General features: G+C 44.6%; 6 protein-coding genes, 2 long non-coding RNA genes and 1 pseudogene across 15 annotated transcripts; 5 read left to right on the plus strand and 4 right to left on the minus strand.

Annotated features, from left to right (window-relative positions):
• Positions 1–2,242: 2,242 nt before the first annotated feature.
• Positions 2,243–5,093, minus strand: LOC127309963 (uncharacterized). 3 transcript variants are annotated; one of them, XR_011747735.1, is made up of 4 exons: positions 4,957–5,093; positions 4,838–4,877; positions 2,745–3,902; positions 2,243–2,648 (listed from the first exon to the last, which is right to left on the minus strand). It is a non-coding gene; the product is annotated as an uncharacterized lncRNA (long non-coding RNA). The 3 variants fall into 3 exon arrangements; XR_011747734.1 differs by lacking the exon at positions 4,838–4,877 and having other exon boundaries at positions 4,957–5,084; XR_011747733.1 differs by having other exon boundaries at positions 4,838–4,963.
• A 76-nt stretch (positions 5,094–5,169) lies between these two features.
• On the plus strand, positions 5,170–9,093 carry LOC127305858 (uncharacterized). Of its 5 annotated transcripts, none has more exons than XM_071822891.1 (11): positions 5,170–5,443; positions 5,546–5,601; positions 5,707–5,784; positions 5,931–6,001; positions 6,137–6,198; positions 6,283–6,337; positions 6,983–7,142; positions 7,229–7,447; positions 8,170–8,424; positions 8,522–8,674; positions 8,759–9,093. In XM_071822891.1, the coding sequence occupies exons 7-11, from the start codon at positions 6,984–6,986 to the stop codon at positions 8,774–8,776; spliced, it is 804 nt and encodes a 267-aa protein (XP_071678992.1). In that variant the 5' UTR covers positions 5,170–5,443; positions 5,546–5,601; positions 5,707–5,784; positions 5,931–6,001; positions 6,137–6,198; positions 6,283–6,337; position 6,983; the 3' UTR covers positions 8,777–9,093. The 5 variants fall into 4 exon arrangements, with proteins under 5 accessions (XP_071678994.1, XP_071678993.1, XP_051192399.1 ...); XM_071822893.1 differs by having other exon boundaries at positions 5,698–5,784; positions 6,980–7,142; XM_071822892.1 differs by having other exon boundaries at positions 5,698–5,784.
• A 22,345-nt stretch (positions 9,094–31,438) lies between these two features.
• LOC127309282 (protein ZINC INDUCED FACILITATOR 1-like) lies at positions 31,439–34,916 on the plus strand (annotated as a pseudogene).
• Positions 34,917–50,080: 15,164 nt separating this feature from the next.
• Positions 50,081–51,158, minus strand: LOC127305859 (blue copper protein). Its single transcript, XM_051336440.2, has 2 exons — positions 50,851–51,158; positions 50,081–50,743 (listed from the first exon to the last, which is right to left on the minus strand). Exons 1-2 carry the CDS (start codon positions 51,020–51,022, stop codon positions 50,232–50,234), a joined length of 684 nt encoding a protein of 227 aa, XP_051192400.1. The 5' UTR covers positions 51,023–51,158; the 3' UTR covers positions 50,081–50,231.
• A 36,027-nt stretch (positions 51,159–87,185) lies between these two features.
• LOC127305862 (uncharacterized) lies at positions 87,186–89,162 on the plus strand. Its single transcript, XR_007854199.1, has 2 exons — positions 87,186–87,454; positions 88,682–89,162. It is a non-coding gene; the product is annotated as an uncharacterized lncRNA (long non-coding RNA).
• Positions 89,163–89,452: 290 nt separating this feature from the next.
• LOC127305860 (protein FAR1-RELATED SEQUENCE 5-like) lies at positions 89,453–93,749 on the minus strand. Of its 2 annotated transcripts, none has more exons than XM_051336441.2 (8): positions 93,452–93,749; positions 93,198–93,353; positions 92,401–92,604; positions 92,088–92,313; positions 91,305–91,995; positions 90,766–91,223; positions 90,382–90,669; positions 89,453–90,292 (listed from the first exon to the last, which is right to left on the minus strand). In XM_051336441.2, exons 1-8 carry the CDS (start codon positions 93,463–93,465, stop codon positions 89,606–89,608), a joined length of 2,724 nt encoding a protein of 907 aa, XP_051192401.2. In that variant the 5' UTR covers positions 93,466–93,749; the 3' UTR covers positions 89,453–89,605. The 2 variants fall into 2 exon arrangements, with proteins under 2 accessions (XP_051192401.2, XP_071678996.1); XM_071822895.1 differs by having other exon boundaries at positions 93,198–93,332; positions 93,452–93,748.
• A 2,924-nt stretch (positions 93,750–96,673) lies between these two features.
• On the minus strand, positions 96,674–98,670 carry LOC127305863 (transcription factor bHLH94). The gene is made up of 3 exons (XM_051336443.2): positions 98,079–98,670; positions 97,335–97,721; positions 96,674–97,259 (listed from the first exon to the last, which is right to left on the minus strand). The coding sequence occupies exons 1-3, from the start codon at positions 98,541–98,543 to the stop codon at positions 97,164–97,166; spliced, it is 948 nt and encodes a 315-aa protein (XP_051192403.1). The 5' UTR covers positions 98,544–98,670; the 3' UTR covers positions 96,674–97,163.
• Positions 98,671–116,808: 18,138 nt separating this feature from the next.
• On the plus strand, positions 116,809–118,296 carry LOC127305864 (E3 ubiquitin-protein ligase ATL9-like). The gene has a single exon (XM_051336444.2). It carries the CDS (start codon positions 116,822–116,824, stop codon positions 118,166–118,168), a length of 1,347 nt encoding a protein of 448 aa, XP_051192404.1. The 5' UTR covers positions 116,809–116,821; the 3' UTR covers positions 118,169–118,296.
• A 417-nt stretch (positions 118,297–118,713) lies between these two features.
• Positions 118,714–119,304, plus strand: LOC139832634 (uncharacterized). The gene has a single exon (XM_071822438.1). It carries the CDS (start codon positions 118,714–118,716, stop codon positions 119,302–119,304), a length of 591 nt encoding a protein of 196 aa, XP_071678539.1.
• Positions 119,305–144,179: the final 24,875 nt, after the last annotated feature.

Below are 144,179 nucleotides of genomic sequence, written 5' to 3' on the forward strand. Positions count from 1 at the left end.
GATTGGAGGATCTTCTGGATGTCATCCTTGCTCACGCAGAGTCAAGGATCTTACAAATGGTGTCCTTCACACTCGCGTTCTCCAGCTTTTCCTCCTCTACCTCGCGTTCACAGAGTCGAGGATCATGCAGACGAAATAATTTACACATGGTTTTTGGCCTTTATTGGAGATTGGAGATGCATGACAAAGAACATCTTGAGCCGCCCGCGAGGTCAGCCCAGAAGGCCTCATCAGCGAGCGCCGCTCCAATCCCCCAAGTCCCGGACGTCGCCGCACGGCGGGGATGACTACATCCAGAGGCAGAGCGCGCCCCGGTGTCCCGCTCCCGCTCGCCATGAGGATGACAGAGTAGTTGTTGTCGTCTCCGCCATAGCTCATCAGGAGAGGCTGCCTGGTGTAGAAGGCCGAGCAGGACGGGAAAACTGCCATGGCGGCTGCTAGATGGGGAAGACGGCATCACCTGGATGTGTATCGATCCAATCCTCGATTCCGTGCGTCCGATCGGTACTTTTCGTCCGGTTCTTATAGGCAATTTTTTCCTTTACCGATCGGTTATGGTACCAGTTTTTTCTTTCTTTCCTAACAACACGCATCGGTTTCCTTGTGAACCCAAACATATCGACAGCTAACGGACGCAGCAGGGAAACGTACGAAAGCGTAACCGTAGATGGACGAAAACGCATTAAGACGGACGAAACCAAGGAAACGTTAGCTCCTTTATTATTAGGTATAGATAGAGTAGCGGTTTCACGGATTTCCTATACACCGACCAGGTCGGCGCGTACCGCGCACCGCACACCCCAACACACGGTACGGGCCGGCCCAGTTCGGGTGTTGGGCCGTTTTTTCTGAGTCATTTTTCTGTTCTTTTTTTTCATTTCTGTTTTTTATTTCTGTTTCTTTTTCATTTCTATTTTTTCATTTCTGTTTCTTTTTTCGTTTTTAAGATTAAATTTTTTAAAATTTACATATATTTTTTTAATGTAAAATGTTCTAACTAAAAATATTTGTGAAAATTTCAAATTCGAAAATTGTTCAAGTATAAAATTGTTCAAATACGAAAATTGTTCAAGTATAAAAATTGTTCAAATGCGAAAATTGTTCAAGTATAAAAATTGTTCAAATGCGAAATTATTCAAGTATAAAAATTGTTCAAATTCGAAAATTGTTCATATATAAAATATAGTAAATTTTAAAAAATATTTGTTCCAATTTAAAATTTGTTCCAATTTGAAAATTGTTCCAATCTAAAAAAATGTTCAATTTTTTAAAATATTTAAATTTCTGAAAAAAACTAAAATAATTTTTAAAGTCGGGTCTAAAAAGAATTAGCTTTTAAAAAACGTAAAAAGAAAAATAAAATAGAAAAAAAAGCAAAAAAAAAAGAGTGGAAATGTGTTGGGCCGGCCCAACAACCCACCTGGGGGGTGTGCGGCGCCTGGTCTGCGCCGACCATGTCGGCGTATAGCACCCCCCGCGGTTTCAGCCGAGACATCAAAGCGCCAAGCTCTCTATCATGCTTTGGCCCAATCGAAATGTTGATAGCTTCTCTAAATGAAAATGCTCCAAGATTTTTTTCTTTTCTTTGAATAAGTTGGAGGAACATCAGGAAGAGTACCCTCTTAGGGCATCTACAATGGAGGCGCTTAGGCCGAGCGCTAGGGTAATAATCCCGGTAGTTATCGCTAAATCCTAGTCGATCACGGAGATAAAGCTGGCATCGCTGCTTAATCTTGCATTGGCGCTCCGGTCTTATTTCCTGCATGGGACGTTACTTTGCAGCGTCAAGTCCTTTCCTTCCGCTAGGGAAATAAATGCTTTTAGCGCCGCAATTAGCGCTCTGCGTTGGAGTTACAGACTCTAACCTTCCTATTTAGCGATAATTAATTCTTTTTTGTGACTTAAGCGCCTCCTTTAGAGTCTAGCATTGTACATGCCCTTAGAAGGTTATCCGCACGTCAGGCTGCAAACAAGTTGAGTTCGAGCAAGTTAGACTAGTCTCAACTTAGCTCATGCTAAAAATTGTGAGAGATCGAGTTAAAAGTCGAGCTGCAAAAATTGGCTCACACTCGGATTGTAAAACCCCCGAGACGTTCTCGAGCTATTTTTGAGCTAAGGAAGACAAAACAAAAAATTCATATACTCAAAGAAAACTTTGCCATCCGATTGAACCATATCAACATCATAAATATTTTTCCAATGAAAACAACGATAATGTAAATTTCTTCAAAACAGCTTCGTGTATTCTCCCTCAACCGAAAGACTTTGTCCAGAAACAATATGAATCAAGTGTACAACATGGCCAGACCACGTACCATTTTTGTGCATATAAGTTTGCTCTGTGCTTAATTAACGTTCTAGGTTTGTCTATTGAAGGAAGAAAATCCCATCCACAACTTACAAGGTAACAAATCATCTTAATTCCCTCCGCCATCTTACACTTAATTGATTTATACAGGCACTTAGGGTCTCTTCTCAGACACAACGCGTTACTAGTTCAGAACACATCAAGGAGGAGAAGAACAGCGGAATTAAGCCACAACAGGAACCTTCCAAGTGGTTCAGTTCCTCTGCACCTGCTGCCTCCCTCTTCAGCCACCAGTTTAGTCGAATTCCTTTGCTTGCCAAATGCCAATCAAAATCTCAATCTGGCCAGTGCAGGTTACCCGCGCAAGGAAAAACAGTCAGGTGGAGTACATTCTGAAAAGTAAGGGCCCGGCATTTGTCATCTGAAGAACACTAACCTTGGCCTCCTGTTGGATAGAGCAGTTCCTCTTTATCATCTTTGACACTGACAGTAGACGTCATGATTTCTGCAGGTAATTTTGACAGGGTAGAAGCCTGAAAAGAGAATGTGATCAGGGAAAATTACCAACACTTCTGACAACAAGACCGTTATTTTTGAGAATTAGAGCAAACGGTCACCACAGTTGCAATATCCACAAGGAGTTAACATATTGTTTTCTTCGGGAAAATGCAAAAAGCCTTTGTGTTTCATTTAGTTGAAAAGAGAGAGAGAGTTTGGTGTTACACGTCTCCTAAGAGGCCAAAAAACAAAATAAAAATTATTTAGTGAACATCCCAGATCTGCGTCATGATCACACAGAGTCCTGGCGTTCAAAGCTCTTTCCCAAACGGCAGCTTCTTCCTTGATTTGCTGATGACGTTGTCGATGGAGGGCTGAGCTCCATTGAACACACAATAGTCGCGGTGTTTCCATAACATCCAAGCAGGCCAAGGGGTCAGCAGAGTTATAGAGGCAAGGCCCTTGCGAATGTGCTTGGGCATTGTCTGCTTGGCCTGGCACCACCAATCCTAGAGTGTGTCGCCGCGCTCTGGAGGTCTACATGTTACTCGATGCCAGGAGAGAACATCGTACCAATCCTGACAGGAGAAGCAGCATCTCGTAAGTAGGTGCTGGATAGTTTCCATCGCCTGGCCGCATAGGAGGCAGCGAGGGTAGTGTTGAAGCCCTTGGCGATGCAAGCTGGTGACGTTCTAGCAACGATCCAGGTTAGCCAACCAGTGGATGAATTTACACGCTGCGAACCCGGGTTTTCCATATTAGTTTCCAGGCGCTGCAGTAGGTGGAACCATGGAACGTGGCCTTGCAAGAAGATTTTGCAGAGAATATGCCGTCGCTGCTCAAAATCAGGGTGTCAGCTTGGTCAGATAGATGTATGTGCTCAAGCTGGAGCCACAACAGCAGGTATTCGCCGATCTCCTTGATGCCAATCATGCAATGGATGTCGCGCGCCCAGCTATGGCCAAGCAGGCCATCGGCAACCGTTCTGCTGCGGCGTCTGCGCTTGGGGATGCAGGCATAAAAGTTATGCGCGATTTCGCTCACCGAATGCCCATCAAGTCCCGGTCTTCCCAAAATTTTGCCGAGCGCCCGTCACCTAGGACCATGTCATCGAGGCGAAGAACATGGCTCGGTCAGCAGTTGAACATATTGAGCAGTACGAAAGAGGAATGCCGATAAATAATAACAGAGAGTAACAAAGATTCACATCGACCACCAAACAAAAATAAACCAAGTATGCATTGACACAAAGTTCTGAAGCATTACCATGAGTACAAAGTTCGGAAGCATTAACATGAGTAATTGTAACCTTATAAACTGTCCAGACAGATTTGCTACTGTGAATCTAATACCAAGGTCCCTAAAACAAGTGTAGCCCAAGGACTAAACAGCAACACACAGGGTTGCAATAGCTGACTAGCAGACTTGTGTCAGAACTGACAAAAGAAGCTATTAGGGATTTTAGGACTGACATGTCATCAGAAATTCCTGATTTGATTTAAGTGTTACAAGTCCAGATGTAGAGGACTGTTGGCTGGAGATATTATTCCTTTTACTGACAACTGCTAGATTTTCTGGAAACCAGCTACTCTGATAAACGAACAAAGAAGTGCCTTCACCCCTGTTACCTCATACTGCAGTGGTAAGGAACAAGCAACCTTGGTTCTTGATGTTTTTTTTATGTCTTCCATAAGTAAGTAAGCAAGCAATAACTTTCTCTTCTCAGTTCAAATGCCGCTGCTTTGTACAAGAGAAAATTTCTGATGAAATGGCACACTAAAAAATAGGGCGAAATTCATGGGTTTGTCTCAGAGATTCAACATCAAAACAGGTAAGAAAAACTGCATTTTACCAAGCAGTTGCATAAGGGATTTTCTGCTGACATGTCACACTAACAAATAGGGCAAAAATCATAGATTTGTCTTCAACATCATAATAGCTAAGAAAAAACTGCATCTTATCATGCAGTCATCACAAAGTAAAGAAACATGACTAGTGTAACGAGAAGGGAGCTGTAGCAACAGAACGTACTATAACTGCAGATAACATACCCAGCGCTCCAGTACGGGACCTAAAAAACAAAAACAAACAAAAAAGTACTCCACTGCTGTTACAATAGGGGCAGACTTGGAACGGCGCGGGTGCCCTACCTCCCTTTTCGTCCGCGCGCGCGCGACTGCCGCCGCTTCCCTCTCCGGTCTCCGCCGCAGGCGACTGCTGCGCCCCTGCACCTCCCACTCCGCGCGCGCGCGACCGCCGTCGCCGCCGCCGCCGCCCGCAGCCAAATCTACCCCTCCCCCAGATCGCCGTCGTCGCCGCCGCCCGCAGCCAAATCCACCCCCAAGTCCTACCTGCCGCCGAGATGAGAAGAGCACCGCGACCCAGTGGTCTGCCCAATGGGCCTCTTCTCCTTCTCTGGGCTCGGCCCACTTTTCAATTCTGTAACGGCACAGAGGAGATCCTCCTCGCGCCCTTCACTCATTCCTTCTTCCTCTTCGAACGGGAGAACAACTCCGCCTCGCCTTCCAGACTCGCTCGGTTTCTGGAGCAATCCATTCTTTTTCACAGGCTCCTCACAAGGCAAGGTCATCCCGAAGATCTTTGCTCCCCATCCGCTCCTGCCACTAGCAATCGGAGGTACTACCCTCACCTCATATCATCCCATCTCGTTCTTGGTGTTCTTCCATTCTTGCAGTGATTCCGCTTACTCCTCTACCTTCGATTCTTGAAAATTTTCAGGCTCCATCTCCCGCTACTCGTTTGCGCATACAAGGTTCCACATTCTTCAAGAAAAGGTACTACACTCCCCTCCCCTCCCCTCCCCTCACGTTCTTGGCTTTCTTTTGCTCTTGAACTGATTCTCTGCTACTCCTGGCACTCCGATTGTGGAGAAATTTCAGGCTCTGTCGATAATCGATCGCCAAGAAAAGGTCCTCCGAAAAATCTTTGATCACCATCCGCTTCTGCCACAGTCAGAGGTACTATACCCTTCCGTTCTTGGTCTTCTTCCGTTCTTGGTCTTCTTCCGTTCTTCCCCTCCCCTCCCGTTCTTGGAATTCTTCCGTACTTGCACTGATTACCGCGTACTCATAGTCATCTCCCTCTAATTCTCGAAAAATTTCAGGCTCGTACCAATTCCAGGACTACTCCGACCACTCGATCTCCGATACAAGGTTGCATAATCATCAAGAAGAGGTACTACCCTCCCCTCCCGTTCTTGGTTTCTTGCACTAATTCACCAGTACTCCTCCGCCTCCCGTTCTTGGCCTTCTTCCCTTCTTGCAGTGACTCCCGCATACTCATCTCCCTCTAATTCTCGAAAAATTTCAGGCTCTTACCTTCCAGGACTCCCAGTACTCATCTCCAAGACAAGGTTGCACGATAAGAAAAAGGTACTACCCTCCCCTCCCCTCCCGTTCTTGGTTTATCGTTCTTCCACTAATCCCGCCGTTCTATCTTCCTCGATTCTGAAACAGTTCCAGGAGCTATTCAGTACTTGATCGTCAAGAACAGCTCAGTCCTCAATCATAGGTACTACCATCCCCATCGGCTCATCCCCTCCCCTTCCTTTTTTGATCATCTATCGTTCTTGCATTTGATCAGAGGTTCTTCCCCCTGCTTCCCTTCTTTATTAGTTCTTGCATTTATTTCTCGCATACTCACGAACTGAATCCTTCAGCCGATTCCCATGCTGGATCATCGAATTGCCGGTGATTTAGCAACCGAAGTATTTTAGCCAGAAAACAAGAATGGGTTTAGTACTTCCTCCTACGGCACTATGATAGAAGAATCAAGAAGTGTGATTTTTTTCCCCGCATGGTTCCATGATGTCATCTGGATTTTTGAGCTGATCTTCCTTAGCATTAGGATTATATAGGCACCCCAGCGCCGCTGTCGTGCACAGATGATGCCATGGTGCTCGTCCGTGTGTACGAAGCTAGTCTGTGCAGGAATTTAACCTGTCCTTTCTGCCCCCACTCCCCCTTTAATGCAATGTTTGCATTCAGGTAGGGAAAACCTCCCTACCGTTGTCTTGATCAGGTTTAGAAATCATCTAGATTCACAGTAACACAATAATTTTTGGACTGTTAAATGGATTCCTGCCCCTATATGCATAGTGCATTGTTATTCGTAATCTTGTTCATCTGTTCATATGTTGCTTTGTTTGCGTAGCAGGATGGAGCCTCTGTATATGAAGGACTTCTTGAAGCACAACTTTTCGCTTCGATGTCAAAAAGATCGTTATTGTTTTGGCTGTCAACTCGCTTTCTGTTCACATTGTTGTCCAAACCACGAGGTCCATCACCCACCACACACAATGCTGAAAATAGCACGGGTAATTCTGAATTAATGAATGACTAAATGTAAATAATTCCCCCTATGTTAACTATACCTAAAAATCATACTCTTTTGCCTGCACAGATTAGGTTCATCGGTGGCCATGTCATGATAAGTGCTTTAGATAGCAAAGGTGTTGGTTATGAATGGCGACGCATACAATGGCTGCGCTTTCATGGTGATCGGTGGATGCATCTGCAACGTCCTCAAGATCCAGTTCCTTACGACCAATATCCACACACATGCATCGCTTGTGGGGACAAAAGAAAGTCAAATTTTGATTTCTGTGCTATCTCATGCCAAGTAAAAATTTCCTTTCTGTAGCCAATGATTTTTTTCTCTCATTACTGCATGCCTACTGTTTTGTTAAGTTAACTTCGAATCATGTTACAATGCCTAGTTTGCAGCAGCTGAACAGTGATACTGGTATATGGTTGTAGTTCTCTGTACCTTCTGCAAAAATTGAAATAATAGAACACTGAAGTGCTGCATCATTGTTTTAATTAGTTTGTCGAAGTTGTAGCGTTTGTGGCCTGGTATTGCAATTTGCAGTTCCTACTGCGTGTCCATGAATCTTGCTTTTTTGCAGGTAGCTTATGAATCATGCTGATTATTACATTTCGCTAAGTATTATCACATTTTGTAGTTTCCTTGTTTGTGTCCATTAATGTTGGTAAAAGGCTAGCTTTTGAACAAATATTGAATATTATCTTGATCCAAGAACCAGAAATATCACTTCTGAACCAAATATCAGAAGTACACTGAATTTATGTAACTCTTCATTGTTAGAGTGCACAAAGAAATCATAGTACATAGAATCAGTTGTGGAGATACAAAAAAACATTCCTAGTATTATAGTTTTTTCCTTTCTGACATTGTTTGCTGAATAAAATTTTCTTCCATGTATTCCGTACTGCACATCCAATAATTTTAGCAGCTGTATGATATTTTGGTTTCTTCACAGAATGTATTTTTTCTTTATTATCTATCTACTAAATCTTGTGATATCGCCACATTTCCCATAGGTGCAACATGACCCTAATGCTAATGGGACCATTCAAGCCGCAAATCTTCTCGCAGCTGGTTGGTTGGATATGGACTCTGATACCTATTGCACCCGTTGCCGCAAGGCCTTCCCTACAGCGTACTGTGATTCGCACGTGGAAGTTCACCATCCGAATCAAGTCGCTGCCACCATTGAGGTGTTCCACCAGGACGGCTGGTTTTTGGTCCATGCTAATCAACTAGTTATTGCTCCTGCTACGTTTGAGGGCATACTGGTAATATCTATCAACCGTACTCTGTAGTAGCTAGGTGAGAATTACAGTGCCATATTCTAAAAGATTATATGCTTTTTGTACTTGGATTCTTATGTAGCTTGTCGAGGTGGATGGAGTGGCGATGCACCCCATCCGCAGCCGGCCACTGCACCAGCAGGTACCGCCCGTAGCTGACGGGATGCACCCATGCGCCGGTCCATGCTACGAGGGTATTCCCCTCGGAGCGCAGTTCTGCTCTATACTTTGCCGGGTAAGAGGCTAAATAAATTAGAGATCTGAACCAACTCATTATAGGATTAACTGGTCTGAATCGTCCCTTTTCTTTTGATTTCAGAAACTTGTCGAAGCTTAGGAGATGAGGAATGCTGGTAAGCTGCTGAGGAACTTGAGCAACAAGGAGCTGGTAAGCTGCAGAGGAACTTGAGCAACAAGGAAGCAAGGAAAGCATTAGGTGTAGGCTTTATACAAACATCTCATGTCGATTCTTCACGGTAAACTGTAAATGGTTACCATGCCGTGTTTCTGATCGCGAAACGGTGTAGGCTATGCTCGAATGGTACTTGATCACGAACAACAGTGTGGATACATCAGCTTGTATAATTCAGAACCTGATGTAACATTGGCGGCCGGGCCCTGTAGTGGTCAGTCAACCCTTGTACTCTTAGGCATCATTTCGTTTTTGATCATTTTCTTTTCGTTCAAAGACAGTATCTCCATTTCTGGGACCTTTTAGGATTCAGGAGAGAAGCATAAGTATCTCGTTTCCCTCAACAAAAAAAAAGTATGCCGGCTCTGTCTCAATGGCTACCGTATTTCTCATCCGGCATGTTTGTGATGTTTTTCCTAAATCGTTCTCCTTCCTGGTTTGCCTTACCTTGCTTGCCGGCCGGCGCGATGGTTTCAGTATTATTCTGTTTCGGCGCGTATGTGCTCGCAATATTTCAGTATCACTCTGTTTCGGAGGCTATTCGTATATGATGCCAGGGATGAAACAACGGCGGCCTATATAGGTGTAGCGATGACCGACGAAGACTTTTGGTTCTTGTGTCGTCCTGGGCGACGACTACATGCTCTGAAAGCTCCCTGCCTCAGATGGATTTATTTAGTTTTGCTTATGTGAATTTCGGTCTGGCTTGTGCATGGCAAGAGAGCCTGACATGGAATAAACCAATGAATGTTGGTGAATATTGATCGAATATAATAAGGACAATGAGGCTGGGATGCACGTTGGAGGAAGAGGTTCCCACATGTAAGAAACTTGAAATTTAAAATATGTGTAAGATGCCTTTCAAAATATAGGAAGCATATGCTCCCATTTTCTAAAACATCACTCCCCTTAAAATCACACAATAGTTTGTTCAAAATTGCTAGTTTCTTGTCTAACAGTATATTGCATAGCTGTAACTTTTAGATAAAAATTTGCTTAGTCGGGCACTAAAGTTACTTTGTGAGGACCAAATTTATTCTGTTGGACATCAAAGTTGTGCTTTCGGGCACGAAAATTGTGTCATTACAAACCAAAGTTGTGCCTTCGGACACCGAAGTTGTGTTGTTGAACATCAAAGTTGCCATGTTGGGCATTGTCAAACACTTGAGTTGCACTGTCGGGCTCTGTTGGATATCAAGAATGTATCCCAATCACCAAAGTTGCTCCGCCAGGGTTCCAGAGTTGCTATGTAGAGCAGCAAACTTTCTCCGTCACCAAAGTTATTATGTCGGGTAGCAAAGTTGTTCCAACGAGTTTTAAAGTTGCTCTGTCGGACACCAAAATTACGTTGCCACGCACCAAAGTTCCTCTGGCTGGCGCCAGACACACAAGGGGCGGAGGTGGAGGGATTGGCAGGCTTTGTTTCTTATTTTTCCTGAGATGAATTGCTTGTTGGAGAAGAAAGGACGGGAGAAAAAACAAGGACAAAGGAAAAGAGCAAAGAAAAATAATGGGTCGTGTCCAGGATACGTCCGCTATAATGTTGTGTACAAGAATTGCACCATCGGGCACAAAGTTGTTCCGTCTAGTTTCAAATTTATTTTGTTTGGCACCGAACTTGGTCTGTCCGACACCAAAGTGCACCGTCTTGCACCAATATTGTTCTGACACCAAAAATATGCAGCCAGGAACCACATTTGCTCCGCCAGGTTCCAAAGTTTCTTTGCCAGGCACCAAATTTGCTCTATATGTAACAAAGTTGATATGCGGGTACCAAAGTTAATTCGGTAGGCACCAAACTTTCTCCGTCGGACACAAAAATTGCGCCATCAGGCGTTAAAGTTGCTTCATCTAGGACTAAAGTGCTAAGAAACTTTACCATAGGGGTAGGCAACTTTTCAGCATTAATAGCATTAGACAACTTTCCCTAGAAGTTGCTTTTGTCAACATTAAAGTTGCTTTCTCAATACTGAACTTGTTTTTTTTTTACTGTAGGAAAGTTCGCAATAACGTCAAACTAAAAACATAACTATGCAATACAAGTAGTCGACTTCGTAAATCATGATAGAAAAACTTGACAAAAAAATGGTAGGAAACTAATTTTAGCGGTAAGCAATTTCAGTGCAGACAGCTGCAACTCGCAAAAATCCCAATGTTGTTATGTTTTTTTTGCTAAATTCTACCAAGCCAGGGGCCTTGATGCAAAATAAGCGAACAAATAAGGTTGGTGACCATTTTTCAGGAATTCACAAGCTCCGAGCGTCTTCAGGAGATAGGATGAGCCATGCGACGGTAGCGGGAGCACTTGGGGCGACGGCGGCGGGACCGCGGGAGTACCAGGGGTGCGACGGTGGGAGCAAGAGAGGGGGTGGAGCGCGGGGATCCATCGCCGCGCCGGAGCTCGAGAATCAGACAAGGTTTAAAATAACAAGCTATTTTTCCGCTAATAGCGCGCTATAGCATATCTAGATGGTCCACGCTTAGTAATTTTGCTCGCTGTAGCGCTATTTGCGAAACAACATGCTATATCGTCCTAAAACATCATAGCGTTAGCGCGCTATTTTTTTCAGTCAAGTTGCTTTCACTTTTTTCGTGGTGATGAACTACAATCTTTTGGTTCCACTTGTAAATCAGAAGATAATATCGCTAATACTAATATTTTTTAATAAATAATTTATACTATGTTGTCGCCTTGTGAAATATTGATGTTAGCCTTCTAAAATACTTGAGATCTATTTTTATATGTGGTTATGTATGTATGATTCAGTCACTTTGACTATATAGTATATCTATTCGTTCTAGTAAAATTATTTATTTTTAAGATATATTTAATATTAATTAAAAAATGCTATTTAAAATATATCACGCTATTAATTACCATGATATAGGGTCGGCGATTTACACAGAAATAACCCTTTTGCGTAAGAATAGCACAAAATAACCCTCCAGCCAAAATATTTCACGTTTTTAACCCTTTTGTGTGGCTCCCTTCGCAAGGGCGCCACACCCTTCTATGTGGCGCCTTTCGCAAGGGCGCCACACCCTTCTGTGTGGCTCCCTTCGCAAGGGCGCCACATATTCTGTCATACGTGGTGGCTCCAGCTTGTCTACCGACAATGTGTGGCGCCGCTCCCACGGGCGCCACATAGATAGGTGTGGCGCCCTTGCGAAGGGCGCCACACAAAAGGGTTAGATGCGTGAAATAGTTTGCCCGGAAGGTCATTTTGTGCGTTTTTTTGAACAAACGGTTATTTTTGTGTAAATCGCCTATAGGGTCCATATCGGAGGCTACTGCTAATTCATTTAGCACATTTTAAACCTTGGAATCAGAGCCACGTCTTCGGGCACCTGGGTGTAACGGCAGCTTTTAGATGGAACGGTCACTCGAGGGTGCGCTCGACTCGACTCGTGGCAGCAACAACATGCGTACACGACACTCGGTCGGACTCGGAATCATCAAGCGACGATACGTGCCGATAAATACGCGCGTAACCCGTCCTTCCTTCCTTCCTTCAAACGTAACATCCGCCTCTTGCGCTTGCGCTGATCTTCGATCGCCCCCTGCTCCCTCTTCTTGTAAAGATCGATGCCGCCGCTGCGGCGACCGCGCGGGGCCGCCACCCGCTCCGCGCCGTACATCAGCAGAGGATGGCTCTCGAGGTGCCGCAGATCAGCGCGGCGCGCCCTGGACGGCGACGATCGACCGGAGCCGGAGGAGCGCGAGAGCACGACGTCCGTTCTACGGGACGACGCGCTCGCGGCCGTCTTCGCCAGGCTCCTGGACGGGCCAGCCGTCGTCCGCTGCGCCTCGACGTGCCGGCGCTGGGGCCGTGTCGTGTGCAACGAGGCCGCCTCTCTCTCCCGTACCCTGCCCCTCCTCGGCTCCCTCGCGCTCGGTTTCTTCCACCACGACGTCGACGCTGGCCGGCGGCAGGCCACTAAAGGGCCCTTCTTCGCACCGACGACGTCCGGCACCCGCCTCCTCGGCCCCTCCGTAAGATCGCTGCTCGAGGGCGTCGGCGTGGATTTGGAGTGCTCCCGCCCGGTCGCGTCCCGGAACGGCCGCCTCGTCCTGGAGCTTCGACGGGGACTGCGTGCTGATGGCCTCAGGCTCTGCATCTTCAACCCCATGACCGGCGACGCGGATCTTCTCCCGCCGCTCTGCGGCGAGGACATGCCCGGCTACGATTACGCATGCGCTTTCCTCACCGGCGACGATGTGGAGCCGCCGGTCTTCTCGCCGTCATACCACCGGCTGCTCCTAGTTTACAACCGCCGCGGCTTCACGGCGCTCCGCAAGTACTCGTCGGACACGGCGAGCTGGGGACCGGAAGCCAAGGCCGACGCTCGCATCTCCAACGGGTGGCTGCGCAACATGCTGCAGCCCACTGCGCTCCGCGGCGTCGTCTACTGGCCTCTAGCCTGGCACGTGCTAGGGGTGCGCCTTGACGGTGACGGCACCACCATGGAGCAGTACACCTTGCCCTACGGCTGTCCTCACCCCACACCTGTGAACAGATCGAGGAACTTCACCATCGGCGTCTCGCCGGAGGGGCGGCTGTTCTTGATTATCATGGTAATGCGTGGGCGCCACACTCCAGCAGTGGTAACACAAAACTTCGACATTGTTGCTGGAAGATGGGGAGCACGGTATCATCCAGTTGCTACACTAGATCAGTTCAGACTAAAAACTGCGACAGCCATGACGAGCCGGTGTTACTGCGACAAGAGTGGGGTGTTGTTCTTCACGCTCGGCCAAGGTAGCTCTATCCGTGGGACTTTCGCGCTCAACCTCAAGACCAAGCAAATCCAGAAGGTTGCCAACCGTGATTCATGGACAAGCTTCTGCGGGTATGAGATGGGAAGGGACATGTACCTCAGGTCGCTCCTAGTGCCGCCGTAAATCTTTACTATCTTTACTATTAAATGGGAGTTGGTCGTTTGACACTCAACGCACTTTGGTGGTCGTCATTGAAAAGATCCTAGCCACCCAATCTGTATCTAAGGTCACCGAGGTTCCACCACACAAAAAAAGCAAGTTCTAATAAAAATCACCGCACAACAAAAAATCCGGAATTTAATGTGAGCTAATTATCCTCTCAATAAAGATATTTACTCATTTTTATTGTAGCTGGTCGCTCCATCCTTCCTTGATTAGAGCTAGATTAGAGGACCTTCCCTGTTGGCGCTAATCTCAACTACTCCTATGCGAAACGCCAACCCCACCTTCATTCCCCCAAAATCCCGCACAAAGAGAAGAAAGGGAGGCGAGCAATGGCTCTAGGTTTGGTCGTCTCCACCCCTTCGCATCGTCCTCCGGTGACGCCCGTTCTCTCTTGCACGCCCCCAAAATCCCGCACAAAGAGAAGAAAGGGAGGCGAGCAATGGCTCTAGGGTTGGTCGTCTCCACCCCTTCGCATCGTCCTCCGGTGACGCCCGTTCTCTCTTGCACGCTGCCATCCATGTGCCCCTCCTCCTCCAGCGACCTACACGGCCGCCAAGCATGACGCATCTCACCCATGCCGCCCAGGGCCGAGGACCACAGCCGGATCCACCAACCACGCCGTTCGTCGCACCTGGCCAATCATCCCACGCCGCCCGCCGCACCTGGCCGCCTGAGCAGCAATGCCACTCCCATCGGCAACTTGGGCGCTGGAGCCGCTTGCGCCGTCTGGCGCACTTGGGCGCTACACCGCATCCTCCTCTCATACGTGCAGCACCCTCAGTTGCCGCCCCAAGCTTTCTCTCATTTTCTTCTTCACTGATTTTGATTAGTTCCTCTGTTAACCATGCCAAAAAGGGGTATTCATCGAAAATTAGACCAACAAGGGGGCTTATTATCCAGGCATACAAAGAAGAGGGTTTATGATCGAAGGCACACGAATTGATCATCATCAAATCTCCAACATGAGGATTGTTTGCATTTTATTTTCCTTTTTTCCAGAATTGGAATTCACGAATTTTTCATTATTCGTTCTGTCAATGTAAATGTTGATAAGGATCGTGCCTAATTGGTTTAAAAAAATGTGGGTGATAGGAGGAAGAAGGGGATCCAGAAGAAGCATACAAAAGCATAACCCGATTCCAGTTTATGCAGAGCATGGATTTGGGGGGAATGCATAGAAAGAAAGGTAATGAGGTGGATTTTTATTTTTGAGTGGAGCATTTGTTTAGCTGCCCAGCATTCTTCTCATCTTATTGCATTTGGGACATCGCAGGAACATGAGAAGTCATGCACCTCATGCAGATTGGGGATAATTTAGCGATGACCGAGTGCCTTGTAGGAAGCTTTATCAAGCCACTGTAGAATTGATGATTTAAGCTGATTTTCTACAACTACTTCATGGTTAGTTGGAATTAATGATCTTAAATTATTTTCTCTGGATATTTCATGGACATACTGAATCAATGTTAATGGTGATTACGATGCCACTATTACCAAAAGATCTATTAATCCATGTCATTGTGATCATTGCATTTTACTTGTGGTTTACTGTTGAGATATTCGTAGTTTATTTTTCACATTCATGAGAGTCTTTGCAGCGATGAGCACAATAGCGGATGCTTCAGTGTCACTGAGCGCAGGAAGTGCATTTTCACTTTAGGTTGCAGACTTGTAGTTCCTTCTCTAGATTCATAGATTAATTACAACACAACATTTATCTATGTATTCCATTTCTTTTTTTTGTTCAAAACTGTAGTACTACACATGGCACTTATGCTACGCAGGCTCTGTTCCCTATGTCCTAATGGATTTTGCTTCCATTTCAGCGTTACTTTTTCAGTTACCCGTCTTAGATTATATTCTCACATTCTCGATTTCATGGATGGGTTGTAACTCTTGTATTCTTTTGTCATATTTCCAACTTTTTTTTTGAAGCACAAAATGAACTTGACAGATTCATGTGTTTCTTACTTTACAAATCATTCATATTTTTATAGATATTTTTCTTATATCGTAATTGTCGTAATCATGATTCACTTGGCAGAAACCTGTTCAGGTATGGCCAAAGAATTTAGGATCATAGAATGTAACACAAAAATGGTGATGAAGGAAAAGTAATTATGTATATATTGCATATTTTCCGTGTGAGAGAAGTAGCATCTTAATATCATCCTCGGAAAATAGCTAGATAAGTCTAGCGGTACCCCACTGCTGGACATGTAAGTCTGGATGATAAAACTTCTTCTACATGAATCTCAGTTCTTTTTATATTCACATAATTACATCTTTAATGCAGTGAGAATGAGAAGGAAAGCTAGAACATTTTGGTCAAGTGGTGATCCATATGCGTCAAATGAATAGGATAGTGTGCTAATTTTGCATTTGCATTCCTGATAGTTTATTGCGCCATACAAGATAAGAGTTCTAAGCATCAACTATGAATCTTGCTTGCACTGTCTAGAATTCTATCCTGCTGCTAGATCTTTGGCCATGATGCCTTACCTATTTATTAGTTCTATGAACTAAAGAAGCATAAATGTGTGGTTTTATCAAATGTTGTGGTGCCACAGGCTTGGCTTGCAACCCGCCTTTTATATATATTCCTTGAAATTATTCACAGGTGAGATTGCAATCTAAAGTTAGAAGGGTGGCCTGGCATCCAAGGTTTGCAATAGTAGTAGGATCTATATGACATCCAATTGTCCACATTTTTTTTTGTTATTTCAGGCTAGCTCTCGGATCGTTTGTTCCCAAGCGAACCTTGGTCATCACTCTGATGCCTTAACAACCTTCAGCAGCTCAGTATAAGGTACATGTTTGGATTGGTTTTGACTAGCTTCAGTTTTGGCTTCTGTCCGAGTATTTGGGTTTGGATCCGAGCGAATAGTACATTGGTATGTTTGCAACCCAGGAAGGGGATGGAGACGCCAAGTCTACCTTCCCTCACTCACAATAGCATATTAGATGGGAAATTTGCGATCGTTGAAAGTTTATGACAAAAGGGAGCATTCCATGGCCTGTAGCTTGCTGCTTTCCTAATCCGATTCCATTGTGTATCATGTCTCAACTCCATCTCCATTCCAGTTTCACTTACTGGCATGATTATTGCTCCATTTTTTCTACTACTATAGGTGATCAGCAAGCTTCTACTACTATAGGTGACAGAGGCAAAAATATATGTAGTGTCCCCCTAAATGTAGTAGTCTATTGTGTCCTTTTTGTCTTAGTTCTTGCACATGTGTCTTGCTTTGGGATTAGTAAAATCAGTGGTTCACTTCGTTCCATTCCTGTTTAGTGTTCGGGAGTTATGCTTTGCTCATTTCTGTTATGTATGGGAGAACGATCACAATAATTTGACCAGCAAATGAAACTGAGCTAAACTTTCTACAACCATATCAATAGAAATCCCAGTGCAAAGAACCGACAGCTATATGTCACAGGGAGACACAACCTCTAAGAAAGAAGTATCTTCTATACTTCGGCGCATCTCTGAACAATGATTCAAGATAGGGGCGCATCTCTGAACAATGATTCAAGATAGTCTGACTAACTAATAGTGTAACAATTATTCCTTTCTCAAATAAACAAATCATGTGAAGCAACATTGTGTTATCTTATTGTTCTTTTCTTGAATTTGTTAGCTTTGGTGTTTTCCTCAGGCTTCTGCACGGATCCCTCGGTTGTCTAAGTTCAATTGTTTGTTGATCATGATGCTCTGGTTGGTTGGCCTCTTAATGGGTGATGATTCTGGTGACGATGACGGTGCTCTTGAAAGGTCTTATATGAGCCGTGGTCTACAGTCCCACTTGTATGGGCCCAGTTCTTGGACCCCTCTCTTGCATGTTCGTTCTTCGAAGCATGATTGTTATGTTCCGTCTCCTGATGTCTATTTGCCTCATTTGTTTGATGTTGATCGCGCTGCCTCGGTTTATGATTTTCTGGTTTGAGGCTTCTTAGTTGCTTCTATTCTAGATTTTCCATTACGATTTATTTGTGTTGGTTACCCTTTGTTTATACTGCATTCAATAAATTTACTTTGGTTACTATTGAAAGGATCGTATGCCGCACCTAGAGGGGTGGGGGGTGAATAGGTGCTACCCAATTTTTAGTTCTTTTTTAATTTAGGCTTGACACAAAGGTAAATTCTCTAGATATGCAACTAAGTGAATTTACCTATATGACAAGGTAAGAAACTACGCAAGATATAGCTACACAATATAAGAGATAGAATAGGATAGAGGTAACCGAGAGTGGAGCACACGATGACACGGAGATGATTCCCGTAGTTCCCTTCCTTTGCAAGAAGGTACGTCTACGTTTGGAGGAGTGTGGTTGCTACGAAAGCCAAACCAACAGCCACGAAGGCTTCACTCAGATCTCCTGTGAGCAACGCCACGAAGGCCTAGCCCACTTCCACTAAGGGATTTCCTCGAGGCGGAAACCGGGCCTTTACAAGGTTCTTGGGGCACACATCCACAACCAAATTGGAGGCTCCCAAATCTGTAACAATACAACAATCAACAACAACACATAAACAACAATCAACTAGGGAACCAAATAGGAAAACTAGCAAGAGGGCCCTCAAACAAATGAGGGGGAAAAGTAAATCGCTTCGGTGAGGATGTAGATCGGTGTCTTCTCCTTCGAATCTCCAAAGATCAAGAGCTTTGGTTGGGGGAGGAAGGAGATCTTGCAAATCTTGTGTTCTTGAGGTGGCTCTAATGGTGATGAAGGCTTGGTAGATTTTTGTGCAATGATTGAGCAAGGAGCAAGGTAGAAGAAGGGGGGTATAAATACCCCTCTCCAAAATCCAGCCATTGGGGCTTCCGGAGGGCCGGATAATCCGGCCTAAGTAAGGGCCGGATAATCCGGCCCCCGGAAAATCCGGCCTTCGGGATAAAACCAGGTAAATGTCCGGCCAATTGTCCGGCCCCAGTCCGTAGCTCCTTTTCTTCAGGTCCTTAGCCATTTTCGAGGGCCCCGGATATTTTGGAAATATCATGCCCGGATAATCCGGCCCTGGGACAAAACCGGGCAAATATCCGGGCAAATGTCCGGCCCCTATCCAGAAGCATACTGAGCCACAATTCCTCAAGTCCTTAGCCGAAAAAAGGGGGCCGGATATTTTGGAAATATCCGGCCCGGATTATCCGGCCTGGTGATCCTTTTCAGCTTCTTTTTGACATGACTAACCACATCCATCACACATATAAATGTATCTATATAATTCCCGTACCACTTAGACAAACATTAGTATATCACATACATTGACATCAAACACACAACACATAATATGAGAGATGTTCTTTCAACTATATGTATATACTGTAATTCAGTGAGCCTGCTTTTGACTTAGTGGTTTCTTTCTTTCCCCTTATAGGATTTCCTATTGCTGTTAATTCCGTTGTTGTTGCGCATGTATGTTTGCTCTGGGAATCAAGCACTGCTGCTTGTGTGTATGATGCTGTTTTTTTTGTGCAAATGCTATTCCGGTGAGTTTTATAAAACACTTACCACATTATTTGTGAATTGTGTGCACATAGTAAGAGTTGATTATCTGAATTTTAATGCAGGGTACGTCCATGGTCCATTGCTTGCTCGTATCCGGGCTTCGCCACCACTAAATTGCACCGATTATCCAAATATACTTCAAACAACATGAATTTTTCATGTATTATGATAACACATTGTAAGAAAAATGGAGACTGTAGCAACGCACGGGCATTCAACTAGTCCAGATAAGAGGAGAGTACTGTAGTACTATTTAGGATGGAACGCTTGATGGCCTACCATGTCAAACCAGTCCGGCGTGACTTGCTCTGCCTCCGTAAAACGAGGGCCATATTTGCATGCTTCCATGGAACCGATCCGTAATAGGGGATCTCAACAAATTATGATTTGTTTCCTACTAAGTGCTTCCAACAATGATTCCAGATTTTAAGATGACTAATTAATAATCTTATAAATCTTGTGTGCAAGCACTTCAATTTGTTTTCTTATGATTTTAATATTATTTCATGTTACAAAACTAAATGTGAATTTGCTTCCATAGCAATGGGGACTTGCTTCTAATAATTTGTTTCCAACAAAATAAATGTTGAAAAATAATTATGATTTGTATTTCTAGCATGCATTTTTTTGCTTGATGACAGAAGTGTTCACCTTGAACAGTGGAAGCACCATTTTTTCAGTGTGGATTCCTTAGCAACACAACGCGCTTTAACACGAAGAAGTACTCCTTCTTGATAAATGGAAGCATCATCTTATATGGTGCTATAGGACATATCCATCACAAAACATTGTTCCATCCCTCATCAACAGAAACATGTATACTATGCTTTCCTAGTATTGTAGTGCTATGAAAACATCTTTTTTATGCAACGGGAACAAATTTCGGTCCGATGATAATATTTGCTTCACAAAAGGAATCTGTGGAAGCACAACATGAAGCATGATGTACTGAACAGATTAATTTGATTTAAACAATAAAAATAACAACGTTTGTACTAACAATAAAATAAAACGTTATTACAACAACACTTTGTGCACTTCTGCCTAACCAGGTCGAGACCACTCTACGGGCTGACCATGAACGATCCCACATGCGTAGCAATCTCCTCATCAACGGTGCACTCATCAATATTGCATCATATCTGACTATAAAACTGGTAGCAAGTCAAGCAGAATTGTGTCTATTGAATAGAAGCATCCGTTCATTATAGTGAAGCACGCTCTAGAAGTAACAAAGGTTTAAGCATCAGTTGCATAAACAAAGCACACATAGTTGAAGCACTTGCACATAGCGGCTGAAGCAAAATTATTGAACAATAAGAGCATCACACTGCTGGCGCAGAGCTATTGATGCCATCAGAGCCTATATAGCATACCCTGGAACTAGAGAATTTTTTATTTTGCAATTTGGCATGCTTCCGGACAAAGTTTGGGAACATAATTTTGTGATTGGAGTGATGTCACATGTCATCTCTATATTGGAAGCATAAGTTAGAAATCAAGCAAGCATGCTTGACAAGAAGTGAAAGCATACTTATTTGGATTAAAAAATCTTGCAGCAGCACATAAGCACATGTGAGAAACAAAAGGTGTATGCTTCATATTGGGTGCATCCAAACTCTTGTACGATAGCTAAATGAATGAGAAGCAAAAGAAGCAATGTTGGTCTCTTTACCAGATACATCAAATCAATTCTAGGCAGAACGGTCAGAATTCTTCAAAATTTTGATAAATACATGACACAAAACCATTTCATTGACACAAATTTACGCCCTAGCAGTATCTTCCTATCGAAGAAATTTTTTGCATACCAATTTATACAAAAATTTGCAGATTTTTTTTTTCTAATTCTAGCACACGCAAATTAAGGATGTGCACGAATGGTTGGTAGACTGCTGCAACTGCTGTGGTCGATCCGGAGATGTGTTTGTTGGATGTAGATGGACTGCAACCTAGTAAGACAGCCCTTGTAGCCTACAATTACTGAAATCTCAAACCCATCACGTTGGGAGCTTGGGGACAACCTTGGGGGACAAAGTTTAGTCCCACATTGCTAGTTGGGAGGGAGTTGGAGTGGTATATAAGGGCTGCTCTTCTAGTCCTTCCAACCGAGTGAGAAGAGAAGAAGCCCTTGCGCACTCCTCCTCCTCCGCTCGCCTCGCCACATTATGCTCCGCGTGACTCAAGTTCGAGACACCTTTTGGGAAGCCTAAAATTTTATCTCTCGAGAAAGTTCCTTTTGATGTGCTACTCTCTAGTCTTCCCCATCCCAGCGACTGCGTGCACGGCCGTCCAGGAGAGCAGGCCTCCGAAACCCCATCTATTGAGATCCTGCACCGGGAGGTGGGAGATAAGATTTTTGGGGAGCGTCTCGGCGCGACTACTCGCTGTTGTTCGAGTTCTTCTTCGCCGGTTCGGCTGCTTCCTCGACAAATTTGACTACACCATGGGTGACATTCACGATGGCCATGGTGGTGCTGCTGGCGAGACCTTTCCAGTCGCGATGTACGTGCTTTTCCCCTCTTACCTTGCACTGCTACTTGTTGCATGTTCAGATATGATGCATGTGCTTAATCTGATGTGTGTGGCTAAGTATGCTAGTGCATCTGTAATATTGCTTTTGGTAATTAAACTCACTCGGAAATTTCCTAATAATCTAACAATCCAAAAACCTTATATATATATATGCTTAGGCAATTTTCACCGTCTGGTTTTGCTGTTGCGCTCGAACCGAACCCGGTTACGGGTTCTCATTTCAAGAGATGGCAGACTAAGACCCTCTTGTGGCTCACTTCTATGGGGGTGCACCGAGTTGCGGAAGGTACTCCCAGAGGTCCGCTTAATCCTGATAAGGAAAAAATGTTCCGGGAGGCCACTGTAGTCTTTGTGGGTGCCATCCTAAGTGTGCTTGAAGATAAGTTGGTTGATGCTTATCTGCACATCTAAATAGGAAGGAACCGTGGGATGCACTGGACACTAAGTTCGGTGCTACCGATGTCGGAGGTGAACTATATGCTATGGAGCAGTTCAATGACTACAAAATGATTGAGAACCGATCTATAGTGGAACATGCTCACAAGATACAGATCATGGCAAAGTAACTTGAGCTCCTCAAGTGTGTGCTACCGGACAAGTTTGTCGCGGAATGCATTGTCGCTACGCTTCCCCCATCATGGATGAACTTTGCCACTTCTGTAAAACATCAGAGGCATGATTTCTCTGTTGAGAATATCATTGACTCTCTAGATGTCGAGGAGAAGGAGAGGGCAAAAGACAAACGCACTGGAGGAACTAAGGAACGTTCTGCTGCCAATATGGTGTACAAAAATGCCCACAAGTTCATGGGAAAGAACAAGGGTGTCTCCCAGACTAACAACTTCAAGAAGAAGGGGAAAACAGAGAAGAAAGATCCTTGCTGGGTGTGTGGCGAGACGGGCCATTGGGCTTATCGTTGTCCAGAACGCAAAGGAAAGAAAGTTCAGGCTGGACAGAACTCAAATTCTATCAATATGGTCATTGGAAACACAGAGAAATGAACTACAGGGTAAGGTAACTTATTATCTACTGTTATTTTGGTGTTTCAGCCCACAAAATGGTGGGTTGATATGGGTGCCAATGTTCATGTGTGCTTACATCTCCATGTTTACCTCTTATCAGGCCCGAGGTTCCTCAGTAATGATGGGGAATGGGTTACATGCTACTATTCTTCGTGTTGTCACGGTCGATCTGAAGTTTACTTCGGGAAAGATCATGCAATTGAAGAACGTGTTGCATGTCCCTTCTATCAAGAAGAATCTCTTTAGTGGCCCCCGTCTTATGAAAGATGGGTTTAAGTCGGTGTTTGAGTCCAATAAAGTTGTACCGTCTAAATATGGAACTTTTGTTGGAAAGGGCTATGAATGTGAGGGAATGTTTTGCTTCTCTCTACAAGACTTCTGTGATAATGTTGTGAACCATGTAAGCACCAATGTTAATGAGACTAATGTTTGGCATTCATGACTTTTTCATGTTAATTTCGGTTGTATGTCGCGGCTTGCTGACATGAGTTTAATTCCGAAATTCACCTTTGTCAAAGGCTCTAAGTGTCATGCTTATGTGCAAGCAAAGCAGCCCCGTAAGCCTCACAATCCTGCGAAGGAAAGAAATTTGGCACCACTAGAGCTCATACATTCAGATCTATGAGATGAATGGTGAGTTGTGATGGTGCTGCCGTGGAGGTTGGCAATCATGTTCGGGAACCCAAAGAGGAAGGCGTGATGAGCACAACACCAAGTTTTCCCTCAGTAAGAAATCAAGGTTTAATCGATCAGTAGGAGAAATGCATGACTTTTGAATGTGTTGCTAGCCGACTAGTGGCAGGGCGCACTACTATCATGAGCAACAACGTGGAACCTGCACACAACACAACCAAAATACTTTGCCCCAACTTACAGTGATGTTGTCAATCTCACCGGTTTTATTGAACACAAAGAATTAAATGTACCAAATGGAAGGAGATGTTTGCAGTAATTAAAGAGAACAGAGCTTGCAGTAAGTAAATAGAGCAGGATTGCAGTGGATGAATTTATTAGTGTAAAGGAAAGGATCGAGGTCCACAGTTCACTAGAGGTGTCTCTCCATAAAGATAAATAACATGCTGGGTGAACAAATTACAGCTAGTCAATTGACATAATATCGATCATACATGACAAGATGATTACTATGAGATTCGTTTGGGCATTACAACATAATACATAGACCGTAATCCAACTGCGTCTATGACTAAAAATCCACCTTCCGATTATCGTCCGAACCCCCTTTCAGTATTAAGTTGCAAGCAACAAATAATTGCATTAAGCATTGTGTGTAATGTAAACAATAGAATTACCCTCGTATAAAATATTGTTGTTTTCTCCCTAGTAGCAACATCACATCTACAATCTTAGAAGTTATTGTCACTCTTCTAGAAAAAGTAGGGGCATGAACCCACTATCGAGCATAAATACTCCCTCTTGGAGTCACAAGTATCTACTTGGCCAGAGTATATACTAGCAACGGAGAGCATCCAAGATCACAAATAACATATGACATGAATATATAAGCGAGCTCAATATAGTATTCAATATTCATCGGATCCCAGCAAACACAACATGTAGCATTACATAATGATGATCTTGATCATGTAGGGAAGCTCACAAGATCTAAACATGAGGCACAAATTGGAGAAGACAACCATCCAGCTACTGTTATGGACCCATAGTCCAGGGATGAACTACTCACGCATCACTTCGGAGGCGGGCATGGTGGTGTAGATGCCTCCGACGATTACTTCCCCCTCCGGCAGGGTGCCAGGAAGAACTTCAGAACCCTCCCGAGATGGGTTCTGCGATGGCGGCTGCGACGGAACTTTTCGTGGATGGAGACTCGGATGCCTAGGGTTTTCCCGAGATCGCGAATAAATAGGTGGAGGGGCGATGTCGGTGGAGACCAGGGTGGCCCACACCATCCCTAGGCGCGGTCCAGGGGGAGGCCGCGCCTAGGGCTGGCGTGGCCACCCTGCTGCCCCCTTCGACTCCCCTCTTGACTCAGTCTTCTTTACATAGAAATATTGACTTTGGCTTTTGTTTCGTCCAATTCCGAGAATATTTTCTGTACAACTTTTTTGAAACCAAAAACAACAGGGAATTGACACTGTGACATCTTGTAAATAGGTTAGTGCCGAAAAATGTATAAAAGTGCAACAAAGCATGAGCACAACATATATAAATTGGTGTAAAACAAGCATAGAGCATCAAAAATTATGGATACGTTTGAGACGTATCAAGCATCCCCAAGCTTAACTCCTGCTCGTCCTCGAGTAGGTAAGTGATAACAAAATAATTTTTGAGGTGACATGAAGCCAACACAATGTTGATCAAGCTTGTAAAGCATTGTGAACTGGGATCAAAGTACTCTAAACATAGGCATGATAGATATAATTCTAACAATAGAACTTTGCAACTATGTTATAATATGAGAAGTAACTGAAGCAAATGATCATGAATAATAGTGCATTGAAAGTAATTGTTGTTTATAAGCATAGATAAAACATAGCAAAGTGGTATTCAACATAAATGCTAGGACACCTTTAAAGTTCAGAGGGTTACTAGATACAAATAATTTAAGAACAAGCAATAGTCAAAATCATGAATCAATCAATAATAGTGTTGGGACTATGCACATTGCACTAAGAATGACAATTATTCTCTCTTAGTGGTGCATAAATTAAGAAGATGAAGACTCAACATGAAAGTAAAAGAAATACTCTTTGCAGAGTAAACAAGATTAACAAGTTTTATAAAGCTTCCATGGGCGAAGCACGCGTACACCATGGCTTTAGAACCCCAACCCGCAGATTCCAAACCCATCGAACACGCATGGCAGTGTTCACATGATCATGGGTTGATATAGTCGTCCATGCCCGCGGAGGTGTTTGTGCATATGCTGGTGAAGATTAATCTCCTCGGGGACAACGCATATGCGAATGTGGTGGGAAGACCTAGGATCTGCATCATGAGATTAACCGCTATGATACCATATAGAAATTATAGAACTTTAAATTTTATTATTGTATTTCCTGGACCCTCATAGGATAGATGTACGATGAGGCAGAAGATTTGGAGTGCAAGAAGTTACATAAATGTTTAATCTAATTACATTTTCTAATCCCTATTATACACGACTCTAACAGTGCTTAAATATAGCATATAGACAGCTTATTGTAGATTATGTGTCTTTAGCATTCTCTACGAGTGATATGAAGGTAAGTTCATCTTCACCGGTCCAACGCAAACGGACCAATGGATCCATTTGTGTTCGTACAAAAGAAGTTAGGGTAAAATTGTGGCCTAACAGACCACGCCAAACGGATTGGCCAATCCGCAGGGACCCATTCACCATTCAAATTTAGGTTAACAGTGCACTAACCTGTTCACGATGTTTGAAATAGTTGGCTAGTGTATCAATTTAATATGGCATGAGACGCAGGATACTCAATTTCAAACCGGAAATTCAATTCGGCTCCTGGATGCGTATGCTCCCTCCACCAAAAAATCATATTTTAAAATATCGAAAAATTTGGACAAAAAATTCTACATGTACATCTCCATAATATACGTGCGTTTATCAAGTTTCACGAAAAACTAATATTTTGTGTGGTCTATATAAAAAAGAGAAAATTTATCTTATGAAAAGCATTATTTTTAGCACTGACTTTTATCTTTTTTTACACACATCACATGATAAGTCGATTTTTTATGAAACGACTTTGTGATGTACGTGCTAACTTTTAGTTTCAATTTTTTTTTAAAATTTAAAATATATGTAAGATGCATTTCGAAATATAGGGAGCATATGCACCCATGTTTCAAAACACCGCTCCCATTTCAAACCCATTATTTACTCTACTTCAAATAATTGTGGCCTCCGATTACCCACGTTTAGTATCTTTTCGTTTGTCCAGGCTAGACGCGAAAATATATAACCTAGCTATTTCTAAAAGTTCAAACTCTTAAAATAGTTGGCTAGTGCAACAATTCAATACGACCTGTTTGTGGGGGACCCATTCATTACGTAAATTTAGGTTGGCAATACGTCGCCACAATAATAAGCGTGTACATGCATGTCCCCACTTTTTTACCCCAATGGTCGGCCCGACAATGCCACACAAGCCAGCACGCACCAACTCGTCCTATCCCTCCACAAACACAACGGGCGCGTTTGGTAGGCTGCATGCCCCTTGGCTCGCATCGGCCCAGCTTTTTTCGGCCCTTTGGTTTCCTGGTCGATGCCACGTTGTTGCAGGAACCGGTTCTCAAAGCACCCTCGGGCCAGGCCCTGGAGGAACGCCCGGTTCGGCCGTTTATAGTCAGCCACCCCCGTTTCCACAGAAGTGGAGAATGCGGCGTCCTTGCAGAGCCACCACGGGAGATGGCGGGAGCTCGCGCGGGATGACGAAATCTCGGCGCCATGAATTCGGTCACCGTGCTTGAATTTTCACCACCGTATATAGGGGCGGCTCTCTCACCGGCAAATCCAAATCCCCTATTTCCCCCCATTTCGAGCTCATCCAGCATCCCCGATCTAGCGACATGGCCGGCTCTACCTCACCCGCACGGTCGGCGAGGCCTGCGGCGGCGACGACGGCTATGGCGGCGGCTAGTGGCCGCGGAGGATGGTCGTCTTCTTCGTGTGCGTCGATGACTTCGGTTGTGGTAACCTTCTGCAAACCCTAGCCTTAGATCTAGATCTTATGGGTACACAACCGGGGTCTGAACGAATCCATTGTAGGACATTCCTTCGTCGCCGGTGGAGGTTTTGGAGGTTTTCCAGGTTCCATCTGACTCTACGACGGGGACGGTGGTGCTGCCCGCATCTTCCACTGGGACGGTGGTGCTGGCTACGTCTCCGTCAGGGTCCCCTACTTCCCCTACCTCGGTGCTGCGTGTGGCTCCTTTGACTGTAAGGACGATCTTACCTACCTCGATGTTCTTTGATGTGGTACTGGTAGTTCATAGATCTGCTAGTGCTTAAGGATTTCCATTTGGTAGTTCATTGATCTAGTAGTGTTTGTCATGTAGGCGATCATACCTTTGGGCTCCCCTGATCTGTCTGCGCCAAGTGTGAATGCTCAGCCATCTCTGATAGCAAGCAAACTAGCCATGGTTTGGAAACCTGAGCTATCAGAGTTTGTGATGAACCGGTTGGTTCAGCTCGTCCATAGCGGCGTCTGCTTCAACATGGGATTCAAGGAGGAGCAGATGAAGAAGGTAGCCGCGGATGTTTTTGCATTCGCCGGCGTACATGTCACCACTCTTCAGTTGTACAACCACATCAGAAATTGGAGGACGAAGTGGAGCGTCATCACGAAGATGAAATCCGATCGCATTCTGGACTATAGCGAAGCTGGTTGCTGCTTCTACGACGGTGATGAAGGGGCGGCGGACGAGTGCATCCAGGTACGAAGCCTCATTGAGCTCCTGCATAGATCTGAAAGTATATACATGTCAATGTAGTCCGCACTAACAGGTGTTCCTTGTCGATTGCAGCGGTACCCAAAGCACCGTCAGTACGTCGGCACCCCGATCACCAAGTACGCTCAGATGAAGACGATCTTCACTCCCCGGTTTGTCTGCAAGGCGCAACTCTTCCAGCCTAACTTGCTGGTCAGGGCTATCGACTTCATTGCAGATAATGAAGCCGAGTATGGCGCCTACCGTAAGCTGCAGCCACCAGAGAGGAGGAGCTGGCTTATGATCTGGCTCTGCAACCAGTTTCCTGCTTAGTGCTTCTGCTTCCTTCTCATGATCCAGTGATTTTGGGAGGTGATCTTGTGTCCCTCCATTAGCTAGGACTTGCTACAACCTGATCCCCGGTTTGTAATGATGAACTTGTTCGAGGTGGTATATACTAACCCCTCGTGACGAACCTGTGATGCATCACGAAGTAGTTGCTTCGTTCGTGATGCATCACCCACTAAGTACTAGTTTCTGTGTATTACCAACATCTTTTCTGATGAACAGAATCTCATGTGTGCTGTTATTCAGTACTGGGTAACCTCACCACTCAAAATGAAGGGGTTACCACATCACTGAGCTATCTGCAACCAAACATGCCGTGGGCTGCACGATATGTGAAGAATGGGCTGGAAACGGACAACCAAACGATAGGGCATGAGTTTGGCGCGCAAAAGGCCGCACATGCTACCAAACGACCCGCCAAAAGTGGACATGGCCCGTTCGCAACGTGCAATGCCCTCCATCTCGCTAGCGAAGGCCCGCAGGTTTTCGGCCCATGCAACAATGTTCAGGTTTTCGGCGCCCAACCGAACGCTCCCAACAATGTTGTTGCACCGTGGCCTTGCATGCCCCTCGTCATTGCCATCATCTTCTGTTGGGGCCGCCGCTCCCTAGAGGCCACAAATTGTGCCGACGTGCTCAAGCGCCCACCAACATCGATGACGCCTAGGAACTGTTCATGCATTTGGGCCGGCCGAGTTAGAGGTACGAAATCTGGTTCATTTTTCGGCCATTTACTTGTATGATATTGGCCATTTATTCATCCATGTTGCATGCAGATGGAGCTCACCAAAACGATCCAGTTCTTCTACCAGAACACAGAACATGATGGACACCTTGTCGAACGATGAGGACACCGTCTTCGGAACAGCTTATGATGGCCGCGGCCTCCTTATGCATGAGCAGACGACTTCTCTTCCGTTAGCAAACAGCTAGCGCACGTCTCTTTTATGAAAGTAGAGTACCACATCGATCGACGGCCACCAAACGGATCGACGCGATCACGCGATTTGTGATTTGTGCGATAAACAGATCGATGGTGCCTTGGGCTTTTTACGTATCTGCCCTTCCTCCCGTTGCTATAAGAGCGTCCTGGCCGCGGGGCAGGGCGGCTAACAGAGCGTGAACCATCTGCTGACTGAGGTAGTGAGGTACCGTCGCTTCCGGGCAATAGAGGAGAATTCTATGGTACTGTAGATTAGATCGTTCTCAGCCTGTTCTTGATTTGGGTTGTCTGTTTGACAGAATTCGTGGCTCGTCTTCGTGAAGGGGTTTTTTCTTTTTTTTGCCTCATCTGCTTTTCTCCCTTCTTCTTGGGATCTTTTGGCGAAGGAACCTCAGGCATTTGGAGGAAACCATTGCTTTTTTTCTTCTACAAATAAGCTGTCCCCAACCTTCTTTGTTCCCTGGATTTGATGATTTTGCAAAGTTTTTTTCTATGCACCATTCTTCCTGATTTCCTATACTTATCACTTTCTGCGAAGTAACTTGTTTCACTTTTGTGTGCAGCTTGGGTAGTTTGTCAGGTTCGACCAAAACCAGATTTTTTTTGAATGGAGGCAAAATATCTGGGTCATTAATTAATTGAGAAGAGAGTGTTTAGTTTTTAGGAGAAAATCGAGCGAAAACCTACAACAAAAAAAGGGTCAAGCCCACACAAACCACACACCCACACACCCACATCCAAGTCTAACAAAGACCTGAACAACATGACCATACTTACTCTTGCTAACACAAGCGACCACAAAGCGATACAGAGATATTGGAGGAAACCTATCAATCAGCTACAGATCCAAAGTAGGCAACAAGCCAACAACCAAGGTGACGTCAAAATCAGAAACCCACCAGAATCAGATTCGGTTGCTTAAGTAGTAAGTACACTCTGTTCTTAATGTTCTACTGCTTTAATGTTCGTAGGGATTGTTACATGCCTGAGTTTTTTTCATGTATCGATAGCAGGTCTGGTAATGTTTGTGTTAGATGCTCTTTATCCGTTTTTTTTTTTTTTTTGAGAACACAGTACAACGCAGACGCTCACAAACACGCACATACAAACACCCCTATGAACGCACGCACGCACACCCTACCCCTATGAGCACCTCCGAGGGACTGAGCCGGCATATCTTGAGGTTGACGAAGTCACCACTGGCGCCTCGCTGTTGACGGGCACGTCACCTACCACTGAAAGCATAGCGCCGGTTAAATTCTGGAATAAATCCAGGTAAATGCAAACACCCATGTCAAGTCTAGGACTTGAACCTGGGTGGGCTGGTTCCACCACAAGGGACCTAACCACCAGAGCCAAGCTCTGTTTGATTTAGTTGTGAAGTGGGCACTAACATTCATTTCTGCACAATTACTTTGCTAACCTAGTCATTTTATATGGGTTTTTTAGGATGCCTTGCAAGGTCGGGTGCCCCTAGCTGGATGAGATCAACAATGCCAAGACCTGCATCCCGTATCTCAACTTCTTCTACATCCGGGTCGTTTGCCTTTGTTCCAGTAAGTATAACTCCATTTTGTTTGGCATGGGAAGGTCTTCTATACGTAGCAAGTGTAGTCTTGCTCTTCTATATTTTTTCCCGATCGAAACCCAGATCATAAATGTTATTTAAGCCAAAAAAAAAAGGGTTCACTTATGTGACAGACATTATTATCGTCATAGCCACTGGCGGAGGTACAGCCAAGTCGGGGAGGGGGAAGCCCCCAGCCCATGAACAATTCCTGAAGAAATTGTACGGATTTGACCCATTTGCCCCCTACATTGGTCTAAAATCGTATTTCTTACACCATTCAATTTAATTTAACTAAATCCTCTTGTACTTATTTTCTATCAGTATCGCATTTAACATCCTCTTCGGCCTTAGCACGACTTATTGGATGGCATTTGTTACTAGGGGTCTACTTGGGTTACTTTGTGGGATATTAGGACCAATCAAGGTTATTTATTCACTGCATGGGTGACTGACATTAATTAAGAAAATTGTACTTTGTTGTTAAACTCTCATGGTTGTGTCTGCATTCTCCAGGCCTATGCTTGAGAAGTCTGCAGGAAAGAGCACCAAGCTCTAGGAATTTCTCTTGTAAGAATAGTTTATCTTTTTGTTTCTGTGTTTTGGGCTATCAGTTTATTCGTTCCAAGAAAGACTTAGTATTATCATGTTTATATCACTATAACTAGTGGTTTCTTTCTCCGGCATTATACTGTAGGTTACATCTTCGCGGGCAATAGCTTTTGTTGTTGGACCAGCCATCGGAGGAGTTCTTTCACAGGTCAGGACTACTCCACTTTCAGTAGAGTTATAACAATACATAACTATCCTTGCATAGTTAACATTCCATTTTGAGAAGTTTCTCAAACTAAGGGCAAGTTATACCTGGGAGCATGGAAAAGATGTTGCATGTGGTAGTCCAGTAAATCATTGATTTGATAATTCACTGAGAAGTTATAATTATCAGTAGCCATTGATTTAGAGCTTGATAATAGTAGAACATCTACTGGTTGCTACAAAAACGAAATTCTGGACCAATAGGAAAGAAGATTCATATCATGGCTCTTTAGGGATGCTTTACTCTGAGTGAGAGTTCACTAAGTTTATATTTAACCGTGCAAAATGATTACTGGAATTTTTGTTGGAAGGATGAACATAACTTCCCTTTGGAGTAATTAGTAATCATGTATGCTGACTACATTGTTGATTCTCTATCATGTATCAGCCTGCAAAGAAGTACCCCAATGTTTTCTCTCCTGAATCCCTATTTGGAAGGTAAATAGTCGTGCATACTGTTTCAATGATATAACTTTTTAATCATTTAGACCATAAGATAGCAGTTATTTACATGTAATTTTAGATTTCCATACTTCCTCCCTTGCTTTGGCATATCGGTTCTGGCGGCAGGAGCATGTGTGGCATGCCTTCGGCTTCCGGTATTCCCCTCGCCCCTGCACTATTTCCCTACAAATTCTCTCTCTCCCTTGTATTCCAGCTTGAATAATTTTTTCTTAGGAAACACTACACATGCACGTTGGTGCTGAAGTAATTGATGGAATAGAGTTACAAGCTATTGATATAACCCTGGAACAATCTCGATCAGGGAGATCAGCATCCACAAAGAGCTTGGTAAAGAACTGGCAGTTAATGTCAGCAATTATTGTCTACTGTATCTTCTCTCTCTATGATACAGCTTATTATGAGGTAAATTATATTTAGGTACATTTTCAGAAACATCGTAGTGTAAAAATGTGTTGGTATCTACCTTATCTATTCTATAGATCAGTGGCGGAGCTAGCCCAGAATTGGGGGGGGGGGGGGGGGGGGAACCTATCGTATGCAAAGTTTGGGGGGGCAAATGGCTCTATTTTCTTCTCATTTAGGTCCCTTAAAAAAATTCTTCAGAAATAATGCAAAGTCTGGGGGGGGGGGAGGGGGGCGGGGGGCGGTGGCCCCCTCTGACTTGCACATAGCTCCGCCAATGCTATAGATAACAATGAATTAGAGACCTCAAGCAAATTCACATGTTAATGTGTTTGTAAATTCCACCTTCAGATATTTTCAATCTGGGCTGTGAGCAGCAGAATATACCGAGGACTGAGTTTTACATCTCAGGATGTCGGTGTCGTTCTAGCTATCTCCGGTATGAGACTTTTCTTCAAATCGATAACATGTTCATGAATGAAACCAAAACATATTTAGCAATAGCATGACACCTTTTGTATTACATGTATAACTGGTTTTCAATACTAAATGCCCATCTTCGTTGTTTAGGTATTTCATGTATCAACTCCTTGTGAAGTATGCTGGGTCAATGAAGCCATTCCGTCTTGCAGCGGTATGTGAGAAGAACAGTTTATGTCGAGATACTTCTTTATATGGTCAACCTATTGTACAGTACCAAATTGCATATATGATTTTTCAGGTATTTTCTATAATTACCCTTGCAACATATCCATTCATGGAAAACCTATATGGTATGGAGCTCAAAGCACTCATCAACATAGATTCGCTTCTGAAAAATATTTTTGCGGTAAGTCCACTTCAGACGAAATTGTTAAGATAAAGTATGAATTAGGATTGTTCATTGGGGCATTGGTCAAAAATTGTAGTAGCCCATACAGTAACCAAGAAAATCTCACCTCACTACTAACGTCAGTTACCATCCCATACAAACATGTTGATCATCCACTAGAAGATCAATAATGTCTTCCTTTTAAAAGTAGTAATATTTTTAAAGTTTGTAAATTTAAATACTCGAGCTCCGCTGGTATAGATGAAATGAATTCAAATGTTAGATATCCTTATTTACCATCTGAAACGAAACGATGATTTAATAAATAATTTTTGCATGAACATATCCTTATGCATTTTCTTTATTTGAGTCACTTTTGCTGTGGTCTAACTTCTGTGTTGGAAACATTTACAGGGACAAGAACAAAGGGGTATTGCGAATGGCATCTTTGTGACTCTGATGTCGATGTTTAAAGCAATAGGTCCAGCAGCAGCAGGAATTTTGTAAGCCTAGTGCTACTTTTCTGTTACGAGTAGGAGCTTCTTTGGGTTTCTTGCTTCGGTAAAAGTGCATCCAAACCAATTGTCGCAGTTTTCTTTGCAGGTTTTCTTGGTCTCAAAAGAACATAACTGGGTTATTCTTACCAGGTAAACACATCACTTTTCCAACCCATGATAATTGCACATATATTGAAAGTTTTGCTTTAACCTGAATAGGAAATAGTAGTAGATATTATCAGATCAGATACCTTAATAAATCATGCGACTCCCTCCATATTATCAGGTCAAATATCTTAGTTTATGGTGCAATATGCAGGTGATCACATCCTTTTCTTGGCGCTGAATATGGTGGCAGTAATCGGGCTCTCGCTAACTTTCCTGCCATTTTTCCCGAATGAAACGAAATGATGATCCCGCACTTATCTACATTTGGAATGTCGACTGAATTCTCTAGCTTCCACCAAGTCAAGAAAATAATTTGTTCTGTCATCGGCGAACTTATTAATGGATCTTGTTGGCTCTGTCTTAGGCGAACTTATTATTGGATCTTGAACTGGCGGAAGCCAGCAGAGAATTCAATCGACCTTCCAAATGTAGATAAGTGTGGGATCATCGTTTAGTTTGCCTGATTTGCTTCTATATGTATCAACACTGCTCTTTTTTGTAAAAGCGTTAAAGCTGTATTTATCCATACTTGTAGACTATGATGGCTTGTATTTAAAGACAGAGAGAGTATATCCCATGATGTTGTAAAGAGTATCAAGCTGTATTTGGGATAAATACTTTCGTATGGTAGTATATGAGACATTGATGTAAGGGATTTCTATTTTTAGTGCCCCTTCTTTGTTAGTTGTACTCACTTTCCCCATCCATTAAATTTTTCCTCGCTTTTGCCCAAGCTCTTGTCTCATACTCTCACAAATGAACGGACAAAGGGTCAAAGGCCTTGGCCATCACCTCGACCGTCACCATGACCGTAACATGCTGGAGAGTGGGGCCTCGTTGTGCCGGGTCCGGTAGTGAAAGAGCATGCTCTATCCCTAGTATTTTGGGTGTTTGATAACAATACTTGAATTATAATTTTACCATATGTGCTCAAGTGTGTAGGAATCATCTATTTTGATCTTGTACCTGGTGCATTTGTATTGGGTATATGATCTTTACTCTTGGTGGAAGATGACATATGAGGAGAAAGCTATTTTGTTGATGGTTTGAAAGGAAAGAAGAGGAAATCTCTCTAGGCCGGAAGTTCTGGCCCCCACGCGGCCGGAAGTTCCGTCCACAAAGCCCCAAGGAATTCAAAGGCAAAAAGGCCAGGCTGGACATTTGGCCTGAAGTTTGGGGCCGGATGGAGTTTCCATCCACCCACTTCATGTGCGTCAGCCAAGTCGACCTTCTTGGCCGGAAGTTGCCCCGTAAGTTTGTGGCTGGATGTGATTTACATCCGCCCACCCTAAATCGGCTAAGGACCAGGATTTGCACGCTACCGAATCTGGCATGGAAGTTATCTTCCTCCGGCCCCAAATATCCAGGCGGGCCGGAAGTTCCGCCCCTGGCGCAGTTGAAGAGAAGGCCGAATATTCCAGAGGGGGGGGGGGGGGGACTTCCGGGGTAAATAAACCCGGAACTTCCGCCCCCTCTGGGGCTGCAACGGCTACAAGCCTCGTACTGGCTATAAAGGGGGGGGGGTGTTTTTCTTCATCATTTCATATCTGAGATACACGATACTTTCTCTCTCCTCCATTGTTATTGAGCTCAAATCGAGTGGATCTCCCTCCCTAGCCAACCAAATCCCTCCAAACTCGGGGAATCGAAGGAGGAGAGCTAGATCTACCTATCTACCCAAGTAATTTGGTGTTCCCCATACTTTTCCTTTGTGGACTTGGAAACCCTAGATCTTCTTAGTGGGGTTCCTTGTAGTTTGAAGAGCATATCATCCTAGATCTTGTTGTGAATAGTTCTTGATGTTGTTGGGAGCCTCCGACCATTGTGGAGCTCGCCCCAACCTTATGTGAAGGAATCACCGCCTCAACCGGCCTTGATAGTGGAGAAGTGAATAATCCTGCTTTGTGGGGTGTTCACGAGGAATAAGGTGATGCATTTGTGGCTGTTTGCACCTTTGTGGTCCACACCTCCTCAACGTAGACGTACCTTCTTTGGTGGAGGGACTACGGTAAACACATCGTGTGTCGTCTCCACTACCGTTCCCCTGTTGTTTCGGTTCCTTTATAGTTGATCTTTACATGTTCTACTTGGTTTTGTGTGCATTGCGTCATTGTAGGAACACTTTACCTTTGAAAGCAACCACCTTTACATTCCGGCTTCCACATAAAAAATGAAAAAGACTAAAAGGTAGTGACACCTCTGATCCATGGTCTCTCACCCGAAGCATTTAACCGTTACCAGCTGACTAGTGGGCCGCTTAATAAAGGGACGGTTATGCCACTGCAACCAATGACAGGTAGGGACGGTGCATGCGTGGGTATGAGAGGATCTTGAGAAAGATCTCCACATCGATTACACGAGCGGCTTGCGACGATGACGAGATGCGAGAGACTACCACGAAGCACCATAGAAAACGAGACCAGGTGTGTTACATAGATGCGAAAGGGCCGCAATCGACGACACCAAGAAGAGGACAAACGGCGGTGGACATCAATGACAACCTCCACTCTTCTGGGACGATGTCGGAGACGAATGCGAGCAATGCAAAGAGAACTAGTATCTTTCCGTTCTTGTGTGGACATATGGGTGCTACGGAAGTGTGGTGGCGCAAGAAAAGAGCGCGAGGTGGTATGTGCATTCAACTAGAGCCGGGGCGTGTCCACGGTGCTCCGCAAGGGCGTCGGCTAGCTAGCTTTTGGGTGGCGACGGTGTGTTGCGACTACCACGAAGCACCATAGGAAGCGAGACCAGGTGCGTTAGATAGATAGGAGAGGGCCACGTTCGACGTTACCAAGAAGTGGAGAAACGGTGGAGGACAGCGACGACAACCTCCACTCTTCTATGAAAGTGTCGGAGACGAATGCGGGCAATGGAGAGAGAACTAGTGTATCTCTGTTCTGGAGTGGAATATGGGTGATAAGGGAGCGCGGTGGCGCAAGGAAAAAGCGCAAGGTGGTCTGTGCATTCAAATACAGCCGGGGCATGTCCACTGTGCTCTAGGAGGGCGTCAGCTAGCTAGCTTTTGGGCGACGACGGTATCGAGATGCGAGCAACTATCACAAAGCATCATAGAAAGCGAGACCAGGTGCTTTAGATAGATAGGAAAGGGCCACGTTCGACGGTACGAAAAAGAGGAGAAACGGTGGTTGACATCTACGACAACCTCCAGTTTTCTGTGACGGAGTCGGAGAAGAATGCAAGCAATGGAGAGAGGGCTAGGAGTGGCTGGCCGGAGGGGTGCCAATGCACCGATCATGCAATAAGTGGCATTTGATCATATTGTTTACTTAGCGTTTCTAAAACATTGGTCCAAGGTAGATAAAGTGAGTTGGCATTTGTTCTCATTTTATTCAAACTAGAGAATAGAAATAAAAAAAATTAAATATATATTAGAGTTATTGGATTCACTAGATGCATGTGATAGATATTTGACTCTAGTGAACTAGAAGCCACTACACTCTAATAGTTTTCATCATCTCATAATCTTTTCGCACCCCAAACCCTTTGTTTACCCATCAAGTTTTAACTTAAGAAATTAGGATCAGGATATTCTCGAACAACTTCAAATTCTTCATGCTCAGAATTGTGCGTAACCGGAGACACGGCTAAATACTTAGTCTTAACACTCTCGAGAGATTTGTGCACTTTACCCACACGACTCGGCTATTCCTTCATTCATACTACTTGGCATGGAAGAGACAAAGATGAGACAAGACTTTTCATAAGCAATTCGTCGGACCAGCAAGGACGCGCTCTATTCTACAACGCTACCACCTTGTGTTCGTCTAGCTAAGTTCTCGCAACTTAGTTGGTCAAAGAAGATCCCATACTGACTGGAAGCTTCTCAACTCGAACGTCTCCAATCTCTTTGTTCCTGGACGGCGATGCACACTAATGTCTTCACTCCGCTCACTTATCATACCAATCTACCTAGGCGACTCATTAACTTAGTTGTTTTTTAGTATCTTAATTTTTTTCATTACTTAGTAACACACGTGAAATCCTAGCCACGAAATCTAAAGCACAATTAAGCATTCTACATTTACGGTATTTCTTCTAACAAGATAAACAAGGATATCCTAGATAGGGCATAGCATAGCATAAACCATAAAAATAAATCCTATCATGCCTACTACCAAAAACAATAGTGCATAGTAAAACAGTAGGACTTTATGAAGTGAAACCTGCCTTTGTAGGAAGAGGGGGCGGTGCACTCTTCGCAGCAACAACTATTGTAATCACAAACAACACACTCTACATCGTATAACAACACTCAATCAAAATCTATACACTCACAAAATATACTATGAGTGCAAATATATATGAGTGCATGGATGCAACTGTAGAACGATAGAGGGAGAGAGATTGGCGGAATATGTTGGATGTTGTATTGAGCCTCTCGAGCGAGTATATATAGGGGTACAAGTCTTGGGAGCCAAGAAGGCTATCCTAGAGATAAGGTAGGAGATGATTACAAATCATATACTACCAAATACACATATACCAAATATATCTTTAACACTCCCCCGCAGTCGTAGCGGTAGTGACGTGAACAATGAAAGCGTCGTGGATGGTCAGACTGGAGGGAAACCGAAGGTATGAACCAACGGGATGAAACTCCGCCGCAGTCGTAGCGGGAGCGTCGTGGACGATGTCGCATCGCGGATGCTTGGACTGTAGAGGAAGTCGAGGTGCTCGTGCGAGGTGGTAGCCCTTGTGCCGATGTCGAGCTAGCCGAAAGCGTGGGTGTTGCAACCTTGGTCGGGGTAGCCGCGCGAGGGGATGCCGTGGTCGATGTCGTGGTCGGGTGCCGGTGTCGATGTAGCCGCAGGCAAGGTGGTGTGCGAGGAGAGTGACGGAGACGCGCCGACGCAGTCGTGGAGATGGTCGATGCCGAAGTCGATGCAGTCCGAGCCGTCGAGGACGAAGTGCAATCATAGTTTTGCTAGAACCAGGCGCACGTCGGGGACGAAGGCATACTCTGGTTTTGCCAGAACCAAGTACGCATAGAAGAACTCGTCGGTGACGCGGTCTAGGGAGTCGTAGAGGCGATGCCGATGAAGACGTCGTCGAAGCGGATGAAGACAAGGCGCCGGTCTGAGCTTGCCAGGCCCGGGGACGCGTCGGGGACGAAGGCACGTGCCGGTGTTGCCAGTACCGAGCGTGCAGGGGCAGGGAACAGTACAAAGTGCGTGCCATGTCGGAGTAGACTAGCAGAGGAGGTCTCGACGATGGGTGTTGATACGTCCAAAACGTATCTACTTTCTCGAACACTTTTGCTATTGTTTTGCCTCTAATTTGTGTATTTTGGATACAACTAACACGGACTAACGCTGTTTTTAGCAGAATTGCTCTGGTGTCTCGTTTTTGTGCAGAAATCCAACTTTCAGGAAAATCCCCGGAATTTATGTCGAAGGTCTTATTTTTCCAGAAGAATTACGGAACCAGAAGGGCAAGCCAGGTGGAGGCCCGAGGCCCCCACACACTAGGCCGACGCGGCCCAGGAGGGGGGTGCGCCGCCCTACTGTGTGGCCCCCTCGGCTGGCCTCCGACGCCCTCCTCTGGACTACTTAAGGGTTTCGATCTAAAAACGCGAGAAGAGAAGTCGAAGTCGCCAGAAACCTCCCAGTACGCCGCCACCGTCGCGAAACTCCATCTCGGGACCAGAAACTCCGTTCTGGCACTCCGCCGGGACGGGGAATTGGAGGAGATCATCTCCATCATCACCACCGACGCCTCTCCATCGACCAGCAATGTTTCCCCCATCCATGTGTGAGTAATTCCCCCGCTGTAGGCTGAAGGGGATGGTAGGGATTGGATGAGATTGGTCATGTAATAGCATAAGATTGTTAGGGCATAGTGCCTAGTGTCCGTAATTGGTACTTTGATGATATTGTTGCAACTTGTTATGCTTAATGCTTGTCACTAGGGCCCGAGTGCCATGATCTCAGATCTGAACATGTTATTGTTTCATGATGATATGCATTGTCTTATGATCTTACCTGCAAGTTGTATACACATATCGCAGTCCAGAACCCGAGGCCCCGAAGTGACAGAAATCGGGACAACCGGAGGGGATGGCAGTGATGTGAGGATCACATGTGTTCACGGAGTGTTAATGCTTTGCTCCGGTACTCTATTAAAAGGAGTACCTTAATTTCCAGTAGATTCCCTAGAGGCCCGGCTGCCACCGGCTGGTAGGATAAAAGATGTTGTGCAAGTTTCTCATTGCGAGCACGTACGACTATATACGGAACACATGCCTATGGATTGCTTTGTACTTGGACACCGTTTTATTATTATCTACAAATTAATGCCCTGCTTTGATTGTTACATGAGTTTCTCTCATCCATGCAACGCCCATCATCCATCCCCGTGCCTACAGTATTTTAATCCTGCTGTTTACTGTAATCACTACTGCTGTCTTTGTTACTCTGCTGCTGTTATTTCACTACTGCTACTGCTATAAACTGTTACTGCTGATAAACTCTTGCGAGCAAGTCTGTTTCCAGGTGCAGCTGAATTGACAACTGCGCTGTTAAGGCTTTCAAGTATTCTTTGTCTCCCCTTGTGTCGAATCAATAAATTGGGTTTTACTTCCCGCGAAGACTGTGGCGAACCCCTATACTTGTGGGTCATCAAGACTATTTTCTGGCGCTGTTGCCGGGGAGCATAGCTTTATTTGGAAGTTCATTTGGATTGATATTGTTCGCTGCAAATTCTCCATCATGGGTAAATCTCGCGATCCTAAAGTCCCCATATTACTATCCACTACAAGAAAAGGTACAACTCTGAGTACCTCTGCTACTCTTGATTCACCATCTGTGATAAGTCAACTTGTTTCACCGTCGCAAGCTTCCCTTGCTGGTACTTCTGCTGAATCTGAAAACTCTCATAATATTGATAATATTCTGCTGTGCTTGATGATAGTGGTTCATTGGGATCCTTTCTAGATGCTACAATTGCTAGGTCTAGACAAATTGAAAATACTGAAACTCCTAATGCTGCTACACCTGTTAATTCACCTGAGTCTGTTGATTATTCTAGTGATGATCCTGATGAGGATTATGTGGAGCTTAATGATGATTTTATTGATAAATGCAATGCTATTACTGATGCAAGAAAAATTAAAAAATTTCTCGCACAACATACTGTTAGATATAAGTTGTCTCCTGATCCTAAATTTGCCACATCTCCTATAAACATTAAGGATAAAGATTATGATTTTTCTCTTGATCTATCTCATATAGCTATTGTAGAGAAAGCCCCCTTTTGTGGTACTGGAAAAGAAAGTGTTGTAGAACATATGAATGAACTTTCTTCTATGAGTAGCTTGTTTTCTGATGATGTCAAGATGCGTACTTATTTTGTTGCTAAATTTTTTTCTTTCTCATTAAAGGATGATGCTAAAATTTGGTATAATAATTTACCTCGTGGTTCTATTAAAAGTCCAGGTGATTTGCTTGATGTTTTCTTTCGGAAATACTTTCCTGCTAGTGCTCAACATGCTGCTTTACAGAAAATTTATAGCTTTGACCAGGAAGATGGAGAGAAATTGCCTGAAGCTTGGGCAAGATTTTGTTCTCTTATCAGAGCTCGACCTGGACATGATTTGGAAAACAATGATTTACTTGATATATTCTATAGTGGACTAACCGTTGAGTCTAGAGCATATTTGGATAGTTGTGCTGGTTGTGTTTTCAGGAAAAAAACTCCAGACGAAGCTGAAAAATTATTGGCTAAAATAGGCCGAAATCATGATGATTGGACTACACCTGAACCAACTCCGACGCCGATATTGAAGAAGAGAGGTTTGATTAAATTAAATGATGAAGATATGAGGGAAGCCAAGAAATCTCTTAAGGAGAAAGGTATTAAATCTGAAGATGTGAAGAACTTACCTCCCATAGAAGATCTATGTAAGATAATTCCCCCTTCATCCATGATTGAGGTAAACTCTCTTCAACGCTTTACTAGGGAAGATATTCCGTATTCAAAACCTCCTGCTCAATGCTTAGATGATTTTGATAATTATATTGTTAAGCAAGAAAATTTTAATATGAGAGTAGAGAATCATTTAATGGAAAATTCTCAAGCTATTAGCAATTTGCATGATATTGTGGAGAGAACCTCCAATGATGTTAAGATGCTTGTTAAACATTTTCAAATGGTGCAAACTCAAATTGATCAACTCACTAAAGTGCAAAATGACTTGTTAAAAAATAATTCTAAAGAGAAACATGCTTATGAAGTAACAACTAGAGGCGGTGTTTTCACCCAGGATCCTCTATATCCTGAGGGGCATCCCAAGAGAGTTGAACAAGAGTCTCAACGAATTGAACCTAGTGCTCCTTCTAAGAAAAAGAAGAAGAAACATAAAAATGTTGTAGAATCCTCTGAACCTGTTAATGATCCTAATAGTATTTCTATTTCTGATGCTGAAACTGAAAGTGGTAATGAACATGATAATGATAATGATAAGAATGATGCTTCTGATAAAGAAGAGGTTGAAGATGAACCTGAAAAGCATGCTAAAAATAAAAAGTATACTAAAGAAGATTTTATTGCTAAGAAACATGGTAATGAAAGAGAACCTTGGGTTCAAAAGCAAATGCCTTTTCCTGCTAAGAAACTAAAATCAAAGGAAGAAGAACACTATAATAAATTTTGCGATTGGATGAAACCTTTATTCTTGCAAATCCCTTTGACTGATGCTATTAAATTGCCTCCTTATTCAAAGTATATGAAAGATATTGTTTCTAACAAAAGGAAAATTCCTAATGAGGAGATTTCCACTATGCTTGCTAATTACTCTTTCAATGGCAAAGTTCCAAAGAAGTTGGGCGATCCAGGTATATCGACTATTCCTTGTTCTATTAAGAATAACTATGTTAGAACTGCTCTATGTGATTTGGGAGCCGCTCTTGAAAGTCTGGTTGGCGAGGTAGTTGGTGTACCCATTACCATTCGTTGACAACAACAAAACACCTCTCAAAATAATTTTACTCCTGTTTTAAAAATGAAAAGCTCTAGCGCATGTTAATCCCTGCTTCCCTCTGTGAAGGGTCAATCTTTTATTTTCATGTTGTGTCTCCATCCTTTCTTTGAGCACTTTCTTGAGAGCACAACTGTCATTCTTAGTATAATATGCTTGTCCCAAAATATGATTTACTGTGGTATAACTTTGATGCTTTTATCTTTGATAATCTCTATTTCTAGTCTTTCTATGAACCTCAGAGGTGCCTGAGCATTTATGTTTTGCTGATCAAATACGGGCAAGCGAGATACCACTTTATCATACCCTTTTATGAACATTGCAATCCTGCTGATAGACATGATTCATGATGCTTGTTATTAGTTTGTTGGTACCTTTCCATGATTGACATAGCTATTGGATGATCTTATTTGCATGTATGTTATTATGAATTTCCTAAGCACTTTTCCATGTCATGAGAATATTTACATCATATGAGCAAATGTGTTCGTGAAAGTTCTTTTATCGCACTCAGTTGTTAACTGAATTGCTTGAGGACAAGCAATAAGCTAAGCTTGGGGGGTTGATACGTCCAAAACGTATCTACTTTCTCGAACACTTTTGCTATTGTTTTGCCTCTAATTTGTGTATTTTGGATACAACTAACACGGACTAACGCTGTTTTCAGCAGAATTGCTCCGGTGTCTCGTTTTTGTGCAGAAATCCAACTTTCAGGAAAATCCCCGGAATTTATGTCGAAGGTCTTATTTTTCCAGAAGAATTACGGAGCCAGAAGGGCAAGCCAGGTGGAGGCCCGAGGCCCCCACACACTAGGCCGGCGCGGCCCAGGAGGGGGGCGCGCCGCCCTACTGTGTGGCCCTCTCGGCTGGCCTCCGACGCCCTCCTCGTGACTACTTAAGGGTTTCGATCTAAAAATGCGAGAAGAGAAGTCGAAGTCGCCAGAAACCTCCCAGTATGCCGCCACCGTCGCGAAACTCCATCTCGGGACCAGAAACTCCGTTCTGGCACTCCGCCGGGACGAGGAATTGGAGGAGATCATCGCCATCATCACCACCGACGCCTCTCCATCGACCAGCAATGTTTCCCCCATCCATGTGTGAGTAATTCCCCCGCTGTGGGCTGAAGGGGATGGTAGGGATTGGATGAGATTGGTCATGTAATAGCATAAGATTGTTAGGGCATAGTGCCTAGTGTCCGTAATTGGTACTTTGATGATATTGTTGCAACTTGTTATGCTTAATGCTTGTCACTAGGGCCCGAGTGCCATGTTCTCAGATCTGAACATGTTATTGTTTCATGATGATATGCATTGTTTTATGATCTTACCTGCAAGTTGTATACACATGTCGCTGTCCGGAACCCGAGGCCCTGAAGTGACAGAAATCGGGACAACCGGAGGGGATGGCAGTGATGTGAGGATCACATGTGTTCACGGAGTGTTAATGCTTTGCTCCGGTACTCTATTAAAAGGAGTACCTTAATTTCCAGTAGATTCCCTAGAGGCCCGGCTGCCACCGGCTGGTAGGACAAAAGATGTTGTGCAAGTTTCTCATTGCGAGCACGTACGACTATATACGGAACACATGCCTATGGATTGCTTTGTACTTGGACACCGTTTTATTATTATCTACAAATGCCCTGCTTTGATTGTTACATGAGTTTCTCTCATCCATGCAACGCCCGTCATCCATCCCTGTGCCTACAGTATTTTAATCCTCATTTCTTTGTAATCACTACTGCTGTCTTTGTTACTCTGCTGCTGTTATTTCACTACTGCTACTGCTATAAACTGTTACTACTGATAAACTCTTGCGAGCAAGTCTGTTTCCAGGTGCAGCTGAATTGACAACTCCGCTGTTAAGGCTTTCAAGTATTCTTTGTCTCCTCCTGTGTCGAATCAATAAATTGGGTTTTACTTCCCGCGAAGACTGTTGCGATCCTCTATACTTGTGGGTCATCAGGTGTCGGAGTAGAGGAGCAGGTGGCGTAGTCGGGGAAGAGGCGAGGACGCTGGCGGCAAAGCTGTAGTGTACGAAGATGTAAAAGGCGGCTAACCCAGCAGTGACCCGGGGTGGTCATGCTGGATGCCTAGACGGGTGTTGCGGTGGTCGGCGAGCCCAGCGCGACCGGGAGTGGTTGGCGAGCCCAGCGGCGACCTGGGGTGGAGGCGCGGTGGAGGTACACGAAGTAGTCGAGGAAGAACCCGGCAGCGTGACGAAGACCATGCGTGGACGGAGGCAACCCGCGCCAAAGGGGCGACGCTGTGGTTGCCTCGGACGTCGGTGCGCGGGGGACGAAGAAGGTGACCGCGTGCGGCGACACCACAGCCAGAGGGGCGGCGTAGCTGCAGGGCGCGAGTCGATGCAGCGGCGGGAGGCCACCAGCGACGTACACGCCTTGGAAGGCGCGTCGAAGGCCAGTGGCGTGGACCAAAGGCGGCGACGCTGCGGCCCGAAGGGCGACGCAGCGGCAACCCGTAGCTCGATCGGTGGTAGGCGCGTGCTCGGGGACGTGCTTGGTGGAGACGTGCGCGCGGTCGGTTGATCAGACCGACGGCGGCGTTGCACGCGCCATGACATGGACGGCGGCGCAGATCGAAATCGATGCGCTGTTTGTCGGTGTTGTCCTGGGCGATTGCGGCGAAGACGGACCGGCGATGGAGACCGTGCAGACGTAGACAGCCGGTTGCGACGAACAAGGCGTCCCATGTGCGCCGCGTGCAGCCGTGCCGCACGGTTGTTGGAGGCGGGCCGGCCGAGGCGGTGACGACGCGGGCGAGCCGACCACGGCAGTCTACCAAGGCAGGCGCTGCAGCCAGCCAGCGAGTTGACCGCAATGGCCGGTGTAGGGCGGATGATGGAGGAGAGCCGGTGCAAAGTCGACGCAGAGGTTGGAGTAGAGGCGCGTGATGACGGTGGCGGTGGGTGACTCAATCCGATCTATGATCGGCAAAACCAAAAAAGAAAACGCCGGTCGAGCGACCGGCGGTGCAAAAAGAAAACCAATCTACGGATTGGAAAAAAAACTCGAGGGCAGCGGATCAACAGATCGGTGGACGAACCCTCATACGGGTTACGCGGCCCCCAGAGTAGATCATGGAGATCGACCTCCCCGGGAGCGGGGCGGCGCGGAAGCTTGGGCGGCGGCTAGGTTAGGATCGGCGCCGCTCTGATACCATGTAGAACGATAGAGGGAGAGAGATTGGCGGAATATGTTGGATGTTGTATTGAGCCTCTCGAACGAGTATATATAGGGGTACAAGTCTTGAGAGCCAAGAAGGCTATCCTAGAGATAAGGTAGGAGATGATTACAAATCATATACCACCAAATACACATATACCAAATATATCTCTAACAGCAACGACACAAGTTTAATTGGTTCTCTGGTTGTCATCGACATGATGCATGATGCCATGGTCGATATTTTTGAATAGATTACAATATTTAAAACATTTTAAAATACACTGCAAAGACTTAATATAACTAAATCTACACAAAATAATAATAGAAGGAATCAAAATTTTGGTTCTGGCGTTTACACCACAGAGGGTTTCAATTGCAACAAACAGCAACGGAAAACACTCCATAATAATTTACACAACTAGTTTGATAGCCAAAATAATCTAGTTAAGTTTCCGCAAAACGTGAATGAAAATGATGCAAAATGTCAACATTGTGGTTCTGACAGATTCTACACATTTTTGTGAGTTCACGGACTTATTATTTGTAAAGTTTTGATTTGTAGAACTCAATATATGAATTTTATATGTTTAGTCAATTTTTTGTCTATTTCTATTTAACAGAAATAATATTCCTACATGGCATACACATGGTAGAATCTAATATGCTACAAACTTGCTGACCGTGCACCGACTCTACATACCGATTCGGTAATAGGAAATTAAACCGGACCTTTGGATCTAGGGTGTACGGTACAGATTAGATGGCTACCTAGGGTAGAATGAAGATGGGAGAAAGAGGCTTAAGTAGGAACAAAAGGGTTTTCAAATGGTCGCTTAAGATGTCCGCAATCAAGGAAGTATCTAAAAGACTATGGGGGGATTCATTTTGGCGCCGGCGCGGCCCAACAACTTATCCGGCGCCTCCAGACCGAACCCAACCCATGGGGAGACTAGTGAGGGCGCTGGATAGGGGTGAGTTGGTGGGAAGCAGGGCGGGAAGAGCGTGCACGAATAGACTAGTTGTTGCGGGCCAGCTTCGTCAGCGGCTGTAGGCTGGTCGTCTTCCTCCTCGCCTCCCACGCCACGTCAACGTTTAGAGCTTGCTCGCCTTCAACACCTGCTCGTCTTTAGTGCATGTTCACCTCCAGCCTTTACATCGGCGGCGACATTGATGTGTCCCGTCGACGGGCACGTGTCGGCGTTAATGCCCGCCGACGGCTTCTCTTCTCCCCGCTTTAAATACCACATCCATCACCGATGTTTTATTCACCGCCTCCACCTCCGAGCACGCCGAAACCCTAGAACCAGCCGAGCACCACCCTATTCCCCCATCCCCCAATGGAGAGCTACGTCGGCGAGGTTGTTGTCGCCAACGGCTTTGGGCGTCTTTGGCTACTCGTCAAGGAGGCGCGTACGATCTGGGAGGCGCAGTACCCCATGCGGCCGACATGCATGCGGCCGACATCGAGATGGGTCCTTAGCGTCAGCGAGCTACCGGTGTCACCCGTTCCGGTCGAGGCAGCCCGACGGTAGGCCATCTACGACCACTACTGGTTGGCGCTCACGTCGGATGAGCGCAACAACCCATTGTGGGACCTAGAGAACCACATCGCCAGGACAACGTTTTTCCACACGCAGCACAACGACTGGAGCACGGCGTACGACGGCGACGACCCGCTACCCGAGAACAACAACTCCGCGGACAACGACGATGGTGGTACACACCTGGGAGGACCCTCACGTATGTCCTCCACCACATCGCGGATAGGAACAACCCTCCGTTGACGATGCCTCCGCCTCCGCCACGCCCGTCCGCGCGCCGCCAGAGAGGGAGGTGGGACACAGGTGCCAGGCTGCGTCGTCTTTGTCGTGCCCTCTTCCTCCTCCCTTGTCTGGTACTCGTCCTACTCCCCCACCCCCCCCCCCCCCCCCCACGCCCGCGTCCTGGCGCCGGTGAAGCACGAGCCGGACGAGCTTAAAGTTCAAAACGTTTAAATCTGAAATTTGTTCAAATTAAAAAAATAAAAGTTAAAAATTGTTGAAACTTGAAATTTGTTCGAATTTGAAAACTGCTTGAATTTAAAAAGTGTTTGTATTTAAAAATGGTTTAAATTTAAAAATAAAAAGAAAAAAAGGAAAAAAAAGAAAAATTGGAAAAGAGAAAACAAAAAAATGAAAGAAAACCGAAAGGAAATCATAAACCCAAGAACCATAAAAAACGATGAAAAAGCCGACCGGAACCTTATCAAAAGTTCCTAAAACTGGGAAAACCGAAGGATCCCCTTCCTCCCTACGCGTTGATGTAGCGTATTACCGCGCACAGTGAAGCGATAAATAGGGTTTTCCAAAAATGAGGAATTGTTCCTATTGTGCCTAGGTGCTTTTTGGGCCGTTTTCGCCCGCGGGCCAAAAGGTCTCCCTAGCCTGGTTTTTTTTTCTGAAATGATTTTCTTTTTGTTTTTTCCTATTTTATTACTTGAAGCCAATTTCACTTCAGGCTGACTCAAACAATGTCAGAAAAATCAAATAAAATATCAGTCAATTTCTTATTGAATCTAGAATATTTTGGGACCACTTTTAAGTCAAAAATATTTTTATAATTTCAAATTTGGCACATAGGCTGGTATGGCTTTATTTTCATAACTTTGGGTTTAAGGTATGTTTTATAGTTCATAGGCATGTATGCCGGGGAGAACAACTTACAAAGAAAGCAGATAATGAGAGAGAAAAACACTCCGAATAAAGGAGAACGATGTCTACAATCACAAAGAAAATTTAAGCCTTGGAGTCTTCATCCTCCAGCCGCTTGATCGCAAAGTGCGTCACCGGATGGGGACCAAACCTTCACCGGAGTTCCCGCAACACCGTCTTGGCACCACACTACCCCAAGCCACGCCATGACCACAAGCCAGGTGCACCGACACTAGTCAAGACTTCAAGCCAACGTCTTCAACAAGGTGGCAGCACTGGAATGCCGTCATTGCCTGACCCAAGAGGGTCTAGGTTTTCACCTGAGGATCCATGACAATGATGAAGGGAGAAAGAGGGTTCAACAAAGACGACTCCATGGAGGGGAATGGCTCCCGTAAGCGTCATCTCCGCTAGCACCGGATGAACCGGGCAAGGCTTTCCTATCGCCCTAGAGAAGCGGCACGAGAGGCAGGGGAAAGGTGTAGCACTGTCTTTCTAGCGAGAGGTATATCGTTGCCATGTTAACTATTGGAAGTAGACAGCAATCAGCACCGCAATTCATCAGCACCGCAAATTCATCAGCGCCTCCCTAGTTCGAAGACATTCAACTAGGTGTGGAAATGCATGTTCGCACTAGTCACGGGGCAACTGGTTTTACGCCGTAGGACTGTCTTTTTAGCGAGAGGAATATCGTTGCTACGTTACCGATAGTTTGTTACGGAAGGATTCTTACCGGCGTACGTGGTGGGCTGATGTGTGTCGTGCCCTGAATTCTCGGGACAACTGCTTCAACCTGCACCGATTGAGTGATGCCACAGATGTGTCCGTAAGCTATCCCGCAAGAATTTTTGTAAGTGTGTGCATTACTGCTACGTTAGCTATTGGAAGTAGACAGCAATCAGCACCGCAATTCATGCACGGCAGGAACACATGCATGTGGTTCATTTCATCCAAATTAATGAAACCATGAGCACCACAAAGAACAAATTAACACGGTGCAGAGTGCAGACACGGGGTGTCCTATATATAAGAGCAGCACTGCCTCCATCCTGGCTGAGCTACTCGCTAGCCTATGACAGTCCGAGCTGCACAATCGCGGTGCAAACCAAGGCAAAGCTAGCCCACCCCACCGGCGCGAGCCGCCCGGCGCCATTGTAATAATAGAACGGCATGGTGCCCGGCGTCACCGGCGTTACCGGGGTCGTGCCAGGTGTGGTGCCCGTGCACGACGGAGACGTCGGCGTCGTCGTGTATGGCGTTGTAGGAGTCGTGTACGGTGTGGTCGGCGTCGGGGTGGTCGGGGTCGGGCTCGTGTACGGCGTGTTCGGGGACCTTGGGGTGGGTGTCGGCGACGACGGGGAGGAGGAGCCGGAGCCGGAGCCGGAGACGGTCACCTCGAGCTTCATGCCGCCGGCGCAGTGGCCGGTGATGCTGCAGATGAAGTAGTGCTTGCCGCCGGTCTTGAGGGGCACGGTGCTCGCGCCGCTGCTGTCGGAGCCGAGCGGGTTGGCCGCCGCGCACGCCAGGTAGTCGGCCGCGCTCACCTCCACCACCGTGTGCTGCCCCTTCGCGTAGTTGAATACTTGAACATATAGGAACGACCTTGTCAGTCGATCTTCTCCGAAAATCCACCGAAGTTAATTCTGCAACACTCATGAACGACATGCATGCAAGAGCGCAATAGCTTACCAAGATTGTCCCCGACTTTGAATGTGTTGCCGCTGGCCCAGGTGGTGTAATCGACGCCAAGCGTCCAGCCGGACTTGTCGCCGACTGTGAAGCTGGTGGCGGCTGCCGGGAAGACGCGGGCGACAAGGAACACCACCACCAAAGCCCAGCATGAACTGGCGACGGGAGCCATCGTGGTCTATCGATCAAGCAAAGAGGGACAACTTCTCTCTCAGGTGCTAGCGTTTCGTTAACTCCAGAGGAAGATGTTCTGCACCACTTTGAGAATAAGAGACACTATATAACAGGATCGACCTCAACGTGCAGTTGGTGGGCAGTTGGCTTTCACCGGATGTGTGGGAACGAATATGTATGTCGAGCCACCACTTTACCTATGAGGAAATGCAGTGGAAATGCTTTTCCTTAGTATAATCGGCTGGCTCTGTTCATGCCAACAACCGATACGATTTTCATTATGGTGTTTCAAAAGGCATGTTCCCATCATGATGAAATGATATATCCTATCAGTCTATCAGACTAGCTCCGTTTATTTCGTGAACATTTGCCGATCGAGTTCGTAGAATTTGAACGACCTCCATCTTTCCGTTAATTAGTAGTATTTCAGACAAAATACTTCGCAGACCAAACACCAAACCCCCACTAGACTTGTGCATAACCTTTTACCAGTAATAATTTGCAGATGGTCAAAGTATTCTCGAACATCGGATCAGACAACGGATGGCCCTGATCGCACTTCACCCGTTTTTCAGATGCCCTGCTAGGTGATTCGCACCTTTGTAGCTTTGAGGCTATTCTGTCCTTTTTTTTTAGGTGCGGCTTCTTTTCATATGATAACAGAGATCTCTATGACATATAGTATGCGGCCAAAGTGAAGTGAATCTAATTGTGTGCGCGGTCGGGCCAGCCGACCGACCGGCCGGACGCGCGTCGTCGTTGTGGAGAATCTGATTTGCCTCTTCACATGGAGATCGTTTCGATCTCTATCGTCTAGCTAGCTAGGCCACCAAACCTCTCGACAATGACCTCCTACTTACGAAATGAGTACGTTTCAAGGCGGCATCGTTTGGCAGGACAATTTTATCTCCAGACTCCAGTGCATGAACTACGAATCCTGTAATTTGAGATAACATGAATCGATCAGATCAGTGGCCAGCACAGCATGTCATGGTTGATGCATGCATTATTCAGGAAGGCGTGAACCTGAACACTGTTGTTGTTGGATGGAGCCATGGAAGGCGATGAGATTAGACCGTCATCCGGACCTAGACATCCAACAAACTTCCGATGATGCTGGAGACTGTCTGGAGAAACTGCCGCTCGCCTACCGAGCATTGCCGTGTAGGTTTGCAAGATGGGGAATCTACACGAGAATCGACTGAATACTGATCAGACAGAGCGGGTATACAACTCCAGAATATGGGCAACCCACGCTGCTTTCTGAAACCACGATAGCCCAAGGTTCCTTTTGAGGTTCAGACTCCGGATCGCGAGGCTTTGCGTTTGCACGCCGGTCTCGACTCTCGAGCCCAGCGCGGTTCCGGCCGTCACGGTGGCCGGCAGCTACCTTCTAATACTTGCCATAGGCACCGCACTCAGCTGCAGTATACTTGCCGCGAGATCCGCGCTCGGCCGGAGCAAGCTCGGCGGCAGTGGGCACGACTCTGGCCTGACAGTGCCGCGTCGGAAGTGCCTTTGTATCAAGGTTTTGGGTACGGGTAAGGGCAATCTCCAGCAGCTAGCATGACCCAAAACGGCGATCCATTCGATTTGTTTTGGTCGAGTTGCGGATATAATTTGGGTCGCCATCCGGCCTGCCAGCACAGTGCCCTCAATGGCGCGACATATTTGGTCCGTACTGGCCATCTTGCCCAGCACTGATCAGTTAGCCTTTGGCATTCAAATTTAACCATCATATTTTTTACAAAACGAGAGCAATAAATAAAATAAATGTTGTTCATAAATGTAAATAGTTCACAACCACATAGTTACACAAATAAGAGAATTCAAATCAAATGAGACTAGCCGTGTTGATTTTCCACATGAAACCACGTATGCTCAATCAAATCGGTTTAAAGGCGGTCATGAGTGTTCCGATCACCCAATGTATGATGCATATGCAAGAAATGTTTCCAATATGTTGCCTCAGGATGTGGCTCAACCAACTCATCCTCAAATTCGGAGTCTTGATCATGGATGCTATCATCTCGCTCTTCCTGAAAGATCATGCTGTGCATGATGACACATGTTGTCTTCACCTCCCACATACTCTCCATGCTCTAGGTTCCAGCAGGGTGCCGAACAATAGTCCACTGTGATTGAAGCACACTAAATGCCGCTCTACATCCTTCTGAGCATCCTCTTGCTCTTGCACAAACCTCTTACATTTCTCAATTTCAGGATTTGGAACTGTCTTCACAAAGGTGAACCAGGAAGGTTAGATGCCACAAGATAGATAATAACCCTTGTCATAAGGATTAACATTAATGTCATAGGCAACCTGAGGAGCATGGCCTTCTATAAGCCTAGCAAATACTGGTGAGCGTTGGAGCACGGTGATATCATTATTATATCATGTAATGCCAAAGAAGAAGTGTCAAATCCAAAGATCATGTAATTCAACTGCCTCTAGTATTACCGTGCACCCCTCTGAATGCCATTTGAACTTCCCTTACAAGCCAAAGGGATAGTTCTTCCACTGCCAATGCATGGAATCTATGGTGCCCAGCATCCCATGAAACCCTATCATTTCGTTGATGGACAAGGCGGGCAGTGTCTTCGGTGTTCGGCTCTCTCAGATAAACTTTGTCGAATGCCGCAATAACTACTTTGCAAAACTTATACATGGCATCAATGTATGTGCTCTTACTCATACGCAAGTACTCATCAACAAGATCAAACACCTGGTACTACATATGCAAGCTACTGAATGGCCGCCGAACATTTTTGTTAAGAGGAAAAGCCAAGCCTACCGGTAGCAGCGACGGAGAATATCCAGGAATAAGTTTCTGGACAATCAATAGGAGCGACGGAATTTCTTCGGGTCATACGCTGGATCGGCTAGATGGAAGTAGTCCCTCAAAAGGCATTCGGTATTAACCTTGCGCTTCACCGACGAGCCACCCCTACGCTTTGGCAGCAAGTAGTGATTGTGGGCCATTCTTGGAACATCAAACAAAAGTTCGGTCTCACGGTCAGACTCCCCATCGATGATAATTCGATGGCTTTTTTGTAGAAAAAATCGATTGTCCTACTACCCATCTGCACAAGCATATGAAGCTGGTCAATTCATGAATGTATTGTCAATGTCCATGCCTACGCCTGTGTAATGCAAGAGGGAAATTTGGATGGCGAACATACCTGAAACCTGGTCCGGCGACTCGACGAGCAGGTTGTGGGCGCACGTGATAGCAACGCGCCAGAGCGTGTGGACATAGAAGAGTAGGTGTCGAGGCCGGTGGCGGGATGGAGCCCAGTAGGTAGTCAACTCCGGCAACACACGCGATCTGCGACGTTAGTAGAAATGAGGGAAATAGTCACGACACAATGGCCGGGGATGGCAACAGTCGGCAAGCTCTTGGAGCGATGGTGTTAAACAGCGGCAAAAGAACGTGGTTCCTAAGCAGCAGGATCCACTAGGAACTACCAACTGCAACGATGACCTAGAGCGCAGACGGTGGCGCTTCCTAGGGTGGTTGCGGAGATAGCAGGCGAGGATTTGGGGCAGGGAGTTGCTTGTGTGTGTCTTGCGTGCCACTGGCGGGAGGGCCTGGGGTGGCCAACGGGAGGACGTGTGTGTTGTCCGGCCCGACTCATCCGCATCTCAAATTTGGTGGATGAATGAGTCGATCTGCGCGAGTCGGTCCGTTTGGGTTGCGCCGCTGGAGCATGCACTGCATGTCCACCATTCCACATGGACCTTTTCAGACGGACCAGAACCATATGGGTCGCGTCGCTGCAGAGGTCCTAAGAAAAAAAAAATCTTGAAAGGGGCTGAGGTGTCCGGTAACCTTGGTTATTGGAGATGACAGGTCAAATACTGGACGAAATTCTCAAGAAAAAAAAAAAATTTTGAACTAGAAAATGTCAAGAATTTTGAATATAATGTCTGCAGGAGGAGAAGGAATAAATGCTTCAGACAAGACAAATGAGTTGGGACATGGAGCTATAGGAGAGGGGAACAAAACAATTTAGGTCGGACTAACTAACCCACCCAAAATTTGAACGATATTCAAATAGACCAAGATTATTTGCACGATAAACTTTGGTGGGGCTCGGAATTCCGGTTACCGGCCAATTTGCTTCTTTGCATACAATGTTCTCCTTCTTGGACTATTTGAATATCGTTCAAATTTTCGCCGGTTGGTGCCTACCAGGCACCGCAAACCGTGGTCAGTTATTGGGCAGGCCCATTTTCATTTTTTTTTCCTTTTTCTTTTTCACTTTCAGTTTTTCTGTTCTTTCTCTTTTGTTTGCTTTTCAATTTTTTTGTTTCCTTTTTTGTTTATTTTATTTTTGTTCAAATTTGAAAAACGTTCAACTGTAAAAAGTGTTCAAATTTGAAAAATTATCAAATATAAAATTGCTTGTATTCAAAAAATGTACGTATTCAAAAAAATGTTCAAATTTAAAATATGTTCATTTCAAAAAATATTAAAATTTCAAAAAAACAAATTTGGAAAAAATATACAATCTAAAAAATGTTCAAAATTTTAAAATATTTTGATTACAAAAATCGTTTTTCGAAAATTTCAGAATTAAACAAATAGAAAAATTGAATTTTCTGATTATTAAAAAATCGTACTTGAAAATATCTTAGCTTTTGATAAACGTAAAAACAAAAAAACAGAAAAGCAAAAGAGAAAACAAAAAAAAATAAAAAAGGTGAGACGAACGACTAGGCCGGCCCAAACATCTGCCTAGGGGTGTGCGGCGCCTGATTCATGCGGCACACAACAGTACATCATCCCCGTCACATGACAGTCGCCAACGGCAGCGTATCCTCGGAGATGACTTGGAAGATTAGCATAATTCAACACAAACAGTTTTTTTTTTTTGGGAAACACAGTACAATCGTTGACGCTCATACACACATATATATGCACTCACCCTACCACTGAAAAATACTCCATGTTTTATGAGACATCAAAATGTTAGATTTGGGATTTAAACTTTGGTGCGCTAGAGGTGTCACTACCCTTCTAATCATCTAACCACATGTTAGTTCTCACAAACAGTTAATAATTAGTATGTAAATGGTGACGTAGTAGCATGCCAAGCGCTACAAATGAACCAAAACTATGAATATATTGGTGACCTGTGTTTTTTTTTCAAAAAATTCATCAATCTATCAGTTAGATTATTGGACTACCTAGCGATAACTACATACACTAGTGCGAGCCGAAGTTGCTCTATCATCATCGCTTGATCATCACCGAAGTTAGGCAAAACTTGTTATAGTAAAACTTGTAGTATTCGACAAACGAGAAGTCGTCGAGCTATGGCCTCAAGCACACTAGAGTTTATTTTTTAAATGAAAAGGGATCTCCCCAGCTCCATTCATAGAAAAAATCCCAGCTAGTCTTTTACAAACTTAAGCTAAAACAATTCACCGGAGAAAGGAATTAAAAAGAACATAACGACAGACACAGCTGCCAACCTAGCTCCATCTTTGAATTCGCACGAAACTAGAAAGCGAGAAGCTAAGTGAACTGTTGCAAAGGAACTAAAAGTCACAACAAATATTACAACTGATCAAACTACAGAAACCTAAACCTCTCCAGCAGCAAAGGGGGTCGATGAAGCCGCTTCACATCACCATATGTATATCAGCAGCTTCATCAGGATGCGCCAGGACGTACTCCAGCGTTGATCTTCCTTCATAGCTTGAGACTCCAGCTGAATTTCAGGATGAGATCCAATCAAACCTGGGGCAGCTAATCCCACTGGAAGACACAAAGATTTTCTTAGATTGACAAACATCCGGTCCATGAATTGATCGACTTTGCCTCCTTCCAGCTCTTTGAAAAGGACTCTTCCAGTCTCGAAGGAAAGAGAACACTAGACGCCACATCTGATTGATATTTATCCAGCTAACCTTGTTAAAGACAAGATTATCCACAGTCCCCATAGGATAGCAAACAAAACAACATTAAAATGCATGAATCTCTTGTTCCAAAGCCATCTAGAAGCAACAGATTCAAAATCTAGAACATGAATTCCAAAAATCTGAGATACCTCATCCCGAAGAGCTCTAGATACTATGCATTCAAACATAAGATGCTTAGCAGATTCAAATTCCTTACACATTTCACATTCCATAATTTTGTCTCTAGTCATAAACCCTGTTTTGAGAGAACAACCATAAGAAGATCTAAACTCTAGGAGGGATTTTTAAGCTCCAAACAAAGGGCAAATTTTTATTTCTAATACCTCTAAAATTAATAATACCATATAGAGAGCTAAAGGAGTAAACCCCTTTTGATTCAAACGGCTAGACAAGCTAATCCTCTTCATTAGTGAAAGTTTGGCAATCTCAATAATCTCTTGCCATTGACTCATCATTTCATTAGTAACGGTTATCCTAAAATTACCTCCAATTTCATTTCCACCCGAGAGCTCTACAATAGTCTGGGCTTGTTGATTAGATATAAAGTAAATTTCCCAAAATTGGGTTGCTAGATGAGAATTACCAAACCGGATATCCTCCCAAAATTTTATGGATTTACCATTACCCGCTTACCATTTATATTCCATTTTGACAGCTTTGGAAGCCCACATCACACATTTTCAAAATGTGGATGGTTGTATATCATGACAAGACAAAATGTTTTTGTATTATATTTAGAAACAAACACTCTCTTCCATAGGACACTTTCACTCTCTATATACCTCTTAATCCAATAGCATATGATGCAGATGTTTAGATCCTGCAGGTTGGGGATACCTAAGCCTCTAAAGTCTTTTTTCATACTAGATGGCCAATTAGACATGTGATTCTTATGATTCCCTCCTCATCACTCCACATACAATTTGCTGATTGGGAATCTATTAAATGAAAGGCCCATTTAGGAAAGTTAAAGAAAGATAGTATATCTATAGGAATGCTAGGAATGCTAGACATGCAAGCTTGCATGAGGGTTCTCTTAGGAGCTGAAGAAAGAAGCTTCCCTCTCCAGCCAGTGATCATCTTAAGCAGGTTTTCTATAGGAGGTTGCAAATCTTCTCGCTTGAGCCTATCAGAATGAAGGGGTATGCATAAATATTTAACAGAGAATTTCCCAACCACACATTGAAGAATATCTACAAAAGACTGAACCTCCTCTGAGTCCAATGCTACAGGATTCCAATTTTATGGTAATTAATTCCCATTCTAGAAATTTGTTAAAAGCAAGTTAGTACACATCTAAGATTTAGAGCAACTCTAGCATCATTTTGCAGAAACAGTAGGGTGTCATTAGCATATTGGAGGCTGACCACTGCAAGGATAAAATTAGGACACCGGCCTTTAATTAAACCACATTGTATGCCCTTAATCAACATACGGGAAAAAACATCTACCACGCAGTTAAACAGGAGTGGGGAAATGGGGTCAAGGCCCTTGTTAGTAAGGAAGAAATATCCTTCCATATCGTTGAGCTTAACACCTACAGATCCTCCTTGGGTAATCTTCCTAACTAGCCTGATGAAGATTAGAGTAAAACCTCTCAACTCTAGCATTTTAAATAGAAAATCTATTAATCTTAACGTTGGCTTTTTCATAATATATTTCAAGGACAAGCCCTTTATCATTTTTCTTGTGAAACTCATGAATAATTTCATGAGCAATAATCACACTCTCTAAGATGAATCTCACTCTAGACACATAACTCTACGTGCCTTGCACCGGCATAAGACACACAACCAGAACGAGGATATGCACGGCAGGGGTTTCTTGCCTTGCAATTTACCAATATTTTCTCAACAAAAGTTGGGGCGTCATCAACCAAGAAGTACCTATGATCACTCACTAGATCGTCAGCCACTCATCCTGGCTAAACGAATCAATACCTACATATTTTTCCGAACAGTAGTTTGAGCTCTGAACCTTACGTCTAGCAATCACAATTTTCTAACACTCGCCATTTCCAGCCTCTAGCTCGGCGATCGGTTGTATGCAACCAGTAGAGATCTCTGCTTCAACGACAACTATCTATTGTGAGAACCAAACTTTTTTTTTTGAATGATAGCAGGAGAGCTGCTGTTTCATTACATTAGAGGGAATGTTTTACAAAGGAAAAGAAAGGTCACAAAACATGACCAACCCGAAAAACAACCCGTTTACAAGGAAATCAACCCAGCTCGAAGGGGGCCCCACCGTACTGATCAACTAGAGCGTTGGGCGCCCCAGCCAACTTCCATGCAGCTGCCTCATCCTTCAAACGAACTACCAAAGCCGTCATGGGCAGCTCTTTCTTCTCGAAAATGCATCTATTATGCTCCTTCCATATTTTCCAGCAGATAAGGTTGGACGCCGGGAAAATAATTTTTCTTTGGGACTTTGGTGCTGACCATGTCCCTGTACCATTCTTGTATAGATAGATCTTTGCCAAGCCATCTCACTGGCTTGAGGGCTGACCATGTCCGTTTTCTATTTTACGCTAGGCTTGTAATTGAGATAGAAATACTGTTAAATCTGACAAATAACTTTACAGACTGGTACCGTATTGTTAAAGAATCAAGAAATGATTAATTCCTATAGCAAACTTTTGGTAATCCTCAAATTGTTGATTAGAAAAGCAATGGTTTCAATTAGTATCTAAAATTATCTTGCCTCCGTGAAACTTAATGTTCAAATCCGTTTGAAAAGTAAGGAGCTGAAAAGTTTGTTTTCAGAAATAGGCAAGGTATGACAATATGTGATATCTAAGACCTTATTACATGATAATAGAATATAATTTAGTGAGACTACATAAACTCATAAGTTTTATGGGAATGTACGAAGGTTGAAGATGCTAGGCGTCCCGATCCTCCAACTAGTTGGGCACTAACGTTATTCGCATATCCATGTAAGCCATAGTAGCTTCATCATGAAGTTGTCTTGATTTGATGGATAAAATTATGAGTTAAATTGTTCATCACATTAAAAAGTTACTAATAGTGAAATCTGGAATACTTGTCATGTGATGATTAACTTCAAAGTGATAACCTCAAGGTTATTGGTATTTGACCAACAAGCCTAGAAGTTATTGATGTTGAAGTGTTTTCTGAAATATGAGAAAAGTCGAAAGAGAAACTACAAAAAGGATTTTGGCATAAATAAAGAAAATACTAGAAAGTCTAGCTCAGGTGTATATAGATGATATACATGTTATGAATGTATTTTTTGATTGGTCACACAATAAAGTTATTGGGTAGTTGTACCATATTGGTTGGTATGAGATGTCATACAACACAACACAATACAAGAATACAATGGCCTAAGTGACTGATAAGTAATGTGGTAATAATGCACGCCTGGAAACAAAATAAAGTGTTATTATGTTCGTCGTTGGCATTCTACCTAGCCCTTCAGATTTATAATAAAAACTTAATAATTGTTATTTTGCTCTGGTCAAATGAAAACAATGAGTTGTTCAAATTATGACCTTACTCCATGTACGATGGATAAGTTATTATAAATCTTAATGGTGAAACACACATGCATAACACTGACGCTAAAATGCTATAAGGCAAATGATTTGAATTCCACTTATAAGTGGAACCACCATTTAGGTTATGTTAGAAAGGAACGCATGAAGAAACTCCATGCAAATGGATTTTCGGAGTCATTTGATTTTCGAATCATTTGGCACTTGCAAATCTTTTCTAAAGAAAATGACTGAAATACCGTTCATCGGGCAACTAACTTAGTGGAAACATACATGATGATGTATGTGGTTCATTGGGCATAGTTGTGTGCGGAAGATTCTTCTACTTCATGAAAACTTCCAACAATGAATTGAATTTATATATATGAATATATTTATTCGATGAGGAAGAAGTTTGAAACATTTGAATAGATTCAAATAAATTCTAGCATGAAGTGGAAATCATCGTAATAGAAAAGTCAAATATCTATGATTGGATCATGGTGGAAATATTTGAATTACGAGTTTTAGCGAACATCTAAGAGAGTTACGAAATTGTTACACAACTCACGTTTCTTGGAACACCATATTTACGATGGAGTATTCGAGAGACGTATCCAAACTTTTTTGGATTAATGATGGGATAAAATAAAATAATGCCATTATATTTTGTGGATTGTGCTTTAGAGACTACCGCTTTTTCACTAAATAGAGCGTCATCATAATCCGTTGAAATGACACCATATGAGTTATGGCATGGGTATAAACCCTAATAGTCATTTCTTAAATTTTGGTATGCATACATAAGTAAATGAGTTTAAAACCAAAATTGGATGAATGTGTTCGTTGGTTGTCCCAGAGAACAAATTGGGAATTCTTTCACTATGAAGTCAAAGACAAAAATGTTTGTCGATGTTTCTTGCTTATTTCAAGAAATTGTTTCTAGCGAAGTATTTGAGTGGAAGAACAATGGAACTTGATAAGGTTGATGAACCTGAGCATGATGATCAGAGTAGCGTAGCATCGGAAATGGTTCCGGAAGCAGCCACGATGATCATGGCTCCCATGTCTACAAAGTGTTATAGTCATGAAGATCGAAGTACCTATTGAACCTTGTAGGTATGGTTTACTTTGTGATCTAATAAATGATTTGTGGATGATACGTCTCCAACGTATCGATAATTTCTTATGTTCCATGCCACTTTATTGATGATACCTACATGTTTTATGCATACTTTATGTCATATTTATGCATTTTCCGGCACTAACCTAATAACAAGATGCCGAAGAGCCAGTTGCTGTTTTCTGCTGTTTTTGATTTTAGAAATCCTAGTAAGGAAATATTCTCGGAATTGGACGAAATCAACGCCCAGGATCTTATTTTTCCACGAAGCTTCCAGAACACCGGGGGAGATACGAAGTGGGGCGACGAGGTGGCCAGACGCTAGGGCGGCGCGGCCCAAGCCCTGGCCGCGCCGGCCTAGTGTGTGGGCCCCTCGCGTCGCCCCTAAACCTACCTCTCCGACTATAAGAAGCCTTCGTCGATAATAACTCCAGTACCGAGAGCCACGATACGGAAAACCTTCCAGAGACGCCGCCGCCGCCAATCCCATCTCGGGGGATTCAGGAGATCGCCTCCGGCACCCTGCCGGAGAGGGGAATCATCTCCCGGAGGACTCTTCACCGCCATGGTCGCCTCCGGAGTGATGAGTGAGTAGTTCACCCCTGGACTATGGGTCCATAGCAGTAGCTAGATGGTCGTCTTCTCCTAATTGTGCTTCATTGTTGGATCTTGTGAGCTGCCTAACATGATCAAGATCATCTATCTGTAATGCTATATGTTGTGTTTGTTACGATCCGATGAATAGAGAATACTATGCTATGTTGATTATCAATCTATTATCTATGTGTTGTTTATGATCTTGCATGCTCTCCGTTACTAGTAGGGGCTCTGGCCAAGTTTTTGCTTGTAACTCCAAAAGGGAGTATTTATGCTCGATAGTGGGTTCATGCCTCCATTAAATCTGGGACAGTGACAGAAAGTTCTAAGGTTGTGGATGTGCTGTTGCCACTAGGGATAAAACATCGATGCTATGTCTAAGGATGTAGTTGTTGATTACATTACGCACCATACTTAATGCAATTGTCTGTTGTTTGCAACTTAATACTGGAAGGGGTTCGGATGATAACCTGAAGGTGGACTTTTTAGGCATAGATGCATGCTGGATAGCGGTCTATGTACTTTGTCGTAATGCCCAATTAAATCTCACAATATTCATCATATCATGTATGTGCATGGTTATGCCCTCTTTATTTGTCAATTGCCCAACTGTAATTTGTTCATCCAACATGCTATTTATCTTATGGGAGAGACACCACTAGTGAACTGTGGACCCCGATCCATTCTTTTAATCGAATACAATCTACTGCAATACTTGTTCTACTGTTTTCTGCAAACAATCATCATCCACACTATACATCTAATCCTTTGTTACAGCAAGCCGGTGAGATTGACAACCTCACTGTCACGTTGGGGCAAAGTAATTTGGTTGTGTTGTGCAGGTTCCACGTTGGCGCCGGAATCCCTGGTGTTGCGCCGCACTACACTCCGCCGCCATCAACCTTCAACGTACTTCTTGGCTCCTACTGGTTCGATAAACCTTGGTTTCTTACTGAGGGAAAACTTGCCACTGTACGCATCACACCTTCCTCTTGGGGTTCCCAACGGACGCGTGTTGTACGTGTATCAAGCTCTTTTTCTGGCGCCGTTGCCGGGTAGATCAAGACACGCTGCAAGGGGAGTCTCCACCTTCAATCTCTTTACTTTGTTTTTGTCTAGCTTTATTTTATTTACTACTTTGTTTGCTGCACTAAATCAAAACACAAAAAAATTAGTTGCTAGTTTTACTTTACTTGCTATCTTGTTTGCTATATTAAAAACACAAAAAATTAGTTACTTGCATTTACTTTATCTAGTTTGCTTTATTTACTGTTGCTAAAATGAGTAATCCTGAAATTGAAGTTCGTTCGTTTAAGCAACAAGGGGGAGAATGTTTAAAAGATGCTTGGTATAGAATTAGTGATGCCCATAATAGGTGCACTAAGAAACACTCCACCACTATCCTACTCAGGAATTTTTATGTTGGTATCTCTAGCTGGAATAGGTATGTTCTTGATTGTCTCGCGGGAGGTAACTTCCTAGGTACTCCTGCCTTAGAAGCTAGTTGCATTATTGAGAGTCTATTTGGAATACCACCTGTTAATGAAGTTAAAATTGAAACCTCTCTTGAAGATGTCATGAAAATGTTGGAAACCATAGAGCAAAATCTTCCAAGTATTGAGACTAATTTGGGAGCATTACTTGATAGCACTGATAAACTTGATAGATCTCTAGGAGGAATTAATGAGAGAATTGCCATCTTAGAAGCTTGTGCTATTCATGATAATCAAACCCAAAGGATTAGTGAGCTTGAAGAAGCTATGGGAACCTTGGGTTCAACTTTTTCGTCTATTAAGTTTAGAGAGAAAGCTTATGTGGGTAAGGAGCAAAAGTTCATGTATGTCTCTAAGGTGCCTAAACCAAAAAACTATTATAGGCCTAAAATTGACAAAGCTCTTAACACCACTATAGATAAGGGAGCATCTAAGATGCCTAATGGGACAAATTGTGAAAATTATGATGTTGATGCTTCGTCTCTTGATAATACTTGATACACACTTTCTGCGCCTAGCTGAAAGGCGTTAAAGAAAAGCGCTTATGGGAGACAACCCATGATTTTACTACTGCACTTTTGTTTTATATTTGAGTCTTGGAAGTTGTTACTACTGTAGCAACCTCTTCTTATCTTAGTTTTGTTGCATTGTTGTGCCAAGTAAAGTCTTTGATAGTAAGGTTCATACTAGATTTGGATTACTGCGCAGAAACAGATTTCTTTGCTGTCACGAATCTGGGCCTAATTCTCTGTAGGTAACTCAGAAAATTATGCCAATTTACGTGAGTGATCCTCAGATATGTACGCAACTTTCATTAAATTTGAGCATTTTCATTTGAGCAAGTCTGGTGCCACAATAAAATTCGTCTTTACGAACTGTTCTGTTTTGACAGATTCTGCCTTTTATTTCGCATTGCCTGTTTTGCTATGCTTGATGGATTTTTCGATTCCATTAACTTTCAGTAGCTTTGTGCAATGTCCAGAAGTGTTAAGAATGATTATGTCACCTCTGAACATGTGAATTTTGATTGTGCACTAACCCTCTAATGAGTTGTTTTGAGTTTGGTGTGGAGGAAGTTTTCAAGGATCAAGAGAGGGAGATGATACAATATGATCAAGGAGAGTGAAAGCTCTAAGGTTGGGGATGCCCCGGTGGTTCACCCCTGCATATTTCAAGAAGACTCAAGCGTCTAAGCTTGGGGATGCCCAAGGCATCCCCTTCTTCATCGACAACATTATCAGGTTCCTCTAGTGAAACTATATTTTTATTCCATCACATCTTATGCACTTTGCTTGGAGCGTCGGTTTGTTTTTGTTTTTGTTTTGTTTGAATAAAATGGATCCTAGCATTCATTGTGTGGGAGAGAGACACGCTCCGCTGTTGCATATGGACAAATATGTCCTTAGGCTTTACTCATAATATTCATGGCGAAGGTTGAATCTTCTTCGTTAAATTGTTATATGGTTGGAAACGGGAAATGCTACATGTAGTAATTGGTAGAATGTCTTGAATAATTTGATACTTGGAAATTGTTGTGCTCATGTTTAAGCTCTTGCATCATATACTTTGCACCTATTAATGAAGAAATACATAGAGCTTGCTAAAATTTGGTTTGCATAATTGGTCTCTCTAAGGTCTAGATAATTTCTAGTAAGGGTCGAACAACAAGGAAGACGGTATGGAGTCTTATAATGTTTACAATATGTCTTTTATGTGAGTTTTGCTGTACCGCTTCATACTTGTGTTTGTTTCAAATAACCTTGCTAGCCTAAACCTTGTATCGAGAGGGAATACTTCTCATGCATCCAAAATCCTTGAGCCAACCACTATGCCACTTGTGTCCACCATACCTACCTACTACATGGTATTTCTCCGCCATTCCAAAGTAAATTGCTTGAGTGCTACCTTTAAACAATTCAAAATTTATCACCTCTGATTTGTGTCAATGTTTTATAGCTCATGAGGAAGTATGTGGTGTTTATCTTTCAATCTTGTTGGGCAACTGATGACGCGTAAAGCACACGCTCGTTGGGAACCCCAAGTGGAAGGTGTGATGCATGCAGCAGCAAGTTTTCCTCAGTAAGAAACCAAGGTTTATCGAACCAGTAGGAGTCAAGAAGCACGTTGAAGGTTGATGGCGGCGAGATGTAGTGCGGCGCAACACCAGGGATTCCGGCGCCAACGTGGAACCTGCACAACACAACCAAAGTACTTTGCCCCAACGAAACAGTAAGGTTGTCAATCTCACCGGCTTGCTGTAACAAAAGATTAACCGTATTATGTGGAAGATGATTGTTTGCAGAAAACAGTAGAACAAGTATTGCAGTAGATTGTATTTCATTAAAGAGAATTGGACCGGGGTCCACAGTTCACTAGAGGTGTCTCTCCCATAAGATAAACAGCATGTTGGGTGAACAAATTACAGTTGGGCAATTGACAAATAAAGAGGGCATGACCATGCACATACATATCATGATGAGTATAGTGAGATTTAATTGGGCATTACGATAAAGTACATAGACCGCCATCCAACTGCATCTATGCCTAAAAAGTCCACCTTCAGGTTATCATCCGAACCCCCTCCAGTATTAAGTTGCAAAGCAACAGACAATTGCATTAAGTATGGTGCGTAATGTAATCAACAACTACATCCTTAGACATAGCATCAATGTTTTATCCCTAGTGGCAACAGCACAACACAACCTTAGAACTTTCTCACATCGTCCCTGTGTCAATGCAGGCATGAACCCACTATCGAGCATAAGTACTCCCTCTTGGAGTTACAAGCATCTACTTGGCCAGAGCATCTACTAGTAACGGAGAGCATGCAAGATCATAAACAACACGTAGATATAACTTTGATAATCAACATAACAAGTATTCTCTATTCATCGGATCCCAACAAACGCAACATATAGAATTACAGATAGATGATCTTGATCATGTTAGGCAGCTCACAAGATCCGACAATGATAGCACAATGGGGAGAAGACAACCATCTAGCTACTGCTATGGACCCATAGTCCAGGGGTAGACTACTCACACATCACACCGGAGGCGACCATGGCGGCGTAGAGTCCTCCGGGAGATGATTCCCCTCTCCGGCAGGGTGCCGGAGGCGATCTCCTGGATCCCCCGAGATGGGATCGGCGTTGGCGGCGTCTCTGGAAGGTTTTCCGTATCGTGGCTCTCGGTACTGGGGGTTTCGTCACGGAGGCTTTAAGTAGGCGGAAGGGCAAGTCAAGAGGCGGCACGGGGGGCCCAAACCACAGGCCGGCGCGGCCAGGGGTGGGGCCGCGCCGCCCTAGGGTTCGGCCACCCCGTGGCCCCTCTTCGTTTCGTCTTCGGACTTCTGGAAGCTTCGTGGAAAAATAGGCCCCTGGGCTTTGATTTCGTCCAATTCCGAGAATATTTCCTTACTACGATTTCTGAAACCAAAAACAGCAGAAACAAAGAATCGGCACTTCGGCATCTTGTTAATAGGTTAGTTCCAGAAAATGCACGAATATGACATAAAGTGTGCATAAAACATGTAGATAACATCAATAATGTGGCATGGAACATAAGAAATTATCGATACGTCGGAGACATATCAGCATCCCCAAGCTTAGTTCTGCTCGTCCCGAGCAGGTAAAACGATAACACGTATAATTTACTGGAGTGACATGCCATCATAATCTTGATCATACTATTTGTAAAGCATATGTAGTGAATGCAGCGATCAAAACAATGTATATGACATGAGTAAACAAGTGAATCATAAAGCAAAGACTTTTCATGAATAGCACTTCAAGACAAGCATCAATAAGTCTTGCATAAGAGTTAACTCATAAAGCAATAATTCAAAGTAAAAGCATTGAAGCAACACAAAAGAAGATTAAGTTTCAGCGGTTGCTTTCAACTTGTAACATGTATATCTCATGGATATTGTCAACATAGAGTAATATAATAAGTGCAATAAGCAAGTATGTAGGAATCAATGCACAGTTCACACAAGTGTTTGCTTCTTGAGGTGGAGAGAAATAGGTGAACTGACTCAACATTGAAAGTAAAAGAATGGTCCTCTATAGAGGAAAAGCATCGATTGCTATATTTGTGCTAGAGCTTTGATTTTGAAAACATGAAACAATTTTGTCAACGGTAGTAATAAAGCATATGTATCATGTAAATTATATCTTATAAGTTGCAAGCCTCATGCATAGTGTACTAATAGTGCCCGCACCTTGTCCTAATTAGCTTGGACTACCGGATCATCACAATGCACATGTTTTTACCAAGTGTCACAAAGGGGTACCTCTATGCCGCCTGTACAAAGGTCTAAGGAGAAAGCTCGCATTGGATTTCTCGCTATTGATTATTCTTCAACTTAGACATCCATACCGGGACAACATAGACAACAGATAATGGACTCCTCTTTTATGCATAAGCATGTAACAACAATTAATAATTTTCTCATTTGAGATTGAGGATATATGTCCAAAACTGAAACTTCCACCATGGATCATGGCTTTAGTTAGCGGCCCAATGTTCTTCTCTAACATTATGCATGCTTAACCATAAGGTGGTAGATCTCTCTTACTTCAGACAAGACGGACATGCATAGCAACTCACATGAAATTCAACAATGAATAGTTGATGGTGTCCCCAGTGAACATGGTTATCGCACAACAAGCAACTTAATAAGAGATAAAGTGCATAATTACATATTCAATACCACAATAGTTTTTAAGCTATTTGTCCCATGAGCTATATATTGCAAAGGTGAATGATGGAATTTTAAAGGTAGCACTCAAGCAATTTACTTTGGAATGGCGGAAAATACCATGTAGTAGGTAGGTATGGTGGACACAAATGGCATAGTGGTTGGCTCAAGAATTTGGATGCATGAGAAGTATTCCCTCTCGATACAAGGTTTAGGCTAGCAAGGCTTATTTGAAACAAACACAAGGATGAACCGGTGCAGCAAAACTCACATAAAAGACATATTGAAAACATTATAAGACTCTACACCATCTTCCTTGTTGTTCAAACTCAATACTAGAAATTATCTAGACCTTAGAGAAACCAAATATGCAAACCAATTTTTAGCATGCTCTATGTATTTCTTCATTAATGGGTGCAAAGCATATGATGCAAGCGCTTAATCATGAGCACAACAATTGCCAAGTATCACATTACCCAAGACATTTATAGCAATTACTACATGTATCATTTTCCAATTCCAACCATATAACAATTTAACGAAGGAGAAACTTCGCCATGAATACTATGAGTAGAAACCAAGGACATACTTGTCCATATGCTACAGCGGAGCGTGTCTCTCTCCCATAAAGTGAATGCTAGGATCCATTTTATTCAAACAAAACAAAAACAAAAACAAACCGACGCTCCAAGAAAAAGCACATAAGATGTGATGGAATAAAAATATAGTTTCAGGGGAGGAACCTGATAATGTTGTCGATAAAGAAGGGGATGCCTTGGGCATCCCCAAGCTTAGACGCTTGAGTCTTCTTAATATATGCAGGGGTGAACCACCGGGGCATCCCCAAGCTTAGAGCTTTCACTCTCCTTGATCATGTTGCATCATACTCCTCTCTTGATCCTTGAAAACTTCCTCCACACCAAACTCGAAACAACTCATTAGAGGGTTAGTGCACAATAAAAATTAACATATTCAGAGGTGACACAATCATTCTTAACACTTCTGGACATTGCATAATGCTACTGGACATTAGTGGATCAAAGAAATTCATCCAACATAGCAAAAGAGGCAATGCGAAATAAAAGGCAGAATCTGTCAAAACAGAACAGTTTGTATTGACGAATTTTAAAATGGCACCAGACTTGCTCAAATGAAAGTGCTCAAATTGAATGAAAGTTGCGTACATATCTGAGGATCATGCACGTAAATTGGCTTAATTTTCTGAGCTACCTACAGGGAGGTGGACCCAGATTCGTGACAGCAAAGAAATCTGAAACTGCGCAGTAATCCAAATCTAGTACTTACTTTTCTATCAACGGCTTAACTTGGCACAAAAAAACACAAAACTAAGATAAGGAGAGGTTGCTACAGTAGTAAACAACTTCCAAGACACAAAATAAAAACAAAGTACTGTAGGTAAAAACATGGGTTGTCTCCCATAAGCGCTTTTCTTTAACGCCTTTCAGCTAGGCACAGAAAGTGTGTATCAAGTATTATCGAGAGATGGTGTGTCAACTTTACCTTGGGCTTTACCCTTACCTTTCTTATTGTTTTTCTTTCCCTTGGGTTTAGGAAATATATGATTTCCCCCCGGTATAGAGGTGAATTTCAGAGTGCCTTCTCCAACATCAATGACTGCTCCCAATAGTTTCAGCAGGGATCTTCCGAGTGTGAGTTTTCCTGTTTCAATAACAAGATAATCAATGGATATTGTCCTTCCAAGAATGGTTGTATGCACACCTGCGGCTATTCCTTTAGGAATTATAGTAGAGTTATCAATGAGAGTTATTTCTTCTCCTCCTTCATCAACTCCCCAAAGTTTCAAAGATTTATAAATACTTTCAGGCATAAGGCAAAATTCATACATAATATCACAGTAGGCATGGAGAGTTCGATCACCGATAACAATTTTAACAGCAGGATCCCACAATGAGAGTTTAGAGTTCACTAAAACTTGTTCAAAACGATTACGAACGTGGCAATAGTTATCATTCAAGCGAGATGTACTTATCTCGAGATTATTTAATCTACTATATATGCTAGTGAGGGCTGAATCAAAGTTATTAGCTGAATCATGTGATGCAACCAACTTCTTTATGGCATTAAAAGCTTGATCCCCATTGCAATGAAGGAAATCTCCTCCCACTAAAGTATCCAAAGCATATCTATAGCGAACCATAAGACCAAAATAAAAATTACTAAGGAGAAAACTTAGAGTCATTTGAGGTTCAGTTTTACGATAAGAAGTAAAAATTCTAGACCAAGCATCCTTAAAACTCTCCTCATCCCCTTGTTTAAAAGTGAAGATTAATTCTTCAGGCGAAGAAGTAACAGGTTCAGAGCTAGACATGGTAACAAAAGTAACTAATTTTTTTGTATTTTTAATATAGAGTGCAAGACAATAAATAAAGCAAACTAGATAAAGTAAATGCAAGTAAACTATTTTTTTTTGTGTTTTTGATATAGCAAACAAGATAGCAAATAAAGTAAAACTAGCAACTAATTTTTTTGTATTTTGATTTAGTGCAGCAAACAAAGTAGTAAATAAAACTAAGCAAGACAAAAACAAAGTAAAGAGATTGAGAAGTGGAGACTCCCCTTGCAGCGTGTCTTGATCTCCCCGGCAACGGCGCCAGAAATTTAGCTTGATGACGCGTAAAGCACACGCTCGTTGGGAACCCCAAGTGGAAGGTGTGATGCGTGCAGCAGCAAGTTTCCCTCAGTAAGAAACCAAGGTTTATCGAACCAGTAGGAGTCAAGAAGCACGTTGAAGGTTGATGGCGGCGAGATGTAGTGCGGCGCAACACCAGGGATTCCGGCGCCAACGTGGAACCTGCACAACACAACCAAAGTACTTTGCCCCAACGAAACAGTGAGGTTGTCAATCTCACCGGTTTGCTGTAACAAAGGATTAACCGTATTGTGTGGAAGATGATTGTTTGCAGAAAACAGTAGAACAGTATTGCAGTAGATTGTATTTCAAGAAAGAGAATTGGACCGGGGTCCACAGTTCACTAGAGGTGTCTCTCCCATAAGATAAACAGCATGTTGGGTGAACAAATTACAGTTGGGCAATTGACAAATAAAGAGGGCATGACCATGCACATACATATCATGATGAGTATAGTGAGATTTAATTGGGCATTACGACAAAGTACATAGACCGCCATCCAACTGCATCTATGCCTAAAAAGTCCACCTTCAGGTTATCATCCGAACCCTCCCGGTATTAAGTTGCAAAGCAACAGACAATTGCATTAAGTATGGTGCGTAATGTAATCAACAACTACATCTTTAGACATAGCATCAATGTTTTATCCCTAGTGGCAACAGCACAACACAACCTTAGAACTTTCTGTCACACTGTCCTGTGTCAATGCAGGCATGAACCCACTATCGAGCATAAGTACTCCCTCTTGGAGTTACAAGCATCTACTTGGCCAGAGCATCTACTAGTAACGGAGAGCATGCAAGATCATAAACAACACGTAGATATAACTTTGATAATCAACATAACAAGTATTCTCTATTCATCGGATCCCAACAAACGCAACATATAGAATTACAGATAGATGATCTTGATCATGTTAGGCAGCTCACAAGATCCGACAATGATAGCACAATGGGGAGAAGACAACCATCTAGCTACTGCTATGGACCCATAGTCCAGGGGTAGACTACTCACACATCACACCGGAGGCGACCATGGCGGCGTAGAGTCCTCCGAGAGATGATTCCCCTCTCCGGCAGGGTGCCGGAGGCGATCTCCTGGATCCCCCGAGATGGGATCGGCGTTGGCGGCGTCTCTGGAAGGTTTTCCGTATCGTGGCTCTCGGTACTGGGGGTTTCGTCACGGAGGCTTTAAGTAGGCGGAAGGGCAAGTCAAGAGGCGGCACGGGGGGCCCAAACCACAGGCCGGCGCGGCCAGGGGTGGGGCCGCGCCGCCCTAGGGTTCGGCCACCCCGTGGCCCCTCTTCGTTTCGTCTTCGGACTTCTGGAAGCTTCGTGGAAAAATAGGCCCCTAGGCTTTGATTTCGTCCAATTCCGAGAATATTTCCTTACTAGGATTTCTGAAACCAAAAACAGCAGAAAACAGCAACTGGCACTTCGGCATCTTGTTAATAGGTTAGTTCCAGAAAATGCACGAATATGACATAAAGTGTGCATAAAACATGTAGATAACATCAATAATGTGGCATGGAACATAAGAAATTATCGATACGTCGGAGACGTATCAGCAACTTTCACCGATGGACTAGTGGCTTCATCCGCTTATCCAATAATTTTGCAAAAAGAGCTGGCAATGGGATTCCCATTCCCAAATTAATTAACCTTCATAATATTACAAAAATAGACACTCCTCCATGGTATGTGATTGTTGGACGGCACCCGAGGATTCGGTTAGCCATGGCTTGAGAAAGCAAAGGTGGGGAGGAGTGTCATCATAATAAAACTAAAATAAAAAGGCACTCCTTCATGGTATGAGATTGTTGGCAGGCACCCGAGGATTCGGTTAGCCATGGTTTGTGAAAGTAAAGGTTGGAAGGAGTGCCACCCAAAAATAAATAATGGGAGCCGCTCTTTGAAGGTTTGCTTGGCAAGGGGGTTAGAGTACCCACTACCATTCATTGACAACAACAAACACCTCTCAAAACTTTACTTTTATACTCTCTTTATGATTGCAAAATCAAAGCTCTAGCACAAACATAGCAATCGATGCTTCCCTCTGCGAAGGGCCTTTCTTTTACTTTTATGTTGAGTCAGTTCACCTATTTCTCTCCACCTCAAGAAGCAAACACTTGTGTGAACTGTGCATTGATTCCTACATACTTGCATATTGCACTTGTTATATTACTTTATGTTGACAATATCCATGAGATATACATGTTACAAGTTGAAAGCAACCGCTGAAACTTAATCTTCCTTTGTGTTGCTTCAATGCCTTTACTTTGAATTATTGCTTTATGAGTCAACTCTTATGCAAGACTTATTGATGCTTGTCTTGAAAGTACTATTCATGAAAATTCTTTGCTATATGATTCATTTGTTTACTCATTGCATTTACCATTGCTTTGACGGCTGCATTCATTACATGTGCTTACAATAGTATTGATCAAGATTATGATGGCATGTCACTCCAGAAATTATTTTTGTTATCGTTTACCTACTCGGGACGAGCAGGAACTAAGCTTGGGGATGTTGATACGTCTCCAACGTATCGATAATTTCTTATGTTCCATGCCACTTTATTGATGATACCTACATGTTTTATGCATACTTTATGTCATATTTATGCATTTTCCGGCACTAACCTATTAACAAGATGCCGAAGAGCCAGTTGCTGTTTTCTGCTGTTTTTGGTTTCAGAAATCCTAGTAAGGAAATATTCTCGGAATTGGACGAAATCAACGCCCAGGATCTTATTTTTCTACGAAGCTTCCAGAACACCGGGGGAGATACGAAGTGGGGCGACGAGGCGGCCAGACGCTAGGGCGGCGCGGCCCAAGCCCTGGCCACGCCGGCCTAGTGTGTGGGCCCCTCGCGTCGCCCCTAAACCTACCTCTCCGACTATAAGAAGCCTTCGTCGATAATAACTCCAGTACCGAGAGCCACGATACGGAAAACCTTCCAGAGACGCCGCCGCCGCCAATCCCATCTCGGGGGATTCAGGAGATCGCCTCCGGCACCCTGCCGGAGAGGGGAATCATCTCCCGGAGGACTCTTCACCGCCATGGTCGCCTCCGGAGTGATGAGTGAGTAGTTCACCCCTGGACTATGGGTCCATAGCAGTAGCTAGATGGCCGTCTTCTCCTAATTGTTCTTCATTGTTTGATCTTGTGGGCTGCCTAACATGATCAAGATCATCTATCTGTAATGCTATATGTTATGTTTGTTGAGATCCGATGAATAGAGAATACTATGCTATGTTGATTATCAATCGATTATCAATGTGTTGTTTATGATCTTGCATGCTCTCCGTTACTAGTAGGGGCTCTGGCCAGTTTTTGCTTGTAACTCCAAGAGGGAGTATTTATGCTCGATAGTGGGTTCATGCCTCCATTAAATCTGGGACAGTGACAGAAAGTTCTAAGGTTGTGGATGTGCTGTTGCCACTAGGGATAAAACATCGATGCTATGTCTAAGGATGTAGTTGTTGATTACATTACGCACCATACTTAATGCAATTGTCTGTTGTTTGCAACTTAATACTAGAAGGGGTTCGGATGATAACCTGAAGGTGGACTTTTTAGGCATAGATGCATGCTGGATAGCGGTCTATGTACTTTGTCGTAATGCCCAATTAAATCTCACAATATTCATCATATCATGTATGTGCATGGTCATGCCCTCTTTATTTGTCAATTGCCCAACTGTAATTTGTTCACCCAACATGCTATTTATCTTATGGGAGAGACACCACTAGTGAACTGTGGACCCCGGTCCATTCTTTTAATCGAATACAATCTACTGCAATACTTGTTCTACTGTTTTCTGCAAACAATCATCATCCACACTATACATCTAATCCTTTGTTACAGCAAGCCGGTGAGATTGATAACCTCACTGTCACGTTGGGGCAAAGTAATTTGGTTGTGTTGTGCAGGTTCTACGTTGGCGCCGGAATCCCTGGTGTTGCGCCACACTACACTCCGCCGCCATCAACCTTCAATGTGCTTCTTGGCTCCTACTGGTTCGATAAACCTTGGTTTCTTACTGAGGGAAAACTTGCCACTGTACGCATCACACCTTCCTCTTGGGGTTCCCAACGGACGCGTGCTGTACGCGTATCAGTGGACAAAGGATTGATTTTGAACAATGATAAAGCAACTACATACAAAGAAGTTATGATGGGGCCTAACTCCGTTAAAGTGGCTAAGACCCATGGAATCCAAGATAGTATCTATAATCAAGCTTGGAGTTTGGCAAACCTTTTGAAGGAATAAATACTTTTTGAAAGTAAATAGATCTATAAATCTAGTAGAGTTGGATATAATATACTTGAACAAGCTCGACTTGTCGAAAGCTTGTTTACGATAAAGTTTAAAGAGTTGACTGCTATAAGATTACATCTTTCGCAGCGATGCTTGTAGTCTATATGGATTGTTCTAGTAATCGCTAAATATTTCTTTTATGAGATACTCCCTCCGTTCCATTCTATAGTGCCTATAGTTTATTGGCACGAAAATTAGCACAAGAGTATTTTTTACATAAGACTCCCTAGCTAAACGATTTGAGATCAACGTAAAAATTTGAGAAATCCATATCTTCCTAACTTACCATAAAAAATCCCACAAATCTCTCTTGTTGATTCTCCATATATGTGAAACAAAGTTCAATTAAGGAAAGTAAAATGTTGCTGCCTAATTTTAAGGAATCGTTGGGCCATGCATTAGGAATCTCAATTAGTTGTTTCCAATTTTGTATGGATTTTTTCTCGCGCATGTTGTGTGGGAGCTGAACGGGGGAGGCGGTAATTGAAAAAAGCCAAGCTACAACCTTATATTTTGAAATAAATGCCAAAAATCAATAGGCACTATAGAAAGGAACGGAGGGAGTATATGTTAGTAGGATGACAGAAATACATTCCTTATCAGAAGTGTGTATTAAAGGTGTATACAAGATACAACTAAGAGTTTTGCTAGTCCGTAGAATGCTAGAAAGGTATACAAACTTCACTGGATGAAGTGAGCATCACGGAGTTGGAATCTTCATCGGATGAAATAATCAAAGAGTTATGATTTCATCAGAAACGATAAAGAAGCTTGCATTTGCAAGAAGTTAAGTGGAAGCACTCAGACATATTTATAATACTTTATGTAGATGACATATCATTGATTATAAATAATGTAATCTTGTACTTGATATGATTAGAAGATTTCATTGAAAATCAACTTCAATGGAAGGATATGGACTAAAAACATATTTAGCGTCAAAATCTATGAAGATAGATTGAAACGCATAATAAGTTTATGTCAAAGTACATAGAATAAATATTGAAATAGTTCAGTATGAAAACGTTAATAAGGTGTTCTTTTCCGTGTGGAGGTTTAAACAATACTTGAGTGTATTTGACACTCAATGAGTAAAAACACATGAGTAATTTTAGATCACGAATAATATGTACACAATCAGATGTCCTATGCTCTATGGTGTTACGAGCATATATCAGAATGATTCATATGATGATCATTGGACACCAGTAAGAATATCCCTAAGTGCTTTGTCAGAGCCGAGGATATAAATATATAGTTTTATATGGGGTAATGATAAACGAATCGCTGTAAAGTGTTACACCGATATTAGTTTGGTCACATATAAAAATGAAATTTCAATCTCAATTAAGCTAATGTGTTCATTAAAAGGTAGCACAATGGGCTAGAAAGAGTCTATGCTAGATTTAGATAAGTTCTAAATATTGTGACGGATTCTACAAACGAAGGCAAAGTATCTCATTGTTTTGACAATAATCAGTTGTTTTGACAATGATCAAAGGTGTTTGAATCGAAGAGTTCTTTGAGAACTTGGTGTATTTCCGGTATTGTATGTGACAATATTGGTAACATATTTCACACCACAGAATTAAGGTTCCAGCAGAAGACCAAACATATACGATTAATGCCGACTCATTTGAAAAACTGAGTAATACGTAGAGACGCAAATGAATTGCAAAATATATACATTTCTGAGAATGTCAGATTCGTTGACTGAAACCTCTCCCATAAGCAAACATGATAAGCAACAGAAGGCCAAGGTATTATATCTTTACAAATGTAAACTAGATTATTGACTCTAGTGCAAGTGGGAGTCTGTTGGAGATATACCCAAGAGGCAATAATAAAAGTGTTTATTGTTATATCTTAGTGTTCATGATAAATGTTTACATCCCATGCTATAATTGTATTAACCGAAAACATTAATACTTGTGTGTTTTGTAAACATAAAGGAGTCCCTAGTAAGCCTCTTGTTAAACTAGCTTGTTGATTAATAGATGATCATGGTTTCCTGATCATGAACATTGGATGTTATTAATAATAAGATCATATAATTAGGTGAATGATGTGATGGACATACACCCATAGTAAGCGTAGCATATGATCAAGTCATTTAATTCTTTATGCTTCTAGCTTTAATATGCATAGAACTTAATCCTTCGACCATGAGATCATGTTAATCACCTACACCGGAGGGATGCTTTGATGACACCAAACACTACTGCATAAATGTGTTGTTATAAAGGTGGCATTAAGTGTTTGGAAAGTATAGGGTTAAGGCACTTGGATCAATAGTGGGATTTGTCCATCCAAATGACGGATAGATATACTTTGGGCCCTCTCGGTGGAATGACATCCAATTAGCTTGCAAACATGTGACTGGTTCACAAGGGATATCATATCACAGTACGAGTAAAGAGTACTTATCAGTAACGAGGTTGAACTAGGTATGGAGATACCGACGATCAAACTTCGGATAAGTAAAATATCACGAGACAGAGGGAGTTGTTATTTAATGTAAATGGTTCTTTCGATCACGAAGTCATTGTTGAATATGTGGGGGCTATTATGGATCTCCAGGTCCCGCTGTTAGTTATTGATCGGAGAGGAGTCTCGATCATGTCCGCATAGTTCTCGAACTGTAGGGTGACACACTTAAGGTTTGATGTCGTTTTAAGTAGATATGGAATATGGAATGGATTTCGAATGTTGTTTGGAGTCTCGGATGGGATCTAGGACATCACGAGGAGTTATGGAATGGTCTGGAGAATAAGATTCATATATGGGAAGTCACATTTCAAGTTTGGGAGTGGTCCTGTGAATTTATGGAAGGTTGTAGAAGTTTCTAGAATCATCCGGAATAAATCACTATGGAAGGAGGAGTCCCGGAGGGACTCCACCATCCCTAGCCAACCCACCAAGTGGGAAGGTGGAGTTCATGGTGGACTCCACCAAGGTGGCCGGCCACACCACAAGGAAGGGGAGGAATCCCACCTTGTCTAGGTTTCCTAAATTTGGTAAGTTTTGGAGTTGGACTCCAATGTGGTTTTGGGTAAACCCTAGGGATTTCCACCTATTTAAAGGGGAGGAGAGGGGAGGGGCTGCCTACAACTTGGCCGCACCACCAAAGGGCTCCCAGGCCGGTGCCCAAGCACCCCCCTCTCCCAAATCCTAGCTACTCACTCCTCCTTCTTCTCCCGCAGCGCTTACGGCGAAGCCCTGCCGGAGATCGCCACCACCACCGTCACCACACAATCGTGCTGGCGGGATTCCAAGGAGGATCTACTACAACCGCTTCCGCTGGAACAGAGAAAAGGACGTCGTCATCAACACCGTACGTGTGATCAAGTGCGGAGGTGCTGCCCGATTGTGGCACCGTCAAGATCTTTTACGCGCTTTTGAAAGCGGCAAGTGATCGACTACATCCACCACGAGATTTATCTCGTTAACGCTTAGTGATCTTCGAGGGTATGTTGATCTTCACCTTGTTGCTACCATCTACTAGATTAGATCTTGGCTTGTTATTCGTTCTTGCGGTAGGAAATTTTTTATTTTCTATGCTACGAATCTCGACAGGAGGCTGACCATTGCAAGGATAAAATTAGGACACCGGTCTTTAATTAAACCACATTGTATGCCCTTAATCAACATACATGAAAAACATCTACCACACAGCTAAACATGAGTGGGGCAATGGGGTCAAGGCCCTTGTTAGTAAGGAAGAAATCTCCTTCCATATCGTTGAGCTTAACACCTACAGATCGGTAATCTTCCTAATTAGCCTGATGAAGATTGGAGTAAAACCTCTCAACTTTAGCACTTCAAATAGAAAATCTATTAACCTTAACGTAGGCTTTTTCATAATCTTTTTTAAGGACAAGCCCTTTATTATTTTTCTTGTGAAACTCATGAATAATTTCATGAGCAATAATCACACTCTCTAAGATGAATCTCACTCTAGACACATAACTCTACGCGCCTTGCACCGGCATAAGACACACAACCGGAACGAGGATATGTACGCCAAGGGGTTTCTTGCCTTGCAATTTACCAATATTTTCTCAACAAAAGTTGGGGCGTCATCAACGAAGAAGTACCTATGATCACTCACTAGATCGTTATCCACTCATCCTGGCTAAACGAATCAATACCTACTTATGTTTCCGAACAGTAGTTTGAGCTCTGAACCTTACGTCTAGCAATCACATTTTTCTAACACTCGCCATTTCCAGCCTCTAGCTCGGCGATCAGTTGTATGCAACCAGTAGAGATCTCTTCTTCAACGACAACTATCTATCGTGAGAACCAAACTTTTTTTTTGAATGACAGCAGGAGAGCTGTTGTTTCATTTCATTAGAGGGAACGTTTTACAAAGGAAAAGGAAGGTCACAAAACATGACCAACCTGAAAAACAACCCGTTTACAAGGAAATCAACCCGGGTCGAAGGGGGCCCCACCGTACTGATCAACTAGAGGGATGGGCGCCCCAGCCAACTTCCATGCGGCTGCCTCATCCTTCAAACGAACTACCAAAGCCGTCATGGGCAGCTCTTTCTTCTCGAAAATGCGTCTATTCCGCTCCTTCCATATTTTCCAGCAGATAAGGTTGGACGGCGGGAAAATAATTTTTCTTTGGAACTTTGGTGCTGACCATGTCCCTGTACCAGTCTTGTATAGATAGATCTTTGCCAAGCCATCTCACTGGCTTGAGGGCTTCCAACCGAAAGAAGGCCGCCATATGCTCCCAAACTTTGACAGTAAAAGGATATTTCGTGAAGAGATGGGAAGCAGTTTTCAAATTCCTTCGGCACATAGGGCAGAAATAATTCCCCCATTCCCTCTGGAGCAGCTTATCAGCCATGAGCACGCGGTCAAGCATCAACGTCCAGATGAAAAACTTGCACCTCACAGGCGTTCACCCTTTCCATATTAGCCTCTTGAAGTCAGTCCCAACAGCACCCAAGAATTGCAGCATGTATGCCGAACGAGCGGTGTACACTTCCTTGTCTCCGAATTTCCATGCAAAGTCATCAGGCTAAACTGTAAGCTGGACTGATTCAAGCAATTGAGCAAGCCTGAACAACTGTGGCAAGTGCTCAATGTAAGATGATGGCGCAGGTCAAGAACCAAACTCGATCGAGTGCCCACGCACATGACACCTCGCCCCGCAGCTTCAACACCGAACAGTAGCTCGCGTCGCATGCATCTCTTTTGCGAGCTGAATCCGCTCACTTTTCTCTTGTAGCCCACTGTCGCGCGAGCACGACAGCTCCACCGCAGACTGTGATCATATTATTCCCTCGAACACTTTGCACTTCTCGTCCATGGCCTCTCCTGAATGGTCCAGGACTCTAGATCCAGGGTGCCTACTGCCTAGTACCCACCACCGGCATCTAAAACTGTTTGCCAAGCGCTGTGCAACGCGCAAGTACAGATCTGAAGCATTCATGCATTCAGGCTCCATCCTTTCAGTCCTAATGCTTCGCTATCTGCGGATTCTATCTCGTTATTTTTACGTCCATATGTAAAAGAGATACTGGTATGGTAGGTCTGTCTGTGGCAACGTGCAAACGCTGACAGGTCTTGATGCCACTTAGATGATGGCATGTTTGTTTCGCTCTACTTGTTGATGCGCGCGTCAGGTAAATAGTAGTAGAGGCAGGTGATGGCACGATCGATCGATAGACCTGCAGAGCAGAGAATAGAGTTGGATCCTCTCTGGATCTTTGCTCTCTCTCCAACTCTTGGTACGAAATTTTTCGATAAAGGGAATATATTTATATCAAGAAGATACCAATTACACTTAGCCTCTGCAACAACGCACCACTCTAATGGCACTACGGATGCACACAACCAAAAAAACTAAGAAACAAAAGTCCCGCTACAGTATCTCGGGTCTAACAACAGCAATACATCCACCGCCAAGACAACACCTGAATTACAGACTCTCCAAAAAACGATGCCTCCAAGAAGGAAACAGTGCTCAAACACCGTCGTCGCCCGATCAAAGATCTTAGGTTTTCACCCTGAAGATAGTCTCCGCTCTCAAAACAATGCCTCCACCAAGACCATTGCCAGACACAACCAGTTAAGGCCAGACCTTGGGTTTTCACCCTGAAAGGTAGGACTCTGCACTTCACCTGTGTTGTCGCCCCACTTTCATACCGCTGCTGTGAAGCCCGGAACACCAAGCAAGTCTCTCAACAGCGCGGAGACTTGAACCTCCCTTAGCTAGTCCTCCCCTCCGGCCTTCATGAAATTCTCTTCTTCCGACTTTCATCAAGGATCCATAGTCACTTGATGTCAACACAGAAAAAGAGCTTCGCGCCGCTCCCTCTAGAACCAGTCGGTCGGAATAAAAACATGTATGCGCACGACCGAATAACTCCAGGCACTGTTACATTCGCCGGTGGAGCCTTCCGGAACTCAACCCACCGGCCAGATCACGAGTCCAGGCCTCCGATAGGTCATCCTCTTCACGCAAGAGAGGCCCTAGGACCGCCGCCTTTATACAGGTCGGACCCCCACGTCGGCGACCATCCCGGGCTGGCCAATCCAACCATCCACCGGCGACACCATCGCCGGCTTCCATGCCCCTCCATCTCGCCGCCGGATCGCGGTGATAGATCAAAAGATCCACCACCACCAACCGCAGGCCGACCCTCTCCGGTGTAGAAGAGAGCCACCTCCTCCGTCGAACCCAAGGTTGCTGCCTCGGGCGCCCTCGTGACGCGGAAGAAGCCCCGGGTGGAAGCCTACGGGAGGGGAGGGAGGGACCGCAGCGCAAGAGCCGCCGCCGCCCATCACCATCCGCGCCGGTCGCCGCCGCGTGCGTCGAGGAAGGGAGAGCCCGTCTGCCGTCCCCCACGTTGGCGAGGAAAGGCCGCCGCCGCCGCCACGCCCCGAGGGTTTTTGCCCCGACGGCGCTACCGGCGGCGGCGGTTAGGGTTGGGGAGGGGTTCGGGAGAGGAGGGTTGCAAATGGTTTATGGGGACCAACTAAGTAGCTCTTCTTGGTACGAGATGGATATTAGTAGCAGGAGCATGCATTCATATATACTGATATTTATGAGTGATGCGCCACTTCTGAAACCTGTATCCCGGGCTTCTTGTGTACATAGGACTGGCTAATTTCTGAAAACAAACGATCCTGTTAGACCCTTGAGAATACGCTACATACCCAATTTAGAGTGTATACTGTGTATGCGTTGAGATTTGTGGATCTATCTATCTTGGCCTCGCTTGGAACGTAAGAATTATTTCTGAATCATACTGGAACTTATTTTCTTCTGAAATTCTCGACTCCAAACGGGCATTTGTGCAGAATGGATCACAATGTAATTTTTGTCAGACGTACTTCAGAAACATTTAATTTCCAAAGAAGGAACGAAAGAAAACTAACTGAAAGTTCAGTGTGTGGGGACGAGAAATCTGATGGGTCAGCTTTGTCTACTGTTAGCTATCTTGTATGAAGCTGAACTAAATTATTAAGGCATACCGTATACTAGTATGAGCTTACCCAAAGACATACGCATATGGTACTCTCTGTTGGTGCAGCCCGAGGCTGCACCCTCTCTATCTCTTGGACCTCTTCTCTCGCACGAACAAGAATAGAAGGTGGGAGACGATGACTGGATGGAGACACAGGTTGTTTTGCCGGCCGGCGCACGGAGCGCCGCCGCGGGCGCTCGGACGCCCAAATCCTTTTGTCCTTTCAAGTGGCTCAACTCATACAAGATTACAGGGCCTTAAGTAGGCTCACACACGCACACTAGCCGGAGCCACTAACTCCACGCACACACAATGTGCTGCCCACTAATCGCATGTACAGCTAACTAACTTGCATGCACACACACGAAGCTAGCTGCAGCACCACACACGACTAACTCAGCCTAGCTGAGATCCACAAGACTAGGAGGCCACCTGCTCTACGCGCTGAGTGCACACAACGACCTGATCGAACTCCTAATCAAAAAACGCACTGATCTGGAACGTACCAGGATCAGAATTATCCTAACACTCTCATTCTTCTGAGTTCTGAACCCTATTGTTTTATTAAATCTGATGCCAGAGATCATTCTGATGATGAAGTCATGGCTTCTTCCTTCACTGAAAACGCTGTGGACCAGTTAAGTGCTCCTGATTCCTTTCAGACACTACATTTTTCTATGCGGCAGACCTAACCTGCTGTAACAGAGTTCTTATGTGTTTCAGTTAGTCCCAGATTTTGAGCAGCCGGATGTGGTCACAGCACGAGGTCGTCCTATATTCTCCAGGAGCCTAACGCCAATTTTGCCTGCCTCTATCTAATGATATGTATAAATGTCGTGGCCTGCTCAGCCGCTCAGGACAAGATCCAAAAGTACAATGGCTCTGTCTTCCTCTGAACCTTTCTGCAGGCTCTTCCAGTTTAGTTAGCACGGTCGCCTAGAAAACTCATGAGAGTAAATGATTCCTTGTCCCATTGAGAATAGCAAAGTTTTAACCAGCAGTTTCCTACAGTTAGGCAAGTCTGGTGGATCAATTTCTTTATGAACACTCAGGAATTTTCTTTGAAAATGATGCATCTTGTGTTATTTGATTAGGCTCTATGTGGCCGATGAAAAAGTGTTGGTTAGGTGGTCTTCTAGAAAAAATAACAGATGCTTTGTTCAAACATTTTTGGAGCCTCCTACAACAGTATCTAACAGTCTATCGTGTGATTCAATTCATCGCTTTGTCCAAAAGAATCTGAACCGATAGAAATCAAGTCATTTTCATACCCTTTTAGGTATCTCGAGGGAATATAACATAAACATGGGCAAAATTGTAAGAACCCAATTTATGAGGACAAATCGATCATCCTATTGCTAGAAACCCGGCTTCCCTCAAACCAAGTTGTCGAAAAGGTAGAGAACCCGACTCAAATCCAAATATGTGTTTGTACAGATTCTCCATCTCATTTGCCTTTCCATCATTGGCATATTGGAGTATGGACACTCCCCATCATCCACTTTTTCCCTAGCAATAAAATTGCCAAGATTGCTAAGCATATCTGCCACGATATTTAGAAACATTGAACTCAGCGGATCACCCTCAAGTTTTTCTTAGTTTGGAAATAATTAATTGTATCATCATTGACTCTTATACCCACAGTACCACCCTCTACAAACTTTGCAATCCATTATCACCATTGTTGTGCAAATCCGTTCATGTGCAACTTGTTGTAAATAAAACATCACTTTACATTACCTTAGCCTTATTGACATCCATTTTGAACAACACCACATCCTTTTTTGCCGATGAAGTTCATGGGGATGGTCTCATGTAGTCCCACAGGCCCTTCTAGTATATGTTGTCCCAACATGAAGGTTGTTTGAATTAGCCAAAATACCTTCAGGGCAATCCCAGTAATGTGATTAGTTCCTAATTTTGAAAATATATCCTAACTCACATAAATAAGGTATATAGTGCAATATTGCTGAATTTGTGCGGCCTCCTTTTTTGGCAATAGAGTTATAACTCCAAGTTTTATTGTAAGTGGTGTCAAGTCCCTGGACTGTAATTGAACAAGCATGGCCATGAAGTATCCCTAGACGATTTCTCAAAATTTATGGTAGAACTCTACGAGAAACTCCTCTGGTCCTGGAGTTTTAATTTTTATGCTCCATTTGTTGAATAGCCACATACACTCCTTTCTCAGTAAATATAGTTGTAAGAACGATATTCTCCTCCAGAGATAATTATGATATATCTTGAGTAACATCCTCAAACATAGAGAAAAAATTGGACATGTGCCCCCAATAGTTTGTTATTATATACGGTAATATAAACCCGTAGGTTATCTTATCCAACAATAGCCCCTCGTCTTGTTTTAGTTGAAATATTTTCTTTTACATGTGCTTTCGTCGGCTATGAGTTGGAAATTTAGTGCGTTTTTCACTCTATGCCATTGAAGCCACTTGGACTCTAAATCACGCCTAAACTTAGAAACATGTTCATTGATATCCCGTTTGGTGAGAGGCCATGGGCCCCACTAACATGGAATTTTGTGGTTTAGATCACTTATTTTCAAAGTAAAACACCTTAAAAACATGTTTTCTCCTTTTGATACACCCCACTTCAGTTATTATGTTAAGCTCATCAATGATCTTGAGCAATCTGTCTTTATCGTTTTGATACACCCGACTTCAGTTATTAGCACATCCGTTGAGAAACAGATAGATATGTCTGGCCTTATTTTTCCGCCTCGAAACCGGAGTATCACCAACAGACATGCATATTTGACTGCAACCATAAAGCGAAAACTCTCATCTCACCACAACAATTTATAAGAGAAATGAGACTTATTACCTATGTGGGCGCAATCCCCATAATCAATTAGTAACAGTGTGATCCGACTTGCGCTTGTGCGAGACTATGTGTCGAGGTGTTGGTGTGTTGTAATTGAATCTTTATGCTGTCGTGTGGGGTTTTATATATAAAGCCGGGCTAAGAGGCCTTCTATTTAAAAACAGTGTGATCCGACTTTGATCGGGGTAAAGCAGGCATTGTTACTTTTTTTTGCCTCCCACTCAATACTTAGTAGAAATGATCTAGTTTTACATTAAGTTTTCTCTTCGATTAGCCCACCTAAATTGTCACGAGCAATATTTTTTTTGCGAAGTGAGGATTACATCAGCCGAGCATCTTACAGATAAGCCCAGAAACAAAGCAAAATTACAAAAAGATCCTTCTGAGCTCCGGCAACTTCTTCGTCGCACAGCACGTTCTGCCGGCGGAACCCGCCGCCTTCTCCTCCAGAAAACCTTGGACTGGGAGGAGCCCTCCGGCGGCCAGGAAGTCGACAGCACTCGGCGCCGCAGCGCCTCCATCCCGCACCACGACCGATGCCAACTCGGTCAACGCCATCTTCACGAAGATCTTCAAAGGCCGGCGCCGCCATCACGAACACCGGCAAGAGGGAAAGCACGCCGCGGCCCGAAAGAGCGGCGAGCGCGCTGAAGACGGCAGATCTGCCAAGGGCCTCCACCGGAGCACGCCTAGCAGAGGAGAGGACCACCGCCACCAAAAGCCTCTCCGGCAACGCCGCCACCTCCACAGCGCTGCCAGCAAGCAACCCACGCACACCTAGGCTATGTACACGCCGGGATCCGTCGATTCCCCGTCCTCCCGCCGCCGGAGCGGCCGCCGGAGGGCGAGGGATCAGACGAATCGCCGGCGGCGAGCTGATGCGCACGGGATCGCCCAAAAGTCGCCTCCTTTCACTGTAGATGGGGAAAGGGAAGAGGCCAAGCTCTCTACTATCCTCAAATTGTCACGAGCAATATAAGGCCGTGCAGTTTCACGTGGGAAAATAGTGACGCACTTGTCAAGAATGAAATGGTTACTATGATTTCTTACAGAAAAGTTTCAAAGATTCAAGCAAGCCTACTGACTGAAGGAGCAGAGTAGGACGTGAATGAAATCAGAGACTGTAGCTCCAAGGTGGCAAAATACCAATTGCCTGGGACTATGCATGCATGCAAGAGTAGGTTGTGAGATTTAGCACTAGCACAGTATGATTGTCCATTTGTTTGGTTTCGCCTCCATTCTCCTGACCGTCCATAGAAAACTTATAAGATATAAACCCATTTTCATGTCTTGAGAAGTTCAGACGTTACAATACGTGGTTGGTCATTCATCGGCACAATGAGTAGATTCTGCTTGCGAAAATGCCAATCTAGCGGCACCGTGACCTACCGGTCATGGATCGACCATCCGAAACCGTCGCGATTGGTGCTCTTCCGATACGCCCGACACCGTATTCGTACGAGCTAAAGTAGTATTGATGGGGTATTTGCTAGTGGGTCCAATGCGGGCCCAGCAACGAATTTAATCCGCGGCGAACCAGCGACCGGCCATCCTTCCTCGTCTCCTCCCCCTTTCTTCGAGAGCTCAGGTGAGTGGGAGCTTGACGAAGGCGACAGGTGCAATAGCTTGCTCCACGGTGGTGACGGAGTCGTCGGCGTGGTCTGGCGAGGCGAGTGGTACGACGGGATGCTGGAGCTTGATGGCTTCGTTGGGTAGGCCGTCTAGGTCATCGTTTCCGATTTAGATCTGGGCTTCAGTCTGGTAAGTTTCTTGCTTATTTAGTGTTTGAACAGGCGTAGTGGAAATTGCCAAAATCTATTCTGTTCTGGTTAGTACTTTTTCTTGTATTAGCGAAATCTGTTTGTTTATGGTCCCGGTTGCCATTGTTAGGTTCCCATTAGACAAAGAACATGAACACATCTCGAACAGAGCGCAATATGTTCAGAGACTTGTGTCCGTATTCTGTTCCATATAGAGACTCGGGAAATTTAAGGATCAACTTACAAAGAGTTGCGTACACACAATTGAGAACTTAAGCTTATATGCTACTGACGGAAGTACATGCGTTCAAATCTCCCTCTTAGGCAGTGGCGGAGCCAGCATATAAACCCAATGAAATTTGATTAGTCTCTTTATAATCACTACATATTTACTACTCATTCATACTCTGAACCTACTATTACAAAGCGATGAACCCAATCAAAAATGTTCTAGCTCCACCTCTGCTCTTAGGCCATGCCTAACATACCAGTCCAGGTCTCCAGGAGTGAACAAATTAGTACCCTAGCCGGAAAAAAATCTTCTCTCACAATGCCCCAGGGCTAGAGGCTTGAGCTGATCAGAAAACTATTATTTTCCTTTGCTATCCAAGCTACTAGATTATGGGATGCCTCTGCAGATAGCCAATGTCAGCGTTCATCGTTGGCGTTACTGTAGACCATTTCTTAGGTGGTTCATTTTTTGCTCTACTAAGGATGGATTTATTACTTCTTTGAAGATTGCCAACGTGTGCTGTGTTAATCTGTCATGCACCACAGGTTGCTTGCATTTAAATCATCGCTACCAAATGGTAAAGTTAATGTTCCTGTTTGTTATATTTAGTGATTTTGATTTTGATTTATGTATATTGTCTGTTTCCTGTCTTACTGCCTTGAACTCTAATCTTCTTAATTTAAAACTGCATTCTTTTGCATAGGTAGTCCTTGGTTTTGAGCTGCAAGGATTGTCGCTGTATGAACAGTGGTTTTTTCTTTACCAAGCATAACTAATTTCTTTTATTGTTTACTAAACACATGCGCTTCTAGTTTATATTCTACATTATTTAATACAAATTGTGTGAATTAGTTTTTATGGACAATGTAGCTGATTAACATTGAACTGTTCTGTTAACTATTTGCCACAAGTGGCTGCTGCCCTATTTATTGTTCCATGGTAGCTATGTGCTGGTTGAATTACCGTGTTGCTTCTAACCAATCTATATTTGTCAAGGGTGTAACGACAGATTGCTTTATTATCAGCTCGATAAGGTTTTTTGCGAGAGCTGACAAGATCTGCTTGGAGCAAGCTGCCGCATATGTTGCAGTGAATATCAGGTTAATCCAATTCCTGGAAGAAGTTTGAGGCTTAACTGCAGCAAACTTCGTAACATCCAGCTGATATGAGTAAACGGTGCCACGAATTCAGCAAAGCTGGCCCTGAATGAGATTACCCTTGTCAAACTTTCAAATGTAATACTGTATATCAGTTTGGTTAGGAAGTTACAGAATGTTGTACGAGGAAGTACTCCAGTAGCCTAATTATAACTTAGTTACGTGATCTTCAATATATCTGATGTTTGTGTAATTTGAGAACTGCAACTCCTTGGGAGCAAACCTCAAGAAATCAGCTCTTCGTCCAAGTTTGTTCCTAAGGTCGTGATCACGTTATCAGTTATAAATGCACCGTGATGGTTGCCGTTCTGGGCTACTGATGATGCATAAGCTCTGTTATTCTAGCAATGTATTTCTACTGCATTGTTATCCATGCAATGAGCAGACATGCAATCACCTGTTCATAATCAAGAACGTGCAGTTCTTTGTATAAAAACCATGCAAGTAAACTTGGAGGGACAAATCAGTGGGAGATATGCACTAACTGCAAGTTTTTCTCTCATTTCATTTGAAAACAGAGCACTGGAACCGAAATAAATGTCTAGCAAAAATACATCAGTGAAAAAGAGACTTGCCTACAAACCAATTCATACATGAACTTAAATTATAGTTCTGAAATAATAGAGATGATCATAAATATGAAATACTAGCAGATATCAAACCCGCACTTGTTTGGGCACATATACATACATCACAGAGTATGGATAAATAACAATTGTTTTAAAAGATAGGAATTAAGTATCAATACATTATGAAGCTGGAACTATTTTCCTTTATGCTTCCTTTTTTTGCTGGTTCCATCTCCTTTCGGTCTGTCAACTGTCGGGCATGTCCTAATATCATGGTTCGGGGACTTGCAGGCGCTGCAGAATCTTGTTTGATGTACTCCAGCTCGCCCACCTGGTGTATCCACAACAGGGGACACCTCTAATGGCTTCTCTTTTCGCCGGACGTTGCTGTCAAAATGCGAAAACAGTCTTCGATTTGACGGTCGTCCTGATTTCCTTTTTATTTCTGGAGCTTTGATTGATCCAACATCTATCCCAATATTTCTCACTCTGTCATAGATTTGTAATCCTTCGGATGAATATTCACAGGAATCAGCACTCTCGGAAATATCAGGAGCATCTACATTTGAGGTTGCAGGCCGTGTATTATACCCAACCTGGCAGGTAGTGCTGATTTTTAATTTGTATGTAGCGATGTCTTTATTAGCCTTTTCAATAGCTTTCATTGCAATATCAGTTGTGGTGTCATCATACTGCCCATTGCTAACTAAATCTAAGCTTGACATGTATAGCCTCTTATGCCTCACCGTTCGAGAAATCGCCTTCATGTCCACATTCGATGCCCTATGGTTTAATCCAAAAAATCCGTCTCTCGCAGACTTTGTCCATCTCTTCATAATATGGAAGTCGGGAATAGAGGTTATCCCTTTGTTAATCATCAGCTGCAATTCATCAATAAATCAATTACATATCACAAAACAAAAATACCAATAGTGGGGTATACAATTCGTGATTGGCATAAGAAATATACCATTATGATATGGCAGCAAATCACACCAAAATGTTCAAATAAACCGCATTCACACTTGTAAGATCCAACACCGTGGTTCACTTCAATTTTATATCTCACTTTGCACCAAGAGTCCCTGCTGTCCGCATCAACGTGCATAACATCAAACTCCTCATTGCCATTATTTCTTTCTAATATATATGACGCTGACTTCCGTAGCTCAATCTTGAACATTTTGAACACGCCGGGAGTGTATATTTTCGCTGCATGCTTCTCTATTGGATACCCGACCAGAACTTCAGTAGATCGCTGGAAGGAAACATTCATGACAAGGTGATTATGTATGATAAGTATTAACAGATAAATGTCACAACCAGAAACTATATACACATAATTCTTCCTAACCTGAGAAGAATTCTTTTCGGCTTCATGATCAGCCTTTTCACGATCATCTATAAGCTTTGCATACTGCTTCACAAACATGTTAATCGATGACTTGCATGGAACATAAACTTTAAGAACGTGATTAGCACTCTCACTCCTTTGAGTGCTAGTCATACGAGCACAAAACACTTCTTTGAAATATGGTTTAGCCCATTTGTCTCTAACCTCATAAGCCCTTATCATGAAAGGGTTGTCCTCTAGGCCATACTTACTTATGATGTGCTCCCAACCATTTTCAAACTCCTCAACGGTTAGCATGTGGTTGACTAGTTTGTTGAAGTCCCCTGCGAATGTTTTATGAGCTTTATGCACATGGCCGAGAGCTTCACCAGCCCGACGGAGAACATGCCATTTGCACCACCTGTGGGTTGTTTTCTTCAGGTTTTCCCGGATAGCAATAGTCATGGCTAAGCACTGATCTGAAAAATATAAATTGTTATGGATAGATAAATTAAAAATCCTAAACATGCATTGAGCATCCATTTCTAAATTACAGTTACCCGTGAGAATTGTTGAAGGGGCTTTGCCTCCCATCATTGCAATAAATTCTTCAAAAGCCCATTTGAAGTCAGCATTTGTCTCACTGGTAAGCAAAACTCCAGCAAAAATTACACTCTGAAAGTGATTATTCACGCCAACAAACATCCCAAATGGCATTTTGTATATGTTAGTATCATATGTGGTGTCAAATGTAACAGCATCTCCAAAATACTGATATAAAGATCTGCTCCGGCCGCTTGTCCACATAAGAGATTTCAAATTTTCGTTGTCATCTAGCTGGACAGAGAAGACAAATCTCGGATCACTTGATATCATTTCTCTGAAACTCTCCATTGTTTTCTTGACATCGTCCTTTAAGGCATCAGATGCAATAGAAGAGCAAAAAGTCCTGAGTGTCTTCTTGCTGAAGGGTACATTTCCCATTGACCCAAATACACTGCCCAAAACCAAATTCACCCTACTTAGACTGACATTGTTCTCCCTTAGGTGACGTATCCATTCCTTTGTATGCTTGTCAATGTGACGGTGAGATGACAGGTGTTTCTTTTCTCCACAGCTTTGTACCAACTGGTGATTGTGTTCACCAACGAATGCTTTTACATACCAAGTGGAGTCATCGCAGATTGCAAGTCGTATCATCGCTTTGCAGCCGCATCTAGTTGTGGACAATTTAGCAGCTTTCTCTTTACCCTATTAATCAATACAAAAACACGCAAGGATGTACTTTGTTAACCGTGGATCAACACTAATTTAGTTATAACCGGATATATGATAAAAAATACCTCTCGTTGGCATTTATATTCCTGATTGGTACGAACTTTTTTTGTGTTTGTGTAGTTATCACCGCAGCGGATACTGAATCCAAGAACCCAGGAGTACATATTGTAAAACTTATAAGCATCCTCGCAAGTATCAAATCTCATCCCGACTTCTGGTTTGAACATGTCATAGGACTTGTCTTCGCAGTATTTCCTCACAGAAACTTCTATTGTTTCTGATAGATTGTCACTACAAATATTCCCCAAAACCCAATTTTACTCTAGTTGTGGATATGCAATTGATACGACACAATTAAATTACAATGGAAATACATACTTTTTTGTAGAGGAAACCTCCTGAGGGACTGATTCTGCATCAGATTGATTGAAAGAGGAAAAACACCTTGACGTGTTTGAAGCACTTCCAGCTTCAGAATAACAACCATCATTTTTATTTGAATAGCTATTGTAGAAAGCATCTGTTTCAATTGATTCTTCTGGTAATTGGTTTGGGGGAATAAAATCCATTTCACCCACCTCGCTAATGGAAATAACAAAAACTCAGTGTTAAGGAAACATCGGCCTCTAATTAACAAAAAATGTTTCACTGTGATATTACCCTAAGTGTATCAACAGTAAAGGCTCGAGACATAGGCTTTCGACATATGAGAAGGAAAAGGTACAAATAAGAATATCTCCAGGTTATGAAGGCTGCAAGTGAAAATTAAGAAATTTAGTTGCTTATACTCTAAGCTCCAGTTTTGGAAAAATACATTTGTTAGATCTTACTTCTACACTCCAAGTTCTATGTACTTGAAGAGGTTTGATAAAATTAAGGAGTTCAAGCATGCGTACATAGACAAAACACTACAGATGAGAACAAGAAATATCTATATCAGTGTGCAGTTTCATTCTGTATGGAACAACATGTTTTACTACTAGAATTATACCATAGCAATCTGGACAGGTTGATAATTATATGCAGACCATTACAAGGTAATGTTAGGAGAAAAATGGTAATCATACTGATTACAACCGGAAACGAGAAATTTCTATAAGTGACTGCAGCTGTATTGCTATATTCATACTACACCTAACAATTTCAGCTATGTGCTAACAAGAGAAATGGCTTACTCTTGTTCTGGAATTGGTTGAAGCTCGACTCTGCTCAAAAGCTCCATGTACGATAACTCATTGGATTCGAACTGTTCATCTCCTAACAACATCACGGATGAACACCCAAGTTCATCCCCACTGGCGCCACTGCCCCTACACGTCCGCGGTCCGTGGCTTCCAACAATCAGCAGGAGAGGAATCAAAGGAAAGGATGCCGTTCGCCGCTAGATATTTAATCTACAGATAAATATGCACAGTTGAGTAAATCATACCTAGGATTAGGCATTCCAATGGACTCGACGGCGCTGGAGAAGAAGGCTGCCCGTCACCGGTGGCAGAGCGACGCCATTGTGGGGAGTGGGCGAAAGTGAAGCTCCCGGCCATCAGATCTAGAGCAATAAAACGGGCCAACAACCAAAGCGCGGGACAGGTACAGGTATCTTTATTTCGAGCCGGCCAGGTACAGGTATCTCGATACGTATTCGCAGGACCATATACAGGTAGTGCAGATATACCGAATAAAAAACAAATTGAGCTCTTGAGCAGCGCGAATCGCGAACAGAGAAGCGGACGGTCCCAACGTGACCGGTAGGCCACGGTGCCGCGAGAAAAACCGCGTTGGTTCTGCTTGGATGTTTCTACACATTCTGTTCTTTCCGTGTAATTTAGGGCGCGTTTGGTAGCATGCAGCCTCCTTGGCTCGCACCGGGCCAGCAATTTTTGACCCGTTTGGATGCCTGCAGCGTTTTGCATGAATCGGGTTTTAAAGCACCCGGGACAAGCCCTGGAGGAACGTCCGGAATGGCAGTTTCTCCGGGGCCAAGCCCGTTGCGGCCAGAAGCCTGCACGCGTGGAGAAGGGAGGCGGAGACGCCGCGTCCCTTCGGGAACACGCGCCATAATTAGCCTCACCGCTCCCCTCGATCTCCTTCCTCTCAGTCACGACCGCACTTTCACCTCCCCCAAACTGTCACATCACCCGGCGGTTCCCCTCCCACCGACCAATCCGCCGCACCGACGCACGGAGGAGCACCGCTACCGGAGGAGGAGACGTCGGCGACCAGGACCACAACATCGACTGCAATCTGCTCCACAGTCCTCATCGGCATCTCGTCTTCGCCCGCGACCTCGAGCTCGTCCTCGGCCGGAAGAATGGCGGTAACGACCTCTCCTTCTCACCTTCGTACTCGTTCTGTTCAAACATGCCATTCTCGGGCATTTTCGAGGACATGCACATTAGATCTGCTAGGGTTTCCGTTAGGATAGCGGTCGGATTGACGTTTTGCAAGGTGTTCGTCCCCATTTCTTCCATTTCTTGTTCAGTTCTTGCATTCCACGGTCTCGATTTGCTTAGATCTGTTACTATAGTGCGGATTGCGGTAGATCCTTCCTAAATCGTGCTTTCGATTGCCGAAACTGGCAGATTTTACTGTGCATGCAAAGAGGAGAAGGGTTTTTTGTGCTGGGGTTGAGCATGTTGAGATTGCTGTGCGGAACGAGTTGTGGTAGGTTGCTGTAGACTGTGTAGTTTATGATTGAACTAGACCGATGATTGTAACCGGTAATCATAGTGTGAGGAGATGATTGATCTGAACCTATGGCATGACTGAACATCACCATGCCATTGGTTCAGATCAAACATCTCCTCCATATGTGCTCATTCTATGAGGCCTATATTACCTTGCTTTTCATGTTTGTACTTCTTCAGTTGTTCAATGGTCAATGATCTAACTATGACACAACGGAAGGCAGGGTGATGCCCTCAAACTTAGTCGTGTGTGCCATATTACGTGTACACTAGGCTTAGTTTGCGGGCAGTCCCTTTTATGCCGTGTGATCATACATATGAGGCCTCTTTTTGATTTGTCTAGTGCATTGGCCAATGATTGAACAATGGCACACTGAAAGGCAAGGTGCTGCCCTCAAACTTAGTCATGTGTGCCATATTAGTGGCACACTAGACTTAGTTTGGGGACAGTCCCTTTGCCTGCCGTGTGATCCTACATATGAGGTCTCGTTTTGGTTTGTCTAGTGCATTGGCCAATGATTAAACAATGGCACACTGGAAGGCAAGGTGCAGCCCTCAAACTTAGTCATGTGTGCCATATTAGTGGCACACTAGACTTAGTTTGGGGACAGTCCCTTTGTCTGTCGTGTGATCCTACATATGAGGCCTCATTTTGGTTTGTCTAGTGCATTGGTCAATGATTCAACAATGCCACACTGGAAGGCAAGGTGCTGCCCTCAAACTTAGTCGTGGGTGTGTGATTTCTTGCACACTAGACTTAGTTTGAGGGCAGTCCCTTGAGCTGCCTTGTGATCCAATGTATGAGGCATCACATGTTTCCAATGTTCGTTTTCATCTATATACTTGTAAGCAGGCACACCTTTAATGTGTTCATGTGGCAGACTGAGAAGCTCAAGCTTGGGTCACCTGAAACCCCCGATGAGGGACCGTCCAAGAAGCGAAGAGCGGCTAACGTCGGCCACTTCCAGCCGAACGTGGGGCCGGATGAGTTCCTGCACATCGTCTTCAAGACAACCTTCAACCGGTTACGGATCCCTCATGATTTCGTCAGGTGGTTCGGAGAAACCCCTTCGAACATCATCGTCACCACCAACACAGGCTGCTACTAGAGGATGACTACGGTGAGAGAAGGCGATGACGCATACATCGACCAGGGGTGGGCGGCCTTCGCCGTCGCTCATCAGCTGCATATAGGTCAGTTCCTCGTCTTCAAGAAGGTGTCCACCTTCCAGTACAATGTGGTCATCTTCGACTACACCTGCACTGAGGTGATGATCATGTGTCGTTACCATGGCGACGCCACCAGGTGTGTCGTCTTCCAAAGTCATGTCTGAAACTCCTGGTCTGTGTGTGCTTGATGTTCCAGTCGTCTTGTTCAACTATGATCGTCTATGCCTCTATGGTGTGTCCTGAACTTTGATCGTCCTGTGTCCTGAACTATGATCGTCCTGTGTCGTCAACTATGAACGTGTTTGAACTATTATCACTGCTAAGTTTGTCTGAATTGTGAACTGTGTTCTTCATTGTGCCGTTGATCGCTGGTAACCTCACCACCGAAGGTAAAAGGTTAGCAGAAGTGTTTCTGGGTTGCAACCAAACAATAGCGGTGCCATTCTGGGCGGCTACGAGGCCTGAAAACCGACCTACCAAACGGACAGAGCTCAAATCTCCACGGGGCCGAAAAAACTCTATGCAGACCACCAAACAACGTGGCTTTTATGGTCCATGGCCCATCTGCGACGTGCAGGGGACTTCTTCCCGCGCGCCAGTCATGCAGGAAAGTCATGCAGGCTACCAAACGCGCCCTTAAACTCTGAAATCTGAAGCGAGCCGCCAGAACACATAACATACATGCATGATGGTTGAGGTGATCCCATCACGGAATGATTGGAGCGGGCCAGTTCAGACGTACGTTAGAAAACTTATAAGATGTCTTCAGAAGTTCAGACGTACGTTACAATACAAGGTTGGTCATTCATTGGCACAATGAGTTTATTCTGCTTGGATGTTTCTACACATTCTGCAGACAGCAGACTGTTCTTTCCGTGTAATTGAACTCTGAAATCTGAAGCGAGCCGCCGGAACACATACATACATGCATGATGGTTCAGGTGATCGCATCACGGAATGATTGGAGCGGGCCAGTTCGATTATCAAACTAGCTCTTATCCGGCGAACGGCGACGGGTGACCCACCGGAGAAGACCAGTCCAGCGGCTGTCCGCCACGGCGCCACCGGTGTGGATGCGCAGCCATGCATATGTTGGCGCAAATAATTGGCGCCCGCTGCCAGATGCCACCTGATTGATCCGGGCCGGATACTACATGTTTACTTGCACGCAAGCAATGGGGAATACTGCTACGCACTACGTTCTCTGACAATGGTGAATTGTACATGTCGCACGTACGTAACGTACGCGCCTAATGTTACTGCATAGACATTTCTACGTCCGGCTAACTAGCTAGCTAGCTGGTCCTCGACGGTGTCGAGGACCATCTGGTGCACTGCGGCGGCGATGTCGTCCACCGACGTGAGCCGGCACTCGTCCTCCATCTGCATCAGAGAACAGGGTCATGCACGTGCTGAATCATCAATGGCGAAAATGTGGCAAATTAGCCTGGTGCTCACCTTGAGGCTGAAGGAGTAAAAGACCAGGTGGTCGGCGGTGGCGGTGGCGCTGAGGTGGAGCACGGTGAGGCCGAGGCACTGCATCGCCACCGCCATCCTCAGCAGCTGCCTCGGCCGCCGCGGCGCCAGCACCTTCACGTTCGCGTGGCTCTCGGCCACGGCCACCTCCACGTCCGCCAAGCCTCGCCGAACCCCGCGGCCGTTCTCGGAGTCACCAGAGTCGGCGCCAATGCCGGCGGAGTACTGAGGGGATGTGAATAATCCGGTGAACGGCGGCGCGGATGGGAGCGGTGAGCGCCGCCGCTTCTCGGCCTCCAGCGACTGCAGCAGCTGCTCCAGCTCCTTGACGAAGTTGATGGCCCCGGCCACGATCGACGCCTGGTCACCCTGCCAGTCAGCCGCAAACGGTATACAGCACATTCATTAGCTAGGCGGCGAGACAATCATTGCAAAGCATTCGGCGCCCGATGCGTGCGCGCGCGGGCACGTCGTACGTGTTCGCCATGGAAGTACACAGTAGATTCGCTCCGTGACGCATGGAACCAAGGTCCAAGGCGGCATGGCCACGAGGGGCACCAGGATTGGACATCTGTGACAGTGCAATGCAAAGCTAGGGGACAGCGAGCGGTGTGCTGAGAGGCTGAGAGCCGATCCGTCCGTGCGCTGTGCGCATCGGTGAGTGCTGACTGCTGACATGACCGGTAAAGCTGCAAGCACAGTGAATGGGGGCATGTACGTACGTACCCGCTGCGCGTAGGAGGGCGGCATGGCGGAGCGGAGCACGGAGAGATAGTCGTTCATCTGGCGCCGCCGGTTGCGCTCCACCGCGATGTGGTTGCGCCGCTGGCTCTCCGTCTCCTCCCGGTTCTTCACCGCCTTCGGGCGCCGCCGCCTTTTCCGCACGGCCGCTGCCGACGAGGAGGAGACGGCCTTGGCGCGGCCGGACGATGCAGGCGGCGGCACGGGTGGGTAGAAGCGCTTCTCGTCCCAGTGCTCTTCGACGGCCGCGGCCCATGCGGTTGAACCGGCGATGTACATCGTCGCGCTGGCCGCCTCTTCTTGCAGCACCACGCCGCCCTTCTCCTCGAACTCGTCAATGTCGTCAACGCCGCGGCCTAGCGACGGCGCGTGCATGGACATCGCCGCAGCCACCTCGTCCGTGCCACACGCGAGGTGCTGCCGTGGGAACACCACGGCTTCGAGCGCCATTTCAGCTGCTTAGAAGAAACAAATCTACGAATACGAGATTAATTAGGAGAAGGGTCGCCCTCCACGGCGTGGCCGGGCTTGCATGGACCTTTGGGAGAAAAGGGGAGGAATGATGCAAGTGAGCTGCATGGTAGCTTTAAAGAGCGGCGGAGAATAACACGGAGACATACTGACAAAGAACCGGGCTGCCGTCTGGCATGTGGCATGTGGCGATGGGGTAGAAGACGCGGTTGTAGTAGAATGGAAGGGGTATGTGAGTATGTGACCGGGGAGGCAAAACGGCACGTATGTAAGTACGTACTACATAAAGGGCATCTTTAGCATATCCTCTAAAAAAACTTAATAGAAGTACTTACTCCCTCCCTTCCAATGAATAGTAAGGTGTACTCGCTAATTTTACGTATTTTTTCTTTGACTAAGAGTTCCCAAAATATATAAAGATAGTTGATACAAAATAAGCATCGTTAGAAAGTGTTTTTCAATATGAATCCAACGGTACTAATTGCATACAATATAATCAAGATTTGGTTGCTCAATTCTTTTGGTCAAAATTCTTCATAGAATGTGTGTGCGCCTTATTCATTGAAACAGAGGTAGTAGAAAAGATTCGATTTAGGGGCTAAACTAGACCTAGCTGATCCCTCAAAGGCTTTTAGAGGAGTACACTTTTTACTCATCTTGGTATCCACTCTCAATTATACTCGGTCGCGGCTCGGCCAGAGAAAAACACATCCCTCCACCATGTGCCGGGAGTCTCCTTCGTAGGCACTGCATCATCGCCAGTGTTGCCTCCACCGACAATCAGTAGGCTCCATCGAGACCCCACAACCTCCGCCGCCCTCCTGCCCCACTCCGACTCGCTCGTGTATGCACTGTTAATCTTATGCTTGTGTATTTCGAATGTGGCGGATTTATGTAGTACCTTTGATTCAATCATAATAAGTTTCATGATTTTAGTTCACACGACACTTATTATGGATCGGAGAAAGTATTAAATTGCAACAATCACACCTTTCATTTAGAAAGTTAAGTTTAAGGAATCAGCTAGGAATCACTTTTATTTAGCGGATCAAATATAAGGAGTTAAAAGATAAGGAACCGTTTGAGGGTCTAATTATTTACTCCTTACGTTTCTTGATATAAGCCATATAGATTTTGGCACGAAAATTTTAGAACCCACATGGAGGGAGAAACACGCCCAAGCTTGGGTGGGGTTACGCCTCGACAATTGATATGAGAAAATATAGGACTTTGGAGAAGATAAGGAAATGTAAACTAATCCCTAAATAAATATTCAGACAAGTGCTGCAACGCAATCACCCTATATTATATAAAAAAATCTTAAAAATACATACGGTTTATATCTAGGAACGGAGTGAGTATAAAAGATTGGCTAGAAAATGCCCTAAAATAGCTAATCCCTCCGGCTTAGCTAGAGACCACGTAAAGTGATCCTTCCTCCTTAATTATATCCTCTTCCGTGATCCCTTTGTGATCCTTGATGGTAACAGCACTACAGGTGACGTACAGAGTGGTACAATGAGCACTCATGCAACACTCCCAATCGATCCACACATAGACACTGTGCTGTCTGGCCTCTCACTTTGTTCCCTAGGCAAATACCAATATTTAACAACGTCTTAGACAACGACTAGTTTGGCCACTAGAAATTTAAAATCTTCTCATCGCGCGCGGCAGAAAAATACAGATATTAGGTGGTCACCATGCCCCAGGCCTAAACAGGAGCCGCCAGCTTGTTGAAAGCTGCGCTTGCACAGTTGCACGGTCATGGCGATCTATGCAGAGAGCAAGTACACGCGCCGCCCTGCGCGCGGCTACCCCAACCAAAGCTGACGGTTGAAAGCCCGGTCTCAGACGAGAGCGTGCACTGACTGAACCATCGCCTTCGGCCTTCAATGCTGCTGCTATTCTGGAGTATCACGCTGCAGGCTAACTAATCGACCATTTGCCACCGTTGTTCTACCGGAACTGATGAGCCCAATTAATCCGGTACGAACGCCGCCGGGCTCCGCCATGTTCCGTGCCGGTAGCTGTAGCTCGCTGCAAAAGGAACAAATCGCTTCGTGAACAGTCCGAGTCCAGACACCAGCATGGCAACTGTGCAAGTGCTTTCGCTTCACAAAAACAGAAGCATAAGGGACAGGGGCCCGCCAGGCGCGTCGATCTGCCTGCCCTCGCCGGTGCTAGAGCCCCGGCGACCGATCGGCCGGGATCGCGGGGAAAAGCTGCCGCAAGTACGCCGCCTGCCGACACCGGCAAAATGAGAATTGCTGGTGCGATGCGCTTTGATGGCCGCTGTTGGATGGCACCGTTCGCTGGTGGTGGGATATCCCGGCCCGGGCACTGTAGAAAACCATGGCGGTGTTTGGTATTGGTACGGTTCTAGTTCTACTCGTTCACTGTGCGTGAATGGGCGTGGTCATTCCGCGATCTGATGGCAGTTCTGAACTTCTGGTTTTCTCTCGAGGGTAGCACCAGATGGCACCCTAACACGAATTTTCAGTACCTCGGTGCTCCTTGAATCCGATATTACTTAGTCCAGCAATAAGTTACATAGTCTACCGATTTCTAAGTTACAGACAAATCTAGAGGGGAAAGTTTCTTTCACATTGCTAATTCACAATTTCTCAATCTTGTCTAAGCTACATACTTTCGATTTTGATTATGAAAAATGGCACACATATACATGCATTCTTCCTCAACATCCAAAATAATTTGTTCAGAATTTTTGCAGAGCTGGAAATACGATTTTGGGGCCAACAAGTTATAGGGTTCATGGGTACCTAGGTTCCACCGAGTATTTTCGATGGTACACAGTAAGCTTGTGGCAAAATAAAAGAGGGAATCGCAATACATCACACGCATACTGATCAGTTGCATATTGAGTAGCAGTGATGTTGTTGACGATAACACTGTTGACGGTGAGTCGGTGATAGGGACGGCGGTACACAACACTGTTCGACTTGGATGGTAGACGATTAAAAAAATGCAAGCAGTCGCGCGAAGCGCATGCCAACAACCTAATCCCCCTCTCTCGAAAATGATGACAAGGGCAAGTGGTTTGGGAGACATGCTCTCCCATTCGCCGATGTACTCCGGCGCTTGGGATGTGGGTAGAGTACGGTGGCGACACAGCTAGAGAGAGAGGAGGCAAAACCCTAACTCAATTTTTTTTCTATGGCAAAATTTGGCGGGACTTTATATAGAGCGGCTCCTGCGTTGCACAGTAGCCCGCGATCCCGGAGCGGCCCAAACCGATTGACCGTGACATGTTTGTCAAAACCTCGATTTTTTAACAACAAAAATAAACTCTTCGTTCAATCCATCAAAACATGTGCACGCAGCGCGAGCGGGACAAACGTCGGATGAGAAATGCGCGTGTAGCACTACACTTCTCACTCATTTACCAAGAGTGGGTCACTCTTCCTTATAAGTTATAAGGAGGTTTAACTCTCTCCCGATCTCCGGGTCTCTCTCGAAACAGTTCTCGTCGGTTCTCCTTCGAACAGCCGGGCCGAACCGAACCCACTCGATCTCATCGGCGATGCTGGCTGGAGTAGGCAAAGGAAGGACGTCGAAAGTAGTATTAGGGCTTGTTTTAGTGTAGGATTGCCCTTGGCAGAGATTGGAAGTAGGTCGCTGATGACCCACAAGTATAGGGGATCGCGATAGTCTTCGAGGGTAGTATAACCCAAATTTATTGATTCGACACAAGGGGAGGTAAAGAATACTTATAAGCCTTAACAACTGAGTTGTCAATTCAGCTGCACCTGGAAAAGCACTAGCAACATGGGTGATGTGAAAGTAGCAGTAATATGAGAGCAATAGTAACAAGAATATCGGCAAATAGAATAGCAATATGAGAGCAATGGCACCAGAAGATAGTTGATACTACTTCCAATGACATGTAGAACAGGTATATAATGATGAGAGATGGACCGGGGTTCCCAGCGATCTACACTAGTGGTAACTCTCCAATAACAAGTAACAAGTGTTGGGTGAACAAATTACAGTTGGGCAATTGATAGGAATCAAAGCATTAAGAAAGAACATCAAGATTATTAATTATGTAGGCATGTTTTCCAATATAGTCGTACGTGCTCGCAATGAGAAACTTGCACAACATCTTTTGTCCTACCAGCCGGTGGCAGCCGGGCCTCAAGGGAAACTACTGGATATTAAGGTACTCCTTTTAATAGAGTACCGGAGCAAAGCATTAACACTCCATGAAAACATGTGTCCCTCACATCACCGCCATCCCCTCTGGTTGTCCCGATTTCTGTCACTTCGGGGCCTTTGGTTCCGGACAGTGACATGTGCATACAACTTGTAGATACAATCTAAGCAATAAGTATAGAGCTCAAATCTAAGATCATGCCACTCGGGCCCTAGTGACAAGCATTAAGCATAACAAGATTGCAGCAACAATAACTTCACAAACTTTATAGATAGACTAATCATAATGTATCATCCATCGGATCCCAACAAACACAACACCGATTACATTAGATGAATCTCAATCATGTAAGGCAGCTCATGAGACCATTGTATTGAAGTACATGGGGGAGAGTATACCGACATAGCTACTGCTAGAACCCGTAGTTCATGGGGGAACTACTCACGGAGCATGATGGAGGCGGTGGCGTTGATGGAGATGGCTTCCGGGGGCACTTCCCCGTCCCGGCAGGGTGCCGGAACAGAGACTTCTGTCCCCCGAATTGGAGTTTCGCGATGGCTGCGGCGGCGCCCGGAGTCTTTCTCGGAGTTTCGTCAATTGGTACGGTGTTTTTAGGTCGAAAGGGATTTTATAGGCGAAGAGGCGGCGCAGGGGGGCACTGGGGCGCCTCACCCTAGGTCGGCGCGGGCCTGTGCTTGGCCGCGCCGCCATAGGGTGTGGTGGCCCTCTCGGCCCCTCTCCGACTCTTCTTCGGTGTTCGGAGCCTTCCGGGGAAAAATAGGAGGTTTGGCGGTGATTTCGTCCAATTCCGAGAATATTGCCCGAACAGCCTTTCTGGAACCAAAACAGCAGAAAACAGAACTGCACCGTGGCATCTCGTTAATAGGTTAGTTCCGGAAAATGCATGAAATCATCATAAAGTGCAAGCAAAACATGTAAGTATTGTCATAAAACAAGCATGGAACGACAGAAATTATGGATACGTCGGGGACGTATCAGCATCCCCAAGCTTAGTTCCTGCTCGTCCCGAGCAGGTAAACGATAAAAAGAATAATTTCTGTAGTGACATGCTACTTACATAACCTTGATCATACTATTACAAAGCATATGAAATGAATGAAGTGACTCAAGGCAATGATCTATAGTTGCTAACAAGTAGATAACATATAGCAAAACTTTTCATGAATAGTACTTTCAAGACAAGCATCAAAAGTCTTGCACAAGAGTTAACTCATAAAGCAATAAATTCAAAGTAAAGGCATCGAAGCAACACAAAGGAAGATATAAGTTTCAGCAGTTGCTTTCAACTTTCAACATGCATATCTCATGGATAATTGTCAACATAAAGTAATATGATGAATGCAAATATGCAAGTATGTAAGAATCAATGCACAGTTAACACAAGTGTTTGCTTCTAAGATGGAAGGAAGTAGGTATACTGACTCAACATAAAGTAAAAGAATGGCCCTTCGCAGAGGGAAGCATTGATTGCTATATTTGTGCTAGAGCTTTGGTTTTGAAAACATAAAGAGAGCATAAAAGTAAAATTTTGAGAGGTGTTTGTTGTTGTCAACGAATGGTAGTGGGCACTCTAACCCCCTCGCCAGACAAACCTTCAAAGAGCGGCTCCCATTTTATTTTATTTTTTGGGTGGCACTCCTTCCAACCTTTCTTACACAAATCATGGCTAACCGAATCCTCGGGTGCCTGCCAACAATCTCATACCATGAAGGAGTGCCTTTTTATTTTAGTTTTATTATGATGACACTCCCCCCAACCTTTGCTTACACAAGCCATGGCTAACCGAATCCTTCGGGTGCCGTCCAACAATCACATACCATGGAGGAGTGTCTATTTAGTTTAATTAATTTGGGACTGGGAATCCCATTGCCAGCTCTTTTTGCAAAATTATTGGATAAGCGGATGAAGCCACTAGTCCATTGGTGAAAGTTGCCCAACAAGATTGAAAGATAAACACCACATACTTCCTCATGAGCTATAAAACATTGACACAAATTGAGAAGCATTTTGAATTGTTTAAAGGTAGCACTCAAGCAATTTACTTTGGAATGGCAGGAAATACTATGTAGTAGGTAGGTATGGTGGACACAAATGGCATAGTGGTTGGCTCAAGTATTTTGGATGCATGAGAAGTATTCCCTCTCGATACAAGGTTTAGGCTAGCAAGGTTGTTTGAAGCAAACACAAGTATGAACCGGTACAACAAAACTTACATAAAAACATATTGCAAGCATTATAATACTCTACATTGTCTTCCTTGTTGCTCAAACACTTTTACCAGAAAATATCTAGACCTTAAGAGAGATCAATTATGCAAACCAATTTCAACAAGCTTTACGGTAGTTCTCCACTAATAGGTTTAAACTACATGCAAAAACTTATGATCTACTTGAGAGTTCAAAACAATTGCCAAGTGTCAAATTATCCAAGACATATGAGGCATTTTATTTTTCCAACCAAATAACCATAAGTATTGTAGCTTCCAACTTTTATCATTGAACATTAGAAGTAAAACGAAGAACAAGTGTTCATATGAAAAAGCGGAGCGTGTCTCTCTCCCAAACAAGGATTGCTAGGATTCGAATTTATTCAAACACAAACAAAAATAAAAACACACCGACGCTCCAAGTAAAGCACATAAGATGTGACTGAATAAAAATATAGTTTCAGGGGAGGAACCTGATAAGTTGATGAAGAAGGGGATACCTTGGGCATCCCCAAGCTTAGACGCTTGAATCTTCTTGAAATATGCAGGGATGAACCACGGGGGCATCCCCAAGCTTAGACTTTTCACTCTTCTTGATCATATATCATCCTCCTCTCTTGACCCTTGAAAACTTCCTTCACAACAAACTTCTCATAAACTTCATTAGAGGGGTTAGTACTCAAAAAAAATTGAATCCACCTTGGTCCTGTAGTGGCACATTGCAAGAACTCAATAAAACATTAGCTACAGCTCTCTATGTCTAGAAAAGCTCGCTTAAAGTCCACAAGAGACAATGCAAAAAACAGAGACATAATCTGCCAAAACAGAACAGCCAGTAAAGACGAATTTTAATAAAATACTTCCGTTGCTCAAATCAGAAAACTCAAAACTAATGAAAGTTGCGTACATATCTGAGGAACACGCACGTAAATTGGCATATTTTTCTGATTTTCCTACAGAGAAAACAGCCCAGATTCGTGACAGATAGAAATCTGTTTCTGCGCAGAAATCCAAATCTAGTATCAACCTTCGATTAGAGGCTTCACTTGGCATAACAAAACACAAAACTAAGATAAGGAGAGGTTGCTACAGTAGTAAACAACTTCCAAGACACAAATATAAAATAAAGTACTGTAGCAAAATAACACATGGGTTATCTCCCAAGAAGTTGCTTTCTTTATAGCCATTAAGATGGGCTCAGCAGTTTTAATGATGCACTCGCAAGAAATAGTATTTGAAGCAAAAGAGAGCATCAAGAGGCAAATTCAAAACACATTTAAGCCTAACATGCTTCCTATGCAAAGGAATCTTGTACACAAATAAATTCATGAAGAACAAAGTGACAAGCATAAGAAGATAGAACAAGTGTAACTTCAACAATTTCAGCACATGGAGAGGTGTTTTAATACCATGCAAATTTCTACAACCATATTTTCCTCTCTCATAATAATTTTCAGTAGCTTCATGAACAAACTCAACAATATAACTATCACATGCAGCATACTTTTCATGATTTCCAAACACATAATTTTTATCAAGTTCAAGAATAGTGGAATTAAAACTTTCAAACTTACTTTTATTAATAACATAGCAAGGTAGTTGATCAATCTCAAGAGATATGGGACTCATAGATAAAGTCAAAAACTCTCCAATCCCATTTTCATTAGTAGTACAATTAATAGTATCTAGTAACATAGGACCATCATCTAGAGCTTTATCATAAACATTTGCCAAGCAAAATTCTTTAGTACCATGCATTTCGACATCAGGCACAAACAAAGCATTATCATAAGATTTATCAAAGTAGCATGGATTATCATATATAACAGTAGCATAATTATTTTCACAAGTTTTACTCATAGGTAGTATTTCAAGAGAATCCACAGGAACATAACATTCAACCTCTTCCGGTAAGCATGGAGGACAATCAAATAGTGTAAGAGATAAAGAGTTACTCTCATTAGAAGGTTGGCATGGGTAGCTAATCCATTCTTCCTCCTTTTGTTTGTCGCTCTCCTCTTCTTTTTCATCCAATGAGCTTCCAGGTTCATCAATTTCCTCTTCTTTTTCATCCAATGAGCTTTCAGGTTCATCAGTTTCTTCTTCCACCGGTTCCTGCAAATTGTGAGTGCATTCTCGTGCATTAATGTGTCTCTCTTTATAATCAAGGATATAAGGATTCCTACTGTAGCATTCTATGCAAGAACTAAGGATAGTAGAGACATAATCTTTAAGGTCCTTACAAATAGCACAAGTTTCATAATTCTCAACCATGAAGGATTCTATCTCGGAGGCTCCCATAAATAAGACAAATTGTTCTACCTCTTCGAACCCATAATGAATATAGCAATTCCGATTATAGTTCTTCATTAAAAATTCCTCACTAAAGCCACATTGAAATTTAAGATGTTTATCCTGTTGAGAGCAACAGTTTATATCATGGCGTCTAAGCAAGATTTTAGCCATTGTATTTAATTTTTCTATCATAGCACTCATTATTTTACCAGTTCTTGATTCTCTATAATTATTATAACATTCTATAAGCTCCAAGTAGGTTGTTGGTTCTCCCATAACAGCAGTTTTTAATTTTTTGATTTTTCAAATTTTTATGGATTTTTGGATATATGAGGAAAATAAAACAAAACAAAAACTAACTAAGCAAAAGTAAACTAAGCAAAATAAAACTAGACAGAAATAAACTAGACAAAAGTAAACTAAGCAAAACAAAATAAAACAAAATAAAAACAGAGAGAGAGGTAGAGTGTACTCCCCAGGTGAACTTATGAGTAGAGCTATGCCTCCCCGGCAACGGCGCCAGAAAACAGTCTTGATGACCCACAAGTATAGGGGATCGCGATAGTCTTCGAGGGTAGTATAACCCAAATTTATTGATTTGACACAAGGGGAGGTAAAGAATACTTATAAGCCTTAACAACTGAGTTGTCAATTCAGCTGCACCTGGAAAAGCACTAGCAACAGGGGTGATGTGAAAGTAGCAGTAATATGAGAGCAATAGTAACAGTAACACGGCAGCAGTAATAGCAATATGAGAGCAATGGCACCAGAAGATAGTTGATACTACTTCCAATGACATGTAGAACAGGTATATAATGATGAGAGATGGACCGGGGTTCCCAGCGATCTACACTAGTGGTAACTCTCCAATAACATGTAACAAGTGTTGGGTGAACAAATTACAGTTGGGCAATTGATAGGAATCAAAGCATTAAGAAAGAACATCAAGATTATTAATTATGTAGGCATGTTTTCCAATATAGTCGTACGTGCTCGCAATGAGAAACTTGCACAACATCTTTTGTCCTACCAAAATGGTGGCAGCCGGGCCTCAAGGGAAACTACTGGATATTAAGGTACTCCTTTTAATAGAGTACCGGAGCAAAGCATTAACACTCCGTGAAAACATGTGTCCCTCACATCACCGCCATCCCCTCTGGTTGTCCCGATTTCTGTCACTTCGGGGCCTTTGGTTCCGGACAGTGACATGTGCATACAACTTGTAGATACAATCTAAGCAATAAGTATAGAGCTCAAATCTAAGATCATGCCACTCGGGCCCTAGTGACAAGCATTAAGCATAACAAGATTGCAGCAACAATAACTTCACAAACTTTATAGATAGACTAATCATAATGTATCATCCATCGGATCCCAACAAACACAACACCGATTACATCAGATGAATCTCAATCATGTAAGGCAGCTCATGAGACCATTGTATTGAAGTACATGGGGGAGAGTATACCGACATAGCTACTGCTAGAACCCGTAGTCCATGGGGGAACTACTCACGGAGCATGATGGAGGCGGTGGCGTTGATGGAGATGGCTTCCGGGGGCACTTCCCCGTCCCGGCAGGGTGCCGGAACAGAGACTTCTGTCCCCCGAATTGGAGTTTCGCGATGGCGGCGGCGCCCCTGGAGTCTTTCTGGAGTTTCGTCAATTGGTACGGTGTTTTTAGGTCGAAAGGGATTTTATAGGCGAAGAGGCGGCGCAGGGGGGCACCTGGGGGCGCCTCACCCTAGGCTGGCGCGGGCCCAGGCTTGGCCGCGCCGCCATAGGGTGTGGTGGCCCTCTGGCCCCTCTCCGACTCTTCTTCGGTGTTCTGGAGCCTTCCGGGAAAAATAGGAGGTTTGGCGTTGATTTCGTCCAATTCCGAGAATATTGCCCGAACAGCCTTTCTGAACCAAAAACAATAAAACAGGAACTGGCACTATGGCATCTCGTTAATAGGTTAGTTCCGGAAAATGCATGAAATCATCATAAAGTGCAAGCAAAACATGTAAGTATTGTCATAAAACAAGCATGGAACGATAGAAATTATGGATACGTCGGGGACGTATCAGTCGCTGGATCCCATCGGCCGGATCTAGTGTGCCATGTGTTGCAGCATCCTCGTGGCTCGGCTCTGGTGGCAAGAGCCGTGGCTTGGGAGGATGATGGAGCTAGGCATCTCCCCCAATAAGGTCGTCTTCCCCGTCTTCTGGAGGCTGGTTGTGCTGATACTTTTTTGCGACTTCAGGTAGTCGTTAGTGATGCACGACGTGAGGCTTGCGAGGTGGAAGCATGACACAATTCGCAGAACCGGTGAGGTCTTCTTCAATAAGCGGTTCATCGGTCTTCTATGCTACTTGAGCTCGCTGATGCTTCTCTCACTTCTGGCCGCCCATGGAGGCGAGGAGAAGGGTAAGCTAGCTGACACATTCTGCGGTGAAGGGGATGCTAGGGAATTCTTGAAACTACGGCTTTATGGAGTTCATCCTCGGTAGCCCAAGACTGGAAGCCGACCTTTGACGAGCGTTGCATCAGGTTTTCTCCAACCTCCATCGGAGGCCCTGTGTAGGACTCGCAGCGGAGCACATCCTCTCCAATTCACCAAGTCTTCTAGTCCCCGGTGCTGGTGGTGATGGTCGTCGCTCGAGACCTGAGATCACGGGTAGTGTTAGAGGACCTGATTGCCTTTTCTTCTCTTTGTTTAGGGTCGGTTCTGTAAAATCTAGGGCCCTGGTTCTAAATGTGATGTTCTTAGAGGTCCTTTATGTAATTTGTACCGCAACGCTTTCATTTTAATACAATATCTAGGCCCTTCGAGGCCTATCCCTATTTAAAAAAAGCTCCCTCCTGACTTTTTGTCTAGGACTAACCCAACCTCTTGCGATACACATGAGCTGCCACAAACATGGTCTTTGAGGTTTAATGGACTTCTGAAAACCTTACAGCGGCCGCGAGAAATGAGCCCATTATTTCAAGAGAGAGAGAGAGTTGCTCCAACATGCTAAAAATTTGTTGCATTTGTTTCTTTTTGTTTTTTGTTGCAATTATAAATTTTTAAGGTCCCTAAATTGTATTAACACTTGTTCCAATTTTTTGTAATTAATATCACTTGCAAATTTGATTTTTGTCTAGTTTGTTCAACTTTTATTCCGATTTGTAGAAGCGATATGTTTCTCTTATGTCTTGGGCAATAAAATATCTGACTGGTAAAAAATGTGTTTCTCTTATAGTTCTGAATTTTTTCCACATGCTCAAATTAGTTATCCCTTGTTATTTTTAAAGATGTTTCGCAGCTGCGTGGAGAGGTATCCGGTAACCTTTGGTGCTTACGAAATCATAGTGTGTTATACACGAGTTAAATCCACCAGGAGTCATCAAACCTGTTGAGCAAAATCACTTTGGTCATTGTACAACAGAAATACGAATTTACGGTCACTGAATACGTGTTAAAGCTTCACATACGGTCACCGCTCGCGATGTAGCATCGTATTTCCTGATGTGGCAAGCTGCACAGCCCATACTTAACACGGAAATAAGAATACCCAGCTAGATGTGGGCGTATTTGCAAAACTGCGATGCCCATAGCAATCCCCTTCCCCTCTTGGCGATGAGCCCGTGCAGCCGCCTGCTGCCGCCCCGGCCGATGCCGACCGTCCCTAGCACCGCCGATATTCAGTGAGGATCTGCCTCAACCTCCTCCAGCTATTTTCCTACTTCTCGATGCCGCCTTGCACCTGCTTGTGCCCCCATGGCTAACCCTAACCATGCCTGGGCTTGGTCACCGGCGCAGCTCACCGTGCTACCGTGGCTCCGGTCTGCCGAGTCCCAGCAGCGCCCCGGATGAAAGGAGGAAGACACCGTAGGACTCTCAAGATAGATTAATATTTAGCTCAACAACACTCAAATCATCTGCTTAAGAAAAACAAAAGCCTAATATTATATCATGGATGCAGTTTAAGATAGAGGACTGATGTATCTACGAACCAACTTGGCATCTGCAAGGTATGCAGTGAGCCAATACATATTAACATAGTAATATAGTTGGACAAAGTATAGGCTGCCAATTGATGTTATACCTGATCTCAAATGCATGAATTGGCGTTGTCAAATACAATGATGAGGAAAAAACCAAGTACATCACATAACAAACTGAACCGAATTTGTATTGGTAAGAGCAGGGGAGCAATCTAGAGGAAACTAAAATGCTATACCTAGTTTGAAATAGAGATAAACAAAAAGCTCTTATATGGTTAGAAGCGAAGACCAATCAGACATAAATAGTTAGAGCAATCTAGGCTCACACCATACAATTCATTAGAATTCAGTGTTGAAGTGAAATAAATTTCGTCTAAATATAGGGTAGTGCAATATAGAGCAAAACATCCTCATATAAATTAGTATTGGCAGGCCCAAAAGAGCAGTCAGGCATAGTACATTTGTTTGTGATGAACCACTGCCTTGTAGAATGATTACATTTGGCCCTGCATAAGATGGCAATGCATATATTCCAGAGCTGAAATGAAAGAAATATGGTCTAATACTGTAATGACTGAACCTGATTTACTTCCAGGACAAAAGTAAATCGCAAAAGGCCAAATAAACTCTGCAAGGGCAGGTGCGCAGTGCAATTTTCACATGAAAGAAAGTTCATTACCAGTTGCTCACTGCAATTTCCAGATTGAAAGAAAAGTGAGCACATCGGCGTTGGCCTTCTGCCCGTCGTCAGCAAGGTTGTACACATGCACCTCATCAACGCAGGTCTTGGTGGCCACGGCAATGCCACAAGCACCGGGAGCGGAAGATGGACACGGAGGAGGGCAGGAAGATGCCGCCCTGGGCATTTCAGAGTTGGTATTCGTAGATACATCAGTCTTCTATCTTAAACTGCATCCATGATATAATATAGTTACCTGATAGAATGTAAATCAATTTGGCTTCCAGCTACCTGAATTATGTACTGTTACTCCACACTTAACTGCTACACCTATATCTGAATACTAGTTGTGCATTGGATCAGCACAACAGTGGCAGATGATTTGAGTATTAGTTCGTGAGGTAAGATTTTGTAAGCAAGACATTAGGCTTTTGTTTTTCTTCAGCAGATGATTTGAGTGTTGCTGAGCTAAATATTTATCTGTGTTGAGAGTCCTACAGTTCTTCCTCCTTTCATCCGGGGCGGCGCTGCGACGCGGCGGACCGGAGCCACGGTTGCACGGTGAGCCATGGGGGCACAAGCAGGTGCAGGGCGGCATCGAGAAGTAGGAAAACATGAGGAGGAGGCTGAGGTGGATCCTCGTTGGATATCGGCGGCGCCGGGGACGACCGGCATCGGCTGGGGCGGCAGCAGGCGGCTGCGCGGGCTCATCACCAAGAGGGGAATGCTTGAGAGAGCCAGGAAGGGCATCGCAGTTTTGCAAAAAAGCCATCCTCTAGCTGGGTGTTCTTATTTCCGTGTTAAGTAACATGACAGTGGGCCCTGCAGCTCGCCACATTAGCAAATACGACGCTACGTCAGGAGCGGTGATCGTGTGTGAAGCTCTGAAGCGTATTCAGTGACCATAAATTCATATTTCTATTGTACAATGACCAAAGTGATTTTGCTCAACAAGTTTGATGAATACTGGTGGATTTAACTCGTTATACACAGCCGACTTTTCAACCCGTCAACCAGCCCATGTGTGACCTGTGACGGCCTATGGCTTTGCGGCCGCGTAACATTCAGCCCTGACACAGCCTTATCCTCGAAAAAAAAGGCCCAATACGGCCTGGTGTCGCGTCCATACAGTTGTAGCTCGGAATGGCAGCAGCCAAATGGGAAAAATTCTGCCCGCCAATGAGCAACGGATCAGCCTAACGTAAAACGGTGACCATGACAGCTTGACAGGTACCGGAAATGAATTACTCGGGCTTGACGAAACTGGGTACACTAAACAAGGCACGGTTAGATCAGTCAAAACGAAGTTCGATGGATAATATTTTTTCCCTTCTCCAGTCCAGTACGTGATCTTGATTGGCTCCCGTTTTCCCTTGATTTGGCATACGTCTTTGTATAAGAAAAACCAAGCTAGCATGCCGAACGATACGAGAATTCCAGATTTTAGCCCCCAAATTCATCCCATGCGAACTTTGTCATCCTCGATCTCGATCAGCTCCGCTGGCCCGTAGCTTTTGTTGCTTGAAGTCCCGTGTCATCGCGGAAGCACGCGCGGAACGATTCTCTTGAAGTGTAGAGTCTACCTAGATTCACGTCGCCATCAGCTTTAAGCTACCACTATCAAATCAACGTAAACAACGAAGATTCATTGTTAGCTAACTATAAGGGCATGGCCAACGCTCCATGCTAGACAGCTGCTCCAGCACTCCACCTCCTCCCTGAGGCGGAGCTGCTCCGTCAGGCGCATGGCCTCCTTGCACCGGAGCCTGGCCTCCTCCACCCGACGCGCCTGGCCGAGCAACACCCAGGCCTCGGCGTCCTCGACCGCCTGCCTGGCCTCCTCCTCCATCGCGGAGGTGCAGATCACCGCCACGAGCTACGACCACTTGGCCTCCTCCTCCGCGAGGGACAACGCCAGAGCGGCGTGCATGTCCAGGTCGTCGTCCTCCTCGGGCTTCGGCACCTGCAGCGCGGGTTGCGCTAATGCCGCGGCAACACGGCCCGCATCCTCGATGTAGAGCCCGCCGCGGTGGCGGGCAGCCCTCAGCGCTAGCGCGATCCGCCGACTGCTACTGGACTCGTCGTCGTTGGCGCCGGGAGTCCATGGCGGCGGAGTGGGCGCGTGGGGAGTTGGAGTGCTAGTGGGGAAGTGGACTGGACAGGGACAATCCCCTCCCAGTTCACATTTAGTAAGACGCGTGCCTTTCCACCGACAGCTGGGCCCGGGATGAGTAGGTGAGCAGACGGACGCGCGAGAATCGGCGTGCCATCCACGCCCACGTAAACCTGACCCAGATTTAAACCGGGTTTAGGTCGTCCTGAACACCGCGGCCATCCGCATTTGGGATGCGTCACGGTGTTGGGTGCAATTTTATTCACCGCGATTCATCCGGATGCACGAATGCGAGATGGGTCGCCGGATTGGAGGTGGCCTGACTATCTGATGGATCGAGACCTAAGCAAAGCACTAGCTGCTGACCTAGTCTTGCAGAAACTCTCGTGAAGGCGATATATGCCTACGCGTCTACCGGCCTGGCCGCCTGGGGAGTATGCTCCCGGTCGCTCTTAGCCCAACTGTTCGCCGGTTTGGCGTTTACGCTCGCGCCGCCGGGGTTCCCTCGCCGTGCACCCTTCAAACGGCGCACCTGGCACCGGCCGGGTGCGGGGTGCGTCCTCCGGTCGACATGCCGGAGCGAACGGATGGCCGTGGCTGCTCGAGCGCACCGGCCGGCCGGACCCCACGATGAATAGACCGCACGGCGTACGGCGGCAATACGCGTGGCACGGGGGTCCTTGTCCAGACGGCTACGGCTGTACAGGGCCGTGGAAGCTGTGGCTGCCGTCGCGTGCGGGTCTCGGCTCGCCTGGGCACGCGGCCGCGGCCGCTGCCACTAGCCAGCATGGGCAGCTAGCGCAGGCTGGACCGATAGCGTGTGGACCGAAGCCGGACACGGCCAAGCCGACCTGTACGTGTATGTGTGCGTCCTTTCGTAACCACACCGGTGTGGGTGGTACGTGCGTACGCATGCCATGGCGAGGTCACGTCCTCGTCTGAACCCTGCCGAGATGAGAAGAGGACGACATGTCGACAGTTTTCAAGTTCATACCAGCTAGCTGGAAACCCAACATTCTCTCGCCTAGCTAGGTGGATACCTAGCTTGCCAGGTAATTTATGGGTTACATATATAACTATGTGAAAAATCTTACGGTATTTGTTAGTCGATTTTACATGTGTGTGTTCATTGACAACTAAAAGGTTATACTCACCCAATAACTTACTTAATTATGTAGCACAAAGGATTAATCATGTTTCCATTGTGGATGTAACTTCAGAACTCATTTAGGAGATCTGTTGGCTAGAAACTGTTGCTGTTTTTGGTTTCAAACACTTTATATTCTAACATCCCCTCAGTCGTAGCTCTGTATCATACATGCATATTCTAACACTAGGTAGATCAATACTACATAATTGTTCACAAATTCACGTTCATCCATAACACAGATTGCGAAATTTGTCTCAAGGAAATAAAAGTATTACACGAGTACACGACTTTGATGCAATGTCCGTTCATGGATTTATTTATAAAACTGGGCCCCAAGTCCCCAACCCTTCTGTTTTTAAAAAATGTCGTGTCTCCTGCTTGAGGCTTGACTATTAGGGGGCTCCATTTACCCACATGTCAAGTAGTAAATGTGTAGGGTTTGAGTGTAATCACGGCATAAGACGTACAATACCATGCTCTACACAAAACTTGATGGATAGAGTATGGGTATTAATATTATCCATTGGTAAAAAAATTCCCATGGATAAAATTGTCATCCTTAATACTACGTACATCTTAAGATGGCACAATTATCTGAAATTTAAATCAAAGCGGGTCTACTCTCTCCGTCCCTCCGCCTCAAAATGGTTCTCTTGGTGGCCCCGTTTCAGGCAAACTTCTCTTGTATTGTCTCATGGATCACCGGTCAAATACCGGAAAAGATTCTCAAACAAAATTTGAATTTCAAAGTAAAAAATACAAGAGAAGTGCTATCTCCGGTGTCGCATATACAAGAGAAGTGCTATATCCGGTCAAATGCCGGACAAGATTCTCAAACAAAATTTGAATTTCAAACTAAAAATTATCTAAATATTTTAAAAATAAGCCTTGAAGGAGAAGGAAGTGAAAGATTCAGACAAATGAATTGGGGCATGGGGTTATAGTGGAGAAGAAACACATACGGTTTAGTTTGGAATGACGAATCAGTCTAAATTCAAACCAAATTTAAATGGAATGAGATTTTTTTGCCGATAAGTTTATTTACCAGAGGGGGCTGAGAATTCCGATTACCGGCCGGTAACCACGGTATTTAATCCGGTAACCAAATCGATGGTTCCGGTGCAACATAAGAAAAGACTCCATCAACCTTGATCAAGCTGACGCTCCGGCTAGCACCGAATGACGGACGAAGTAGCAGGAGCACGATCAAAGAACTCTCACACGCCATGCATGGCATGCTATTGCATGCCTAGGGAACACTTGAAATCCTTTGTCCATGTCGGGAGATCGATAGGCAGTTGCTGATACGATACGAGCACTCTCCCGTAAGTTGGTTGACCTGAGTAGTACCTGACACGTCGTTGAATTCAGACGAGTGCAAAGTCCAGGCCTCGCTGGCACTGCCAGCCTGCTGCTCTAGAACACCTGGATGGTCAACCGTGCCAGATAACGCCCACCTGGCCCGCGGGCCGCGGCTCATCCTCCCGCCATACCCGGCGCGAGCCACGCGACCGCGACATTTTCGGAAACAACACGTCAACACGCCTACCTGGACTGGACACTCTGCAAACCATCTCAACACGGTGCGATTCATTTTTTTCAACGCCTCTACCCGTCTCTATAAAGCCCCGACTCCACAGTCCACATGCATGCGCAGACCAGTCCAAGCAACAGCAGCAGTTCGGCAGCACGAGCTTGCAAGATGGACGCGCCCCGCCTCCACGAACTCCCGCTGCTCGCCGCGCTTCTGGCCTGCGCGCTCCTCGCGTCGGCCGCCAGCGCGCAGCCGGCGACGCCGCTACAGCAGCAGCAGCAAGGGATGAGCGGCGACTCCGCGACGGAGACGGACCAGGACATGCGCGTCAGCACGACCATGATCGCGCTCCTGGCCGCCGTCATCGCGGTGTTCGTCCTCATCGCCGCCTCCATCATCTACCTCCGCCACTGCACCGGCTACTCCCACGCCTACGCGGCCCGGACGTCCGACCGCGCTGCTCCCGCCGCCGACGTGTCGCTCTCCACGTTCCTCGCCCGGCGGCTGCACAGGCGGACGCGCGGGCTCGACGCGGAGGTGGTCGAGGCGTTCCCCACCATGCGGTACGCGGAGGCCAAGGCGCTGCGCGTGGGGTCGAAGAAGGCTGTGCCGCTCGAGTGCGCGGTGTGCCTCAGCGAGTTCGAGGACGACGAGCGGCTGCGGCTGCTGCCCAGGTGCAGCCACGCCTTCCACCCGGACTGCATCGGCGAGTGGCTCGCCAGGCACGTCACCTGCCCGGTCTGCCGCTGCAACCTCGACCCCAGCAAGGATACCGGCAGCGACGACGAGCCGACAACTAATCCTCCCCCGCCAGCGCCGCAGGAAGCCAGCAGCGCCTCCAGCGAAATCCATGCCGTGCCACAACGCCACCAAGAACAAGAACACGGCGCTGGTATGACGCCAGCTGCCGTGGTGATCGACGTGCTGACCGACGAGGAGGCGGAGCAGCGCAGGAAGGAGGCGATGGAGCTGCAGCGGATAGGGACCCAGCGGCGCGCCATGCGGTCGCGGCCGAAGAAGGCGGCCGGGAAGGTGCTCGCCCGGTCGCACTCCACGGGCCACTCCGTCGCCGTGGTCCGCCTCGACCGCGACCTGGAGAGGTTCACGCTGCGGCTCCCGGAGCACCTGCGCAGGGAGATGATCGCCGCCGGGCAGCAGCAGAGCTCGTGCCGCGGACAGAGATCAGGCGGGGAGGGAAGCAGCAGCCGCGGCGGGCGGGCGGGCAAGTGGCCGTCTTTCCTCAGGTACACCAGGACGTTATCAGGAAGGTTCTTCTCGGGGCCGAGGAGGACAGATAGCTCGGACGGAGGAGAGGTGTCGTCGTCATCGTCGTCGAGGATTAGAGGGAAGCGAGTGGCTTCCGTGGATTTCGCCGACGGCTCTGCTGTGGGCGGTTCCAAATTAGGCTCTGTCGCGGTGGATGTGGACAAGGCAACTAGCCGGCAAGTTCGAGCATAGAAAAGAAACACGACTTTTGGATTTGGAAAATGGTGTTCTTCCACACATGCATGAAGGAACTGGTTTCTGTCTGTACTATTGAGTCCAAGAAAAGGACTGTAATCAAGGCATGCAGTAATTCTCAACAAGTCCCGTTTGAAAAAAGATATCACGTCGGGAGCAATGCTAACGACCTGTTACAAGCACACCTTTAATTTTGACCCGACGAGGTTGATATGGTACCAGAGCAAGTAGCTGAATAGACCCCTTTAGATCTTTCTATACTTTGAGCTCAGATCCCCATCCGCGTAATAACCACCGATTTCCGGTTCGAAGGGCAAAAAACGCGCCGTTCAGATCCCGCATCCGACCCCTATTTCCAAAAAAAATTCCGGCCCGCCCCGATTCGCGCTGCGCGACCCACCGACACGCGCGAATCGGGCACCAATCGGCCGGAGTCGACGCCGCCGCGCCCGCCTCGCCGGTAAGCTTCTCCCAAGCTTGTCGCAGCCACGGGTCTGCGGCCGTAGCTCTAATTGTTCGCCGCGGTTGTTGCGCCTTTGCAGATGGACCCGTGCGCACTGTTTTTGTTGGAGGATTCGTCCTCCGACGACGAATCCGACTTGGAGAAGCTGCTCGACGACGACCTCGAGCAGACATCGGTGATACTCGCGGAGGCCACTGACGTGCGGTCGAGGAAGCGGAAGGGCTCGACCATGGGGCGGCTATGCATCCCGCGGAACCGCGCCCTCAGCCACACTTTGCTCACGCGCGACTACTTCGCCGAGGTACCGACATACCCGCCCCATCTTTTTCGCCGCCGGTACCGAATGCGGCGATCTTTGTTCAACAAAATCGTCGCAATGTGTGAGGACAACACGTGCTACTTCAAGCGCAAAAGGAATGCCGCTGGCCTCTTGGGATTTAGCGCGCACCAAAAAATCTACGCCGTCATGCGCACCTTTGCATACGGCATTCCGGCAGACTATGCTGACGAGTATCTTCGCATAGGCGAGGATACGATGTTGGAGTCCGTCCAACGTTTTTGCAAGGTTATGATGCACGTGTATGGGCCGATATATCTTCGAGCTCCCAATGACGAAGACACCGCAAGATTAATGGCGGAGAACGAGCAATGGGGGTGGCCGGGCATTTGATATGGAAAATTTTGGTTTGCCCGGTTCACTCAATGACATCAATGTCTTGCATCGATCCCATCTTCTTGCCCGGCTTGCTAAAGGTGATGCCCCGGCTCGCAACTACACCGTTAACGGGAGGGAGTACACAATGGGTTACTACCTTGCCACATTTGTGAAAACCATCCGAGAGCCAGGGAACAGAGCTGAAGCTGAGTTTGCAAAAGCACAAGAGGCAGCTCGAAAAGATATAGAACGAGCTTTCGGTGTTTTGCAAGCTAGATTTGCAATAGTCCGAGGACCTGTCCGATTTTGGAATATGGACACACTGAAGGACATCATGACCACCCGTGTCATTCTACATAATATGATCATTGAGGATGAGAGGAGTTTGAACTTGTCGTTTTTCTTTGATAATATTGGCACCCGGGTCAAACCTGCAAGAAATCCAAGCATTCCTTGAAACATACCGTAAAATTGAGAATGACAAGGATGCAGCACAGCTCCAGGAAGATCTTGTTCGACAACTAGGATTTATTTGTGTTGCAATTTGTTATTTTCTTCATTTGTTGTTGTACCATCACTCCAAGGAGTTCAAGCATATCATCATGATGTCTACGCACGCTTCTTTTCTTGTAGAAAGTGTTGGGCCTCCAAGAGCAGAGGTTTGTAGAACAGCAGCAAGTTTCCCTTAAGTGAATCACCCAAGGTTTATCGAACTCAGGGAGGTAGAGGTCAAAGATATCCCTCTCAAGCAACCCTGCAACTAAGATACAAGAAGTCTCTTGTGTCCCCAACACACCTAATACACTTGTCAGATGTATAGGTGCACTAGTTCGGCGAAGAGATAGTAAGATGCAAGTGATATGGATGAATATGAGTGGTAATAACAATCTGAAATAAATATGGCAGCAAGTAAACATGTAGTAGAACAGTAAATAAACGGTGATTCGATATTTGGAAACAAGGCCTAGGGATCCTACTTTCACTAGTGGACACTCTCAACAATGTTATCATAAAGGAATATAAATATAAGCACTTCACTATGCTATTCTGAATTACTCTCTGGCAGGATAACGAACACTAATTCACCATGTAGGACCGCAAAAGCGAACCTTAAAGATGTATTCCCAAGTACTAATAAACACCCCACGCTGTCACTGTGAGCATTCATAGGAGGTACTAACACACCACGATTTCATAGAGACATTCAACTCAAATCATAACCCAGTGAACAAGTATTCTGTGAAATATAGCCTAAGAGACCCGCACGGTGCACACACTGTCACCTTTACACACGTGGGACAAGGAGTCTCCGGAGATCACATAAGTAAAATCCACTTGAATAGCATAACGACATCTAGATTACAAAGCTCATCATATGGATCTCAATCATGTAAGGCAGCTCATGAGATCATTGTATTGAAGTACATGGGAGAGAGATGAACCACATAGCTACCGGTAGAGCCCTCAGCCTCGGGGGAGAACTACTCCCTCCTCATCATGGGAGACAGCAACGACGATGAAGATGGCGGTGGAGATGGCTTCCGGGGGCACTTCCCCGTCCCGGCGGCGTGCCGGAATAGAGACTTCTGTCCCCCGAACTTGACTTCGCGATGGCGGCGGCTGTGGAAGGTTTTCCGTATCGTGGCTTATCTTTTTAGGGTTTTCGTGACGGAGAGACTTTATAGGCGGAAGGGCAGCCTCGGAGGGGTCCTAGGGGACCCACACACGAGGAGGGCGCCCCCGCTTGGCCGCACCGCCATGTGGGGTGGGGCCCCCTTGGCTCCCCTCTGGTCCCTCTTCGGTGCTCTGGAACCTTCCGTGGAAAATTGGACCCTGGGCGTTGATTTCGTCCAATTCCGAGAATATTTTCTTTGTAGGATTTCTGAAACCAAAAACAGCATAAAACAGCAACTGGCTCTTCAGCATCTCGTCAATAGGTTAGTGCCGGAAAATGCTTATAAATGATGTAAAGTGTGTATAAAACATGTAGGTATTGTCATAAAACTAGCATGGAACATAAGAAATTATAGATACGTTTGAGACGTATCTAGCATCCCCAAGCTTAGTTCCTACTTGCCCTCGAGTAGGTAAACGATAACAAGGATAATTTCTGAAGTGACATGCTACCAACATGATCTTGATCAATACTATTGTAAAGCATATGAGATGAATGAAGTGATTCAAAGCAATGGTAAAGACAATGACTAAACAACTGAATCATATAGCAAAGACTTTTCATGAATAGTACTTTTAAGACAAGCATCAATAAGACTTGCATAAGAGTTAACTCATAAAGCAATAAATTCTTAGTAGAAAGCTTTGAAGCAACACAAAGGAAGATATAAGTTTCAGCAATTGCTTTCAACTTCAACATGTTTATCTCATGGATAATTGTCAACACAAAGTAATATGATGAGTGCAAATGAGCAAGTATGTAGGAATCAATGCACACAGTTGACACAAGTGTTTGCTTCTAAGATGGAAAGAAGTAGGTGAACTGACTCAACATAAATTAAAAGAAAGGCCCTTCGCAGAGGGAAGCAGGGATTAAATCATGTGCTAGAGCTTTTTAAGTTTTGAAATCATATAGAGAGCATAAAAGTAAAGTTTTGAGAGGTGTTTGTTGTTCTCAACGAATGGTAGTGGGCACTCTAACCCCCTCGTCAAACAGACTTTCAAAGAGCGGCTCCCATGAAGGACGTTATCTCTAGAAGCAAGGTAGATCATCCTCTTCTCTTTTGTTTACACATGTACTTTAGTTTAGTTTTTGTATTTATGGATGACACTCCTTCCAACCTTTTGCTTTCACAAGGCATGGCTAACCGAATCCTCGGGTGCCTTCCAATCATTCACATACCATGAAGGAGTGTCTATTTATTTTAGTTTTATTTAGAGATGACACTCCTCCCAACCTTTGCTTTCTCAAGCCATGGCTAACCGAATCCTCGGGTGCCTTCCAACATTTCACATACCATGGAGGAGTGTCTATTTGCAAAATTAAGTGGCTTACTGATGAATCAGAGCAAAACATGTGAAGAGAATTATTAATGAAAGTTAATTAATTGGGGCTGGGAACCTCGTTGCCAGCTCTTTTTGCAAAATTATTGGATAAGAGGATGAAGCCACTAGTCCATTGGTGAGAGTCTGCTGATACGTCTCCAACGTATCGATAATTTCTTATGTTCCATGCTTGTTTTATGACAATACCTACATGTTTTGTTCACACTTTATGATGATTTTATGCGTTTTCCGGAACTAACCTATTGACGAGATGCCGAAGTGCCAGTTCCTGTTTTCTGCTGTTTTTGGTTTTAGAAATCCTAGTAAGGAAATATTCTCGGAATTGGACGAAATCAACGCCCAACATCTTATATTTCACGGAAGCTTCCAGAGAGCCAGAGAGGGACGAGAGGGGAGCCCTGGGGGCCCCACACGCCAGGTCGGCGCGGCCATAGGAGGGGCGCGCCACCCTATTGTGTGGCGCCCCCGTAACCCCTCCGACTCCAACTCTTCGCCTATAAGAAGCCCCCTGACCTAAATCTTCGAGACGAATAAGCCACGGTACGAGAAACCTTCCAGAGCCGCCGCCATCGCGAAGCCAAGATCTGGGGGACAGGAGTCTCTGTTCCGGCACCCTGCCGGGACGGGGAAGTGCCCTCGGAAGGCATATCCATCGACACCACCGCCATCTTCATCAACGCTGATGTCTCCCATGAGGAGGGAGTAGTTCTCCATCGAGGCTAAGGGCTGTACCGGTAGCTATGTGGTTCATCTCTCTTCCATGTACTTCAATACAATGATCTCATGAGCTGCCTTACATGATTGAGATTCATATGATGAGCTTTGTATCACTATTAATCTATGTGCTACTCTAGTGATGTTATTAAAGTACTCTATTCCTCCTCCATGATGTAATGGTGACAGTGTGTGCATCATGTAGTACTTGGCGTAGTTTATGATTGTGATCTCTTGTAGATTATGAAGTTAACTATTACTATGATGGTATTGATGTGATCTATTCCTCCTTTCATAGTATGATGGTGACAGTGTGCATGCTATGTTAGTACTTGGTATAATTGCGTTGGTCTATCATGCACTCTAAGGTTATTTAAATATGAACATCGAATATTGTGGAGCTTGTTAACTCCGGCATTGAGGTGCTCTTGTAGCCCTACACAATTAGTGGTGTTCATCATCCAACAAGAGAGTGTAGAGTGGTTTTATTATGTGATCAATGTTGAGAGACTCCACTAGTGAAAGTATGATCCCTAGGCCTTGTTTCCGAATAGAAAAGCTACACCACAAAGATTCCTATCTCCCACATCAACTGCACGCCAGCAAGTATTTTCTGGTGCCATTGCAGGGGAGGTCACTGTTTATTTACTGTTCCACTGCATGTTTACTCGCTGCCATATTTTATTCAGATTGCTATTACCACTCATATACATCCATATTACTTGCATTTTACTATCTCTTCGCCGAACTAGTGCACCTATACATCTGACAAGTGTATTAGGTGTGTTGGGGACACAAGAGACTTCTTGCATTGTGATCGCAGGGTTGCTTGAGAGGGATATCTTTGACCTCTTCCTCCCTGAGGTCGATAAAACTTGGGTGATCCACTTAAGGGAAAACTTGTTGTTGTTCTACAAACCTCTGCTCTTGGAGGCCCAACATTGTCTACAGGAAAAGAAGTGTGAGTAGACATCAAGCTATTTTCTGGCGCCGTTGCCGGGGAGGAAAGGTAAAAGGCACTCACACTCCGGTCCCAGGTAACTAAGTTATTTTCTGGTACCGCTGTAAGTGCTCGAAGCTATTTCCTTTAGATCCTGCAATTGCATCTTTTTGTTTCTTGTTTTTATTTTTCACTAGTTAGGCATAATGGAAAGCAACATGGAGCTTTTTAATCTATTTCCTGAGTTAAGACATGGATGGTTTGATGCGAAAATTAAAAAACCTATGGAACATATTAGTATGAACGCTTTGAACACCATTGTTGCTAATGATATGGAAAATTCTAAGCTTGGGGAAGCTGGCTTTGATGAGCATGATATTTTTAGTCCCCCAAGCATTGAGGAGAAAATTTTCTTTGATGATACTTTGCCTCCTATTTATGATGATTATAATGATAGTGGTATCTTGGTGCCACCTACTATGGAGAGTAAATTTTATTATGATTATACTATGCCTCCTACACTTGATGAGAATAATAATGATAGCTACCTTGTTGAATTTGCTCCCACTATTACTAATGAAATTGACTATGCTTATGTGGAGAGTAATGATAATTTTATGCATGTAGCTCATGATAAGAATGCTTTTATGTGATAGTTATATTGTTGAATTTGTTCATGATGCTACTGAAAATCTTTATGAGAGAGGAAAATATGGTTGTAGAAATTTTCATGTTACTAAAACACCTCTCTATGTGCTGAAATTCTTGAAGTTACACTTGTTTTATCTTCCTATGCTTGTCACTTTGCTCTTCATGAACTTGTTTATTTACAAGATTCCTTTTCATAGGAAGCATGTTAGGCTTAAATGTGTTTTGAATTTGCTTCTTGATGCTCTTTTTTGCTTCAACTCTTATTTTTTGCGAGTGCATCATTAAAATTGCTGAGCCCATCTTAATGGCTATAAAGAAAGCACTTCTTGGGAGATAACCCATGTGTTTATTTTACTACAGTACTTTTGTTTTATATTTGTGTCTTGGAAGTTGTTACTACTGTAGCAACCTCTCCTTATCTTACTTTATTGCATTGGTGTGCCAAGTAAAGTCTTTGATAGTAAGGTTGATACTAGATTTGGATTACTGCGCAGAAACAGATTTCTGTCTGTCACGAATTTGGGCAGTGTTCTCTGTAGGTAACTCAGAAAAATCTGCCAATTTACATGCGTGATCCTCAGATATGTACGCAACTTTCATTCAATTTGAGCATTTTCATCTGAGCAAGTATGGTGCCTCTAAAAAATTTGTCTTTACAGACTGTTCTGTTTTGACAGATTCTGCCTTTTATTTCGCATTGCCTGTTTTGCTGTGTTGAATGGATTTCTTTGTTCCATTAACTTTCAGTAGCTTTGTGCAATGTCCAGAAGTGTTAAGAATGATTATGTCACCTCTGAACATGTGAATTTTGATTATGCACTAACCCTCTAATGAGTTTGTTTTGAGTTTGGTGTGGAGGAAGTTTTCAAGGGTCAAGAGAGGAGGATGATATATGATCAAGAAGAGTGAAAAGTCTAAGCTTGGGGATGCCCCCGTGGTTCATCCCTGCATATTTCAAGAAGACTCAAGCATCTAAGCTTGGGGATGCCCAAGGCATCCCCTTCTTCATCGACAACTTATCAGGTCACCTCTAGTGAAACTATATTTTTATTCCGTCACATCTTATGTGCTTTACTTGGAGCGTCGGTGTGCTTTTATTTTTGTTTTGTTATCTGAATAAATTCTTGTGTGGGAGAGAGACACGCTCCGCTGGTTCATATGAACACATGTGTTCTTAGCTTTTAATGTTCATGGCGAAGGTTGGAAACAGAAAATGCTACATGTGGTAGTGGTATAATGAAACACTTGCATAATCTTGTAGATCATTGAGCTTTGATAACTTGATTCTTTGAAAATGTTTTGAGGTATTTAGATGGTAAAGCTTTCTGGATGAATAAGTTAAAATTAGTAGTGGATTGTTGTCTTTAAGCTTGTGCCGTACTACAAACTCTATCTAAATAGTTGAAGGTGTAGTTGGACTTGATAGCTTTCCATGTCTGAGAGTTCAACGTAATAACTAAGTTGTGCTGAAGGTCGAGGGAGCTAGCGGGGTACTTGTGCCACCGTGAATGGCCCTCCTTGGAGTAAATTTTAATCATGCTCTTAATGTTGAACCTGCTAGTTGCTTGCAATAAGCTTGTGAGTTCTTTTTGACTAATGTTAAGCTACGGTTTTTGGCACTTCCACCATCCAAATTTGCTAGCCTCTTCGGTATTGTGCATTGCCTTTTGCTCACATTGAGAATTATGCATACTTCGCCGGTACATCCAAACCCGTGGGAGGACTTTCTCTTGTTCTTCTACACATAAGCCATACATCTTCCTCAAAACAGCCACCATACCTACCTACCACAGCATTTCCATAGCTGTTCCGAGATATATTTCCATGCAACTTCCATTTTACATTACATGTTGTTATTTATCATTTATATATTGCTTTGCATGATCCTATACAGCTGATGTGTGGTTTACCCATGTTACGCTAGATCATTGCACATCCTGCTACACTGGCAGAGGCATACAGTTTTATACACCATGTTTTATTCATTATGAGTTATTTGTACCAAAAAGTGTGTTGTCATATTAGGATGTTGCCCCTAAAAGTGAAAAGAGCCATGGAGGCCATCAAAAAGAGAAAAAGAAAAGAAAGAAAAAAATAGAAAAGAAAAAGAAAAAAAAAGAGAATAAAGAAAAAGGGGGCAGCATTACTATCTTTTATCCACACTTGTGCTCATGTTTTAGCACCTGCAGTATTCATAGTCATCATTTGTGCTCATGTTTAACACCTATACTCCATATGAGAGATTTTTCATGTTTTACTAGTATAACTATGTGGGGAATTTACACTATAGAACTTGGGTTGTATATTCCGATGATGAGCTTCCTCAAAAGTGCTCTAGGTCTTCGTGAGCAACCAAGTTGGATGCACCCCCACTAGTTCCATTGGAGAGCTTTCATACACATATAGCTCTATGTGCATCCGTTGCATGGCAATCACTACTCCTTGCATAGCTTCGATCATAAGACTTCCTCTTGTCTAATGATCACTTATAGCTTTGTAAGACTTTCTTCCATTTGGCCTTCCAAACCCCCATTAACGTTATTTATGCCATAACATCCTGGTGCCAATGCTAAACGCTTGCGCTCACCGGTTGAGTAGACTTCGAAACAGTTGATTCATGACATTCATGTTTATGTTTACTTGACTGAATCCTTCTTATGTTGTGAAAATTTACTTGATGCTTGGAATGAAAGATAGAACTTCTACGCTGAATACTTAACACATCCTTAATGAACTTTGTACGGTTTCATGTCTTTGAAGCAATAGTTCATGAAAACTTCTAGCTTGTTTAACTCTTGCATTATCATCTCTTATATCAATATACACATTTGCTTTGAGTGATTTGATCTCAGTTCATATGCTTTACATCATTATTTGATCAAGATTATGATAGCATGTCACTTCAGAAATTATCTTTGTTATCGTTTACCTACTCGGGACGAGCAGGAACTAAGCTTGGGGATGCTGATACGTCTCCAACGTATCGATAATTTTTTATGTTCCATGCTTGTTTTATGACAATACCTACATGTTTTGTTCACACTTTATGATGATTTTATGCGTTTTCCGGAACTAACCTATTGACGAGATGCCGAAGTGCCAGTTCTTGTTTTCTGCTGTTTTTGGTTTCAGAAATCCTAGTAAGGAAATATTCTCGGAATTGGACGAAATCAACGCCCAACATCTTATATTTCACGGAAGCTTCCAGAGAGCCAGAGAGGGACGAGAGGGGAGCCCTGGGGGCCCCACACGCCAGGTTGGCGCGGCCATAGAGGGGGCCGCGCCATCCTATTGTGTGGCGCCCCCGTAACCCCTTCGACTCCGCCTCTTCGCCTATAAGAAGCCCCCTGACCTAAATCTTCGAGACGAATAAGCCACGGTACGAGAAACCTTCCAGAGCCACCGCTATCGCGAAGCCAAGATCTGGGGGACTGGAGTCTCTGTTCCGGCACCCTTCCGGGACGGGGAAGTGCCCCGGAAGGCATCTCCATCGACACCACCGCCATCTTCATCAACGCTGATGTCTCCCATGAGGAGGGAGTAGTTCTCCATCGAGGCTAAGGGCTGTACCGGTAGCTATGTGGTTCATCTCTCTTCCATGTACTTCAATACAATGATCTCATGAGCTGCCTTACATGATTGAGATTCATATGATGAGCTTTGTATCACTATTAATCTATGTGCTACTCTAGTGATGTTATTAAAGTACTCTATTCCTCCTCCATGATGTAATGGTGACAGTGTGTGCATCATGTAGTACTTGGCGTAGTTTATGATTGTGATATCTTGTAGATTATGAAGTTAACTATTACTATGATGGTATTGATGTGATCTATTCCTCCTTTCATAGTATGATGGTGACAATGTGCATGCTATGTTAGTACTTGGTATAATTGCGTTGGAAAATCATGCACTCTAAGGTTATTTAAATATGAACATCGAATGTTGTGGAGCTTGTTAACTCCGGCATTGAGGTGCTCTTGTAGCCCTACACAATTAGTGGTGTTCATCATCCAACAAGAGAGTGTAGAGTGGTTTATTATGTGATCAATGTTGAGAGACTCCACTAGTGAAAGTTTGATCCCTAGGCCTTGTTTCCGAATAGAAAAGCTACACCACAAAGATTCCTATCTCCCACATCAACTGCACGCCAGCAAGTATTTTCTGGTGCCATTGCAGGGGAGGTCACTGTTTATTTACTGTTCCACTGCATGTTTACTCGCTGCCATATTTTATTCAGATTGCTATTACCACTCATATACATCCATATTACCTGCATTTTACTATCTCTTCGCCGAACTAGTGCACCTATACATCTGACAAGTGTATTAGGTGTGTTGGGGACACAAGAGACTTCTTGCATTGTGATCGCAGGGTTGCTTGAGAGGGATATCTTTGACCTCTTCCTCCCTGAGTTCGATAAACCTTGGGTGATCCACTTAAGGGAAAACTTGCTGCTTGACAAGGTATCAACTTGTCAATGCCTATGGATTGTAGGCTAGGGTTTAGTTAGAAGTAGAGGGTAAGTAGATCTCGAAGGTTTCAGCCGAAAAGTACTCGACGATTATGAAAACTAGGGTTTGCAGACAATGATTCGATTGATTCTTCGTCCCTCGACTCCCCCTTTATATAGGAGGTGGAGCCGAGGGATTCGTGCTATACAAGTTTACAGAGTCCGAGACGGTTTCTAACTCATCCCGCCAGATTACAAACAACACTTCCTATTACAACTCATCTTTTCCTTAAATACATCTTGGGCTCTCGAATCTTCTTATTCTTCGGGTAGTGGGCCTTCAGTAAACCCCGGGTACTATATTCGGCAGGCCCATTTGGGGTGCCTATGTCAGTAGCCCCCGAGATTTTGCTTGAATCGTAGAGTCAGGGAAAATCTCCACTGTTTATTTTTACTCGAAAGCTTTAACTTTTTATATTTCTTCACATAAAATTCTATATTGTACAGGGATACTGGTAGTTGGGGCTAGTTCATCTGACGGATCAGGTACTAGTTAACTGCTCTAGTGGCAATCCGCAAAAACCTACTTCAAAATCATGTCCCTGGACATGATCTCGGGATACTGGTGTAAACGTCGACAGGTGCCGCTTAAGGTCTTACCATTCTGTCGAGTCCCAGTCAAATTTATCGGATACCTAACGCGTCCGTTAGGATTTTTCTTCGTATTTGTTGATACGGATAAAAGTAGCAGAGCGCATTCTTTGGCGATGCCACGCCCAGCAGAACGGATCTGGGGTCTTACCTTCGCAAATTTGCGGCATTCAGAAATTGATCGCAACTTCGGCGTTCTGAGAATATATTGTCGAGAGCTTTTCCGGCTGTTGGAATGGCACATTTTATCGAGTCAAGTATGACTTATATTGCTCTCCCGATGGGAGTATATGTAGAGTTAATTATAACTCGAAATATACTCTCTTACTTTTCTATTTTTTATTTGATAATTTCATCGGGCACGCGAACAGCGTTCCCGATGGGAGTAGCCCCCGAGGCTACAACCAAGAACTTGTGCTTGGTTGTAGGCTCAACATTTTAGTCCACCTTGTCGCTATATTGCCATTACTTCCCAATATGATCTCTTTCTTCTTCTCTTTTTTTTTTTTATCTCTCGGGTGCGCGAACAGCGCTCCCGATGGGAGTAGCCCCCGAGGCTACAGCCAAGAACTTGTGCTTGGTTGTAGGCTCCCGCAATTTCTATATTGCCATAGTCGAAATCTTACTTTTTGTCGAAGTAGCCCCCCAGCATTTGGGCAAAAACTTGTTTTTGATCAAAGGCTCCCGAAGTATTGAATAATTCTTCCTGTCGCCAATCTTCTTTTATTTTTCTTATCGACATGCTTCCGTTAATCAAATTTACTTCATCCTTCTTGAATAGTCGTGATTTTCCTGCCCTGTGGGTCCATTGCTTCCACCACGTTGACACGTCGTGCAAGTGGGGGACACACGTCCTCCGCTTTTTCTGGCGCACGTACGGTAACGCCTATCTCAGTAAAAATACTTTTTTGCCCTTGTATCTAGAAGATCTATTCTCACCACACGATTTCTTCATCGAACGGCACACTACTTCACCCAATTCTTATATAAACCTTTCTTCAACCTCCGTTCATCCCCTCGCTTGCGCCGCTCATCTGTTCCTCTTCGCAAAACTTCCCCTGCGCCCAACTCTCTCTGATCTTCCGCACGCTCATACATTGCTTTGCCCATTGCCGTTGATGCCACCGCGCGTGCGTCTGACTCGCCACAGCACTCCGGAATCCAAGATGGCCGCCGAGGATCTTGAGTGGGAGAGATCCAAAATCTCCAACCAAGACACCAACATGCTGAAGAGGCTCGGCCTCATGAAGAAGGAGGACGCCATCCGCTTTCCCAGCGAAGAAAGCTACCCCAAGCCTCCAATGGAGTACCGGGTTAGTTTTGTTGATCATCTAATCCGCGGCCTTTCGACCCCAATCCACGATTTCCTCCGCGGCCTTCTTTTCGTTTATGGGATTCAACTGCACCAGTTGACCCCCAATTCCATCCTTCACATTTCTATTTTCATCACGCTTTGCGAATGCTTCCTCGGAATCCCTCCCAATTGGGCTCTGTGGAAGCGCATTTTCTGCCTCCGCCGCAATGGCTCCCACAACGTCACTTATAACATAGGTGGCGTTGTTATCTGTGTTCGTACTGATGTCGACTATTTCGACGTCAAGTTTCCTGATTCTGTCCAAGGATGGCGCAAAAAGTGGCTCTACATCCACGAAGAAAGCGCCAACTCCGTTGAGCACAACATAGTTCCTTTCGACGGAAGTGCCAGAATTCAGCGCCGCCGCTCCTGGGATGCCGAAGCTTCCGAGGAAGAGAAAAAAGCGACAGAGGCACTGATGTCTCGTATCCGCCAGCTTCAAAACACTCGAGGCAAAGAGCTGTCTGGTGTTCAAATCACTGCCTACTTCCTTAGGATTAGAGTGCAGCCTCTTCAGGCTCGCAAAAATCCCCTTTGGACGTATTCTGGTAAAAATGACGCCAACAGAATCTCCGGTGATCTTTCCACCAAGGACTTGGAGAAGTTGGTTCGAAGACTCTCTCGCCTGGGCAAGGACCCAGTTCCTTCCTCTTGTCGCGTGGAACCATACAGCTCCACCAATCCACTCCCCGAGGTATTTTGTCTTCTCGAGTTTTTATCTTATTCCGCACTTTCTCTGCATCTCATTGTATTGTCATCTCTTTAATTTTCCTTTGGTCACTATTTTTTCAGAACCATCCTACTATGACTTCCCTTCCTCCTCTTCCGGAGGGTGGAGAAGTCGAAGAACAGGCCATCGTTGCCGAAGATACTCAAGGTTCTTCTGTTCCTGAAAGTGAAGTCGCGGGTTCTCACAAATCTGCGGCTTCTCATGAAAAAGAAGTTGAGTCTGAAGCCAGTGAGTCGACGCAATCCCTTCCTCCTGCTGTTTCTCCAAGGAACAAAAGGAAAAGGACTGATGCCGAGGATTCTGGCACCTCTAAGGCTGAAGAAGTTGTTCCCTCTCATCCGAAGGCAGCTTACGATCCTTATGTTGAATCCCTCGTCAGCTCGTAAGTCACCTTTATTTCTCCCTATTTTTGTACTCGAAATTTGTATCCTGTCTTGCTTTTTATGCTGCCGATTTTTTGACCAACAGTGATGACGAGGAAGAAGTACCAATTACTGACGTGGCTCCTCGGACAAGCACGTCACGTACTGTACTTGCCTCAGACACGCTAGTTGAAGGGGAAGAAACGTCGCCTCCTCAACAAAACGTCGTCACCACTACTCCACCATCAAGCCCCCTTGCTCCTTCACCAAAAAGGACAAGGGTTGAAAAGATTATTGAAACTGCCCCTCAGTTGGGCAGTTCGTCGACTCTGCTCCTAGATGATGTAAGCTTGTCGACATCTATATTTTCTTTATTTTGTTTTTTCACACCTTTTCTCTTTTTCATGCCGATGTTTCTCTTGCTATGTTCACGTTGAACAGCCTATGATCAAGGATCTTCTCCGCATCGGTTCCCAATTTATTGGGTACCGTGAATATGCTAATAGAGTCGAAGGTAACGACTTTTATACTTGCTGTTTTTCCTTGATTTTTTGCTCCTGTTACTTGTCGCGATTTTTGATCTTTTCTTCCCTCTCTTTTCCATATCTCGATAGAGAAACTTGCAGAGGCCAACGAACGTGCCGACGCACTTGCTCTAAAACTTGAGCAAAGTGAGGCGGCTCGCAAGAAAGCCGAACTCGCTGCTAGCAACGCCAAGGCCGAAGCTGACGAAGCCAAGGCGAAAGCTGCTGGTGTCGAGGAACTGCAGAAAAAACTTGAGGATGCTACAGCTGCCTTAGATGGGCACAAAGCTGCGCAAGCTTGTCGTGAAGAAGGAATCCTCAAGCGCCTGAAAACGCAGAGTCGCCGCACTTTCAGTAAGTTTGCTGATCTCTTCTATTTTTATGAGAATCGTTGTTTCTTGTCTTTTCACTAATGCTTTGTTTCCTTAACAGCCCAAACAAACCAAGATTTTGATCTGACAAATCCTGTCAATGACCCTGTCCTTGACGCACTTTCCTATCTGGAACTTCATGGGTCCGAGATTCGTGAAGGTGTGTCGAATGCTAACGCGGTATTGTCGGCGTTGTTCCCCTACTTCTTCCCGAAGAAAGAGGAGCCTGCGACTTTCCTCAACCTTGCCAAGATGTTCAATACATCGGAAGACCTTGGACTGAAGATGCGCCAAGAAAATATGAAGGTTGCCGTTGAGAGCACTGTCGCGTTGGTTGCTGACAGTCGACAGACTATCGACTGGATGAAAGTTGGCGACACCGAGCAGATAGAGCAATCAAGGTGGAAGTCGCTGATTAAGGCAGCCAAGCCCAACACAAAGAAGATCTTGGCCTATCTTGGGATTAAGCCATCGTCGACTCCTAGCTCGTCAAGGCCGGAGGTCTAGTTGCATGCCTCTGTTTTTTCTTTCTGTTTCTTTTGCTCTTGTCGCCAAAGTAGTCATTTGGCGACACGTATTTCCTTAGCTCCACTGTAATGCTCTTGTAATTATTCCACGAGATTAATGAAAAACTCTATCTTTGATTGTCGTTTGATGTTGTCCTGTTTAAATTTCAGTTGATATTTGATAACTATACTCCAACTTCCGCTCCTTCCAATGTTTCGCCTTCTTCTTCTCGCGCGAGGAGAACTTTTGCTGATACTGCACCTGTCGACGATACCTTGTCGCAAGAACTGGATGAACTTCGGCAGCAACTTCAGTATGCGAAGAAGCAAACACTTGTGATGATGGAGCAATCTCGTAAGTCATCTGAAGCCGAAAAAGTTGCTCTTCAGCAAGCTCGCGAGGCCGTGGCTGCTAAGGAAATTGCTGCTTCCGAGACTGAAAAGGCGACTACTCGAGAAAATTTCATGCTCGAATTAATGAATGAAGCCAGTGCAGATATGTCGGGTATGCCTGTTTCATCCTCTGATATCTTTCATCTTCATGCTATTGTCTCTTAAAGGTTTCCACTTCTTTGTTTTGATAGGTGCCTTTATTGATGCTGCTGCCGAGGAAGAAAGGGTAAATGCTAGGACAAACCTCCTTGTTAATCTTTCCCTGGACCATGGTTCGTTGTTTTGGGCTACCCCAGAGAGGACCCGCCAAATTGTCAGATTTCAAGATCGCACCTCTCAAACTCGCGACTTCCTTGACTTCTGTACCAAGACCTTGTCCATGGTTTACAACTCCATGTTTCCTCGGAACGTCCAACCAAAAACTCTTCCTGAATTGATGGAAAGATTCAAGGATGCTCGCAGATATCCATGATTTTGTCAAAGCTCAACCGGTAGCTGGCGCGCATTTGCTCTTATCATGCTCCAGATCTGCCACTCAAAACTTGACCTTACCGAAGTTGTCGCGAAAGTGCATCAAAAGGTAAAACGTCGAAGAGTTGGTGTTGACAGGATAAACACGAAGGTTACGCCTATAGCCGAAGAAATGATTGAGGACCTTCTTCGGATGGACGCCGACTTTTTTGCCGATGGCCATTATGCCGATTTTCTTGGCGCTGCTCCCGAAGAAAACAGAGTTACTCTTGATGATATATTGAATCAAGACTAGTTATTTTCCTCTTGTAGATATTTCTTCTTTGTAACCCATGACTATGATTATATTGTAAAGCAATCATTATATTTCTCTGTTTGTCTAGCCCCCGAGTGTTTCGGTAACTCTTTACTGTATTTGTATATTTGCGAGATTTTGAACCAAGGCATTTATATATTTATGGGGAATATGAGCCCCCGAGCTTTTTATTGAATACTATTTTGTATTTTTGCTGACTCACGAGGTATTTGAATACCAAGGCAAGGCTTTTCTTTTGTCGACGAACTATATTGAAATTTGTCGGAGCAAAGTCTTTGATCATGTCGATAAAGAAGAAAAGTTATATTATCACTATCTTTATTATATTGCAGCACCGCGAGCCCGCCTCATTAAAAACCTTCTCCGGCCCCACTCGGTGCCCCGAAAAAGGAAAAGAGTGCGTCTGAAGACTCGCGGGCGTTTCAGTACATTGAAGTTTTACAAGGACTATATTTCGACTCTAGGCGTAGAACCGCCTAAGTTGCGCCACGTTCCAGGGGTTTGGCTCCTCCACCCCTGTCTTCTTATCCTTTATCCTGTATGCTCCTCCTCCGATTACTTCCGTGACAATGTAAGGGCCAAGCCGTGGTGACTCGAGTTTTTCATGACTTTTTTGCGTGAGCCGAAGAACTAGGTCTCCCACCTGAAAAGATCTTGGCCGTAATCGTCGACTGTGGTAATTTTTCAAGTCCTGCTGATATTTAGTTACCCGAGATAATACTTCATCTCAAGCTTCATCAAGTGTGTCGACGTCATCTTCTAGCGCTCTTCTCGACGTTTCTTCATCATATTCGGCGACACGTGGAGAGTTGTGCTCTATCTCGATTGGTAGTACTGCCTCTGCTCCATGAACCAGGAAAAACGGAGTTTCCTGTGTTGCTGTGTTTGGTGTTGTTCGGATGCTCCACAACACGCTTGGTAGTTCTTCTGGCCAGGTATGTCGAGCTTTTTCCAGTGGTCCTAACAAGCGCTTCTTGATGCCATTGCAGATGATGCCATTGGCTTTCTCGACTTGCCCATTGGTTTGAGGATGTGCGACTGACGCAAAGTTTAGCTTGATACCCACCTCTTCGCAATAATCTTTGAATTCATGGGATGTGAAGTTACTGCCGTTGTCTGTGACGATGCTGTGGGGCACTCCAAATCTGAAGACGAGGCCTTTTACGAATTTTACTGCGGATGCTCCGTCTGGTGAATTTATCGGCTTCGCTTCTATCCACTTTGTAAATTTGTCGACAGCTACTAACATGTATTCCTTTTCTCCTGGCCAGGATTTGTGTAACTTGCCCACCATATCAAGTCCCCATTGAGCAAAGGGCCATGACAATGGTATTGGTGCTAGCTCTGCTGCTGGAGAGTGAGGTTTTGCGGCAAACCTTTGACACGCGTCGCAAGTTCTTACTATGTCCTTGGCGTCCTCGATTGCTGTCAACCAGTAGAATTCTGCTCGAAAAACCTTGGCTGCGATAGCTCGACTACTTGCGTGGTGGCCACATATTCCTTCGTGTACATCCTTCAGAATTATTCTTCCTTCTTCGGGTGTGACGCACCTTTGCAAGACGCCTGAAATACTTCGCTTATACAATTCTCCCTTGACCACCGTGAAAGCTTTGGAACGTCGAATTACTCGTCTTGCCTCAACTGGATCGTCAGGTATTTCTTTCCTGAGGATGTATGATATGTACGGCTGCATCCACGGTATCTGTATCACCATGACCAGGTCCTGGTCTTCTTCTTCGTCTTCTTGCTTTTCCTTGGTAGCCCCCGAGGGTTTCTTCTCCTTCTTTTTTGATTTTGTCGACTTAGTGGATCTCTCTGTTATCTCTTCCCAGAATACACCTGGCGGCACTGCAAGGCATTGCGATCCGATGTTTGCAAGAACGTCGGCTTCGTCGTTGCTCAATCTACTAATATGATTTACTTCGCATCCATCGAACAACTTCTCGAGCTCGTTGTACACCTCCTTATATGCCATCATGCTATCATTGACTGCGTCACATTGGTTCATAACTTGCTGTGCCACCAACTGTGAGTCGCCAAAGATTTTTAGTCGAGTTGCACCGCAGGCTTTCGCCATCTTCATCCCGTGTATGAGAGCTTCATATTCTGCTTCATTGTTAGATGCGTTAGGGAACGTCATCCGAAGGATGTACTTTAACTTGTCGCCTTCAGGTGATATGAGTACTACTCCTGCGCCAGCCCCTTCTAGTCTCTTGGACCCATCAAAGTTCATTGTCCAAGTTCTCGATAAGTCTGGGGGTCCTGTGTTTTGCAACTCCATCCACTCTGCTATGAAGTCCGGCAGAACTTGCGACTTGATTGCTTTTCTTTTTTCATACGTGATGTCCCGAGGGGAAAGTTCTATTCCCCAAAGGGAGACACGACCCGTAGCTTCTGGGTTGTTCAATATATTTGACAAAGGAGCTTCATTGACCACTACGATCGGATGTGCCGAAAAATAGTGGCGCAATTTTCGTGCTGTCGTGAACACTCCATATGCTATCTTTTGGTACTGAGGATACCTTTGTTTTGAGGGCGATAAAACTTCGCTTACGAAGTATACTGGCCTCTGCACGCCGTGGAGTTTTCCTTCTTCTTCCCTTTCGACAACTAGCACCGTGCTCACCACTTGGGGCGTGGCTGCGATATACAACAGGAGAGGTTCCCTTTCTTTTGGCGCCACCAAAATTGGTGGTGTCGAAATTGTGCGCTTCAAATCCTCGAAAGCTCTGTCGGCTTCTTCGTTCCACTGGAATTTGTCTCCTTGTTTTATCAAAGCGTAGAACGGCAACGCTTTTTCTCCCAGCCTCGCGACGAATCTGCTCAAAGCTGCGACTCGCCCAGTTAGCTGTTGTATTTCTTTCAACTTTGTTGGCTTCCTCATTGTTACGATAGCTTGTATTTTATCGGGATTTGCTTCAATCCCTCTTGCTGAGACTAGGAACCCCAGAAGTTCTCCTGCTGGGACGCCGAAAGAACACTTCGTCGGGTTCAATTTGAGGCAAAACTTATCAAGGTTGTCGAAGGTTTCCTTGAGATCCTCGATCAGCGTTGCCCCCTTTTTTGATGTTATGACGACATCATCAATGTATACTTGGACGTTCTTCCCAATCTGTGTCGCCAAACACTTCTGCATCATCCTCTGATATGTTGCTCCCGCATTTTTTAGACCAAAGGGCATTGTTCTGTAGCAAAACACGCCGTAAGGTGTAATAAACGCGGTCTTTACTTCATCTTCTTCTTTCAATCTGATCTGGTTATAACCAGAATATGCATCCAGGAAGGAAAGACGTTCACATCCAGCCGTGGAGTCGATAATTTGATCGATCCTCGGGAGGGGAAAGTGATCCTTTGGACAATGTTTATTGAGACACGTAAAGTCGACGCACATGCGAAGGACCTTAGTGTTTTTCTTCGGTACCAACACAGGATTTGCTACCCATGTGGCTTCTGTGAATATCTCTTTGATAAAACCAGCTTCTTGTAGTCGATTGATTTCTGACAGCATGGCTTTGCGGTTTGGTTCCGAAAAACGCCGCAAAGGTTGTTTGATTGGTCTCGCTAGTGGATCCAAGTTTAGGTGGTGCTCGGCAAGTTCCCTGGGTACACCATGCGAAGATTTTCCAGTGCTCACGGAGGAACTCGACGAGCGCGCTTTCCTATGCGATATCCATGTCGTTTGCGATAGATGTCGTCTTTTTCGGGTCTGTCGGGTGAATCTGCACCTCTTTTGAATTTTTCTCCGTACTGAAAGTTGATTCTTTGTTTGGCCTTCCAACGTCTGGGAGTACGTCGTAATCAGTCATGCTTTTTGACGCCAAATACTCAGCTTGCATCCCGAAAGTTTCTGACAACCGGTGGAAATCCTTGTCGCACTTATCAGCTAAGGCGAAGCTTCCTTTGACTGTGATTGGTCCCTTTGGTCCAGGCATCCTCCACAACAAGTATGTATAATGTGGCACCGCCATAAATCTAGCATATGCTGGTCGTCCCAACAGAGCGTGATATTGCGACGGAAAATCCACGACTTCAAACTCGAGCCTCTCGATTCTATAATTTTCTCGGGTCCCAAACTGAACGTCAAGATTGATTTTTCCCAATGGATAGCTTGGTTTCTCCGGTGTGATGCCGTGGAACCTTGTGTCTGTTGGTTTCAAGTTTGCTAAGGATATGTTCATTTTCCTCAATGTATCTGCATACATAAGGTTCAAGCTGCTGCCGCCGTCTATGAACACTCGAGAGACATCAAATCCCGCGATAACTGCTGGCAAAATAAGTGCTGACTGCCCTGGTCGAGGGACTTGCTGCGGATGATCTGCTATTGTGAAGCCGATATCTTGTCCTGACCAATTAAGGTACTCAACTGTTGGTGGAGGCATTTTCTCTGCCATAAACACCTGTCGTGAGATTACTTTCTGAGCTCTATTGGACGGCCTTCCCTTCTGAATCATCGACACTGCTCCATTGGAGTTAGGATCAACATAAGGTGGTGGTGCAGGTGCTGCCGCTATTCTGAGCTGATGCCGATTGTCGTCTGTAATCGCGGGAGGAGGCGGCAAGTGAATCTCGCTTCTGGGTTCTCGAGGATTTCTCTGTGCTGCTCGCGCATTAGCGTTCTCTGCATACCGCAACATTGCTTGAAAATTTCGACAGTCCTTCTGCAAGTGCCCTGACTGTCTTTTGCCATTGCTGTCGAGGAAAAAGTGCATCTGGCACGGTCCGTTCATCATCTCTTCAGGGGACAGGAAAGGTCTTGGGAACCTAGGCCCGCTATTTTGCCTGTTGCGTGAATCATCTCTGTTATCACCTCGCTGTTCACTGCTTCTCTGGTAATCATCTCTGTTGCTTCCTCCTGTATTTGTCCGAAAACCTGCCGAAATTTGTCCTGGAGCGTCGTAGTTCTGGTACTGCCGAGGAAATCTTCGCCTCGGTTGATAGTTTCGACCGCGGTCCTCCTCTGGCGACCTGTGTCGTTTGTTGTGGACAGCGTCTTCTCCATCTGCCCATTTATTTGCTATCTCCATTAACGCGGATACTGTCTTTGGATTGGTCCTTCCCAAGTCCTCGACAAAATCTCCACGCCTGACTCCTGCGACAAACGCATCTATTGCTCTCTCGTCAGATATATTTTCTGCCGAGTTTTTGATGATATTCCACCTCTGGATGTACTTTCTCATTGGCTCATCTGGCTTTTGTCGACACGCTCTCAACTCTTCTAACGACGCGGGCTTTTTGCACGTGGATCTGAAGTTCTTGACGAACACGTCCTCGAAACTTTCCCAGCTGTCGATGGATCCTGGAGCGAGTTTCTTTATCCACGATCGTGCGGCTCCACTCAAGTGCACCTGGATGCTTTGCATGGCTGTTGCCCTAGTTCCTCCTGTCAGCTTCACCGTCTCTAGATAGTCGACTAGCCAATCCTCTGGATCTTGAAGGCCGTCGAACTTCTTGAAATTATCGGGTAACTTGAATCCTGAGGGGACTCGGGTTTTTCGGACTCTCCTCGTGAAGCATGGTAAGCCGCACATATCTTCGTCGTTAAGTTCTGGGGATTGCCGATGATCCCTTCTGTTCTGCCGCGCTCTGTCGACTCTTGCTTGTGCTGCTGTGTCTCTTGCTCCACTTGGCCCTTCAGGTGCTGCCGCTGTTGCTGCTGCGGGTCGTGGACTATTTTGCCTTGCCGCTCCTTCGGGAGGCGTTGATACAAACGCTGTCCCCATAGCTCCAACTCCTGCTACCGCCATATTATACAGTGTTTCCCTTGGATCACCTGGAGGTGGTTTAGATGCAAGGATAAAAGCATGTGTCGCCATATACCCAGCCTCTGGTGTCTTAGGGATGATGTTTCCTCTTGTATCTATCGACATAAAGGACATGTCGAGGTTTTGGACCAAGTGTTCTCTTTCTGCTTCGGGTATGTGTTGCAGCCTTGATCTTGCTCTGTTCCGTGCCTCCCGATGGCTATCACCCGTAGTTCTAGATTGTCGACTTAGATCTGCCCTTCTCCTGCTGGATGCAGAAGCTGCCTCCTTTCTCCTGTTCAACTCAGCTGTCTGTTTTCCAATTCCTGGCAGCTCGTGCGAGCCTATATTGATATGCTTGCAATTCTTCTGGTGTGGCTGTGGTAGCCATTGGTTCTGTGCCGTTCATAGCTCTCGCAGCTCTGTCCCACGCTGCTTGTGAAAGTTGAACTCTATCTCGCGGCTCTGGCCCGACGTATTTGTTGCCCAGGCCTTGTCGCAGATTGGAGGGATCGACGTATGGATTTCCCAGACTGTCGAAAGCCTCAGATGTTTCCTCTTGATCTTCAATGGCGTAAATCTGATGATACTTTGTACTCAGATCTACGTTGGGTTTGGTGACATCATCGTTGAGATTGATGAAGACCTTGCCCACTGTCAGAGATTTGTCGACGAAGTCGTAACTGTCGACATCGCTTGAGCCATCGCTTATATATGAGTCCGCAGATGACTCAAACGACATGTCGTTGAAGATTTTGGCGAGTTTCTCTCTTGCTCTGGTGCTGACGTAGCGTGTCGCCGAGGTTTCTTCTTCTCCTGACTCGATGGACGATGCATAGTTTGAAAAATCGGAATCGACCACCGACGATCCCGACGAAATCGGAATCTCGACACGATACGATCCTTCCTTCTCGACGCGAAAGTGAAACCTTCCGAACGTCATCTCCATGGGCTCCGCCAGATACGCATATGCATCCAAACGGGAGGGTGGGTGAGGAACAAAATCGACAAGACCAGCAGCGATCTGTTTACCTCGATCCATTGTGTTGCTTGCGGTTGACGATGTCGAAGATCTTGAGCGTGCCATCGAGATCAGCTCCTTACGCCTCTAGTCCCCACAGACGGCGCCAATTGACAAGGTATCAACTTGTCAATGCCTATGGATTGTAGGCTAGGGTTTAGTTAGAAGTAGAGGGTAAGTAGATCTCGAAGGTTTCAGCCGAAAAGTACTCGACGATTATGAAAACTAGGGTTTGCAGACAATGATTCGATTGATTCTTCGTCCCTCGACTCCCCCTTTATATAGGAGGTGGAGCCGAGGGATTCGTGCTATACAAGTTTACAGAGTCCGAGACGGTTTCTAACTCATCCCGCCAGATTACAAACAACACTTCCTATTACAACTCATCTTTTCCTTAAATACATCTTGGGCTCTCGAATCTTCTTATTCTTCGGGTAGTGGGCCTTCAGTAAACCCCGGGTACTATATTCGGCAGGCCCATTTGGGGTGCCTATGTCACTGCTGTTCTACAAACCTCTGCTCTTGGAGGCCCAACACTGTCTACAGGAAAAGAAGTGTGAGTAGATATCATCTGCCCAACAAGATTGAAAGATAAAACACTACATACTTCCTCATGAGCTATAAAACATTGACACAAATAAGAGATAATAACTTTTGAATTATTTAAAGGTAGCACATGAAGTATTTACTTGAAATGGCAGAAAATACCATGTAGTAGGTAGGTATGGTGGACACAAATGGCATAGTTTTTGGCTCAAGGATTTGGTTGCACGAGAAGAATTCCCTCTCAATACAAGGCTTTGGCTAGCAAGGTTGTTTGAAGCAAACACAAGTATGAACCGGTACAGAAAAACTCACATAAGAACATATTGCAAGCATTATAAGACTCTACACTGTCTTCCTTGTTGCTCAAACACTTTTACCAGGAAATATCTAGACTTTTAGAGAGACTGATGCTGGCGCGTAGCTTACGTGCCCGTTGGGAACCCCAAGAGGAAGGTGTGATGCGTAGAGCGGCAAGTTTTCCCTCAGTAAGAAACCAAGGTTTATCGAACCAGTAGGAGCCAAGAAGCACGTTGAAGGTTGATGGCGGCGGAGTGTAGTGCGGCGCAACACCAGGGATTCCGGCGCCAACGTGGAACCTGCACAACACAACCAAAGTACTTTGTCCCGACGTAACAGTGAGGTTCTCAATCTCACCGGCTTGCTGTAACAAAGGATTAGATGTATAGTGTGGATGATGATGTTTGCAGAGAACAGTAGAACGAGTATTGCAGTAGATTGTATTCGATGTAAAAGAATGGACCGGGGTCCACAGTTCACTAGTGGTGTCTCTCCCGTAAGAATAAGCATGTTGGGTGAACAAATTACAGTTGGGCAATTGACAAATAAAGAGGGCATGACCATGCACATACATGTTATGATGAGTAGTGTGAGATTTAATTGGGCATTACGACAAAGTACATAGACCGCTATCCAGCATGCATCTATGCCTAAAAAGTCCACCTTCAGGTTATCATCCGAACCCCTCCGTATTGAGTTGCAAACAACAGACAATTGCATTAAGTATGGTGCGTAATGTAATCAATAAATATATCCTTAGACATAGCATTGATGTTTTATCCCTAGTGGCAACAGCACATCCACAACCTTAGAACTTTCTGTCACTGTCCCAGATTTAATGGAGGCATAAACCCACTATCGAGCATAAATACTCCCTCTTGGAGTTACAAGCAAAAACTTGGCCAGAGCCTTTACTAGCAACGGAGAGCATGCAAGATCATAAACAACACATAGATGATAGATTGATAATCAACATAACATAGCATTCACTATTCATTGGATCCCAACAAACGCAACATGTAGCATTACAGATAGATGATCTTGATCATGTTAGGCAGCTCATAAGACTCAACAATGATAGCACAATTAGGAGAAGACGACCATCTAGCTACTGCTATGGACCCATAGTCCAGGGGTGAACTACTCACACATCACTCCGGAGGCGACCATGGCGGTGAAGAGTCCTCCGGGAGATGATTCCCCTCTCCGGCAGGGTGCCGGAGGCGATCTCCTGAATCCCCCGAGATGGGATTGGCGGCGGCGGCGTCTCTGGAAGGTTTTCCGTATCGTGGCTCTCGGTACTGGAACTATTATCGACGAAGGCTTAAGTAGGCGGAAGGGTAGGTCAGGGGGCGCCACGAGGGACCCACACGCTAGGGCCGCGCGGGCCCCTCCTGGGCCGCGCCGCCCTAGTGTGGCGTCGCCTCGTCGCCCCACTTCGTATCTCCCCCGGTGTTCTGGAAGCTTCGTGGAAAAATAAGATCCTGGGCGTTGATTTCGTCCAATTCCGAGAATATTTCCTTACTAGGATTTCTGAAACCAAAAACAGCAGAAAAGAGCAACTGTCTCTTCGGCATCTTGTTAATAGGTTAGTACCGGAAAATGCATAAATATGACATAAAGTATGTATAAAACATGTAGGTATCATCAATAAAGTAGCATGGAACATAAGAAATTATCGATACGTTGGAGACGTATCAGAGACCAATCATGCAAACCAAATTTCAACAAGCTCTACGGTAGTTCTCCACTAATAGGTTCAAACTACTTGATGCCAGAGCTTAAACATGATCTATTTGAGAGCTCAAAACAATTTCCAAGTATCAAA

This window comes from Lolium perenne, chromosome 6 (genome assembly GCF_019359855.2).
Source record: "Lolium perenne isolate Kyuss_39 chromosome 6, Kyuss_2.0, whole genome shotgun sequence".
NCBI classification, from domain to species: domain Eukaryota; kingdom Viridiplantae; phylum Streptophyta; class Magnoliopsida; order Poales; family Poaceae; genus Lolium; species Lolium perenne.

What these genes read in the sequence shown, in the direction of transcription:
- LOC127305860 (XM_051336441.2), bottom strand. An exon ending in CAACCAATTCCAGAACAAGA is followed by an intron (nt 92,605 to 93,197) that starts GTAAGCCATTTC and finishes TATTTCCATTAG; the next exon opens with CGAGGTGGGTGAAATGGATT. An exon ending in CCCTTCAACAATTCTCACGG is followed by an intron (nt 91,224 to 91,304) that starts GTAACTGTAATT and finishes TATATTTTTCAG; the next exon opens with ATCAGTGCTTAGCCATGACT.
- LOC127305863 (XM_051336443.2), bottom strand. Translation starts at nt 98,543, where the DNA reads ATGGCGCTCGAAGCCGTGGTGTTCCCACGGCAGCACCTCGCGTGTGGC. An exon ending in CGCCCTCCTACGCGCAGCGG is followed by an intron (nt 97,722 to 98,078) that starts GTACGTACGTAC and finishes GCTGACTGGCAG; the next exon opens with GGTGACCAGGCGTCGATCGT. An exon ending in TTTACTCCTTCAGCCTCAAG is followed by an intron (nt 97,260 to 97,334) that starts GTGAGCACCAGG and finishes TCTCTGATGCAG; the next exon opens with ATGGAGGACGAGTGCCGGCT.
- LOC127305858 (XM_071822892.1), top strand. Translation starts at nt 6,984, where the DNA reads ATGGAGCCTCTGTATATGAAGGACTTCTTGAAGCACAACTTTTCGCTT. An exon ending in TCTGTGCTATCTCATGCCAA is followed by an intron (nt 7,448 to 8,169) that starts GTAAAAATTTCC and finishes CATTTCCCATAG; the next exon opens with GTGCAACATGACCCTAATGC. An exon ending in CTACGTTTGAGGGCATACTG is followed by an intron (nt 8,425 to 8,521) that starts GTAATATCTATC and finishes ATTCTTATGTAG; the next exon opens with CTTGTCGAGGTGGATGGAGT.
- LOC127305864 (XM_051336444.2), top strand. Translation starts at nt 116,822, where the DNA reads ATGCATGCGCAGACCAGTCCAAGCAACAGCAGCAGTTCGGCAGCACGA.
- LOC139832634 (XM_071822438.1), top strand. Translation starts at nt 118,714, where the DNA reads ATGGACCCGTGCGCACTGTTTTTGTTGGAGGATTCGTCCTCCGACGAC.
- LOC127305859 (XM_051336440.2), bottom strand. Translation starts at nt 51,022, where the DNA reads ATGGCTCCCGTCGCCAGTTCATGCTGGGCTTTGGTGGTGGTGTTCCTT. An exon ending in CAAAGTCGGGGACAATCTTG is followed by an intron (nt 50,744 to 50,850) that starts GTAAGCTATTGC and finishes TATATGTTCAAG; the next exon opens with TATTCAACTACGCGAAGGGG.